Source organism: Acanthochromis polyacanthus, chromosome 23 (assembly GCF_021347895.1).
Source record: "Acanthochromis polyacanthus isolate Apoly-LR-REF ecotype Palm Island chromosome 23, KAUST_Apoly_ChrSc, whole genome shotgun sequence".
NCBI lineage: Eukaryota > Metazoa > Chordata > Actinopteri > Pomacentridae > Acanthochromis > Acanthochromis polyacanthus.
The window spans coordinates 491,759-635,937 of NC_067135.1; the positions used below are offsets into that span (position 1 = coordinate 491,759).

General features: G+C 41.7%; 5 protein-coding genes and 4 long non-coding RNA genes across 57 annotated transcripts in view; 5 read left to right on the plus strand and 4 right to left on the minus strand.

Annotated features, from left to right (window-relative positions):
- The first annotated feature begins 3,127 nt into the window (after positions 1–3,127).
- On the plus strand, positions 3,128–27,805 carry LOC127532393 (uncharacterized). Of its 41 annotated transcripts, XR_007939802.1 has the most exons (11): positions 3,130–3,997; positions 4,029–4,183; positions 26,205–26,297; positions 26,608–26,669; positions 26,701–26,824; positions 26,856–26,886; positions 26,918–27,010; positions 27,042–27,103; positions 27,135–27,227; positions 27,507–27,630; positions 27,662–27,805. It is a non-coding gene; the product is annotated as an uncharacterized LOC127532393 (long non-coding RNA). The 41 variants fall into 41 exon arrangements; XR_007939796.1 differs by having other exon boundaries at positions 3,128–3,997; positions 26,856–26,948; positions 27,166–27,351; positions 27,445–27,630; XR_007939821.1 differs by having other exon boundaries at positions 3,128–3,997; positions 26,856–26,948; positions 27,073–27,103; positions 27,166–27,351; positions 27,445–27,630.
- On the plus strand, positions 4,339–16,249 carry LOC110972078 (uncharacterized). 2 transcript variants are annotated; one of them, XM_051944012.1, is made up of 7 exons: positions 4,339–6,319; positions 7,234–7,290; positions 10,304–10,396; positions 11,587–11,628; positions 14,104–14,133; positions 14,224–14,367; positions 14,465–16,249. In XM_051944012.1, exons 1-7 carry the CDS (start codon positions 6,266–6,268, stop codon positions 14,696–14,698), a joined length of 654 nt encoding a protein of 217 aa, XP_051799972.1. In that variant the 5' UTR covers positions 4,339–6,265; the 3' UTR covers positions 14,699–16,249. The 2 variants fall into 2 exon arrangements, with proteins under 2 accessions (XP_051799972.1, XP_051799973.1); XM_051944013.1 differs by lacking the exon at positions 14,104–14,133.
- LOC110972076 (7SK snRNA methylphosphate capping enzyme-like) lies at positions 24,828–33,361 on the minus strand. Of its 2 annotated transcripts, XM_051944011.1 has the most exons (9): positions 32,638–33,361; positions 32,037–32,056; positions 31,497–31,887; positions 29,579–29,832; positions 28,741–29,038; positions 28,127–28,661; positions 27,840–28,052; positions 25,961–26,069; positions 24,828–25,413 (listed from the first exon to the last, which is right to left on the minus strand). In XM_051944011.1, the coding sequence occupies exons 3-9, from the start codon at positions 31,856–31,858 to the stop codon at positions 25,361–25,363; spliced, it is 1,824 nt and encodes a 607-aa protein (XP_051799971.1). In that variant the 5' UTR covers positions 31,859–31,887; positions 32,037–32,056; positions 32,638–33,361; the 3' UTR covers positions 24,828–25,360. The 2 variants fall into 2 exon arrangements, with proteins under 2 accessions (XP_051799971.1, XP_051799970.1); XM_051944010.1 differs by lacking the exon at positions 32,037–32,056 and having other exon boundaries at positions 32,638–33,360.
- LOC127532401 (uncharacterized) lies at positions 29,839–31,490 on the minus strand. Of its 2 annotated transcripts, none has more exons than XR_007939851.1 (3): positions 30,696–31,490; positions 30,230–30,470; positions 29,839–30,062 (listed from the first exon to the last, which is right to left on the minus strand). It is a non-coding gene; the product is annotated as an uncharacterized LOC127532401 (long non-coding RNA). The 2 variants fall into 2 exon arrangements; XR_007939852.1 differs by lacking the exon at positions 30,696–31,490 and adding an exon at positions 30,526–30,689 and having other exon boundaries at positions 30,230–30,410.
- Positions 33,362–40,111: 6,750 nt separating the features above from the next.
- Positions 40,112–44,898, plus strand: LOC127532402 (uncharacterized). Its single transcript, XR_007939853.1, has 3 exons — positions 40,112–40,383; positions 43,002–43,121; positions 44,834–44,898. It is a non-coding gene; the product is annotated as an uncharacterized LOC127532402 (long non-coding RNA).
- A 7,291-nt stretch (positions 44,899–52,189) lies between these two features.
- Positions 52,190–91,872, plus strand: LOC110968805 (disks large homolog 4-like). Of its 5 annotated transcripts, XM_051944000.1 has the most exons (18): positions 52,190–52,534; positions 52,647–52,772; positions 67,794–67,844; positions 76,574–76,698; positions 76,975–77,144; positions 77,821–77,957; positions 78,032–78,182; positions 78,681–78,949; positions 84,344–84,446; positions 84,699–84,795; positions 85,087–85,263; positions 86,213–86,250; positions 87,618–87,665; positions 88,004–88,105; positions 88,184–88,356; positions 88,866–88,975; positions 89,146–89,237; positions 89,561–91,872. In XM_051944000.1, exons 2-18 carry the CDS (start codon positions 52,701–52,703, stop codon positions 89,665–89,667), a joined length of 2,022 nt encoding a protein of 673 aa, XP_051799960.1. In that variant the 5' UTR covers positions 52,190–52,534; positions 52,647–52,700; the 3' UTR covers positions 89,668–91,872. The 5 variants fall into 5 exon arrangements, 4 of the variants coding, with proteins under 4 accessions (XP_051799960.1, XP_051799961.1, XP_051799959.1 ...); XM_051944001.1 differs by lacking the exons at positions 52,190–52,534; positions 52,647–52,772; positions 89,561–91,872 and adding exons at positions 61,953–62,319; positions 89,425–89,450 and having other exon boundaries at positions 89,146–89,267; XM_051943999.1 differs by lacking the exons at positions 52,190–52,534; positions 52,647–52,772 and adding an exon at positions 61,954–62,319.
- Positions 91,873–116,100: 24,228 nt separating this feature from the next.
- Positions 116,101–119,388, plus strand: LOC127532438 (uncharacterized). Of its 2 annotated transcripts, XR_007939883.1 has the most exons (4): positions 116,101–116,571; positions 117,664–117,857; positions 118,759–118,847; positions 119,152–119,388. It is a non-coding gene; the product is annotated as an uncharacterized LOC127532438 (long non-coding RNA). The 2 variants fall into 2 exon arrangements; XR_007939882.1 differs by lacking the exon at positions 116,101–116,571 and having other exon boundaries at positions 117,120–117,857.
- A 5,589-nt stretch (positions 119,389–124,977) lies between these two features.
- Positions 124,978–144,179, minus strand: part of LOC110972336 (CST complex subunit CTC1-like) — a 33,463-nt gene continuing 14,261 nt past the window's right edge. The window contains 5 exon segments of the mRNA XM_051943871.1: positions 124,978–125,215; positions 125,523–125,643; positions 126,492–126,580; positions 126,583–126,647; positions 127,024–127,073. Coding sequence (XP_051799831.1) covers positions 125,130–125,215; positions 125,523–125,643; positions 126,492–126,580; positions 126,583–126,647; positions 127,024–127,073 — 411 coding nt within the window. The 3' untranslated portion in view covers positions 124,978–125,129.
- On the minus strand, positions 127,590–138,446 carry LOC127532323 (uncharacterized). The gene is made up of 21 exons (XM_051943870.1): positions 137,676–138,446; positions 137,585–137,644; positions 137,254–137,523; positions 136,559–136,798; positions 135,897–135,986; positions 135,685–135,774; positions 135,536–135,595; positions 135,324–135,383; positions 134,686–134,837; positions 134,506–134,596; positions 132,436–132,557; positions 132,257–132,346; positions 131,956–132,137; positions 131,599–131,658; positions 131,359–131,508; positions 131,238–131,299; positions 130,526–130,615; positions 130,314–130,343; positions 129,211–129,422; positions 127,841–127,930; positions 127,590–127,607 (listed from the first exon to the last, which is right to left on the minus strand). Exons 1-6 carry the CDS (start codon positions 137,881–137,883, stop codon positions 135,707–135,709), a joined length of 936 nt encoding a protein of 311 aa, XP_051799830.1. The 5' UTR covers positions 137,884–138,446; the 3' UTR covers positions 127,590–127,607; positions 127,841–127,930; positions 129,211–129,422; positions 130,314–130,343; positions 130,526–130,615; positions 131,238–131,299; positions 131,359–131,508; positions 131,599–131,658; positions 131,956–132,137; positions 132,257–132,346; positions 132,436–132,557; positions 134,506–134,596; positions 134,686–134,837; positions 135,324–135,383; positions 135,536–135,595; positions 135,685–135,706.

Here is a 144,179-nt window from a genome sequence, read left to right on the forward strand (position 1 = left end):
CTTAAACTAAAGAGTTTGGAGGGTAGACCCAAGTAGTAGGAGCCCTATATATGTAAAGGGTAGACCCAAGCGTGTCCCCTATTTAACCTAAACTATGTAAAGGGAAGACCCAAGTAGCGGATCCCCTGTAGGGTAGAACCGAGAAGCGTGTCCCCTATTCGGCTAAACTATATTAAGGAAATTAATTAAAACACTTTTTTCATAAACTAAACTAGTATAAATAGAAGCCAAGTCAGGCACAGCTCATTTTATGATTTTCTTTTGACCGGGGTGGATGGGAAGCCCTCTCCTTCGGGAGAGCGCCACATGGGGCAAGCCACCTCCATAGGGAGGTCGCAGTATGGGGAGCCGTCAGTCAGACAGTGTGCTAGGCCTGAGGAAGACCCGAACAGAGGTCGAAACGTCGCCGGTTGCACACTTTAAACTCAGCAGAGAAGGGTAGACCCAAATAGGAGTCCCCAATAGAAGAAGGGTAGACCCAAGAAGAGAGTCCCCAGTAGAAGAATAGAAATAGATAGAAGACAAAGACGGCACACAGGGACGGGTTGGTTTTTTACATTTTATTTTTTATTACATATATAGCAAAGGCGAAACCAGCATAAAAACCCAAGTAAGGGATTAAGAATAGCTAAAGTAAAAAAATCCGTATACGGGTAAAAGATTCAAAGGCTAAAAACAGTCATATGGAAATCTCAAAACAGGTTTAAAAACAGATTAAAAAGCTAAACAGAGTTAAAAGCTAATTACAGTTTAAAAACTATTTAAAGACAAGGTTAAAACTTACCTGTACTTACCTGGATCTAAAAAGCTAAAAACAGTTTAAAAAGCTAATTACAGTTACAAGGTTAAAACTTACCTGTACTTACCTGGATCCGGACGCAGCTGTAGAAAAACCTGTGGAGAAAAAGGAAAACATAATTAAGAATTGGAGAAGCAAAGTAATGCACATTTAGAACAAATACTTACCCGTGGATTCTTCGAGGCTGTGGTCCCTGGCGTTTGACCTTAAAGGCAGGATGGACAGTGCACCACGGTTCCCCTCTAACTTGAGGGGGCCTTATTCCTTCACCTAACCCAGCCCGTGCCTCCTCGTCTGGGGTCCTTCGCTGGGGACCCCGGCCTCCGAATAAATTTGGCCTTAATTTTAACCCCAATTGAGGACCCCCTAACCCAAATCGGATGCCCTAACCTTAACCAGGAGACCCCTAACCCAAATTTGGAAGTGATTTGGCCACCCAACCTTTATTAAGGACCCCCCAAAGCCTATGCCTAATCCTAATTTGAGACCCCCCAGCCCAGACCCCAAATCCTAACCCTAACCAGGGATCCCCTAGCCCATTTTCTAACCTTAATTAAGCCCCTCTAAAAGCTAAATTTGAAGCACTTAAATAACCCAAATAAGGAAATTTTCCCACCCCCTAAAAGCTAAAACTAAATTAGAAGCTATAAAACCTAATATAAAGGAGAAAAAGTGTTTTAATTATCTACTTAAGAAAAAGTTTGACGGGCAAACCCAAGTAGCGGGACCCCTCTTAAACTAAAGAGTTTGGAGGGTAGACCCAAGTAGTAGGAGCCCTATATATGTAAAGGGTAGACCCAAGCGTGTCCCCTATTTAACCTAAACTATGTAAAGGGAAGACCCAAGTAGCGGATCCCCTGTAGGGTAGAACCGAGAAGCGTGTCCCCTATTCGGCTAAACTATATTAAGGAAATTAATTAAAACACTTTTTTCATAAACTAAACTAGTATAAATAGAAGCCAAGTCAGGCACAGCTCATTTTATGATTTTCTTTTGACCGGGGTGGATGGGAAGCCCTCTCCTTCGGGAGAGCGCCACATGGGGCAAGCCACCTCCATAGGGAGGTCGCAGTATGGGGAGCCGTCAGTCAGACAGTGTGCTAGGCCTGAGGAAGACCCGAACAGAGGTCGAAACGTCGCCGGTTGCACACTTTAAACTCAGCAGAGAAGGGTAGACCCAAATAGGAGTCCCCAATAGAAGAAGGGTAGACCCAAGAAGAGAGTCCCCAGTAGAAGAATAGAAATAGATAGAAGACAAAGACGGCACACAGGGACGGGTTGGTTTTTTACATTTTATTTTTTATTACATATATAGCAAAGGCGAAACCAGCATAAAAACCCAAGTAAGGGATTAAGAATAGCTAAAGTAAAAAAATCCGTATACGGGTAAAAGATTCAAAGGCTAAAAACAGTCATATGGAAATCTCAAAACAGGTTTAAAAACAGATTAAAAAGCTAAACAGAGTTAAAAGCTAATTACAGTTTAAAAACTATTTAAAGACAAGGTTAAAACTTACCTGTACTTACCTGGATCTAAAAAGCTAAAAACAGTTTAAAAAGCTAATTACAGTTACAAGGTTAAAACTTACCTGTACTTACCTGGATCCGGACGCAGCTGTAGAAAAACCTGTGGAGAAAAAGGAAAACATAATTAAGAATTGGAGAAGCAAAGTAATGCACATTTAGAACAAATACTTACCCGTGGATTCTTCGAGGCTGTGGTCCCTGGCGTTTGACCTTAAAGGCAGGATGGACAGTGCACCACGGTTCCCCTCTAACTTGAGGGGGCCTTATTCCTTCACCTAACCCTTACCCTCCCCAACCCAAAGCCCTAACCCTAACAGGGGAGTTATGGGTTGGAGGGGGTTAATACATTAAGGGGATAAAAGCTTAAATAAATAAATAAATATATAACTTATTAACAAATAGAAATATATCAATTAATTTCATTGGATAATTCATAAGGGGCTGATATAGGGTTGTAAAGGGTTAAAAAGGCATGGTAGAGGTTAAAACAAATTATTAATTTATATTAAAAATAGGGCTATACTTAAAACTGGATAAAAATTAAAAAAACACTACTCCAAAAATGCTCAATCATTTATAGTACTCAAAAATAGTTAATAACACTTAAAAACAGTCAAAAAACACTCAAAACACTTACAAATAGTTAAAAAAACATTTAAAAACACTTAAAACTGCTTTAAAACGCTTAAAAACAGTTAAAAACATTTAAAAACATTCTAAACCGTTTAAAAACACTTAAAAACATTTAAAAACAGTTAAAAACCATTTAAAAACACTTAAAACCGTTTAAAACACTTAAAAACACTTAAAAACTATTTTAATTCATTCATATTGTTTTAAATTCATGTGAAACTATTGAAAATCCATTAAAAAAACAATATAATCCAATATACATTGAAGTTAAATATAACAGAACAGAAAAAACGAAAAAACCGTAAAATGCAGAGGGGAGTATAAATAGGAAGCGCTGAGTCACAGAGCTCATTCGGGAGCTGACCAGCGAAGGGGAAGCATCTCTTGCTCACTGCTCTAGCCAGCCAGCTCTATTTTTGTAGTGTGCCTCACCTGAAGAAGGCCTCGAGGAGGCCGAAACGTCGTATAAACAGGCACACCTTCCTTTGTTTGTTTATTTTTTATTTCTTATTTACATTTTAAAATTTACCAATTCCGTATACGGAATTTCCTTTCCAAGGGAAAGCGCCCTAAGTTGTTTGTTTTTCTTTTTTCTTTGTTTTAAAATTTTATTTACGGACTATTCTTTCCACGTGAAAGCGCCTTTAGTTGTTTGTTTTTTTCCTTTCTCTTAAAAAATATTTTATTTTGAGAAAGGAAATAACATGGATGAGGACTGGGTTGTGGTGCGACATGGCAGAGGACGCCGTCGTGCCCCCCAGCCAAGATGGGACCGGGGTCCCGGTTATGATGGAGGGTGGATGGACCGTGCACGGTCCTTCTCCTCCGGGAGGGGACAAACTCCTCCACCTAACCCTCTACTCTTTCCCTCGACCTAACCCTTTATTCTCCTATATGAAGGTTCTCCTGGAGTTTATTCTCCAAAATAAAGGTTCTCCTGTAGTTTATTCTCCAATATGAAGGTTCTCTTGTAGTTTATTCTCCAAAATAAAGGTTCTCCTGTAGTTTATTCTCCTGTAGTTTATTCTTCTATATAAAGGTTCTCCTGTCATTTATTCTCCGATATCAAGGTTCTCCTGTCATTTATTCTCCGATATAAAGGTTCTCCTGTCGTTTATTCTCCGATATAAAGGTTCTCCTGTAGTTTATTCTCCGATATAAAGGTTCTCCTGTAGTTTATTCTCCGATATAAAGGTTCTCCTGTAGTTTATTCTCCTATATAAAGGTTCTCCTGTAGTTTTTCTCCTACATAAAGGCTCTCCTGTAGTTTATTCTTCTATATAAAGGTTCTCCTGTAGTCTTCTACATAAAGTTCTTCAGATGGACTCCATAATAAATCCTGCTGGTTGTGAAATGTGTTTACTGTCAGATGGGTGTGTTTGTGTGTTGTTGGTTTACCACAGCTCCATTAATCTGACTGAGAAACACGTCTCAAACATCATGTGGTCTCCAGTATGTGGACACACCAGCATTGGCAATATCAGCCAGAGAACATAACACAGTACTTTTACTGCTGAACTGTACTTCAGTAAAATGAGGAGCTTGAGTATTTGTGTTCTGTGCTCCTCTAAACTGTACTTTACTCTTAGTTTCTCATCATGACAGGCCTGTCTGATACCGTAGAGTTCTCCAGGAGAAGGTCTGCTCCAGCATATTTCTCTGAACAAATGAGCAGTGTTCACCTCATGATGCTGATCATCCTGAGGTTTGGCTCTGCTTTACTCCTGTTTTTCAGTCTCATATTGTTGAAATAAGGTTCTGATAGACTCCAGATGTGACCAGATGTTCAGCAGCAAGTCCAGTGTTGCTCTACATGATGATGCACACCTGAGTGACCACAACCAGTAACTTTGAGAACGGCTCTCATTAACTGTGGCATCGTTTCCATAAGCTTCTGTAATGTCCCAGGATTTATTTCTGTCCAGAGATACATTCATTTTCTACCAAGAGCTTCTATTGATGATGGGAGCATTGGACAAAAGTCTTCTCCAGAACATACCAGAGGTTCTCAGTGAGGTCTGGACTCTGTGGAGGACAATCCATCTCCTGCTCCCTGATCCACTCCTTCTCAATGTGAGCTCCATGAATCCTGGCATCGTCTTCTTGGAACATGTAGAAAACCTCCACTGATTCAAAGACCTGGTCCTTCAGTATCTTCAGGTAGTCAGCTGACCTCATTCTTTGGGAACATAACGTCGGTGAACCTGACTGACCCCAGATCATAACGCTAACCCCCACTAGCAATGATGAGGGCATCACTTCATCCGCCTCCATTCTTACCCTGATCCCCCCATCACTCTAGAACAGGGTAGATCTCGACTCATCAGACCACATTTGTTCCTGAAGATGATGGTTCTCCACTATCCTTCAGGTTCTAATGATGTGTTGAATGCTTCTTAACCTGATTTTAGTTGTTTCATTTCCATAGTTGTTTTCTTTGCTTGATGCAGGCCAATAATTTGACCCTTCTGAGACAGATTAGCATCCTTTCCATGACCACAGGATATGTCTATGGTTGTTTAGAAATGAGAAGCTCCAAGTGTTAGAGCCAGAATCCAGCAGCACCTCCATTTTCTGAGACGACTCAGGCTTTTTCCTGATCTTTTATTGAGGAACCATCAAGTCCAGACTTGTCATATCATGGAAGTCCTGCTCCCCTCATGTTGTTTACTCAGACCTCCATCAGTCTCCCTTCTGACCCGTCACATGTCCTGTTCACTGAGTCTGAACTGTTGGATTGAGGCAGGAGGTCCAGAGTCCTGCTGGATTTAGACCTCTTCTATCCCTCATCAGCCTCGTAAAGGAGCAGCTGTGTGTTCTGATGTGTGTCTTTTATTTTTTATGTCATTGAATCTTATCCACACAACTAGGGTTATATGTTATGAACTTTATGTGTTCTGCTATGTGTTGGTGTGCAGCTTATTTTTTTTAGATACAGATTTCTCCCAGGGGAGGCACTAAAGTGAAGCTGAACAGCAGCAGCTCTGAATGTTTGCTGTCAGCTTGTTTTTCTTGTTGTTGTTGTTGTTGTGCGGACAGTCAGTAGGAGGAGGGCGTAACCGAGGGCAACATGATGACACACACTTCCTGACAAACACACTATAAAAGACCAATCAGAGCAGGATGCAGTCAGAACCTGCAGGACCCCTGATACCCGGACCGACCCGTACAGACGAGGCCTTCAGGACCCTCACAACCCACCCGGACATACGAGTCCTTCAGGACCCTCAGAACTGACTTGGACATATAGGACCTTCAGGACCCTCAGAACCGACCCACTGCACCCCGTTCAGCGTGTTTGTCCAGGATGTGGCTGTTTCTGGTGACTGTTGTTCTGCTGGATCTCAGCCAGGCCACTCCGGTAAGAACGGACCATATTGATCAGCTATACATCAGTTTAAAGAGAAACACACTGAGGCCAGACATAGGAGGACCACTGACATGCTTTGGTATGTTGAAGATAATTAAAGTAGAAAGACACATTAAACAAATAAAACATCTATTCATGAAGTTGTCCCAGCTTTACATCCAGTCCTCTCTTTTAGCATCTGCCCATTGGTTGATGATTCCACAGGTGTATCCCATTGAAATCACTCCTCCATTTGTTGGAAAGGTTCCAAGCATCAGTTTGATATTTGCTTTATCTTTGAGTGGTGATTTCAGATCTGCTTTGATATTTATAGCAAGACGGATGTTTAGCAAACATCTGGTTTACACTTTAAAGGATAATCCCTCTGTAAAAGGACTCCTTGATTTTTATTTTTCCTTTGCTCTGATGAAACTTGACTTTACTCCTCCATATTTAACTGGAGCTGCATGTCTCTTTACAGTTCGTGGCTTTCTGAAGCCTCTGTTTCCTGTCCACATCCCCACGCTGCTACTGGTGTCTGGTTGGAAATGACAACTTAAATTATTCTATTTCAAAACACACATATCGTCACAACAAAGAGACGTGAGCTCTTCTCTTCATTCAATCTGTTGTTTCTTCCAGCTTCAACTCTCCTGTCAGTGACATTCTGTGTCAGCTAACCGGCTAACCAGCTAACCGGCTAACTGCTAACCGGCTAATTGGCTAACTTACAGTGAAGGCACATTGCTGTTTAATTAAGATGAGCAATTATATACAGTATTTACAGTACATGCAGAACTTACAGTATACACAGGAGGTCCAATACAGGGTCCAACAGGAGGTACAGGGTCCAGTTGTGATTAATAAGATATGTGAGTGATTAGTCATGTGATTGATTAATAACTGTGTCTGTGTTGTTGATACAGCTACCAGGACAACGGAGCGACCTGCAGTTCCTCCTTCAGGATCAGGTCTACCTCACGGTGAGTCCATCAGGTATAGAGCATGGAGCTACAGTAGAAACACTACAAGTATCTGAGTATTCTCAGCTCCATGTATCAGAAGTATTTCCTTGTAAAATACAGCCAAGTTGTTCCCTAAAATAACCCCTACCCCCACAACTGGTAGAGCACCCCCATGGTCTCCTCACTCTGAACTAGACCACAGTCCAGCCTCAGTCCATGGACTGGAACACGAAACGCATCTAAACCTGTTCCCTGCATCAGAACCTGATCACCAGCATCAGTGAACTGAGAGAACGGGAGCTGAGAACCCACAATCAATGAAGGACGAGCTACAGAGAGACAGCTGTCTTCACCTGTACCTGATCCACCTGTACCTGAACCACCTGTACCTGATCCACCTGTACCTGATCCACCTGTACCTGAACCACCTGTACCTGAACCACCTGTACCTGATCCACCTGTACCTGACTCCACCTGTACCTGACTCCACCTGTACCTGACTCCACCTGTACCTGATCCACCTGTACCTGAACCACCTGTACCTGATCCACCTGTACCTGATCCACCTGTACCTGAACCACCTGCACCTGAACCACCTGTACCTCCACACAGACCTGTCTGTTCTATTCCAACCTGCTGAGTTCTGTAATCACCTTGATGTGTTAATAATCATCTTTCAGAGTGGTTGCTTCCTAAGCTGTCTTCACCTTATGTTCACTAATGTAGACGGCCATGTGAGAAGGAACTGAGTCGTTGAACTGCTCCAGGATCAGTAAATCACACAGAGGATCAAATGTATGAACATTTAGTGAAGAACTCCACCGACCGAAATGAGTCATCAGCTCTCTGGTAAACTCCATCTGAGTCTGATGACCAGACTTCTTCCAGGATCTAAACCTATGTCTGTAAGCCTCAGGAACAAACTCATTTGTTTTTCGAACAGCAGCTTTGTCCGAAGCATAGACCTTACCGTCCTCCACACTGAGAGAACAATACACCTCCTGGTAATTACATGTTAGACTGCAGGAGGAACGTCCTCTCAGCATCTGACCATCTGGTCTCAGACACTCATTCAGAGAGAAAAAAAACATCAGGATCATGTTGACTAAACTGAGGAACCAAACACAGTCTAGTGGACACATCAAACGCCTGTGAAGGACCAAGATAACCCCCAGAGATCTGACCCACAACACCAGACGAACTCACATTTAATGTAACTCCTCCAGCTCAAGTCTTTTAATCTCAACCTGTAACAGATGCAGTCTTTCAGCTGCTCAGAGGTTAAAACCAAACAGCTCAGAGCAGCTCCACTGTCAGCAGCAGATTCACAGGAGTCTAAATAAATAAATAACAATCAAATTAAAGGAGTCTAAACCGGCCTCAGCAGTCTGTACTTTAGGCTGGAGAACTCCTGTGTCTTTTTATTTAACCTTTATTTATCCAGGTAATCTCATTGAGACATTGGGTCTCATTCTCAAGAGAGACCTGTCCTCAAATAACACAACAAAACAGCACTCAGGGACCTGAACCAGACAAGAGAACACCATAATATAACACTGAGCTGCAGACAGGTTTGTGACTAAACACAACATAGACTTCAACATGGATGTGCAAAGCTCCAAGCTATAAAGTTATAAAGTCAAAACACTAAGAACAAGTCCTAAAAGATGATGTTTCCGTGGTATTTAAAAGGCGTTTGAAGTCCTCCAGGGGACTCTAGTTGGACATCTTCAGACTCTGGTGTAGTGAGGTCCAGGTTGAAGAAACTGTTTAGCTAAGCTCTGTGAGAAGGCAGTGAAGGAATGAAGTCCTGGAACGTAGACTACGGCTGAACTCATCATCAATCATCAGGGATCTACCAGGTTGTCTTTCAGGATGTTCTTCATGTTGTTTTTAACCTTTGATCTTTGACATCCATCTAGTAATGCTGCTTCAAGAACAGTTGTAGCTCCAGTAGCTGTTCTGATGGAGCTCTCAGAAACTCAGACCTGTCTGAATAAACAACCTGGTAAACCTGATGAACATTAGAATCACAGCTGCTGTCCAACAGACAGAACTCTGCAGCTCAAACAGCTCATCCATCTCCACGGCTCCATCCCTCTGACTGCCTCTCCAGAACCTGCCTGGACTTCAGGTGGTCCTGGTGGTGGGTATTTAATACTGAGATCCTGCAGGCCCGGCAAGCAGCCGAGGATCAGCGACCACTAGAAACTGCTCCAACCACTTCCTCACCACACTAGCAAACCCCCCAACGGACTCCAGGGTCTGGTCTGGAGCCTGACAGGGACAGAACCACAGGAACTCACTACCAGAACTCAGAGACACAACCACCACAGCAACAAACTTCCTGTGATCACTAAAGATGCTGAATACTCACCATAGCAACCAGAGAACAAGTCTTCTCTAAACGCTGATTAAACATCAAGAACCAGGACCTCCAACGGCCGTGATCCAGCAGAGCTACAAAAGTCTGGATCTACTAAGATGAGGAAGAACTCCAACTGTTCCAGCCTAGCACAGATCTAACAGACGGTGGTGACTACAACATTAGTTATTTCACAAAAATCAACTAAATGTGGGTTAAAAACCAGAATAAACAGAAACCCTGCTGCTGTCAGAGGGAGGTTAAGGCCCCTCATCTAACACCTGGTGGATCATCTCCTATGAAGGAACATTCTCCTGGAGCTCATTCTTCAACCTGAACCCTCTGATCTTCGTGGAGACGCCATCAACCCAACAGATCTGTGGTGTAATGAAGTCATCTTAGAAAACCTGTGGCAGATTTTATCACAATTAGAATCCAGAAGCAACAGCTGACTTCATTTCTCTGCACCATCTGAACGTCAACATGAAGCTGAATAAATTAAATATTACATTTCAATCGTCATATTTAGCTCAGCAGGTTTTGCACTTTGCTCTCCAGTCAGTCATGGAGTGTTTGTCTTTATAATAACCAGTTTCATCCTCACACTGGATGCAGATCAACACTTCCTGATTGCTGTCCTTGAATCTGTGTGTTGTGTGTCTGTAGATCTCCACCACTCCTGCTCCTCCTCCACAGAAACGATCATCCTCCTCTTCATCCTCCTCATCGTCAGCCTCCGAGTCCAGCCAGAGTTCAGAGGTCAGAGTGAAACGCAGATTCCTGAATTTGATCAAACTATGAAGTCCGGTCCTTCAGATGAACATGAACCAGGTTCCTACATCACCCAAAAGCCTTAGATCTTCACTATATAGATCATACCTCAACACAGCCACCATAGCTTCTATGTGAGGTTTACAGGACTCTAACTTTACCACAACTGACAACTACCTGCCCACATCAGCACCTAGTGGACAGTAGAGGAACTGTAGACTAAAGCAGACACTGCTGATTGGAGCTGTAGTTATTAACTCATTTGCTGCCATTGACGTCTATAGACGTCAATTGAAATCCGAACGTTCGCTGCCAATGACGTCTATAGACGTCAATCATGTTCTTTGAATGGGGGGGCTGCAGGACAGTCTGTCAGAGCTTGTCGGTGAAAATCCTGGAGTTTTGGAACGTGAGAGTGTTTGCGGTGGGCCAAAAGAATGACAAAGACAGTGACCATGGTGGGGCGACAGCAAAAAGTGCCGTTGCCAACAGCCGCTGGTGATCAAAGCCGCGCTAGTTTTTGGTTTCGGTTTCGCCAACACCGCTCTCTTCAGCTCGTCTGACGAAGTCGAGTCAGATGAGTTTAGAATTAGCACACATACACACACACACACACACACACACCTAAAAATATTTTGTTTATATTTTGTAAAATGTATTGTTCTGAACCAAAATGTTGACTTGTGTTGTTTCTTTGTAAATAAATGATTTAGCTAACAAAAGGTTAAAAAGTTGACCTCAAAATGCTTTTTCCGAGTTGTTTTTGTTGTTTCATATAAGTAAACAACTGTTCAGTTGTGTGGGATGTCACTAAACCAAAAATATTGGCATCAAAGTGATTGATGTGCCTCTCTGCTAAAAAAGCTAGTTTTCTCTGTTTTTTGGTCAAAAACAGGTGTTTTTGCTGAAACTACCCTATGTTCTGCTGCCGATAACTTTAGAACCGAAAATGCTAGAAACAAACTTTTTTTTCCTGATGAAAGAAGAGAATCTACACTTTCTTTAGACAGTTTCAATGTTTATGTAGTATTAAAACTTGATATTCTGTAGGTCTTGAAAAATCTGTCAAAATTCTTAAAAACTCTGGCAGTAGGGGGCTCTTTGCTCTGAAAACAGCTGGCAGCCAATGAGTTAAAGAACCCTGAGTGATAAACTGACTGACTGGTTCAATTCTACAGGGTCCTCAACAACTGAGAGAACGACAGAACCTGGAGAACACGGTAACAACACAACGTTCATGTGACAAGTTCCACTGATAGAGTATGGGGGTATTTTTGTAGCAAAACTATTTGTCAATGTGAATCGAGAGTTGTCTGTCTGTATTTCAATCCATGTGTCTGAAGTGAGATTTGTCAATGTGTAAAAGAATTTGTCTATGTGAACTGAAATTTGTCAATGCGAACTGGAATCTTCAAAAGCCGTCTGAAAATTTAAAATTTCTACATGTAATAAGATTTGTCCATGCGTATAAAGACATTTGTAGTTGAAAAAATTACGTATCCCACTACACATCAGCAGAAAATACGAATCACCAGTTACGAGTCGTTCGGTTTCACAATTGGCTGTTTTATTTTCACGTGACTTTTGCTACACTTCTGCCATGAGATGTGTATCTGAAAAATGTATGGGTTTTAGCTCCCTGAGTCCAGGCTCACAGGCACGTCCACCATCTGCAAGCTTCAGGCGGTGCTATGCCTCAGGTGGCCGCCATCCGGGGGATAACCTCGAGCCGATCAAAAGAACCATAACTGATTTAAAGCTGCTGTCTGGAGTTTCCGTTTGTTTTCAATTTGTATCATTTTTTAAACAAAGCTTAAATGTGTTAGTCTAGTTAGATACTATAATATAAAGTTAGTATAACGCCATATGAAAATTTATTCCTGAGCTCCGCCTTCCTCTCATAGACCCCCATGTTATTCCAAAAAGCGCCGGTCGCTGCCGACCAATCAAGTTAGAGCTTCAGCTTTGTCGTGCTGTCAATCAACGGTTACGCGCACAGCAAGCAAGCCCATGCAGAGGTGGGCGAGCTACGCACTACGCAACCGCGCACACATTTGTTTTGCTTGTGGAGGAGAGAGCATCAGGGATCAGCAACTTCCAGAAAAGTTACCGATCCCACGGCTTGTCAGGCCAAGAGACTGCAGGATGTTTTTTGGCTCGGGGTGCTCGCGTCGCTCCCCGACCACGGCCTCCATAGCCCGCCTGACGGCTTCGTTTAGATGCCCGACCTCTGAGGAAGATGTTGGGGCGTCTGGGACATACTCTTCGTCAGAGGAGTCATGCAATTCTGAACTCTAGATAGAAATAAATAAACAATGTAACACATATACACGCGTAAATGCACTAAGTTTGATAAACAACGTCATCCAGAGGGATACACGAGTGTAATCACATATTGAAACTTTACTCGTTCGTCCGAGCAGATTCATGTTATTTTGGTATTAGGACAAGTTAGACTCAATACAGAATTCTAACGTAATTCCTTTATTATTCACTAAATGTACTAAATGTAGAAGAGTGGAAAACAGCAAAACAGGCGAGATGCTGCAGCACTCCGGGCACTCCTCTCATGTACTGCACACGTGCACAAATAAAGGGACGAAATCAGAGGGAGGGACCAACAGTGTTTTGGGAGACGCTGCGATTCAAACTCCGGACACGAGCTTTAATGAGCCATTAGCAGTTTCACTGTACCGGCCGTGTGTACTTAGACTTGCATGACTTAATCTTTGAGACAAGCATATGCTACTGGCAGGATCAACCAGGTAGCCTGAGCGTAGAGCTGAGTGGCGGCGCCTGGTCGGGACTGGGGCCATGAAGCGTGGCTGTGCTGGGGTGAATGGACAGAGGGTGTTTGGCTTGGACAAATGACCGTGTCGTCCGGAGAGTTGACCATCGCCTGAGCGGGTCGTGGCCGCCGCCGCCACCCTGGGGTGGCGGGGGCCGGTGAACCCGGTGACGGGCTCTGGGTCGGGCAACTGGGGCAGATGGGGCGTCTCGACCTCGCGCTGAGAGCCACAAGGGCAGAGCAGGTACAGAGCAGCAGAGCAGAAGGCAGCCAGCCTGGACGAGCCTGAGAGCCTGAGATCAGGGAGCTAAAACCCAGACATTTTTCAGATACGAATCTCACTCAAGGCAGAAGTGTAGCAAAAGTCACGTGAAAATAAAACAGCCAAATGTGAAACCGAAGGACTCGTAACTGGTGATTCATCTGTATTTTCTGCTGATGTGTAGTGGGATGCGTAAATTTTTCAAATACAAATGTCTTTGTTTGCATTGACAACTCCTTTTACACATGGACAACTCTTTGTACGCATGGACAAATCTTATTACATGTACAAATTTTAAATTTTCAGGCGATTTTTGAAGATTAGACAAATTATTTTACACATTGACAAATCTCAGTTCAGACACAAGGATTGAAATACTGACAGACAACTCTTGATTCGCATTGATAAATAGTTTTGCTACAATAATACTCCCATATAGAGCATTCACAGAATCCTGACGTGAACCAAGCATCCTCTAGTGTAGAAACATAATCACAGTATAGAAAGGTCCCCACAGTGTAGAAAGGTCCCCACAGTGTAGAAATGTCCTCATAGTGTAGAAATGTCCTCACAGTGTAGAAACCTCCCCACAGTGTAGAAAAGTGACGCATGATGTTATGGTAAGCATGTGATGTCATCCTGCAGGCTGTGGAGCAGGTGGATTCCTCTCAGGAGGCGAGTCCTCTTTTCAAATTAAAGTTTATTTAAATTAATTAACGCTGAACATGACCTGACATGAAACAGTATGTGTCTGTATGTGTGTAGAGCACAGAGCACCTCCAGCCTCCCAGTAACACCAGCAGTCTGTGGCTCAATGAACTGGTCCTACTGGGAGAGAGAGTTTCTGATAGAGATGGAGACGGCGGAAACGAAGATGGAGGAGACAACAGCGTGGAGAGCAGACACAGGGTGACATCATCATAATATCACATGACATGTCATTTCAAACACGTTAGCGTTCACAGGAAAGATGCTAACAGATGACCTCCTCTAACCACGCCCACAGGCTCTGATGCTGACCTATCACCACCTCCTGAGTCGACTTCGTCACAGAGACCCTGGTCTGATTACTGGAGTGGGCGGAGCAGCGGGAGATGTGGGCGGAGCCAGAGAAGAACACCTGGATGGGGAGTTTCCAAACCTGTCAGACAACAGCATGGAGGGAGGAAACCGGCTGACCTTTGACCTGCCAGGTCTCAGTTCCCATGGCGACGAGGCGGCACTGGAGCTGGGGCTGTAACGAGGCCACACCCCCTCTGCGACCAACAGCCAATCAATCAACTGTGTGATTTCTAAGTAATGATCTTTTGATTAAATAGAATCCTGTAGCTGGAGTTTAACACCACGTGTTCCAACATTTCACTGCTAGAAACTAGAAAAGTCAACAACCCTGCATGGAAACTGATTTACAAGCCCAACAGCACCCCCTACTGAAGAAAATGATCAATAAAGTGACTGACATACAGTTTAAAAGTTCATACCACCTTAAATATTACCTACAGTTTAAAGGCTAATTCCACCTTAAATACTATGTACAGTTTAAAAGTTGATTCCACCTTAAGTAGTACGTACAGTTTAAAGGTTAATTCCACCTTAAATATGTGCAGTTTAAAGGTTAATTCCACCTTAAATACTATATAGTGTTTAAAAATTGATTTCACCTTAAATACTACTTACAGATTAAAGGTTTATTCCACCTTAAATACTATGTACAGTTTGAAAGCTGATTCCACCTTGAATACTACGCTTGGTTTAAAGGTTAATTCCACCTTAAATACATGCAGTTTAAAGGCTAATTCCACCTTAAATACCACATAGTGTTTAAAAATTGATTCCACCTTAAATACTACTTACAGTTTAAAAGTTGATTCCACCTTAAATACTATGTACAGTTTAAAGGTTAGTTCCACCTTAAATATGTGCAGTTTAAAGGCTAATTCCACCTTAAATACCACATAGTGTTTAAAAATTGATTCCTCCTTAAATACTACATACAGTTTTAAAGTTGATTCCACCTTAAATACTACTTACAGATTAAAGGTTAATTCCCCCTTAAATACTTACAGTTTAAAGATTATTCAGTCTCAGGTTGGTTCCTGGATAAACGTCTTGAGACCAGCTGCAGCAGAACGGCGCCTCCATGTGGTCAAACACTGATTACAGCATCTGAAGTCTTCTGTGGGAATAAAAAGTCTGGAGTTTCTGATGAAGTCCGACCCCTGAAACATCTGGTTCATGTGTGGAGGATTTATCAGAGTTCTGATTTTAGATCCTGATAGAAAGAACCACAGAAAGAACCGGTCTGTCTGGAAGCTAGATCCTAACAGAAAGAACCAGTCTGTCTGGAACCTAGAACCTGACAGAAGGAACCGGTCTGTCTGGAAGCACCTTCTATCCACTGATTCACTGGATAACTTTCATTATTATCTAAAGTCTTCAAACAGCTGCTGGTCATTTTAATATGAATTTATCCACTTCTGAATATTTAACCACACTTCCAGCACTGAAATCTTCCTTGTTGTGTGAATTTCCAGCTGCAGTTTGAAAATGTAACTGAGTGTTGATGTGTATAAATATGAAAATCTCCTCTGTTCTCTTTAAAACTGACCACATTCACTAAACAAAGCTGTAAAACATAAAACTAACGGCTGGACGGGTTCACTCATCCTGATGGTAAATAATCTGAACACAGCTTTAATGGAAGGAAAACAGAAATACATCAATAACTCACTTTGGTTATCTGTCACTGCCTGGTCTTTGAATAAACTTTATTTAGATTTCATTCACTCTACTTCTTGTCATTTGGTTTTATTTCAGGTGTTCAGACTCTTTAGTGGAGTTTTCAGCTTCTTCTCATTGATTACTGATTTTCATCCTCTAAGTAAACTGGGGCCTCATTTATAAAACATTGTGTAGGATCCATACTAAAAGTTCGCGTACGCCGAAAATCTGAAATGGGCGTATGCCCTTCGCCCCGATTTATAAAACTGTGTGTAAGCACAGCTACACGCAATTTCTTTATAATCACACACCAGCTGGAAGATTGCACAGGTGGATCCACCTCACATTCCGCTCACAACACACCCACATTTTACCATGAATGGTCAATGCAAAGTAACTCATGAATGTATCTGTATATAAATAAGCTGCTGATCCACGGCATTTCACGCAGCGCCCCCTGCAGTCTTTTCACTGCTGTGCGTCAGGATGAATGAATCATGTGTTGACCCAGGCCACCCTGACACTAAATTTGTTATGATCATGTCCGATGTACAAATAATTTGCACACTGATTGAATGTACATTTTTTCGGTTCACAGACAAATTCATCTTCACTCGGAGCCCTTACAGCAACATGAGTGCAGTCAGTTACGCCGATTACATTTGGGAAACCGGACATCGCTGCAAATTGCCGTTTAATGTTGGGCTGTTCACCCACAGTGTAAGGAAACCTGATGTACTGACTGGTCATGTTTATAATGTCATCCAAACAGCTGGCATTATTGCGCTGAGGGATGGTTGTGATATCCAGACCTAAAGGACATCATTTAACTGTATATCAGACCCAGATAGGATTTAGACAACAAATGTAACCTCATATATTCTTCATATAAAACACATACCTGTCAGCCAGAAACCCCCAAGTCGTCAGCTCCTGTGTCTGTACCGGGATGGCGTGGTTTGGGCGGGGGGGTCGGTCTAAGACGGCCCAGTTCAGCACATAGATCCAAGAGTTCTGCTCTAGGGAATCTGAATCGGCTTATTAGCCAGTCATCGTCTTGGACAAATCCCCGTGATCCTAAAATCTCTCTCCATTCTTAACGTGATCTTCCAGCAATCCCAGCTCATCCATTGTGCCACATTACGCACGGCTGTGACCCGCTATTTATCCGCTTGATCAGCGATTGGACTGATTGTCACATGACTTTTCCAAATCAGTAATCAATCAGTGCCACTCACCGCTCTGTATCATTTGAAGATGGAAGTTGGATATACACACGTGGACAAAATTGTTGGTACCCCTCAGTTAAAGAAGGAAAAACCCACAATTCTCACTGAAATCACTTGAAACTCACAAAAGTAACAATAAATAAAAATTTATTGAAAATTAAATAATCAAAAACAGCCATTACTTTTGAATTGTTGATTAACATAATTATTTAAAAAAACAAACTAATGAAATAGGGCTGGACAAAAATGATGGTACCTCTATAAAAGATTGAAAACTATTTGACCAGAGTGACATGATTAACTCAGGTGTGTCATTTAATTGACATCACAGGTGTTTCCAAACTCATAATCAGTCAGTCTGCCTATTTAAAGGGAGACAAGTAGTCACCCTGCTGTTTGGTGAAAAGGTGTGTACCACACTGAACATGGACAACAGAAAGCGAAGGAGAGAATTGTCCCAGGACATCCGAAAAAAAATGATAGACAAACATCTTAAAGGTAAAGGCTATAAGACCATCTCTAAACAGCTTGAAGTTCCTGTGACAACAGTGGCTCATATTATTCAGAAGTTCAAGACCCACGGGACAGTAGCCAACCTCCCTGGACGTGGCCGCAAGAGGAAAATTGATGACAAATTGAAGAGACGGATCGTTGGAATTGTATCCAAAGAGCCCAGAGCAACCTCCAAAGAAATTAAAGGTGAACTCCAAGGCCAAGGTACATCAGTGTCAGATCGCACCGTTCGTCGTTGTTTGAGCCAAAGTGGACTTCATGGGAGACGACCAAGGAGGACACCACTGCTGAAAAAAACTCATAAAAAAGCCAGACTGGAATTTGCAAAAATGCATGTTGACAAGCCACAAAGCTTCTGGGAGAATGTCCTTTGGACAGATGAGACCAAACTGGAGCTTTTTGGTAAGGCACATCAACTCTATGTTCATAGACTCAAAAACCAAGCATACGAAGAAAAGAACACTGTCCCTACGGTGAAACATGGAGGAGGCTCAGTAATGTTTTGGGGCTGCTTTGCTGCATCTGGCACAGGGTGTCTTGAAAGTGTGCAAGGTACGATGAAATCTGAAGACTATCAAGGCATTCTGGAGAGAAATGTGCTGCCTCGTGTCAGAAAGCTTGGTCTCAGTCGCAGGTCATGGGTCTTCCAACAGGACAACGATCCAAAACACACAGCCAAAAACACCCAAGAATGGCTGAGAGAAAAGCGTTGGACTATTCTAAAGTGGCCTTCTATGAGCCCAGATCTGAATCCCATTGAACATATGTGGAAGGAGCTGAAACATGCCATTTGGAGAAGACACCCATCAAACCTGAGACAACTGGAGCTGTTTGCTCATGAGGAGTGGGCCAAAATACCTGTTGACAGCTGCAGAACGCTCATTGACAAATACAGAAATCGTTTAATTGCAGTGATTGCCTCAAAAGGTTGTGCAACAAAATATTAAGTTATGGGTACCATCATTTTTGTCCAGCCCTATTTCATTAGTTTGTTTTTTTAAATAATTATGTTAATCAACAATTCAAAAGTAATGGCTGATTTTGATTATTTAATTTTCAATAAATTTTTATTTATTGTTACTTTTGTGAGTTTCAAGTGATTTCAGTGAGAATTGTGGGTTTTTCCTTCTTTAACTGAGGGGTACCAACAATTTTGTCCACGTGTGTAAGTGTCCTGAAGGTCACAGCTGATCAATCATAATAGATCAGTCATAGGGAAACTGCTGTTTCGAGGTACAGTTCATTAATGATCAGCAGACAGAAATTAATCTATGTTAACGTTCCTCCACAGAACTCTGATGAATGTTAATCTCTCAGTTCAATGAATGAAGAACAGTTTGGTTCTGAGTTAATATATCTGTTCTTTGCTTCAGACTCTATTTAACAGCTTCTGTTCATACAACAGTGTACGGTCAGATAACTGTGGAGCTCATGTTAACGCTAATGATACATTAGAATAAAAATAATAAACTTTATTGTCCATCTAAGGCAGTAAAATACTCTTTGGCCTCAACCAGGAAAACAAACATTTCTATAAGATTAGAAAGTAGGACAAAATACAACACTCTGTTGTGTTTCATTCGTACCCTGATGTGTTCATTCTGATATTTAAAGTTCCAGCAGTTAGACTGAAAGAACCTTGGAGATCTTCTTCTCACTGTTTGTGTCTTTTCCTTCCAGCCTTGGTCTGGATCATTGGGAACATCTGATCTGATGGACTGAGAGCTACAGAGAACATGAACATCCAGCTGTGGTTCTCTGAACAGTCTTCTCTCCATCACTGTGAGGAAGAGCAGCACTGATGTCCTCCTCATGCTTCCATTAAGAACAATAATGCTGCAGATTCAGCTCCTCTCTTCATAATATTTGTCTTGTGACTGTTCAGTTTTTACACTTCACTGTCAGCAACACATTATTTATTTCATCCATTTATTACGTGTTTACACATCTTTACAGTTCACAATTGTTAAATAATGCAGTTTTTAAATGTGCAGTGAAGGAAATAATGAAGCTCTGAATGTGTTGTTTTAATGCTGCATATCTGCTATAAATAACATGGACTTTTTATATTGTACAGGGTTTCTGCAGATATCAGTCAAATTTAATGCTTTTTAATGCCATTTTTATGCTATACTGTAAAAAATTTAATGCCACGACCATGAACTCAAAATACACAGGTTTGGTTTTTTTTGTAAAAGATTATTTTTATATGAAAACCCTACATTTGACTATTTCTGAATCTGGGAACCACCCCTGAACACCAACGGGCTGCAGTCATTCTCTGAAATCCACGTTTTTCAGCCATTTTTGCTGGAATTTGTGTTTCCCCATTTCCCAGCCTGGTCCAGCCTGCCGGCCACTTTAAAAACATGCAGTTTTTAGAAATTGTACCCACCCGGCTGGAACAGTTATCTCAATGCTTCGGCATGTTTACGCAGATGCACATATCTGACAAATCGCAGTCTATAAATATATTATTGTCAATTATTTTCTTGAAAACTGCAGAAAGAAATTTTAATGCCACCGAGAATCAAATTTAATGATTTTTAATGTCATTTAAGGCCTTAATTTCTGCAAAATCAACTTAATGACTATTAATGCCCTGCAGAAACCTTGTTGTATTTCTGCTACAGCAGCAGAGATGAAGTTAAAAGTGATAAATAGAATCTGTGAATACTAAGAGCAGAGAATAATAAACTGCTGAAAGAGTTGCTCTGTCCTTCTGTCAGTGAAAGCTAAACAGGAAGTGGTTCACTGAGGATGTCGTCCATTCGGTCTGCTTCTTCACAACCAGATGAGGTTTTCCTTCTGTTGCTTCACTCAGAAGATCCTCACAGTGAACATGAGACACCTGAGATGAAGAGATGTCACAGCATCAGCATCAACAGCAGAGGTTCATTTTAAAGTATCCCTGGAAAGATTTCCTATTTCATATAGTTTTCCAAGCACTGAACGACAGAAAGACCTGCAGTCACTTTAGCTTTAGGAGAGGATTTTATTATCCAGCTTATCTGTGCTGCAGTTTAAATGTAATAACTGTAGCGTTCATCATTATTTTGGACATATTCTGGGAGGTTATTTTTCTAATCTGCACTAAGATGTACTACAACATGTGAATCAGTCATTAAACAATGTTAACGACTAGAGAGTAGATTTACTGTTTTCTCCAGTTTAACTTCAGAGACTCAGCAGATATTCAGGACTACTGACAACATAGAACCTTAACCTCACTGTTTGAATCACATTTAGGTTTTCTAAACGTTACATTAATGTGAACCAGCGTCTCCACACAGTTTTATTAACTAAATGTACCACATTACACTAACACGACACACTTCAGCCTTTTCCATGAAACACAATGCAAACATCGTTAGCTTAATGCTACACTAGGTTTATTCAGGCTACGACTGAGCAGCTCGCTCGGTTAGCATCACTAATTTATATTAAAGCTAATATTTACTGGATGCTGACTCTCTTCTCTTGTCAATACACAAAGAAATAAACTCCACCAACATCTGGACTGCATGGCACACATTATATCTGACACGAAAGTTGCATATGAAGTGCATTAAAAGCGGTACCGATAAGAAAATAAACATTTAGCCTACTTACCAAACTTTCAGCAGGGCTTAAAGTTTTCCGGCGCATGGAAATGTACCATTTAAAAAATTCCATCCATCTCCGTCCAGAAGGCTCCAAGCATGTGCGTCATTGTGCATTCAGTTGCTCCGCTTTAATCAGTCAAACTCCAAATCCTACATTAAAAAATATACACCTTCTGTCCAGGAATGCGACTTTCTGATAGAACTTTTATCCAATTACAGTTTTCTAACTGCGAGTGCGCATCGACTGCTGGGCCACGATATGCTGCCCCCTCTTGGTTCGGCATCGTCAGTGCTGCTGAGCCACTGATAAGAAATAACAGTATCCCATAAACAAAATCCACATTTGCAATATTTGTTGGTGTTTTTTGTAATTATATTTAAAGGGAATTACTGGAAACACATTGATATATATTGCATATTATTTATTTTATTTCTGCTTGGACTGTATACCCATTCCACGTGTCCCAGCCCTGTGGCTGCCTGGTCTGTCCAGAGCGCACGGAGCTCCAATCTGTGAGTGGTGCGGTGAAGAATCGAGCAGCTGATCACTGGTCAATAGCGTTGGAGCTTGTGTTTAGCCCAAAGACGCAGATACTAAAGTTTGCTCAGACTTTGTGTGACAGAGGAGAGAGGATGTGTCTCTGCTGATTAACAAAGAGAGCAGCCGCTGCCGCGATCCCTGAGCCGCGGTGTGTTGACTCGCCCCATTGGCGTAAGTGGCTGAATCCAAATCTCTGGACTTCACCGCACTTGCGAACTCGCGGACTTTGCGGGCGCGTTCACGGGAAGTCCGGGAGTGCTGAGGGCTGTCCAAATCCGCAATTCATCCAGTCCACAAGGGGCCTCAAGCGGACTTTCTGCAGACTTCCAGAGAATCTGCAGACTTCACCAGTTTGATTACCCACAATTCATTGCAATATGGACGTGACGTTTAAATTTTTCGATTTTTTTTATTGCGTCTGGCCTATAAAAGCTGTGCAGTCTGAAGCCTAAATCATGAGCTGAGAAAAATAATGGTGGAAAAAGGACGAAAGCACGTCCTCCAATGTAAGTAATTAATATTATAGCGTATACATGATAGTTCTTCAAACAGTGTCACGGAAACGACTGAAACGGACTCCAAGTCTGTCTATTAGCTCCATTCATAATGCTGTAGACTCCCGCTCTTGCAGACTTTACATGATGACGGTAAAGACGTCACATTACGTATGACTGAAGTCCGCGAGGGCTCAGTCTGCAAGTCCAGAGGGTGGAGATATGGATGCAGCCAGTGCCTCAGTGGCGATGCATGTGCACGCCCCACAGTCCCCATGGTTTCGCCACAAAATAAAAACAAACGGGCTTAGGTATTGAATTTTAAAAAAGTAACAAAAACAGAAGGTGTTGATTTTGTTTGATTTCTTAATCTTTAAACATTTTCTATGTTTTACAACATCAAAAGGAAAAAAGGAAACAGCTATTTTTAGTTTGCTGGATTTTATTTTGAAACGGGAAAAAAAATCAAAGATCAAGCCATATGGATTTGTCCCATTATTTTCCTCAGAACATCTGTTTAGTTAAATATGCACAAACTGAATGTAGCTTAGGTGATATGAACCTTTTTTATTTGAGGACATATAGGATGTTTGTAATAATGAGTTAAATAGCTCTCAGCAGATTTTCTGACCTTTTGCATCTGAATGATGTTTAGCCACAAACAAACTCTCCAATCTTAAGCAAATATTATAAGAACAGAATGAACGTATGGGTTGTGTGAAATGAATAATGGATAGATAGTTAAATAAGAATGTTCTTAGCCTGCTTTTCACCGTTCTTTCTTCACAAAATATAGATAAAAAATAGAAACATTTAAATTGAGTTAGTTTTGTAGCAGTTTTGTTGTGGTTGGTGGTGTTTTGAGTTCTTGTTAAATCTACTGAAGAGATAAAAATTATTAATAATACATGTACTTGATTTTCATGATTTTTCCCCTTTACGCTAAAATAAATCTTTGCAATTATAGTGATGTGGTATTGAAACATCAACACACAAAAAATCTTACTTGGGGCACTTTCTAAAATGTCTTAAGTTTTGGCAGTAAGGTTTTACATTTGAGCAACAATAAAATAGTGGGATCATAATGGGCATTATTTCCACCAGATGACCTCATATTTGCTCTGAATTAATATCTCATATATATTGTGTTTCAGTGAGTTTTAAAACACATTTAAATACGTTTATTGACACTATAAATTGGATCTTAGAAGTTCAGGCTCAGGATTTTTTCTCACTTTAAGCCCTGTTTCAGTGTCTGCTGGTAGAATCAGCCGAAGGTAGCAAAATGGTTAAAACAAGCCAACAGGCAGGAAAAGTGTCTGTGGAAAAGGTTCTGCTTCTTCACCACCAGTGACCATATCAGAATTAATCCAATCCAGGAGAGCAGAGTCTCGGCTACATCATCCAGACTGTCAGTCATTCCAGACAAACAATCAGGTAACCACGCCCCCGTGCGTCGCAAAACTTAATAAAAAATCGATATTGATTTATTTTAAGGTCGGCCACTTGATCTTTCATTTTGACCATGAAAACTAACAAAAAAACCCATTTATTTACAGTCTATGCACCGTACTCTGTTTGGCTCCACCCTTGCTGATGACCACTGACCACTGACCAATGAAAATCAAAGCATTTTTAAAAATTCATATATCCCTTTTTGATCGTGAAAAGGAAAAACGCCTTGTATTTCAATTTTAATTTTTGCCTTTGAAAACAAAAATCAAATAACCACTCGTTTTTTATTTTTCAATACCTGCTTTAGAACGGAAAATCCAATTACCAAAATATACACGGACCGATAACAATAAAGGTTTGAGATCAGTCTGGTTTCAATTCACCACTTCACCCTCCATCACTGCCGTTCCCTCTGTCTCCAAAATGTGCGTAAGCAAGCATCAAAGTTGGCGCACCGGTGCGCACATTCTCACACCAAGTTTGTTTTTATAAATCACAACCTTTGCGTACCCGTTGTGTGCGTATGCAAGCTTTATAAATGAGGCCCCTGGTCTGTAAATGTAAAAGATGCTAATGTCCATCAGACTGTTTGTCTCCAGGTTGAACATCTCCATAATCTGAGCTTCTGGTTCAAGTGTGAACACATCTTCTTCTTCTGTGGTGTTTCTAAACCATCATTGCCTTCAGATAATCAGCTCTAAGAATCATTCATGTTCATCCATGAATATTTTCATTTATCAGCTCAGAGCTTCAAACATTTCTGCTGTTTCCTTTAGAAAAGAGAAAAAACAAAACCTGACAAACCAACTGGTGAAGCACACACAAATTCTCTTTATTCTGAAAAACAAACAGAAAGAATGAAACAATATCTAGAAAAGACAACAGACGCCCAGCCAGCAGCCAATGAGAGCACAGTCACATGGTGTCTCTGGCCATCAATGATTGGCTTAATGACTGACATGTCCTAACGAGGGTTTCCTGCTTCTGCTTGATGTCCATCAGTCATGTGACCCATCGGCCAATAGAAACGCTGCTGGAGACACACTGATGCTCGGTTCAGTCTGATCAATTGATTACATCACCCACTGGGACTGCATTTCATTGGCCACAAGCAGCGGGAATACAAACACCCACAATCCTTTGCTTTGGCGTTACGGAGCTGTGTCAGCCAATCAGGTCCACAGGAGGAGCCCTGCTGTCCAATCAGATCCAGTCTGTCATCCTCTGGAGTGACATCATCAAAGAGTCTGTTCATCCACCATCAGCTCCCTCCTCACCGTCACCTGGGCAATATGACTCTGCTGCCTGACAGGGGGGCGTGTCCACTGTAATCCTGTAGTGACCTCACTTCCTCTGGGTGGGGCCTTTGTGGAACAGGTAGATCGGCCGCTGGTTACCTGAAACAGTTCAGGGACAAAAACACAAATTCAGCTTGGTGGTCTTACAGTAGAGGTGGTCTTCTATCCAGGCTGGTTCTATTTCAGGTTTAACACACTATGAAGTCCAGACAGGAAACATGGGGTGGTCTATGTCCAGTCTACCTGTACATAGAGTGGTCTACTTCCTGTCTACCTGTACATGGGGTGGTCTACTTCCTGTCTACCTGTACATAGAGTGGTCTACTTCCTGTCTACCTGTACACGGGGTGGTCTACGTCCAGTCTACCTGTACATGGGGTAGTCTACGTCCTGTCTACCTGTACATGGGGTGGTCTACTTCCTGTCTACCTGTACACGGGGTGGTCTACTTCCTGTCTACCTGTACATGGGGTAGTCTACGTCCTGTCTACCTGTACATGGGGTAGTCTACGTCCTGTCTACCTGTACATGGGGTAGTCTACGTCCTGTCTACCTGTACATGGGGTAGTCTACGTCCTGTCTACCTGTACATGGGGTGGTCTACGTCCAGTCTACCTGTACACGGGGTGGTCTACTTCGTGTCTACCTGTGTGTTTGAGCAGTCTGTAGGAGCTGAAGCCCACGCTGTCGGTCAGGAAGGAGGTGAACTGTTCAGGTCTGAGCCTCAAACTCCTGAAGTGACGAAACGTTGTGTCCTAAAAAGAACGTAACACACATTTAGAACGGACACAGAAATATACTGACAACCTAAGTATACATAAAATCAGGGTTCTCCTGTAGTTGATCCACCGATATAAAAGTTCTCCTGTAGTTTATTCTTCTATGTAAAGGTTCTCCTGTAGTTTATTCTCCTATATAAAGGTTCTCCTGTAGTTTATTCTTCTATATAAAGGTTCTCCTGTAGTTTATTCTCCTGTATAAATGTTCTCTTGTAGTTTATCCTCCTATATAAATGTTCTCCTGTAGTTTATTCTTCTATATAAAGGTTCTCTTGTAGATTATTCTCCTATATAAAGGTTCTCTTGTAGTTTATCCTCCTATATAAATGTTCTCTTGTAGTTTATCCTCCTATATAAATGTTCTCCTGTAGTTTATTCTCCTATATAAAGGTTCTCCTGTAGTTTATTCTCCTATATAAATGTTCTCCTGTAGTTTATTCTCCTATATAAAGGTTCTCCTGTAGTTTATCCTCCTATATAAATGTTCTCCTGTAGTTTATTCTCCTATATAAAGGTTCTCCTGTAGTTTATTCTCCTATATAAAGGTTCTCCTGTAGTTTATTCTCCTGTATAAATGTTCTCCTGTAGTTTATTCTTCTATATAAAGGTTCTCCTGTAGTTTATTCTCCTATATAAAGGTTCTCCTGTAGTTTATTCTCCTATATAAAGGTTCTCCTGTAGTTTATTCTCCTATATAAAGGTTCTCTTGTAGTTTATCCTCCTATATAAATGTTCTCCTGTAGTTTATCCTCCTATATAAAGGTTCTCCTGTAGTTTATTCTTCGATATAAAGGTTCTCCCGTAGTTTATTCTCCTATATAAAGGTTCTCCTGTAGTTTATTCTCCTATATAAATGTTCTCCTGTAGTTTATTCTTCTATATAATGGTTCTCCTGTAGTTTATTCTCCTATATAAAGGTTCTCCTGCAGTTTATTCTCCGATATAAAGGTTCTCCTGTAGTTTATTCTTCTATATAAAGGTTCTCCTGTAGTTTATTCTCCTGTATAAATGTTCTCCTGTAGTTTATTCTTCTATATAAAGGTTCTCCTGTAGTTTATTCTCCTATATAAAGGTTCTCCTGTAGTTTATTCTCCTATATAAAGGTTCTCCTGTAGTTTATTCTCCTATATAAAGGTTCTCTTGTAGTTTATCCTCCTATATAAATGTTCTCCTGTAGTTTATCCTCCTATATAAAGGTTCTCCTGTAGTTTATTCTTCGATATAAAGGTTCTCCCGTAGTTTATTCTCCTATATAAAGGTTCTCCTGTAGTTTATTCTCCTATATAAATGTTCTCCTGTAGTTTATTCTTCTATATAATGGTTCTCCTGTAGTTTATTCTCCTATATAAAGGTTCTCCTGCAGTTTATTCTCCGATATAAAGGTTCTCCTGTAGTTTATTCTTCTATATAAAGGTTCTCCTGTAGTTTATTCTCCTGTATAAATGTTCTCCTGTAGTTTATTCTTCTATATAAAGGTTCTCCTGTAGTTTATTCTCCTATATAAAGGTTCTCCTGTAGTTTATTCTCCTATATAAAGGTTCTCCTGCAGTTTATTCTCCGATATAAAGGTTCTCCTGTAGTTTATTCTCCTATATAAAGGTTCTCCTGTAGTTTATTCTTCTATATAAAGGTTCTCCTGTAGTTTATTCTCCTATATAAAGGTTCTCCCGTAATTTATTCTCCAATATAAAGGTTCTCCCGTAGTTTATTCTCCCGCATAATAATATAATAATATCTGTACGTTACCGAGGCCCTCTTGCTGCGGTTGTAGCTGCTCCATGCTTGCGGCTCCAGGATGAATAATCCGCCCGACGACAGGCTCTGATAGGCCCGTCTAAACAGTCTGACCACACCCCCGTCACCTGACTGCAGCTGCACCCACTTGGTCACACTCAGACACATGATGACATCATAGCGACCCCGCCCAGGCCACGGCTCCAGCTCAGACACGTAGTCGCCCTGTGGGAGGAGCCACAGCAGGGATGAGGGGATACAGAGCAGGGGCTTACCATGGAGATGGCTGGATGACTCACCTGGATGAAGGTGACGTTGTCTGGAAACCTGGAGGAGGAGGAGCGTGGAGGCAGGAGAGGAGGAGCACAGAGAGGACCCCGACTCACCCTGAATGACAAGGGGAGGGACAGGAAGGCCTCCCGCATCACTTCCTGTTCCCTCCCTCCCTGCAGATCAGGAGGCAGCGCTACCTTTGCCCTCTTCCTCTCCTCCACCACTATGTCATGTGACAGGAAGTGCCGGATGTTCTGCTTGGCGGCTTTAACCAGCCGCTGGTCTAGCTCCACCCCCAGGATGTGGGCGGGGTTGAACATCCGAGCTATGGTCAGGGTCATGTGACCCGCCCCGCAGCCCACATCCAACACCGTCTTGTCTCTGAACCAATCAGCTTCCAGGAGTCCTATCCGAGGGTCCTTCTCCTCCCCAACTCGCCCCTCCAACCTGTCGCCATAGAAGCCGTGGTAACCATAGTAACGGCTATGGCTGCCATGCTGGTAGCGCTGTTTGTCTTTGATCCTTTCTGGTGGCCGAGCAGAGCGGGGCTGTGGTCCACACCTGCAGGGAAACAGAGCTCATGTGACCGGGCCGTCCAACCAGATCACAGCATTCTAACACAGTCAGGTACAGCGCTCACCTGCCAGCTTTAGCCCCTCCTACCAGCGGTGTCTGGAATTTGGTTGGCTGAGCCGTGGCTGCCATGGTGACAGCGCCTGCAGTGCCATCTGATGACCTCACTGAGGTGGTGCGCCGCCGTCTCCGATGACGACCGTCACCCTGGTTCCCAGGCTTGTGGGCGGGGCCAGGTGGAGGATGGGTGTGCCTCCTGGGTAGGATAGGGGGCGTGGCTACATCATCTCTGCAAGTGATGGCCGTGTTGAGTTCACAGGGGAGAGGAGACGGAGGAACACTGCCATCTCTGGCCAACAGGGGAACTACAGGACATCAGACACCATGTTAGTGCTTATTTCGATGTTACTGATGCTTCATAACTGGTTTATAGAACTACAGGACATTAGACATCATGTTAGTGTTTATTTAGATGTTACTGATGCTTCATAACTGGTTTATAGAAATACAGGACATTAGACACCATGTTAGTGCTTATTTCGATGTTACTGATGCTTCATAACTGGTTTATAGAACTACAGGACATTAGACATCATGTTAGTGTTTATTTAGATGTTACTGATGCTTCATAACTGGTTTATAGAACTACAGGACATTAGACATCATGTTAGTGCTTATTTAGATGTTACTGATGCTTCATAACTGGTTTATAGAAATACAGGACATTAGACACCATGTTAGTGCTTATTTCGATGTTACTGATGCTTCATAACTGGTTTATAGAACTACAGGACATTAGACATCATGTTAGTGTTTATTTAGATGTTACTGATGCTTCATAACTGGTTTATAGAACTACAGGACATTAGACATCAAGTCAGTGGATCCAGGTGTTCCAGCCTCACCTGTGAGCCCAGCTGTGGGGGGGAACAGTCGGGCCGGCACCACGTCCCGGTCTGCTGGGACTCCATGGTGTCGGTTCCGGTGCCTCTTCCTGGACTTCAGGGGGGACAGCAGGACTCCCCCCGCTCCCTCCCCTTCCTCCCCACCTCCCTTCAGGTTCAGGGGATCGGTGATGTCACGGGGAACCAGGATCTCTACAGGGTCTCCGCCCCGTGAAGGCAGGGGTGAGCACTTTGGAGTCTCCTGATTGGTCGTCCTGAGAAGTGGGAGGGGCCAGAATGTGAGTTTATTCTGAGTTCAGTTAGTTTTAGTTCAACATGTCCAGTTTATTAAGAACCCCCATCCTGTTCTGTTTTTAACACGTTTAACCCTCTGAAACCAGAACCCTGCTGAGAAGAACTGACACCGTTCATCAGAATCTGTCCAGACGGAATCCATCGTCACATTTTTAACTTCAGACGGTCCCTGAAGGCATCATGTACCGTCCTGTCAGAAAAAATGATCTAATTTAAGCTTCAAATCACTTTTCATTCAAAGTCCCTTTATTCTTCACACCTCATTTAAGGTAAAACCACCAAAACAAAGCATCTTCAGCAGGTTCTAAAAACCAGAATCTTCTTCCTCCTGGTTCTGGTTCAGCAGGACCGGCTCACCTGAGACCAGCAGGGAAACATTCAGACGTGGTCAGGAACTGAAGGACGGTGCAGAGGAGCTACAGGTGTCCTCAGACATCTCCAACATCTCCTGGAGTCAGGCTGTTGTCTCCAGATGCTTCAAACCTCCACCATCATAGCTGTGGAGAAGAACCGTTCCCCTGAGTACCATCAATCTGACCTCCACCATCATAGTTGTGGAGAAGAACCGTTCTCCTGAGTACCGCCCCATCGTTCTGACCTCCACCATCATAGCTGTGGAGAAGAACCGTTCTCCTGAGTACCATCAATCTGACCTCCACCATCATAGCTGTGGAGAAGAACCGTTCTCCTGAGTACCATCAATCTGACCTCCACCATCATAGCTGTGGAGAAGAACCGTTCTCCTGAGTACCATCAATCTGACCTCCACCATCATAGTTGTGGAGAAGAACCGTTCTCCTGAGTACTGCCCCATCGTTCTGACCTCCACCATCGTACAGCCATGGCCATAAGTTTGGACACAAGTACCATGACGCTTGTGAATCTTAGAAAATACCACAAAATTGTCACTTACCAGTCATAGCCATCAACCAAAATGAAATAAAGATATTTCCAGTGCATAAATTTGATGTTTGACAGCAAATATTGACATTGGAATATTAACTGCAAATTGTTGCACAAATTTAGATTGTAAACATACAGTAGGGTCACCTGTAAACACCCACACACAGGCAGTACTATTCTATACTACTGCAGTGCTTTGCTTGTTTCTCTGTGTTCTAGTTTTCTTTCTGACATGTTAGTTGCAGAGGTGTAACAGAACCATCATTCAGTCAAGTCTGTGTCCGCTACGTACAGAACTGATCATAAAGTAGCCTTAGACTCACTAACATCACTGCACAGCCCTCTGATGTGAGTCTTCTGGTTTCAGGTTTTAATTTTTGTGTCTAAATGAATAATAATCATTTGTCTTGTCAGGAGGTCAGAGATTTTCTTTTTACAGCATTTTGATGCAAATACTTTATTTCTGGATAATTTAAATGTAGAATAAAATGATTTAAATCAAATATCACATTTTAAGCTCATATTCTGTTAATTTTGTTGACAGTTCACTGACTGGAGGCTGATAAGTTTAGGTAATTCCTTTATTTAGATTTAATATTTATTACTTTCTAACTCTGTTACCTTGTTGTCTGACGTTTGTAGTGAGTACTTTAGCTACCTTATGAGTTCTGGTTCTGATCTTCAGACAGATACCTGACCTGCAGCTCAGGATGAGTCTCACCTGTTCACGTCTTCATCCAGCAGAGAGTTCAGGTTCAGGGGGTCGAAGATATTTCCTCCCAACAGGAAGTGACTTGGCAGAACGGGCTCTGATTGGCTGTCACTGTTGGCACGGCGACGGCGCTTTGCCGGGCCCTTGAAGCCGACGCCCGTCGAGTAACGCCTCTTCCCGATTCGCTGAGAGGGGAGGGGGGGCTGGCGACCTGCAGGCTGCTGGAGGCCGTTTTTAGGGCGGATGAAGGGGTGGGTCTTAGTCAGTGGCGGCTGCTCTGATAGGCTGACAGTGGAGGAGAAGGCGGGGCTGACTGTGATGGCCGCCTCGAGAGGAAGGAGGGTCTCTTTGTCCAGTGACATCCTGATCATCTTCCACCTGGGGATCAACCAGCCAATCACTGTAGAGGGAGAGGGAGGGGTCAGCCTGACTGACAGGAGGCAGAGCCAATCAGATTCATCAACAGAGAAATAAATGTATTAACATAAAAACATCAATGACTCAACTGACTGGAAAATTAATTATCAACTTCTTTTAGCAGTCAATTACCTGAAAACAGATCCCTTAATCTGAAAAATGAAAGTAATAAAAGTCTGGTTTCAGTCTCAGGTTTAATAGAAATGACACAGATAATAAATTTACTTAAAGCACAGAGATAAAACGTGTTTTATATCCTGTTAAAAAAACATTTTTGCAGGAAATGCAGTCAGCATTTATTCACGTTTATGATAATCTGTGAATGATCTTTTTATCAAACCTCAAAAAATAGTAACTAAATGCAACGTTTTGTTTATTGAAAATAATAATAATTTCTGAATACTGTGACAGGAATCAGATAAATATATACTGAGAAATCACAAACTTAACAATAACTTCCTCAAAATGAGACATTAGTTACCACAGCATGAAAACTGAACACGAGTTAAACAAAGTCCTTTATTAATAAATGTATTCTGGTGTGTTTTAGTCTAGTATCTGCTATAAATACAGACCACACCTGAACAACATCTGGTTTGTCTAAAAAAATCAGAAAACATTTAAACATCTGGATCCGATCATTTCTCAAACTTCTGAGCAGAACAAACTTCAGTAACACTAATTTCCAGAGTTATAATCAATCACTGTTGAGTGTGCGTGTTTTTGTGTTTACCTTAAAAACGATCTAAGCCCCGCCCCTGCCGCGGTCCCCACCAATCTCGGCGCTTTGTCATGAATACATCAAGCTGACAGGTAAACAGTTAGCTTCACCGCTAGCTCCGTCCAGCTAACACGCAGGAAGTAGCTACCACTTAGCTAACACGCATCCCTCCACAAACACAGCCAAGAACAAACCGCTCTGTGTACGACAACGAGACCGCGCTGAGTTCTGCGTACGTATCAGCGTGTGCGTACGACTTCGACAGTCATAACTTCAGCTGCTAGCTGCTAGCTGCAACCTCGTAACCGTGATCTGAAACGGAGCCCGCGTTTTTATACAGCAGCCTGGGCCAACGTGACTGACAGCAGAACGGGCCAATCATATGCAGAGCTGAGCCCCCACCTCTCTCGAGGTTTGACTAATCACAACACTGCAATGGATCTAGCAGTTTTGTGATTGGTCAGTGATGGGTGAGGGCGGGAGAATGGCCTGACGAGAGAGGCGTCCTGAGCGGTGCCTGACTGGAAACACGAGCAGAGCTGAAAACAAGCGGTTTACCGGTAAAAAATTAAGGGTTTACCGACAAATGTGCAGCAGCAGCAGGTGCTGAAACACATCGTTCGTGAGTTAAGTAAAGTTCTAGCGAAGAGAAGTTTAAGTTTAGAATCTTTTAGCGTCTCAGGGAGCAGGAGTTCGTCTTATGGTGGAGCGGGTTTTTTCGCCATAAATTCAGGTTGGCAGGAAAAACTCGCCGCCTCCTAGTGGTTTCGTCCAACAAACTCTGTCAGTCACATAATGCAGAGTGGAGGTGGTTAAATGAACAAATAAGAAGACATTTGAATTCATTGTCCGGACCTGATAGGAGTTCAAGCAAAAGTCACCTGACAGGAAAACTTAGGGATTATCCGAAGTTTAAGTCCATAAACATAAGTGATGAGTTTTTATTTGAATGTTTGTGTTCTCGGGTTTAACCCTTGTGTCATTCTGCAGGTCAAATTGACCCATTTTAAAGTTTGAAAATCCATCCATCTGTAACCCACCTAGAAATTTCTATCTCTAAAATTTATAACAAAAAGAGAGAAACAAACAAATAAAGACTTCATATGTTTTGTACATGGTTATAAGTTTATTTTTTATAAATAAGCATGGTTTTGAGTAAATATGAAATAATTCACACATTCCAGAGGTTAAAATGGTATATATTGAGTGGTTAAAATTATGTGAGCTTCCTATTGCACTGTTTTAGACATAAAATTCCTGGTGAGGTCATCCATTTCTTTGCATTATGAACTGTTGTTATTTTTGACAGTTTTGCAGCAGTGATGAACGGTTGGTAGTAGGTGGCAGCGGTACTCCGCTGTCCACGTTCTTTTCCATGCTGGACGTAGAGGGAGGAAGATGTGACCGCAGCTCTTCGTAGCAGAGATAGACAGGACCGACCAGGAACTTACTGGAGTTTGTGTCTGAAATATTATTTGTGTGCAATAGGTAAGCTCATGTAAATCATTCTCCTGTCATTTATAATTCATTTGAAAATTTATATGTTACTGTTTAATCATAACGCATACTGTGAAGTTACTGCGCTGTTTATTGCAGATAATGGGTGTGCTTATATAGAAAATGTATGGACTTTTGCTAAGTATAATTTGTTTGAATTTTGTTCAAGCTGTTTTAAAAGTTGTTTGGGCCAGTTAATGAGTTAGAAGTGTGCGAGCTCAGTTTTTAGCGTGCACATGGACATGTAGCACGGTTAGCCTAGCCTGTCGTAGCTGGGGTGGCAGCGGTACTCTGCTGTCCACGTGTTTTTCTTTTCCATGCTGGACATAGAGGGAGGTAGATGTGACCGCAGCTCTTCATAGCAGAGATAGACAGGACCGACCGGGAACTTACTGGAGTTTGTGTCTGAAAATATTATTTGTGTGCAATAGTGCAATAGACTGGACTGCCGCGAGGTGTGTGTGTGCCGGTGTGACTGCGCTTGGTTGGATTGCTGATCGTCTGGAGCAGTGTGAACCGCCGACCTTCGTGAGCAGCTTTGGGATCGCTGATCTGAACGAACGTCCCTTCGTTCTGCCTCTAGTCATGCTGCTATAGGCCTATAGGCTGCTGGGGGACTTCTCTTGACGCACTGAGCCCTTCTCTATCTACCTTTACATTTAATATGTATACCGTTATTGCAGTACATTCACTCTGTTTCCCCCTGTGCTATTTCTCCGAGTGTCCCTGGTCCCAGAGCTGGATGCTTCAGATCTGTGGTTGATGTTCCACCAGCTGGTCCAGTCTCCATCATGTCCACTGTGGGATGCTGCTGCTGACCTTCCTCCAGCCCTCTGCTTCAAACTCCCTTTTTCCACCAGTCAACTCTGCATTGCCTTCACTATACTGTTATGCTAACTTACATACTGTTTGAATTTTACTGCTAGCTATATATGGAGTATGTTTAATGTCAGAGCCGTACATCATCAGAGTAAACTATGAGTCAGTTTTCAATGTTAGCTTATACTTTGTCTGTGTCACATATCCTGTCATACATGTATCCAAATGTGTGTTGTGTTTTCCTTGCTTTCCCACCCCTCCTTCTTCTCCCATCCCTCCCCCTTGCCCTCCTCTGTCCCTCTCAACCCCCCCGGCCAGCAGGCAGATGGGTCCCCCCTATATAGAGCCGGGTTCTGCTCGAGGTTTCTTCCCTGTTAAAAGGGTGTTTTCCTGCCACTGTCTCCTTTGGGCTTGCTCTGGGGGTCAGGCATTTGGGTTCTGTAAAGCGTCTTGAGACGATTTGACTGTAATTGACGCTATATAAATAAAATTGAATTGAATTGAATTGAATCGTCTGGAGCAGTGTGGACCGCCGATCGTCTGGAGCAGCGTGGACCGTCGATCGTCTGGAGCAGCGTGGACCGTCGATCGTCTGGAGCAGTGTGGACCGCCGATCGTCTGGAGCAGTGTGGACCGCCGACCTTCGTGAGCAGCTTTGGGACCGCTGATCGTCTGGAGCAGTGTGAACCGCCGACCTTCGTGAGCAGCTTTGGGACCGCTGATCGTCTGGAGCAGTGTGGACCGCCGATCTTCTGGAGCAGTTTTGGAACGCCAACCTTCGTGAGCAGTAATTGGATCGTAGACCTTCTGGAGTAGCTGTTTGCTCTGTTCCTGCTGTCCTAACGGAGAGTGAAACCGCTATAGGTAACATTAAGTGATAAATCGTTGTGCACAACAGAATTAAAAGACTGAAAGCTGCAGCAAATTTTTTTTTTTTTTTTTTTTCTGGCCAGATGTTGTGTTTTGAAGACTGTTGAAAATTAATAATATTGGAAAAGAAGCAAATTGAGTATGTGTGTTTCATTTCTCTGCATGAGATCAATCATTTCTCTGCTGCCTAAGACTTAGAAATTTTTAGTGGTCTTGGTCTTTAAACTTCGAACCAGGACACCGCACATTAATGGCGGTGATCCCAGACCGTGAGGTTTATTTTTGCAGTTTGTTCAGACCTGGTTACACATCCATCCTCTATACACCGCTTTATCCTCACTAGGGTCATGGGGGGTGCTGGAGTCTATCCCAGCTGACTCGGGTGAAGGCAGGGGACACCCTGGACAGGTCACCAGTCTGTCACAGGGCTACATATACAGACACACAATCACACTCACATTCACACCTACGGACAATTTAGAGTAACCAATTAACCTCAGCATGTTTTTGGACTGTGGGAGGAAGCCGGAGTACCCGGAGAAAACCCACGCATGCACAGGGAGAACATGCAAACTCCATGCAGAAAGATCCCAGGCTGGGATTTGAACCGGGGATCTTCTTGCTGCAAGGCCAAAGTGCTAACCACTACACACTGTGCAGCCCCACTCTGAAACAGGCGTAAACTAACCGTGACGTCACCCGTTGGTTTCAACGCTGAGAAAATGAAGCCCGGATTTTGCTACTTCCTGGTCACCGTTTTGGATTTTTTGGAGCCAGTGACATAAAAAGCGTCATCAAACAGACTGGACCGGAGAGAAACTAGGGGCAGGATCGGCTGAGGACTCTCTTATCCCGCCCACATTTTACCGCAGAGGCTTCTATTGCTGTCTATCAAGTATAGCCACGCCCCCTGGCTCCGCCAACTTTAACAATTTATTTAAAATTCAGTATTGATTTATTTTAAGATCGGCCACCTGATCTCTCATTTTGACCATGAAAACTAACGGGAAAAAAATCCTGAGCTGTAGAACATCAGTCTATCAAATTTTATTTTTTCCAAAAATGAATTGGGGTCTATGGAGAAAAAGCTTTTTGGAGCCAACAGTAGCAGACAGCGTGATATTGCAAGTTTTTGACACTTCTGGGTGGGCTTCAATTCTGGAGTCAGATGCTATGTCCATCTTTATATACAGTCTATGGTCTGAAATGGGTATTGAAAAACAAAAAAAGGAGTGGTTATTTGACTTTTGAAATACAAAAATTAAAATAGAAGTACAAGGCGTTTTTCCTTTTCATGATAAAAAGGGATATACGAAATTTTAAAAATGCTTTGATTTTCATTTATATTTACAATCGGTAAGAGACAGAAACGAAAAAAGACCCGTTTTTCATTTTCTGAGACCGGATGTGGTCATCGGCAAGGGTGGAGCCAAACAGAGTACGATGCATAGACTGTATATAAATGGTTTTTTTTCGTTACTGTTCATGGTCAAAATGAGAGTTCAAGTGGCTGATCTTAAAATAAATCAATTTTGATCTTTTATCTATTAAGTTTTGCGACGCAAGGGGGCGTGGTTACTTGATTGACAGTTCGTCTGGAATGACTGACAGTCTGGAGGATGCAGCCCAGACTCTGCTCTCCTGGATTGGATTCATTCTTATATGGTAACTGGTGGTTTATTTATTGGTGAAGAAGCAGAATCTTTTCCACAGTTTTCCTGCCCGTTGGCTTATTACCGCCTGGCAAAACATCGTTTTCCGCGAGGTATTGTTTTGAGCTGCATGGTCTTGGTTGATTGGTTGCTTGTTTGTCTGTAACACTTTGGTTTCTGTGCGATAACTCCACAAAATATTGATGTAGCCTCACCATATTTGGCACACAGGTGTACCATAATAAGACACAGGTCAAGTTCGAATTTGGTGACCGTGACCTAATTTTCAAGGTCACAGGGGTCATCTTTGTAAATGTAGTTGCCGTGACCTCGCCAGGTGGTCCAAGTTTGGCAAAACTTCTTGTTTTAACTAGTTTTCTTCCTTCAGCTGATTCTACCAGCAGACACTGAAAGTTCGGTAAGTAAATGTTTATTTTATTTTCTGAAATGTGTTGTGTTACTGTAATGTGGTACATTTAGTTAAGAAAGCCGTCAGTGGAGACGCTGGTTCACATTAATGTAATGTTTAGAAAACATTGAAAAATCCAATGAATTTCGCTGCATTTTGGTTGATTTCTTGTGAATGTTCTTAAAGAAAATATTAGAAGTTCTACTGATATATATGGAATCACTTTAGATATTTTAAAGATTTTTTGAAGGATTTTTACTAATTTTTAGAAAATATTTACAAATGTATTTTTTGCCAAATTTGGTGGATTTTTTTCAAAGATAAAACTTTTAAGGGCAACTTTTAAGAAATTATTGGAATTTTCTTCCTGAAGGTTTTGTGAATTTTCTGAAATTTGGAGATTTTTTTGCTGAATTTTTGGATTTTTTCAGACAAGGAAACAATATTTTTGGTTCCTGTAAATGAGGACAACAGGAGGGTTAACATCACTTTCTCTTCTAACCCGACTGTTTTCACTCTTCTGACACACATGGTCTTAAAATCTAGATTATTTAGGCTGTTTTGATCTAGAATCCATGTGTTTTGACACATTTTCACATCTCCTTAACTCAGATTTCAGCTGTTAAACTGAACACATGGAGGCTTTAAACTCTTCTCAGAGTTAATCCAGTTTCACAGGAAGTTCAGTTTCATCTCGAGCTGTTTGTCCTTCATGTCTGAGATTAACTCACAGCTGTTGTCCCTCTGGTCCACCAGAGGACGCTGTTCACCCTCAACTCTTTACTGCGCGTCTACACAACAGTTGGATTGGACAACATGACTTCACGTTTAGAAACTTTGTTCTGGACAGCGCCACCTGCTGCAGTGGAGGATCACTACATTGAACACGTTTCAGTTCGAAATGAGGATTTCGCTCAGAATGTACTTTAAAAGCTTTATTCAAGCAGTATTCCACACAAAGTACTATTTCCTGTCCAAGTACCTCTAGTTTAAAGGTTTATTCAAGCAGTGTTCCACACAAAGTACTACTTCCTGTCCAAGTACCTCTAGTTTAAAGGTTTATTCAAGCAGTATTCCACACAAAGTACTATTTCCTGTCCAAGTACCTCTAGTTTAAAGGTTTATTCTATCCAAATCCTACTTCTTCCAGCACTAATGATAACCTGTTTACCAAGAGCTGCATTTGGACCATCAGGTCAGATGTTGATGGAACCATCTGTGGCTCTTCTGTGGTCTCTGGATCTCCATCAGGATGGTTTGAAGACACCAGGACAACTCTGGAGGCAGAAATGAATTGACTGGATCCATTAATAGTGAGTAAAAGCTGCAGAACAAAGCTGAGCAGCAGAGTGGACAGTGGAAGTCCTGCAGCAATATGAGGAAGGATCTACCTGTAGAAGTGTTCTGGACAACTTCAGAAACAGAGAGAGATCATTGTTCCAACAAAGATCAACCTAAAGTAGGTCTAATCCTGGAACTGGACCGAGGACATTCTGAAAGTGTCAGCATCACTGAACAAAGTCCTCATGAAAAGAGCAGCTATGAGGAACATCTAGTGTCACAGCAGACATCTGGACACTCACAGATGGAAGAACTGATGACTGAGGTCCATAAAGGTTCTTCTAAACTATGACAGAGAACCAGCAGAACAACAGCAGCAGCTCTAAGAAGAACCCAGCATGAAGACGCCTCTGGTTTAGACTGGGACCAGTTCAGATATCTGCAGCTTTATTAGCATCCTTACAGCTGTAAAACTATGAGAGACTCTGCTGCTAAACGTAGCAACAGACAGAGACCATCTGTCTGTCTTCTATCATCTGATGAAGCTGGAGGTAATTATCATCATCTGGAGCCAAATGAAACTAATCCAGCAGCTCAGAGTTGGTTTTACAGCAGCTTTCATCAGAAAACAACGGCTGTTTGCAGCTGGAATGATGGCTTCAGTTCAGCAGCTGATGGAGACGTCAGGAATGTTTCAAACGTTAAACTAGACGTCCGTCTGATCCAGAAATGCTGCTACTTCCTGCTACAGATGCAAATCACTTTTTACAAATTAATCCACTAAACAAATGCATCCATTAAAAAAGATGAATCAACAAAACACAGAAATCAATAAAACATGATTAAAGCAAAGACATGCATCAATAAACATCTGAACTGATCTGAAAATAGAAACATAAAATTATACAATAAAAATAATATCGTAAAGATATACATTTATAAAAATTCTAATCCTATGTAGAAATAAAATCAATAATAATATAGATCTGCAAAAATATAAATTCATGAACAGTGAGTGTCATAAAATCTAAACCACTTAAAGCTGATCTTTTGCAGGAATAACTGAAGGTGACATCGTCCAATCCTGAAGCCTGAACCCTGCAGGTGGGCGGGGCTTCTGTGCGGACTGACAGCAGTAGGACTCCATTACCCAGCATGCACTGTGGTCTTTGTAAAATCTCTAAAGAGGATTTGTGTGGATCAGAGACGACATGCCGCTGAAGAGAGAAGGTGAAGTTCTGTCGTCAGCCTGACACTTTGTTTGTTTGTTGTTGTTGTTGTTGTTGTGTACCCGTGTGTGTTTGATGTTGTGTGTTTGTCCTGTGCTCTCTTCTTCTTCTTCACTTTCATTTCCTGCTGTTTGACTGTTTAAATCTGTCTGTGACCTCTGACCTCCAACTGTCATCGCTGTCATACGGAGATTTAACATGTTCATCCTGGTTTCTGATGGTTTCTACTGGTCTCTGCTAGTTTCTGAGGGTCTCTAATAGTTTCTACTAGTTTCTGATGGTCTCTACTGGTTTCTCCTGGTCTCTACTGGTTTCTGATGGTCTCTACTGGTTTCTCCTGGTCTCTACTTGTTGCTCATGATCTATTCTGGTTTCTAATGGTCTCTACTGGTGTGTTTCTACCTGAGAGTGTTGACAGGACTTTAACTTCCTGTTTCATTGTGTATCTTTATTGTTAGCATGCTTTTCAACATTTGATGAGAACTGTGTGTTTTTCAGGTTCAGAGTAGAAATATTTTTCCCTCTTTAAATACTTTAATCCTTTGGGGATATTTTTTTGTCGGTTTACTAAAATGTTTCCAATATTTTACTGACATTTGTTGAATGTTTTTACATACTTTTGGGACATTTTGGAGTAATAGTTGAGAGAGTGTCAGAAATAAAATTTTTGGGAGTACTGCTCGATGAAAAAATTTGTTGGAAACCACAAATTCAAAATGTAAAGATTAAACTGGCAAAAAGTATTGGAGTTCTGGGTAAAGCTAGGCATTTTTTGCCATATAGAGCGATGTACATATTATACTCTGCATTGGTAATGCCATATCTAAATTATTGTTTGGAAGTATGGGGTAACACTTACCAGACAAATTTACAACCTTTGTTTATACTTCAGAAAAAAGCACTACGAATTATTCATAATGTTGGATATAAAGAACATACAAATGAACTGTTTTTAAAATGACAAGAAATGAATTTTTTTGATTTGGTTCAATATAAAACTGTTATAATTGTGTATAAGGCAAGGAAAAATGAACTACCGAGTGAAGTTCAAAAACTTTCATGATAGAGAGGGGGGTTATTATTTGAGAGGGGAATTTAATTTTAAAGAAATGTATGCTGACAAAGCTAAAAAGAGACAGTGTCTTTCTGTTTGCGGGGTTAAAATGTGGAACAAGTTAAGTGATGACATAAAAAGAAGTACAAATATTCAATTATTTAAAAGAAGTTATAAAACATTTGTCCTTTGTAAATATGCTAGAAATGAAATATAAAAAGGTATTTCGTTTTCAATATTAATGTTATATATGAATTGCTGTAAATGTTCATTATGCCTTTATTGCAGATTGCTGAGAATAAGTAATTCAGTTGTACGCTGCTAAAACAGTATGTCAATTTAATTTCATGAATATAAGATTGTAAAGGGGGTAGGTTTCTATAAGTTTCACTTCAACCTACTCCTTTTCGAATAATATGTTTTGTAATCAGTTTAATTTCTGAATTGTTTTTTATTTGTTTTATTCGAAATAAACATTTCAATCAATCAATTTTAAGGAGAATTTTATGGCATCTTCTTTTTCATTTGAACTTTAGAGATAGTTTATTCATTTGTCTTGGCATTTATTTCCGTATTCCAATTTTATCTCAGACTTTTAATCAACATAATGTAAATATTTTTCTTACATGTTATACTATTATTTTTCAGATATATTTAGGACATTCTAATGAGATTGTACTGAAAATGTATTGCATTTTCACATTTTATAGGACTAGTAGAGATTAATGGGGTCACTGAAAAAAACAGGCCAGTGGAAACCAGTGGAGTTCAATAAAAAGCAAATACAAACTAACAGAAACCAGTGGAGTTCAATAAAAAACATATAAACTAACAGAAACCAACAGAAACTAGTGGAGTTCAATAAAGAACATACAAACTAACAGAAACCAACAGAAACTAGTGGAGTTCAATAAAAAACAAATACAAACTAACAGAAACCAACAGAAACCAGTGGAGTTCAATAAAAAACATACAAACTAACAGAAACCAACAGAAACTAGTGGAGTTCAATAAAAAACATATAAACTAACAGAAACCAACAGAAACTAGTGGAGTTCAATAAAAAACAAATACAAACTAACAGAAACCAACAGAAACCAGTGGAGTTCAATAAAGAACATACAAACTAACAGAAACCAACAGAAACCAGTGGAGTTTTGGAGGAAATATCAGAAACCAGTTTAAACCAGTCGAATCCAGTAAAAACTGATTTAAAAAACAATAGACACAAGCAGAGACCAGTGGAGTCCATCTGAAACCAGCAGAAACCACTGGATTCTAGGAGACACCAATAGAAATTAGCAGAATGCAGTAAAAACTGATAGAAACCAGTAGACACTTGTTCAGTCCAGTCAGAACCAAGATAAACCAGTAGACACTGGTAGAAATCAGCAGAGTCCAGTCAAAACTAATAGAAATCAGTAGACTCTACTAAAAACTAGTAGAAACCAGTAGAAAACAGTAGATACTTATGCAGTCCAGTAAAAACTAGTAGAAACCAGTAGGGTCCAGTAAAAACTGATAGAACCCAGTATAAATCAGTAACACTACTCTGTTTGTCTCAGACACTGAACGCGCCCTGCAGGTGATGGAGGCCTGTCAGGCCGGAGGAGCTGAAGGAGTCAAAGGAAGAGCTGAGAAACTGCTCAACATCTTCCAGAGCGACTTATTTCAGGCTCTGCTGGGTAACACAATACAGCAACACAATCCAACAGCACAACAACACAATACAACAATACAACATCGGGTTTGACAGGGGTCAGTGGGAGCTAACAGGAGCCAAGAGGGGTCAGCAAGCGTCAACAGGAGCCACCAACAGTCAACGGAAGCCAACATTAGCCAAAAGGGGTCCACAGGAGCCAACAGAAATCAACAGGACCCAACAACAGTTGTCACAAGCCAACAGGAGCCAAGAGGGGTCAACAGGACCTAACAACAGCCAACAGGAGCCAACAGGAGCCAACAATGGTCAATAGGAGTCAACAGCAGTCATCAGAAACCAACATGGGTCAACAGGACCTAATAACGATCAATGGAAGACAGCAGGAGTCAAGAGGGGTCAACAGGACCTAACAAAATGGTAATGGTAAATGGTCTTGATTTATATAGCGCTTTACTATACCTGCAAGGTATCCAAAGCGCTTTACATGATACGTCACATTCACCCATTCACTCACCGATGGAGGAAGCTGCCATGCAAGGCACTACCCACGACCCATCAGGAGCAATTAGGGGTTCGGTGTCTTGCTCAGGGACACCTCGACATGAGCACGACGGAGGCTGTCCTCCTTGATAAAACGAGCACATAGGTTGTCTGTACACGCCCTTATTACGACCGAGTGTTACATTTTGAAGTTAAGCGACTTCTAGCGGTTGAGTAAATATCGACACTCCGGTGTCTCAGCTGAAACATCACCATGAACACATAACACGTAACTTTGACCTAACACTAACCCTAACCCTAAACCCGTCTTGCGAAAGTGAGGGAAAAGCCATTTTGCAAATTAAATCCCGCAATGCCTTCCTGTCACCCGTAGGGGTGCTAACCTAAATACACTCTCATGGGTCGTATTCAGGGGCACGTACATACGACCTGTGTGGTCGTATGAATTGGAGGGCTTGTTGGCACAACAGGCCGAGGTTCGAACTGGCAACCCTTCGGTTGCAAGACGGCCACTCTACCCACTGAGCCATGCCATCCCATGGACAGTCAATGGAAGTCAATGGAAGTCAACAGAAGCCAACAATGGTCAACAGGAGCCAACAATGGCCTACAGGAACCAACAGGAGCCAACAACAGTCATCTGAAGCCAACAGGGGTCAACAAGGGTCAATGGAAGGCAACAGGAGCCAAAAGGGGTTCACAGGAGCCAGCAGGGATCAAAAGGACCCAACAACAGTTGTCACAAGCCAACAGGAGCCAACAGGGATCAACAGGACCTAACAGCAGTCAACGGAAGCCAACAGGAGCCAACAATAGTCAACAGGAGCCAACAATGTTCAACACAAGCCAACAATGGTCAACAGGAGCCAACAATGGTCAACAGGAGCCAACAATGGTCAATATGAGTCAACAATGGTCTACAGGACCCAACAGGAGCCAACAACAATCATCAGAAGCCAACAGGGGTCAACAAGGGTCAATGGAAGGCAACAGGAGCCAAAAGGGGTTCACAGGAGCCAACAGGGGTCAACAACAGGAAGGATAAGGGGCCTAACAAGAATCAGTGAAAGCCAACAGGAGCCAATGAGGGTCAACAGGAGCACAAGAAAAGTGACAGGATTGGACAAACAGACTTGCACATACATGCACACACCACCAGACTGACTAATGTCTGTGTGTGTGTGTGTGTGTGTGTGTGTGTGTGTGTGTGTGTGTGTGTGTGTGTGTGTGCAGACATACAGGAATTCTACGAGCTGACAGTGTGTGAGAACCAGCCGCCAAGCCGACCACACACACCTGGACAGGTACGTGCCCACACACACACACACACACACACACACACACATACAGTCTGTAGTCCACATGGCAACACCCATCGCTGTTACCTAGCAACAGCTGCAGCAGAGGCAGCTTTACCGGGGCAACAGCTGCATAACACCATGGCAACAGGAGCCCAACCCCCACCCCTGTCTCTCTCCGTCTGTCACTCGACCTTTTTCTGTGTTTTATCGAATGACTCAAGGAGGTGTACCCCCCCATACACACACACACACACACACACACACACACACACACACACACACACACACACACACACACACACACACACACAGTAACACACACAGTAACACACACGGTAACACACTCTCAGTCTCCTCCCCCCTCACTCGCTGCTGACAGACGGAGGATAGAAGAAGAGAGCGGGCGAGCGAGGGATAGACAGACAGACGAACAGAGAGGGGGGGGCAGGGCGACCGAGCATGAGTGTGTGTGTGTGTGTGGAAATGTGTGTGTGTGTGTGGAAATGTGTGTGAGTGTGTGTGTGTGTGTGTGTGGATATGGACTGCCTCTGCATTGTCACCACCAAGGTAAGAGCAGACCGCCGCATGCATCCACCACACACAGACTCACACACACACACACACACACACACACACACACACACGTGTCCACACAGTCATGTGTGTCCTCATAGAGCATCATAATGTGTGTTCATGTGTGTGTTGCTGCTTCCATCATGTTTTCATTCACTGCTCTCTCTGTCTTCACGTGTGTGTGTTATTGTGTGTGTGTGTGTTTGTGTATGTTTGCATAGCCACATTAGCATCATGTTAGCTGCATCCTGTAGCTAGCTGTTTGGAGGGCCGTATCCTGGATGTTCCGGTGTGCAGCAGCGTGTTGACATGTTGGTGCAACAGGTCGCATGTTAAAATGCACCGTCACCATGATGTCGTCTTCAGCTGCTCTTCATTAAACTCTGACTGCAGCTTCCACCTCAACATCTCCTCTTCCTGTTGTCTGTCACAGCAAACTGAACATCTGTGGACCAAACGAGACATTCGAGGAAACTCCGATCCACGGTTTTAATATTCTGACATTTCTGACACCAAACAGCTGATTAATTCATGCAACCAATCATCATCTGTGGAGATCATGTACACGTGTGTTGTCATACTGCCCTAGACTGTGCTGTCATGTGTTTAGTGTGTCACTGCATTAGCACATATGTTAGCATTGCTCTTCATTAAAACCAGGAATCTCCATGTCTCCTCAGATGTTAAACTCTGAACCAATGTTGTCTCCTCAGACTTCTGTAGAGGTTCTCAGTCATCAGGTCCTGGTGATGGTAGGAGCTTCAGGAGAAACCAGCTGGAGGTTCTGGAAGACATTTCTAGAGACGTCTTCCAGAACCTCCAGTTGGTTTCTAGAAACGTCTTTGAAAACCTCCAATTGGTTTCTGGAGACGTCTTCCAGAACTTCCAGTTGGTTCCTAGTAACATCTTCCAGAACCTCCAGTTGATTTCTAGAGACGTCCTCCAGAACCTCCAGTTTGTTTCTAGAGACGTCTTCCAGAACCTCCAGTTGGTTTCTAGTAACATCTTCCAGAACCTCCAGTTGGTTTCTAGACACGTCTTCCACAACCTCCAGTTGGTTTCTAGAAATGTCTTCGAGAACCTCCAATTGGTTTCTAGTAACATCTTCCAGAACCTCCAATTGGTTTATAGAGACGTCTTCCAGAACCTTCCGTTGGTTTCGAGAAATGTCTTCGAGAACCTTCCGTTGGTTTCTAGTACCATCTTCAAGAACCTCCAGTTGGTTTCTAGAGACGTCTTCCAGAACCTCCAGTTGGCTTCTAGAGATGTCTTCCAGAACCTCCATTTGGTTTCTAGAGACGTCTTCCAGAACCTCCAGTTGGTCTCTAGAGACGTCTTCCAGAACCTCCAGTTGGTTTCTAGAGACGTCTTCCAGAACCTCCAGTTGGTTTCTAGAAACGTCTTCCAGAACCTTCCGTTGGTTTCTCCTGAAGCTCCTATCTTATTTCATGTTATTTAACCTTTATTTAACCAGGTAAAGGACCCATTGGGATCGAGACCTCTTTCACAAGGGTGACCTCGCCAAGAGAGGCAGCAGCAAATGTCAAAGTAAACAAAACAGAGATATAACAATAGTAACAAGCATTAAAATACTAAATACAGGTAATTAGATACATAAAATACAGAAGTCATATTTACAATAACAATTTAAGGACACAGGCACTGTTCAAAGGATTTACGTTGTCGATACCTTAAAATACAGTGGAAAGCCTCCAATGATACAAATTTTGAAAATTTCAGTTCGGATTGGAGGGCATTCCAAGCAGAGGGGGCTGAGTAACTGCAAGCTTTTTTACCCATTTCAGTTCGAACACGATGAACAGAGAGATGTAAAATGTCATAAGATCTCAGGGCATAACAGCTTCTAGTTCTCTGAAGAAGAGTGCATAAATAAGTGGGACCCCCGCCAAGAAGTGCTTTGTAAACCAGAGTCATCCAGTGTGTATATTGTCTTACGTTCAAGGAAGGCATGCCAGCTTTAGCGTACAATTCACAGTGATGGGTGAGGTGGCTACAGCCAGTGACAAACCTCAGAGCACAGTGGTAGACCGGAGTCAAGGACTGTCAGCGGCTGGTTGAAGCACACATATACATAACATCACCATAATCAAGTATCGGCAGAAAGGTAACTGACATCAGAAGCTTCCGAGCTCTGAAGAAAAAACAAGAGTTGTTTATATAGTAGTAACCAAGCTTCACCTTTAATTTAGAGATCAAGTTTTTGATATGGACTTTAAGGGAAAGGTCCTCATCAATAGTTAATCCCAGGTACTTGTAGCTGGTGACTAACTCTAAAATTTTACCATGGGCAGTTCTAATTGAGGGGATATCCTCAGAGCTGAACAGAAGAAATTGAAAAAAAAGCATCAGTTTGGATTTTTCTGCACTTAAAACCGTTTTCAATTTCTCCAGATGAATCTGCATGACATCAAAGGCAGACTCCAAGAATTCAAATGCCTGTGCAATCGAATGTGAACAGCAGTAAATTACAGAATCATCCACATAAAAGTGATATGAGACATTTGGCAAGTTTGCACACATCATTAAAGTAGACTGTAAACAGAATGGGTCCTAAGACTGAGCCTTGAGGTACACCTTTTTGTGACCTCAAGAAAGGTAGAACTAACTCCAGCCATTTGAACACACTGTGTCCTTCTTGCCGAATAATCATCAAACCAAGATGCGGCTTGTTTGGAGATGCCAATCTTGAGGAGAATTTCTAGTAGAAGACTGTGATCCACAGTATCAGATGCCTTAGATAGGTCAAGGAACACAGCAACACAAAACCTTTTAGAGTCCAGTGCCTCAGACACATCTCAAAACTTTAAGAGCAGCAGTTGCAATGCTGTGCTGCTTCCTATAACTCAGCTGAAGGGGGTCTAAAATGTTGTTGGATTCTAACAATTTCTTCAGTTGATCACAAACCAATTTTTTAAATACTTTGGCCAGAATGCATAATTTAGAAATAGGCCTATGATCTCCTCATCCTGGAGATGTTTTTCTATCTCCATGTTTCCTCTCCAGACTTTTCCTCTCTACTCTGCTCATCAGTTTTTAGCGTTTTCTGGCTGATAGATTGTTGTTGTTTATAACGTTTTCTGGCTGATGGATTGTTGTTTATAATGTTTTGTGACTGATGGATTGTTGTTGTTTATAACGTTTTCTGGCTGAGGGACTGTTGTTGTGGCTGCACAGTGGGGTGGTGGTTAGCTCTGTCGCCTTGCAGCAACAAGATCCCCGGTTCAAATCCCGGCCTGGGATCTTTCTGCATGGAGTTTGCATGTTCTCCCTGTGCATTCTTGGGTTTTCTCCGGGTACTCCGGCTTCCTCCCACAGTCCAAAAACATGCTGAGGTTAATTGGTTACTCTAAATTGTCCGTAGGTGTGAATGTGAGTGTGATTGTGTGTCTGTATATGTAGCCCTGTGACAGACTGGTGACCTGTCCAGGGTGTCCCCTGCCTTCACCTGAGTCCGCTGGGATAGACTCCAGCACCCCCCATGACCCTAGTGAGGATAAAGCGGTGCATAGAGGATGGATGGACGGATGGATGGGATTGTTGTTTTTAGAATGTTTTCTGGCTGATGGATTGTTGTTTTTAACGTTTTCTGGCTGATGGATTGTTGTTGTTTTTAACTTTTTCTGACTGATGGATTGTTGTTGTTTAGAATGTTTTCTGGCTGATGGATTATTGTTTTCCATGTACAGACCCAGTCTTCTGTCATTTCTGTTCAATGTTTATTGGCTCCGCTATGTTCCATTTCAGCCTCCATTGGCGGAAGAACATGAAGAACCTCAACAGTGTCACAGAACTAGCATGGAGCAGATTAAAACAGAGACACCGTCCTGGCACAGAAACATTTGACTTCAGGACTCTGATGTTTATCCTGGTTTAGTCCAGAGGGCTGAACTACCAAGCACGATTAGTGGGTTAGTGAGGTATGTTCAACCTGAAGTCAGAATTTTCAGTATCACAAAGGTGTCTGTCTTTATCACTGATAGATCTCCATGGTAACTGAGACTGAGGAGCTCCATCTCCATGGTAACTGATGCTGAGTCATTACAGCATCACACACTGGATGCATCCTGTTGCCATGGAGACGTACATGTATTCAGCTGCTGATGCAGACATCCCTTAAATCGGTTTTAATGTTTGGTCTGTTTAGTCTGCTGGTCCTGCAGCTGATTGATCTGGTCTGGTGTTTATCCTGGTTCAGTCTGGTGTTTATCCTGGTTCAGTCTGGTGTTTGTCCTGGTTAGATCTGGTGTTTATCCTGGTTAGGTCTGGTGTTTATCCTGATTAGGTCTGGTGTTTATCCTGATTAGGTCTGGTGTTTATCCCGGTTAGGTCTGGTGTTTATCCAGGTTAGGTCTGGTGTTTATCCTGATTAGGTCTGATGTTTATCCTGGTTAGGTTTGGTGATTATCCCGGTTAGGTCTGGTGTTTATCCCGGTTAGGTCTGGTGTTTATCCCGGTTAGGTCTGGTGTTTATCCTGGTTAGGTCTGGTGTTTATCCCGGTTAGGTCTGGTGTTTATCCCGGTTAGGTCTGGTGTTTATCCCGGTTAGGTCTGGTGTTTATCCCGGTTAGGTCTGGTGTTTATCCCGATTAGGTCTGGTGTTTATCCTGGTTAGGTTTGGTGTTTATCCCGGTTAGGTCTGGTGTTTATCCTGGTTAGGTCTGATGTTTATCCTGGTTAGGTCTGGTGTTTATCCTGATTAGGTTTGGTGTTTATCCCGGTTAGGTCTGGTGTTTATCCTGGTTAGGTCTGGTGTTTATCCTGGTTAGGTCTGGTGTTTATCCTGATTAGGTTTGGTGATTATCCCGGTTAGGTCTGGTGTTTATCCCGGTTAGGTCTGGTGTTTATCCTGGTTAGGTCTGGTGTTTATCCTGATTAGGTCTGGTGTTTATCCTGGTTAGGTCTGATGTTTATCCCGGTTAGGTCTGGTGTTTATCCCGGTTAGGTCTGGTGTTTATCCCGGTTAGGTCTGGTGTTTATCCCGGTTAGGTCTGGTGTTTATCCTGGTTAGGTCTGGTGTTTATCCCGGTTAGGTCTGGTGTTTATCCCGGTTAGGTCTGATGTTTATCCTGGTTAGGTCTGATGTTTATCCTGGTTAGGTCTGGTGTTTATCCCGGTTAGGTCTGGTGTTTATCCCGGTTAGGTCTGGTGTTTATCCCGGTTAGGTCTGGTGTTTATCCTGGTTAGGTCTGGTGTTTATCCCGGTTAGGTCTGGTGTTTATCCCGGTTAGGTCTGGTGTTTATCCCGGTTAGGTCTGGTGTTTATCCCGGTTAGGTCTGGTGTTTATCCCGGTTAGGTCTGGTGTTTATCCCGGTTAGGTCTGGTGTTTATCCCGGTTAGGTCTGGTGTTTATCCTGGTTAGGTCTGGTGTTTATCCCGGTTAGGTCTGGTGTTTATCCCGGTTAGGTCTGGTGTTTATCCCGGTTAGGTCTGGTGTTTATCCTGGTTAGGTCTGGTGTTTATCCCGGTTAGGTCTGGTGTTTATCCCGGTTAGGTCTGGTGTTTATCCCGGTTAGGTCTGGTGTTTATCCTGGTTAGGTCTGGTGTTTATCCTGGTTAGGTCTGGTGTTTATCCCGGTTAGGTCTGGTGTTTATCCTGGTTAGGTCTGGTGTTTATCCCGGTTAGGTCTGGTGTTTATCCCGGTTAGGTCTGGTGTTTATCCCGGTTAGGTCTGGTGTTTATCCTGGTTAGGTCTGGTGTTTATCCCGGTTAGGTCTGGTGTTTATCCTGATTAGGTCTGATGTTTATCCTGGTTAGGTCTGGTGTTTATCCTGATTAGGTCTGATGTTTATCCTGGTTAGGTCTGGTGTTTATCCCGGTTAGGTCTGGTGTTTATCCTGGTTAGGTCTGGTGTTTATCCTGATTAGGTCTGATGTTTATCCTGGTTAGGTCTGGTGTTTATCCTGATTAGGTCTGATGTTTATCCTGGTTAGGTCTGGTGTTTATCCCGGTTAGGTCTGGTGTTTATCCTGGTTAGGTCTATTGTTTATCCCGGTTAGGTCTGGTGTTTATCCCGGTTAGGTCTATTGTTTATCCCGGTTAGGTCTGGTGTTTATCCCGGTTAGGTCTGGTGTTTATCCTGGTTAGGTCTGGTGTTTATCCCGGTTAGGTCTGGTGTTTATCCTGATTAGGTCTGATGTTTATCCCGGTTAGGTTTGGGGATTATCCTGGTTAGGTCTGGTGACCCACAGTAACACACACTACTGTTATAGAACACACACACAGTAACACACACTACTGTTAGGGTTAGGGTCAGTTTTTAGTTAGTTAGTTTTCTTCCCCTCACTGTGGATCTTAGTCGCAGGCTGGATGTTATGAGGTTGTTTTGGCGGCATCTCAAGTTAAATCGTAACTGGTTTCTATAGTCTGCAATTTTCCTCGCTGTCCTTTCATACTCCTGCACTACGCTGAGGGTGTTCCTCCCACAGTGTTTAGCAAGATGTCTGTGTAGGTTCTCATTCATCCAAGTCATCATTATTTTTTTAGAGTGTGAAACCTCACAAAGGTTTAATAGCTGAGGCAACCCCAACCACCACCAGAACTGAAGAAGCCTCTTGGATGAGAGGTGAAACGTCTTCAAGGAACTTTCTTAAAGTTCAGTGGATTGATTTAAACTACTTTGGATAACCATGACCTGGATGAATGAGAACCTACACAGACATCTTGCTAAACACTTTGATCCCATATGTGTCTGGTGTGTCTGAAAAACTGAGGAGGATTTTCAACAAACAGCAGATCCCTGTCTTTTTTAAGCCAAATAAAACATCATCTTTCACCATTTTACAATCAGGTCCTTTCAAAACTCCCCAAAAGAACGACTCAGCAGACTCATGCTCATGACCACTATTAGCACACGAGGGCTCAGTGACATCTGTGCATTTCAACGACCCCCACCGATACTCACAACGACCATCGTTGAGTAGTCAGATGAGTTTTGGTATCGGTCATTGGAATAATAGCCCTGGACACACCTCACAGAGGTTTAAAAGCTGAGGCAACACCAACCACCACCAGAACTGAAGAAGCCTCTTGGATGAGAGGTGAAACGTCTTCAAGGAACTTTCTTAAGTCCAGTGGATTGATTTAACAACTTTGGTTAACAGCTAATGCTACCAGCTAATGCTAACAGCGTGTCAATCTGTGTCTCTGCAGAAGTATCGTTACCAAGACGATGAGACTCCGCCTGTCGACCCCAGCCCCGGTCACATGACCCACGGACGCAGCACCGAGCTGAGCCACGCACACCTGGACGGATACACACATCCCGCCGCGCTCACCGTACGTACAAACACACACACTGCTCAGGGAACTGCACCTCCCAGTATGAACCTGTTTCCTAGGGAACGCCTTTAACAGACACTGGGAAGGTCTGAGTAGGTCTAAAGGGTCCTTATAAAGGTCTGAGGAAGTTTAAAGGGTCCTGATAAAGGTCTGAGGAGGTTTGTGGAGGTTGTAAGGGTCCTTGAGAGCATCTGATTGGTCATGAGGGAGGTTCTAAGGGTCCTAGAGAAGGCCTTTAGGACTGGATGTGCTTCAGTTTGTTTTTCTGGTCTTAAAAGTTGTGTTGAGCGGAAATATTTTAACTTCTATGAAACTGAATCTCAGTAACGGAGACGTTTCTAAAGATTAAAAGAACCAGAATCCAGACGCACTTCTCTATCTGACCAGCAGGAGGCAGCAGAACACAGTCTGAGATCATATATGTGTGTTTATATATTATATGTGTGTATTTTATATATGTATGTGTGCGTTTGTATTATATATATGTGCATTTTTATGTAATATATACATATGTGTGTATTTACAGTGCCTATCATAAGTATTCACCCCCTTTGATGTTTCACCCTTTTATTGCTTTCATAAATCAATCATGGTCAATAAAATATGGCTTTTTTAACAAAAAAAAATTATTGGAAAAAACTCTTTAATGTCAAAGTGAAAACAGATTTCTATAAAATAATGTTAATGAAAGAAAATTATATAAATGAAAATAATTGTTTGCATAATTATTCACCCCCTTTTTAATTTAATGCTCTAATTCAATAGAGGTCCATCAGATTGTTGCCAATAGTCTCACAATTAGTGAAATGAAGATCACCTGAGTGGTGTGGGTGTGTTTCAAGTGATTGAGTTGTAAAACAGCTGTCTGAAGGGTCCAGAGAGTGGTTGATCAGTATTCCTGGCTACCATTACACCATGAAGACAGAAGAACACTCTAAGCAACTCAGGGAAAGGGTTATTGAGAAGTACAATTCAGGGGATGGTTACAAAAACATTTCCAAGGCACTGAACATCCCCCAGAGTTCAGTGAAATCAATTATCAAGAAATGGAAGGAATATGGCACTTGTGTGAATCTGCCTAGATCAGGCCGCCCTCGTAAACTGAGTGACCTACAAGTAGGAGACTAGTGAGAGAAGCCACCAAGACCCCTACAACTACTCTGAAGGAGTTACAAGCTTCAGCTGCTGAGATGGGAGAGACTGTGCATGTAGCAACTGCTGCCCGGGTTCTTCACCGGTCAAAGCTTTATGGGAGAGTGGCAATGAGAAAGCCACTGTTGAAGAAAAGTCATATTAGATCTGGACTAGAGTTTGCCAAAAAGCACGTGGAAGACTCCATGGTCAAGTGGAAGAAGATTCTTTGGTCTGATGAGACCAAAATTGAGCTTTTTGGCCATCAGACAAGACGTCATGTTTGGAGGAAACCAAACACTGGACATCCCCAAAAACACACCATCCCCACTGTGAAGCATGGTGGTGGCAGCATCATGCTGTGGGGATGTTTCTCAGCAACTGGACCTGGAAGGCTTGTAAAGATAGAGGGCAGAATGAATGCTGCAAAATACACTGAAATCCTGGGGGACAATCTTTTTCAGTCTGCAAGAGAACTACGTCTTGGGAGAAGATTTATTTTCCAGCAAGACAATGATCCAAAACATACTGCAAAAGCTACACAGGAATGGTTAAAAAAGAACCAGGTAAATGTTCTGGAGTGGCCGAGTCAAAGCCCAGACCTCAATCCTATAGAGAATTTGTGGTTGGACTTGAAAAGGGCTGTTCATGCCCGATACCCACACAACCTGACAGAGCTTGAGCAGTTTTGCAAAGAAGAATGGAGCAAAATTGCAGTGGTCAGATGTGCAGACTGACTGAGACCTATCCACACAGACTCACTGCTGTGATTGCAGCCAAAGGTGATCTACTAAATACTGACTTGAAGGGGGGGAATAATTATGCAAACAATTATTTTCATTTATATTATTTTCTTTCATTAACATTACTTTATAGAAATCTGTTTTCACTTTGACATTAAAGAGATTTTTCCAATATTTTTTTGTTAAAAAAGCTAAATTTTATTGACCATGATTGATTTATGAAAGCAATAAAAGGGTAAAACATCAAAGGGGGTGAAGACTGATGATAGGCACTGTATATATTATGTGTGTGTGTTTATATATATGTCACAGTAGAGATGGCAATTCAGTAGAATTGGCAATTCTCCTAGTAGAGATTGTGATTGGCATCTCTACTAGGAGAATTGCCAGTTCTACTGAATTGCCATCTCTACTGTGACATATATATTATATACATGTGTTCATATGTTATATGTGTGTCTATATGTTATATATGTGTGTTTTTATGTGAGTGTGTTTTTCTAGTTCTTGTGATCTCCAGCCTGTCTCTGTTTGCTGTCAGTTCTTCAGGGAGTGTTTGACATCCATGAGAAAGTTGTAAGTTGAATATGAGAAGGTTCTGGTGGTCTGTCAGGTTGGATCTCTGGTCTGGTTCCAGCTCTGAAAGGTCTTCAGTGAGGTTCTGTAGGTTTAGAGGTACATGTTTGTAAAGAGGTCTGAGAAGATCCTAAAGAAGTTCTTTGTGTTCTTAAATGGAAAGGTTCAAGATGCTTTATGTCCCTGTGAGTAGGTTCTAGAAGTCCATGAGGAGGTTCTTCATGGTTCTAGGACTCCTTCATGAAGCATACATAGTTCTCAAGCAGATCTCAGAGCCCTTGATGTGGATCCACCCTAGTTCTGTGAAGAGAAGAACTTTCTGATGGAAGGGGTTTGTATGTTCTGCAGAATTATGACTTCCTCTGGTTAATGGAATACTGTAGAACATGAAAAAACTTCCGTTGTTGTGAAGAAGAGCTTCAGCAAGGTTCTAAACTGAATGTCGTTAATTAAAGTTCCATAGCTGGAACCTGTACAAGTTAGCAACTAAAATGAAGCAACACTGTGGAGGAAAAAAAGATTTTTATCTAAATTTATTAAACTATTAAGCTAGTAATAACAACTACTAACTAACAATAGCACACTATTACACACTATGGCACACTGTAAGACACTATAACACACTATAACACACTATGGCACACTATAACACACTATAACACACTATTACACACTATGGCACACTATAACACACTATTACACACTATGGCACACTATTACACACTATAACAAACTATTACACACTATGGCACACTATAACACACTATTACACACTATGGCACACTACAACACACTACAACACACTATAACACACTATGACACACTATTACACACTATTACATACTATTACACACTATTACACACTATAACACACTATTACACACTATTACACACTATAACACACTATTACACACTATAACACACAATAACACACTACAACACACTATTACACACTATTACATACTATTACACACTATGGCACACTATAACACACTATAACACACTATGACACACTATTACACACTATTACATACTATTACACACTATAACACACTATAACACACTATGACACACTATTACACACTATTACATACTATTACACACTATTACACACTATAACACACTATTACACACTATTACACACTATAACACACTATTACACACTATGGCACACTATAACACACTATTACACACTATGACACACTATTACACACTATGGCACACTATAACACACTATAACACACTATGACACACTATTACACACTATTACATACTATTACACACTATAACACACTATAACACACTATGACACACTATTACACACTATTACATACTATTACACACTATTACACACTATAACACACTATTACACACTATTACACACTATAACACACTATTACACACAATAACACACTACAACACACTATTACACACAATAACACACTATAACACACTATTACACACTATTACACACTATAACACACTATTGCACACTATAACACACTATTACACACTATAACACACAATAACACACTACAACACACTATTACACACAATAACACACTACAACACACTATTACACACAATAACACACTATAACACACTATTACATACTATTACACACTATTACACACAATAACACACTATAACACACTATTACACACAATAACACACTATTACACAGTATTACACACTATTACACACTATAACACACTATAACACACTATTACACACTATAACACACTATTACACACTATAACACACAATAACACACTACAACACACTATTACACACTATTACATACTATTACACACTATGGCACACTATAACACACTATAACACACTATGACACACTATTACACACTATTACATACTATTACACACTATAACACACTATAACACACTATGACACACTATTACACACTATTACATACTATTACACACTATTACACACTATAACACACTATTACACACTATTACACACTATAACACACTATTACACACTATGGCACACTATAACACACTATTACACACTATGGCACACTATTACACACTATGGCACACTATAACACACTATAACACACTATGACACACTACAACACACTATAACACACTATAACACACTATGACACACTATTACACACTATTACATACTATTACACACTATAACACACTATAACACACTATGACACACTATTACACACTATTACATACTATTACACACTATTACACACTATAACACACTATTACACACTATTACACACTATAACACACTATTACACACAATAACACACTATAACACACTATTGCACACTATAACACACTATTACACACTATAAAACACAATAACACACTACAACACACTATTACACACAATAACACACTATAACACACTATTACATACTATTACACACTATTACACACAATAACACACTATAACACACTATTACACACAATAACACACTATTACACACTACAACACACTATTACATACTATTACACACAATAACACACTATTACACAGTATTACACACTATTACACACTATAACACACTACAACGCACTATTACACACTATAACACACTATAATTCAATTCAATTCAATTCAATTTTATTTATATAGCATCAATTACAGTCAACTCGTCTCAAGACGCTTTACAGAACCCATATGCCTGACCCCCAGAGCAAGCCCAAAGGTGACAGTGGCAGGAAAACACCCTTTTAACAGGGAAGAAACCTCGAGCAGAACCCGGCTCTATATAGGGGGGACCCATCTGCCTGCTGGCCGGGGGGGTTGAGAAGGACAGAAGAGGGCAAGGGGGAGGGATGGGAGAAGAGGGAGGGGTGGGAAAGCAAGAAAACACAACACACATTTGGATACATGCATGACAGGATATGTGACACAGACAAAGTATAAGCTAACATTGAAAACTGACTCATAGTTTACTCTGATGATGTACGGCTCTGACATTAAACATACTCCATATATAGCTAGCAGTAAAATTCAAACAGTATGTAAGTTAGCATAACAGTATAGTGAAGGCGATGCAGAGTTGACTGGTGGAAAAAGGGAGTTGGAAGCAGAGGGCTGGAGGAAGGTCAGCGGCAGCATCCCACAGTGGACATGATGGAGACTGGACCAGCTGGTGGAACATCAACCACAGATCTGAAGCATCCAGCTCTGGGACCAGGGACACTCGGAGAAATAGCACAGGGGCAAACAGAGTGAATGTACTGCAATAATGGTATACATATTAAATGTAAAGGTAGATAGAGAAGGGCTCAGTGCGTCAAGAAAAGTCCCCCAGCAGCCTATAGGCCTATAGCAGCATGACTAGAGGCAGAACGAAGGGACGTCCAAGAGGGAGTCAGCTGTGCAATGAAGACACAAGCCGAACCCCTGTGGGTCACCCAGTCAGCCCCAACTATAAGATTTGTCAAAAAGGAACGTTTTAAGCCTGGTCTTAAAAAAAGAGAGGGTGTCTGCCTCCCGAACCCAAACTGGGAGCAGGTTCCACAGGAGAGGAGCTGATAACTGAAGGCTCTGCCTCCCATTCTACTTTTAGAAATTCTAGGAACAACAAGTAAGCCTGCAGCTTGAGAGCGAAGAGTTCTACTAGGATAATAAGGTACTATCAGATCTTTAAGATATGATGGAGATTGGTTATTAAGAGCTTTATATGTCAGAAGAAGGATTTTAAATTCTATTCTGGATTTAACAGGAAGCCAGTGAAGAGAAGCAAGTATAGGGGAAATATGATCTCTTTTGCTAACTCCTGTCAGTACTCTGGCAGCAGCGTTTTGGATCAACTGTAGATGTTTGAGAGAGCTATTTGGACAACCCGATAATAAGGAATTGCAAAAGTCAAGCCTGGAAGTAACAAAAGCATGAACTAGTTTTTCTGCATCACTCTGAGACAGAATGTTCCTGATTTTTACAATATTACGCAGGTGAAAAAAGGAAGTCCTACAGACTTGCTTTATGTGTGAGTTAAAGGACATGTCCTGGTCAAAAATAACTCCAAGATTCCTCACAGTAGTACTGGAGGCCAATGTGATGCCGTCCAGAGTAACTATTTGCTTTGAAAGCGAGTTTCTAAGATGTTTGGGGCCAAATACAATGACTTCAGTTTTGTCTGAATTTAGCAGTAGGAAGTTAAAAGTCATCCAGGTTTTAATGTCCTTAAGACAATCTTGCAGTCTAGCTAACTGATCAGTTTCATCTGGCTTCATAGATAAATACAGTTGTGTGTCATCTGCATAACAATGGAAGTTAATATAATGCTTCCTAATAATATTGCCTAAAGGAAGCATGTATAATGTGAAAAGTATCGGTCCTAAGACAGAACCCTGAGGAACTCCATGATTAACTTTAGTATGCTCAGAAGAGTTATTGTTGACATGCACAAACTGGAACCTATCTGATAAGTAGGATTTAAACCAGTCCAGTGCTGTCCCTTTAATGCCAATTGAATGTTCTAGACGCTGTAATAAAATGTTGTGGTCGATTGTGTCAAACGCTGCACTAAGATCTAACAAAACAAGTATAGAGACTAGTCCATTATCTGATGCTATGAGAAGGTCATTAGTAACTTTCACTAGAGCTGTTTCTGTGCTATGATGCACTCTGAAGCCTGACTGAAACATTTCAAACAAATTATTCCTAAGTGTTCACATAATTGATTTGCAACTGTTCTTTCCAGAATTTTAGAGAGAAATGGTAGGTTGGATATCGGTCTATAGTTAGCTAACACATCTGGATCTAAAGTGGGCTTTTTAAGCAAAGGTTTGATGACAGCAACCTTAAAAGCCTGTGGTACATAGCCTGTTACTAGAGAGAGATTAATCAGATCTAACATTGAAGAATTAATTAAAGGTAAAATCTCCTTGAAGAGTCTAGTTGGGATAGGATCTAAAAGACATGTTGATGGTTTGGATGTAGAAACTGTTGAAATGAGTTCAGAGAGACATATAGGAGTGAAGAATTCTAAAGATTCACACTACACACTATATATATATATAACACACTACAACGCACTATTACATACTATTACACACTATAACACACTATAACACACTATTACACACTATAACACACTATTACACACTATTACATACTATTACACACTATAACACACTATAACACACTACAACGCACTATTGCACACTATTACACACTATAACACACTACAACGCACTATTACATACTATTACACACAATAACACACTATTACACACTATTACACACAATAACACACTATTACACACTATTACACACTACAACACACTATAGCACACTATAACACACTATTACACACTATAACACACTATTACACACTATTACACACTATAACACACTACAACGCACTATTACATACTATTACACACAATAACACACTATTACACACTACAACACACTATTACACACTATTACACACAATAACACACTATTACACACTATTACACACTATAACACACTATTACACACTATTACATACTATTACACACAATAACACCCTATTACACACTATTACATACTATTACACACAATAACACACTATTACACACTATTACACACTATTACATACTATTACACACAATAACACACTATTACACACTATTACACACTATTACATACTATTACACACAATAACACACTATTACACACTATTACATACTATTACACACTATAACACACTATAACACACTACAACGCACTATTGCACACTATTACACACTATAACACACTACAACGCACTATTACATACTATTACACACAATAACACACTATTACACACTATTACACACAATAACACACTATTACACACTATTACACACAATAACACACTATTACACACTATTACACACTACAACACACTATAGCACACTATAACACACTATTACACACTATAACACACTATTACACACTATTACATACTATTACACACTATAACACACTATAACACACTACAACGCACTATTACATACTATTACACACAATAACACACTATTACACACTACAACACACTATTACACACTATTACACACAATAACACACTATTACACACTATTACACACTATAACACACTATTACATACTATTACACACAATAACACCCTATTACACACTATTACATACTATTACACACAATAACACACTATTACACACTATTACACACTATTACATACTATTACACACAATAACACACTATTACACACTATTACATACTATTACACACTATAACACACTATAACACACTACAACGCACTATTACACACTATTCCATACTATTACACACAATAACACACTATTACACACTACAACGCACTATTACACACTATTACATACTATTACACACAATAACACACTATCACACACTACAACACACTACAACACACTATTACACACTATTACACAGTGTGGGCTGAACTCTATCTGAATGTGATGGATTCTCATTGCTGTTTTGGCTGGCTGTTGCCATAGCAACGGTGAGGAGGGTCATGAGATGGGGAGGGAGTGTAACCATAGCAACACTCTCTCCCTCTCTCTCTCTGTCTCCCTCTCTCTCTCTCTATCTCTCTATCTCTCTATCTCTCTTTCTCTCCCTCTCTATCTCCCTCTCTCTCTACCTCGCTCTTTCTACCTCTCTCCCCCTCCCCCCTCAGCAGTGACATCACAGGGGGGAGGGGATTCCTTCCTAGAGGGAGGAGTGGTTGAGCGACATAGACATGTATTGGAGAGAGAGAGCAGTGGAGCGTGTAGAGAGAGAGAGAGGGGTGTTTGGACGATCGAGCGGAGGAGGAAGGAGGGATGACGGATGTCCACATCTTTTCACATTTCTCTCCTTCATCAGGTCGTCCGTGTTGGTCCGTGTGTCTTCCAGCCATCCGTCATGCGTGTGCTGGTCGTTAGGTTGTCGCGGCAGCTAACGAGCTTAACGAGCAGCGTGTGTTGATGAATTATTCATGGTCGGGGCCTTTATGTAACGCTGCAGAGCTCCAGGGATGTTTGTGTCGGTGTGGTACGCCAAGAAGATGGGCCGCAGATTCATCAACAACGTGAGGAGAGCCAAGAGGCAGCGGCAGAGGATGATGGTAAGAGCTGCTTTACAGGGCTCATTAGGCTGGGATTGGTCCATGAGGAGGGGGCGGAGCCTGGGCTGCTGGTTTATCGGGCTCATTAGGCTGGGATTGATCCATGAGGAAGGGGCGGAGCCTGGGCTGCTGCTTTATAGGGCTCGTTAGGCTGCGATTGGTCCATGAGGAGGGGGTGGAGCTTGGACTGCTGGTTTATAGGGCTCATTAGGCTTGGATTGGTCCATGAGGAGGGGGCGGAGCTTGGACTGCTGGTTTATAGGGCTCGTTAGGCTGCGATTGGTCCATGAGGAGGGGGTGGAGCCTGGGCTGCTGCTGCTGGGAAACCTGGGATGTTTCTGGAATGTTTCTGGGATGTTTCTGGGTTGTTTGTGGTCCGAGTGTTTCACATCTTCGTGTTGGAGGTTTTCTGTCTCTGGGTCTCTGTGTGACTCCGGCTTCTTCTCTGTCTTGCTGTTGTTAGTTCTTGCTTCTGTCTCATTTTTCTTGTTTTTTTCTTGTATTTCTTGTTTTCATTCCCTCTGCTGTTGTCTTTTGACTCCTTTTTCTTGTCTTCTGTGTTGTCTGTCCACGGGTCCAGGGGGATGGTAGAGACACTCTCATTGGCCTCGTCTTACTGCTTGTTAGCCTGTGATTGGCTCCTTGGAGGAGGGGGCGGAGCCTGAAGCAGGCTAAGGGTGGTGACCTCCCTGAGAAACCAGAACTTGGTTGTTAGTGATGTTTGAAAGGTGGAAACATCTGGTTCAGCTCCAGATGTTCCACAGAGACCGGAGGCTGAGTAAAGCCTTTAATGAACTCCATCTTCCATCAGATCGGATCACTATAACACACTGTGGATCACTTTAACCCACCGTGGATCACTATAACCCACCGTGGATCATTATAACCCACTGTGGATCACTATAACCCACCGTGGATCATTATAAACCATCGTGGATCACTATAAACCACTGTGGATCAGATTAACCCACTGTGGATCATGAAGTCCTCCATCTCTGTGGAACCAGAACATCTTGAGGTGTTTCACTGGTTTCCCTCTCAGTCTTTCTGAGGAAACACTTCCTGCAGTTCAACCTGAAACTCTCTGAATCGGAGTTGGTCCTTGAGAACCAGAACCAGGAGGAAAGTTTTGGATTTTATAGAATCTCCAAACTTCTAACTCAGATTTGGTTCATTTTCTTGAGGGAACGTCATAAATGGTGTGTTCAAGGACTGTCAAAAAGTTGATAATTTTGTGTTCTTTTACAGTTTCTGATTATTTCTCATTTTTTGAAGATGACGTGTTTTAAACCTGGTTTTGGGTCAGACGGTTGATAATGACTTATGTTCATGTGGCGAAGCAGGAGAACATCTGCAGCTACAGGAACATGACATAGAGGAGAACGTAGACCTCAGAGTAGATCTCATGAAGCAGCCTCCTCAACCTGTGGTGGGACTGAGGTGATCAGAGATTCCAGGTGTTGGTTCCTTTGTCTTCTTCCAGTCAGAGCTGGTGATGTATCTGGAGGTTCTGACTGTTGATGGAACCTTAATCATGGACATAAAGTCCAAAATAAACACAACTTATCCATAGATAGTGACTTCACTGTGACCTGCTCAGCTGTGGAACATCCTTTACTTCAGCTGTAGAACGTCCTTTAGTTCAGCTGTAGAACATCCTTTAGTTCAGCTGTAGAACATCTTGTTGGACCTTAGATGGACCTGTACCTCCAGCCTTTAACCCCCTACCATATGTCGTGTCTTCACAGACTAATGTCTAACTGATTATTTTTATGAAGAGGAAGATGTTCCTCAGAGATGTTCTTGTGAAGGAGATCTTAGAAGCTGCTGTGTCATTGAACCAAACATTCATCTTTTCCTGAACTTGAAACAGATGATTTGTAGCGTAAACTGAAGAGAGAAGCAACTTAGAGACAAGATGGTTTAAAAAGAGTTATAAAATAAAACCAGAGTGAAGGTTCTGTGATTTCTATTTTAGAAGATTGTTCAATGTTCGTGTTATTTTACAGCCTTTAACCCTCTGAACTCAGTCAGAAGATAGATAGAATGATCAACTTTTCAACCTTCTGACTGTCCTTGAACACACCATCTGTGATGTTCCCTCGAGAAAAGAAACCAAACCTGACTTTAAATGATAAAAATTCATGAAAAGCTTTTTATTCTATGTGTTTGGAGTTCAGGTTGAACTTCAGGCAGTGGTTCCTCAGAGAGACTGAGAAGAAAACCAATAAAATAAATGCAGCAGAAATGGTGAAAAGAGGAGCAGGGTGTTGGAGATCAGCATGGAAGAACATCTTCTAGTAATTGGAGATCCATCCAGCATGGTGGAAAATCTTCTAGTAGTTGGAGATCCATCCAGCATGGTGGAACATCTTCTAGTAGATGGAGATCCATCCAGCATGGTGGAACATCTTCTAGTAGATGGAGATCCATCCAGCATGGTGGAACATCTTCCAGTAGATGGAGATCCATCCAGCATGGTGGAACATCTTCTAGTAGTTGGAGATCCATCCAGCATGGTGGAACATCTTCTAGTAGTTGGAGATCCATCCAGCATGGTGGAACATCTTCTAGTAGTTGGAGATCCATCCAGCATGGTGGAACATCTTCTAGTAGTTGGAGATCCATCCAGCATGGTGGAACATCTTCTAGTAGATGGAGATCCATCCAGCATGGTGGAACATCTTCTAGTAGATGGAGATCCATCCAGCATGGTGGAACATCTTCTAGTAGTTGGAGATCCATTGAGCATGGTGGAACACCTTCTAGTAGATGGAGATCCATCCAGCATGGTGGAACATCTTCTAGTAGTTGGAGATCCATCCAGCATGGTGGAACATCTTCTAGTAGTTGGAGATCCATCCAGCATGGTGGAACATCTTCTAGTAGATGGAGATCCATCCAGCATGGTGGAACATCTTCTAGTAGATGGAGATCCATCCAGCATGGTGGAACATCTTCTAGTAGATGGAGATCCATCCAGCATGGTGGAACATCTTCTAGTAGTTGGAGATCCATCCAGCATGGTGGAACATCTTCTAGTAGATGGAGATCCATCCAGCATGGTGGAACATCTTCTAGTAGTTGGAGATCCATCCAGCATGGTGGAACATCTTCTAGTAGATGGAGATCCATCCAGCATGGTGGAACATATTCTACAGACGATGAGCAGAGTAGAGAGGAAACATCTGGAGACAGAAAAACATCTACAGTATGAGGAGATGATAGGAACTTCAGGAGAAACCAACAGGAGATTCTGGAAGACGTTTCTAGAAATGTCATCCAGGTCCATCACCAGGATCTGGATGACTGAACCTCCACAGAAGTCTGAGGAGACACCGTTAGTTCAGGTTTAACATCTAAGGAGAAACATGGTGGTTCCATGTTTTAGTGTTTTAGTAAAATAAATAATCAAATAAATGGTTCTTTTTTCTGGTTTCCATCATTCTGAGTCCTCCTGACAGAAGATGTTCTGAGTTCTCTCTCCATCTTCATGGTGTTCTGATTCCACAGAGCTGCAGGACTTCAAAATGATCTACAGTGAGTTAAATGAGACCTTCCGAGGGTTGAACGTTGGTCAGAGGATCCACTTCCTGTCTGGTCTCTGCGTGTATTTCAGTGTGGATATATTTCAATCAAATGTTCTGTTCCTGTCTGCTGCTGTGGAGAACATCACGTAGAACCTGGTGGTCCTGTTCTGTTCTCCAACAGTGCTGGAGACAGACTCAGAGTCCTGGGAGACAAAGAGCTTTAATTATTCTCCAACTCTCAGTAGACCTCCCTGCTATATAACTACTGGAGCTGCTGCTCACATAGACAGAGAGAGAGAGAGAGACAGAGAGAGGTAGAGAGAAAGACAGACAGACAGACAGACAGACAGAGAGACAGACAGGTGATTAAAGAGACTCTCCAGATGTGTGGGATGACGGTGTACTAACGTTCTAAATGAATTCAAACTGACTCAAAGAGCAGAAAATGTCTGAAATGATAAAATACTGAAGATGTTAAAATACACTAAACTACATAAAGAACAGAATGATTTCAAGAAAAGACTTGATGGATATCACAGATGACTGAATAAATTCTAACCAGAACATCAGAACATGGACTTGAAGAACCCAACGTCCTGAAGAACTCATGGACCTGAAGAACACATGGACCTGAAGAACAGATGGACCTGAAGAACACATGGACCTGAAGAACTCATGGACCTGAAGAACACATGGACCTGAAGAACTCATGGACCTGAAGAACAGATGGACCTGAAGAACTCATGGACCTGAAGAACAGATGGACCTGAAGAACCGTGAACCAAAGAAGTGCTGACATGTGATCTCTAAAAGGTTGGTTTTTGTCCAGAAAGTTCTTCTGTCCCATCAGTAGAACGTTCCTTAGAGAACATCAGCTCTGAGGAACATCAGCCGTTAACCATTACAGCTGAGTTCCTGATCCACACCTTGACTTCTTCAGCTGCTCCTCAAAAATAGATGTGGTGTTTGTGACCAGCTGTTGGAACTAAACCTTGGAGAAGATCTGCAGCTGGATTCCAAGACGGAGCCTTGAGGAACTCCATGAGTTACAAGAGAACGCTCCCTGTTGAAGTTTCAGGATCCACAACAGCAGAAACGTCTGAACCAGAGCTTCATAAACTACCTGTCAGAAGATCAAGAAGAACTCTTAGAAGAGCAGCTGGACAACTAGACTGAAGGTCTCCATGGAAACCTTGATTTATTTAATCTGTTTGGCGTCCACCTGGTTCAGTTCAGAAGGTGCTGAGCAGAACTTCTACCTTCATGGTTTGATGTTCTGAGCAGCTGCTGGTCCTTCAGACTGAGGGTTATGTTTTAAACTCAGATTTGGTTTATTTCTTGGACCTGCAGGTCAGACGATGTGTCCAAGGCCCGTAGGAGAATCTGAGGAGACTTTGTGTTGGACAGGTTCTGTCTGCTCAGTGGAGTCTGGAGGGTTTCAGAAACCAGAGCTGGTTTTAGGGTTAATGCAGAATGTGGATGGGTTCAGACCATCTCCAGATGTTTTAGATTATTTATATTTTATTTCAATAAAAGTTGGCCAGATTCAAACTTTATACTCTCAGAGACTTTAACATGTTTTAATTTTATTTAGATTTAGATTCCAGGTTCTCCAGATTATAACTTGTAAACTCTCAGACACGTTAACGTCTCCAGATGTTTTACTTATATTTCTACTTTGAATCAAAGTTGTCCAGATTCCAACTTTCTTCCCTTCAGTTCTGAAACCATCATCATCATCTTCTCCACAGGAAGTGACGTAATAGCTGTCCTGTAGCCCCGATGAATATGTGGAGGAGATGATGAGAGGTGGTCGCCATGGCTACGGCTGCAGTTGCCATGGCAACTGGCCCCTTGAGGGCTCAACACCTGTTACCATGGAGTTTCCGTGGTGACGAGCAGAGAGATGCTGGGATGTGAGTTTAACCCTTCGTGTTTTTACAGATGAACGGATCCGAGGGAGAGCTGGAGTATGAAGAGATCACTCTGGAGAGGGTGAGACACACAACATACACAAAATATACACAACAGACACAAAAAATATACAATATATACACCAAACAGACACAAAATACACTCTGGAGAGGGTGAGAAAAAATTTATTTAGCATTTACTGAACCAGGTTAGTCCCATTGAGATCAGAGATCTCCTTTACAAGGGAGACCTGGCCAAGAGGGCAGCAGCATGGTCACATTAAAAACAGTAAACAACAGATAAAATTCATCAGGTGCAGAAAACCTAAATGCTTTCTGGTCCAGCTCAGATCTTACTTTGGGGACAACAAACTGCAGAATATCCATAGATGGGAGATTGGACTTCTGTTTTTCCTTGTTAAAAGACAAGACAAACAGGAAGGAACAATACCCAGAATGGTTCTGTAAATAAACACATACCAGGGACTGAGACGTCGTGCACTTCAAGACATCCAGTTTACTTTAGAATAGAGCTCACAATGTTGAGTAAGGGGACCATATCTGAATATAAATCTCAGCACCCCATGGTACACACGATCCAGCATGCTAAGACAGCTAGCAGAAGCCTTCAGATACAACACATCTCCATAGTCAATAACAGGCAAAAAGGTTGTTTCTACCAATTTCTGTTTCACACAAATGGAAAAGCAAGTATTGTTTCTGTAATAAAATCCTAATAAGAGATTCTTTTTTTTTTTTTACCATATACTGAATGTGCTCCTTAAAAGACAAACGGTCGTCAATTAAAAATCCTAGATATTTAAAAGTAGACACCAACTCTATTTGTTGACCATTTCTTGTAAAAATGTTTCCGGACAGTGCTGATCAGGCAGTTTTTGAATTAGTAAAGAACACACGTTTTGTTTTTTCTGCATTTAAAACAAGTTGCAGATGACAAAGTTGTTCCTGTAGACTATCAAACACAAGTTGTAAATCCTGAAAGGCCTCAGCAGGAGTGGGTGCTGCTCAGTATGACATAATATAAGACGGTGTCATCAGCATAGAAATGAAAAGCTGAGTTTGGAATATTCTGACTAGGATTATTTATGTAAATAGTGAATAATAATGGACCCAGCACAGAACCTTGAGGGACGCCCTTTCTCACTTGCAATACTTGAGAGGAAAAGCCCTCCTTCTGAACAGCCTGGGTTCTGCTGGGAAGATAATCTGGAAACCACCCAACTGCTTGTTGAGAAAGACTTATAGCTGAGAGACGTTTGATTAAAGGAACATGATCAACAGTGTCAAACACCTCTGAAAAGTCCATAAAAGGAACAAACAGCAGTGCTTCTTGTCAAGAGCTTCAGCCAAGGGCGTCAGTTTGTTTTTAAAAGTGGGAGGATGGAGACCACAGCACTTTGAGAAAATGTCAAAGAATGGCGGCCAAATGCCGCAAGCTGGACTCGAACTCACAACCACCACACCAAAAGCGGAGGCTCAAGTTGTTGAGCTATCGGTACATGCGGGTAAAGAGGTCTGTGGGCCGTTATAGTACTAATTCTCCCGGGCCGAAATTTTGCCCCTGCAAGCTTCCACTTGGCACAGGCGCAAATTTAGCATCTGCGCGTTTTTTTGTTTTTTTTTAACCTCACGAAGGTGTGCTGCATGTCTGTGAAACTCTCGGCCGAGTGCGGATGGTGCGTTCAGGAGCGTTGGAATTTTCTATACTACTGAAAATAACTGGGTTTACAACGGCTTACATGTGAAGAATTTGAATGTGTTGGAGACAAAATGACCCCTGACAAAAAGTGGGGGGACACGTCCCCACCGTCCCCCTAAACTGACGCCTATGGCTTCAGCTATGTCATTTATGACCTTCATGGCAGCAGTTACAGTACTGTGATTTTTGTGACACCCTGACTGAAATGGTGACAAAACAGAGTTGGTGGCTAGAAATTCTTTTAGCTGTCCACTGACCAGGGATTCAAGCTCCTTTGCCAGAACAGAGAGTTTAGATATCGGTCTGTAATTGTTTAAAATACTAAGGTCACCTCCTTTTAGGATGGAGATAACAGGAGCAGACCTCCAGTCCAAAGGGATTTCATTTGAAGTCAAAGTAAGGTTAAAAATGTGGCACAGTGGTCTAGCTATAATTTCAGCTGCCAGCTTTAGGAAGAACGGTTCCATGTTATCAGAGCCAGCTGGTTTTGTAGGATTCAGTTCTTTTAGAGCCCTCATGACCTCTGTTGTGGTAAAGGGAGTAAAGTTAAAAACCCGAGTACTGTCATTGGCTATTTCAGGTGTAAGTGATACTTCAGTAGTACTGTCAGTATTATATCGAAAACCGGAGGAAAATAAAATGACTATTTATTCAACGTTTCTCCTCTGTCACTCTGAGACCATAAACAGGTATACTAGGTGGAAGATTGACTGATTTACAGCGAGCAGACTAAGATCTGATGGTCTTCCAGAAATTCTTAAAGTTTTTGAGGCTTTCTGTTTTGGAAAAATAAAATTCTGATTTAGCTTTCCTAAGGACAGAAGTAAATTTATTTCTTAATTGTCTAAAATTCAGCCAGTCCACTTCTAGTCCTGTTTTATGTGTCCTGGCCCAAGCAGCATTATGTTCATGCATTAAATCTGACAGGTCTGTTGTAAACCAAGGATTATCACATCCTTCAACTCTACATTTACGGAAAGAGGCATGTTTATTCACTATACGCAAAAGAAGCTTTTGTGGAAATATTTCCAGGCCAGTTGAACTTCATCAGTAAGAGCAGTTCTATCCCAATCAAAAAGGTAGAAGTCATGCAGAAAAGCAGGCATCTCAAATAGTTTTATATTATGTTTTTCAACAAAACGAGGCTTTCTATTAGGAATATGGTGATTTCTAGACAATTTGATTTCAGGTGCTAATAGTTCAAGTTCTTTATTTTCTGACTCAGAGAGCACTAATTTAACATCAAAGTTCTGCTGAATATATATATGGCCACTCCACCACCTTTTCTTTGTCAATCAGTTCGAAAGACATTATATCCTTTAATGTAAATATCTTCATCATGGACAGATTGTTCAAGCCAAGTTTCAGATAAGACTACAATATCAGCATTTGTTGAGTCTATCCAGGGGCCTGTTTCACGAAGCAGGTTTAACAAACTCTGAGTTTAATCCTCAACTCTGAGTTGATCTACTCTGAGATAGAAAACTCCGAGTTTTCGGTTTCACAACGGCTGATTTGAGTTGGTTTAATCAACTCGGAATAGTTTCACTCGGAGTTAAGCGCGTGCACCACAACTCTGAAAAGACAGCATCAATGGAACCCCGATTCGACGAGTCACCATGGAAACGGGGAAGCGAAAAGCTGCGTTTTTGAACTGGAAGTTTTTAACGCGCTCATATGGCGAGTTTGAACACGTTTTTAGAAAGAAGTGCAACACCGCTGCAGCTGCAAAAGAGAGAGAGACGGCGTGGAGAACAGCCCGGATCAATGCGTAAGTTTAAATGTAGTCCTTTGTAATCGTAATAATATTACAGGGAATAACTGTCTGAATGGTAGAATATTAAGTTATTTCATTTAGGTGAAATCTCGTGGGGCAGCAGCTTAAGATGAATTACAGGTGAATTATGTTAACTACTGGAACATGAACTGAACTATCTCTTTATTTGTAGGAAATAAAGAAGAGCAAATGAAATGTGTATCATGTCTTTATTTGCTGTGGTGGTGATGATGGAGACTTCAACTCTAAAGTGATTATTGCATACGGTGTCTCTGACTGCTCTGCTGTCCTGGATAGCTGCAGGTGGATGGGCTCATCATCTGGGTCTTCAGTTTGTAGGGCAGGGTGTTGCTCTCCTCTAATAGTGGTAATATTATGAAGAACAACACATGCCACAGTAATATCACAGGCCCTCTCAGGGGTCACCCTGAGGAGACGTAGGCTCTGGAAACGGGCTTTCAGCAGGCCTATGGTCATCTCCACCCGGGCTCTGGTCCTGCAGTGAGTCCGGTTGAAGTTCTGTTGGGGGCCTGGTTCAGGGTCAGGGTATGAGGTCATCAGCCTGGGTTGTCATGGTAACCCCTGTCACCCAGCAGAAGGCCATCAAACTCTCCTGTAATGTATAGTGGATACATCAGAGTATATTAAAGGAGGGAGACAAGAGAATTCTATTGTGAAAATCTTTATGCTGCTGACCACGCTGCAGTCTGTTGCTCAGGTTAGACTCTCCATAAATCCTGGAGTCATGAACAGACCCAGACCACGTGGCCTCCACATTAGAAATGATGTATGCAGCATCACATATGATCTGGACAGTGCAGAGAATGACAGATGTAGAACTATGATGCAGTCTTTAACATTTAGAAACAGTAGTCAGTCTACCTGTAGCCTACCTGCACATTTATGCTGTGAATGGACTTCCTGTTCATGATGTGAGGGAGCTGTGATGGGATGTGTGTGCATCTATGCAGCCAATCACACTGGGAAATCCTAAAAGAAATTAAAATGACTGATCCCAGTCTGAGGCTGCAGCACAATGTCATTAACAGAATATGATTTAAAATGAATGTAACAGATCTCTACATCATTCACCTGCAATCCTGTGGATCCTCCTTGATGCTCTGACAGGTTTATGTCCACAATGATGGTAAAAGTCGTTTCAGAGCCAGGAAAACTTTTCTGACTGTCCTCCATACAGTTGTCTTACTCTGCATCTCTGACATCATATAAAAACTTTCATTTGCAAAGAACCGCAGCAACACACAATATCTGCTGGATGTGAGAGCATGACTGGTTGGTAATGTAAATGTAAGGACGGATTAGGTTGTTTATGTAGATTATGGACTTGAAACGATTACGAAACGGTACCGCTCAAACCGATAATTGTCTGGAAATGCGAGAACATTTATGCTCGGTCTGATAACAATCTACCGACGAATATTTAATGATCTGTGCAGTAATGCTGCTCCTTTATCCACTGGATCGTTAATAAAAGCTGTTCTACGCCAAAACTCGCTCGCTTACTGACTGAATGAATGAGGAAATGAAACAGCGTGTGGCTGAAAGAGGGCGGAGACAGAGAGAAACTGGAGGTTTTCTCAGATAAACCTGCTGGTGACCAGGTTAGAGTCATAGAGTCTGTTACTGCGGTAACTGACCCAGAGTTTAAGTTACCCCTCTTTGTGAAACAGGCTCGAGTTACCCCTCTGTCTCAGGGTTAAGTTACCTCGCTTCGTGAAACGGAAAACTCTGAGTTTCCCTCATTTCAGGGTTAAGAAACTCAGAGTTTTCACTAAACCTGCTTCATGAAACAGGCCCCAGATCTTTATCATGTCCAATTTAGAGACTAAACTCTGAACACTGACATGAATAATCCTAAGACCAGATCTAGCTTTAAAATCTGTAGGTACAAATGTACACAAGAGACACACAACACACACACACAACACACACAAAATACACTCTGGAGAGGGTGAGACACACACAAACACAAATTACACAATATATACACAACACAGACACACAATATATACAAAACACACATAAAATATACACAAAATACACTTTGGAGAGGGTGAGAATGCACACAGATGCACTCTGCTACACTCTGCTGCTGTTTTTAGAACGTGTCACTCTGTGCTCTGAAGCGGACGTCTCCTAAAATAAACTCCACCCGGCTGACATCAGCAGCTTATTTTTAGCTCCTCACTGCTGCTTTTAGAAACCAAACCTGCCCAGCCTAAAGTTTATCACATCTGCTGACACTCTCCACAAAAACACCTGCAGGACTTAGATCTTTATTTACCAAAGACAGACCATGGATGGAGAACGAGTGGACAACCTCCAGATGTTCTCAACACATCCACACAAAACACCAGCAGTCTGATACAGTCCATCCATCCATCTGAATCAGATGTCCAAACCACCTCCACTGGTTCCTTCAGAGGTGAAGGATCAGCAGCTCTACTCTGAGCTCCCTCCAGATGTCTGATCTTCTCCTCCTATCTCTAAGACTGAGCCCAGACACCCTACAGAGGAAGCTCATTTCAGACGCTTGTATCCATTATCTCATTCTTTGGGTCACTACCCAGAGCTCATGACCATAGGTGAGGGTTGGAACGTAGATGGATGGTAAACTGAGATCTTCTCCTTGAGGCTCAGCTCCATCTTCACCACGATGGTTTGATACAACGCCTTCATTACTGCTGACGCTGCAACAATCTTCCTGTCCATCTCATGCTCCATTTTCCATCACTCATGAACAAGATCCTGAGATACTTGAACTCATTTGTTTGGGGAATCAACCCCCGCCCCCCCCCCCCCCCCCCCCCCCAACCCAGAGGGAACAACCCACCAGTTTCCATCAGAGTACCATGACCTCAGACTTGGAGGTGCTGATCCACATCCCCACCGCTTCACACTCAGCTGCAAACTGCTCCAGTGCTGCTGAAAGTCTGAGGAAACAACAGAACCACATCATCTACAAAAAGCAGAGATGTGATCCTGAGGTCCCCAAACCAGACACCCTCCTCATCCCGGCTGATCTTTGAGATCCATGAAGACCACAAACAGGATCAGAGACAAGGGAAAGCCCTGGAGGAGTCCAACACCCACTGAAAACATCTCTGACTTTGTCCTGAGTACGTGGACACAGCTCTCAATTTGATTCTACAGGGACAGAATGGTTTGTATCAGAGAGTCTGGTACCCCATACTCCCTCAGTACCCCCACAGAGGTCCTCAGGGGACACAGTCGTAGACCTTCTCCAGATCCACTAACCATATGTTGACTGACAGGTTGAATTCACATGACCCCCTCAGCAGGTCCTCAAGAGTAAAGATCTGATCCATTGTTCCACAACCAGGATGGAATCCACATTGTTCCTCCTGAATCCGAGGTTCTACAATCGGTCAGAGCCTCCCTTTCACCATCCTAGAGTAAACTGAGGCTGAGAAGTGTGATACCCCGGTAGTTGGAACTCACTCTCTGGTCCCCCTTTTTGAAAATGGGAACCACCACCCCGGTCTGCCACTCCGCAGGTATTGTACCTGATTCCCTCGCCACATTGTAGAGATGTGTCAACCAAGACAGTCCAACAATATCCAGAGCCTTCAGCATCTCAAGAGAGGCTTTGAATATGGACCACTCAGACTCCATGTCCCCAACCTCCCCCAGGATGCAGGAGAAACTCTTCTGGAGGTTGGAGTTGAAAACCCCACAGACAGGGTCCTCCACCAGATGTTCCCAGTTCACCCTCACTACACATTTGGGTTTACCAGGTCTGTCCAGCAGTCTTCCATCAGATCAAACTCACCACCAGGTGGAGATCAGTTGACAGCTCTATTCTCTCTTCACCTGAGTGTCCGAAACATACGGCTGCAGGTCTGATGATACGACTATGAAGTCCATCATGGACCTTTGACCTAAGGTGTTCTGGTACCAGGTACTCTTATGAGAATCTTCTGCTCCAACATGGTGTTTGTTATGGACAATCTATGACTAACACAGAAGTCCAATAACAAAACACCACTCAGGTTCAGATGAGGCCATTCCTCCCAGTCACCTCCTCCAGGTTTCTCCATCATTGCCCATGTGAGCATTGAAGTTCCCCAGGAGAACTATGGAGTCCCCAGGTGGTACTCCTTCCAGGAACCACCCAGAGACTCCAAGAAGGCTGAATACTCTGAACTGCTGTTGGTGCATCACAACAGACAACAGTCAGAGTTTTCCCCTATGCAGCATGAAGTCTCAGAGAAGTGACCCTCTAGTTCACCAGGGAGAACTCCAACAAAACGGTTCTCGGCTGGGGGTTCTGAGTTTCCCCACACTCACCCTGGGCAACTCCAGAAAAGGAGAGAGTCCAACCCCTCTCCAGGATTCTGGTTCCAGAACCCTTGCTGTGCGTGGAAGTGAGTCCAACTATATCCAGCCGGTACCACTCCACCTCCACCAGCTCAGGTTCCTTCTCCACCAGTGAGGTAATGTTCCATATCCCCAGGGATAGTCTAGCTCCTGTCTGGTGGACATAGCACATGACCCTGATTTCCGGCCCTGCAGATGGTGGGTCTACTGGGCAGTGGCTCCGTGTTTCTTCTTTGGGCTGTACCTGACAGAGCCCCACAGGATTTCAAGGCTTGGCTACTAGATATACTCTGATGAGCTCCCCCCACTCCCCATTCCTGGCTCCAGAGAAGGCCCTGGTATCCCCAACCTGGTTGAGCTAGCAGCTTCTCCCTTTTATGCTTTCATTGGGGTCTTCTGAATCACTGTTAGTCTGGTCCCTCCCTCAGGACCAGGTAGCCTTGGGAAACCCTACCAGGGACTAATGCCCCAGACAACACCAGGATCACAGAGACACTCAAACCCTCCACCGTGATAAGGTGGCGATTAGACTGGGGGAGAGATTTATGTGGTCTTTACAAGTACGTCAAGACAATCCACTGACTCCAGTAAATACACCTGTGCAGTCCATTAATACACCTGTATGATCCATTAATACACCTGCATGGTTCATTAATACACCTGTATGATCCATTAATACACCTGTATGGTCCATCAATACACCTGCATGGTTCATTAATACACCTATATGATCCATTAATACACCTGTATGGTCCATTAATACACTTGTACAGTCCACTAATACACCTGTGTGGTCCTTCCACTGACCCCAGTTAATACAACTGTGCGGTGGAGTGTTAGTATGTATTAGTGTGTGTTAGTGTGTATTAATGTGTGTTAATGTGTGTATTAATGTGTTAGTATGTGTTACTGTGTATTAATGTGTATTTATGTGTGTTAATGTGTGTTTCAGGGAAACTCTGGTCTGGGCTTCAGCATTGCAGGAGGAACTGATAATCCTCATATTGGAGACGACCCTTCCATCTTCATCACCAAGATCATCCCTGGAGGAGCCGCTGCTCAGGATGGACGCCTCAGGTACATCAGAACCATCAGAACCTTCAACTACAACATCAGAACCCTCAACTAAGCCATTAGAAGAACCCATAAGCACAGCATCAGAACCCTTAACTACACCATCAGAACCTTTAACTACACCATCAGAACCCTTAACTACACTATTAGAACCTTCAACTACAACATCAGAACCCTTAACCTAAACTATCAGAACCCTTAGCTAAACCTAAACCATCAGAACCCTTCACTACATCATCTATGACATCACTACAACAGTGTGTCTGGTTCCATCTGCAGGGTGAACGACAGCATCGTTTTCGTTAATGACGTTGACGTCCGTGAGGTCACTCACTCCATCGCCGTGGAGGCGCTGAAGGAGGCGGGGCCTGTGGTCAGACTTTACGTCCTGAGGCGACGCCCACCGAGTGAACGTATCACACAGATCAAACTGATGAAGGGACCTAAAGGTAAAACAGTTCAGTTATTAACAGAATGTTCCTGGTTTATATGTTTGTTCTGTTTCATTTTAAGTCAAATCTAAAAAGAAATAACAAACAACCTGTTTAGGAGATATTATATAAATCATTTAAATATGTTCCAAATTTAGAAGTCTAAGCTTGAGAAACATTTTCTTGAGGTTCTAGATGGTGTAGAACCTTGAGAATGCTCATTAAACACGCCTTTTAGAGGGTAAACAGACATGTTACATACAGAACTGTAACTCTGGAGAACCCTATAAATCTGAAGAACAACGGGGAACCTGAGAAAAGTCCGAATCTGTATGTTCCTTTAACGTTCCTTCTGCCTAGTTTTTATTCCTGATGAACTTCTTTGGTGCCTAAAAGGCTAAAACTCCTCCACAGATCTCAGAATATTGATGTCAGAGTCCTTGTAGATCTCCAGGTATTTACAAAGTCTTGGTTTCTGCTGCTCTCCTTAATAGAACCTATGGGGATGTTCTACAGAAGATGTTTGAACCTGTCTATGTCTTAGAGGTTGTCTAATTACTGTAGATGCTTCTGAACCTTGATGCTGCTGTAAAGAACCCATCAATTGTTCCAGCACACTCTCACTGCTGGAGGTTCAGAACCAGTGACGATCAGTATTCCAGTGCTTACCAGTTCTGTCCCGGTTCTGGTCCAGGTCTGGGTTTTAGTATAGCTGGTGGTGTGGGAAACCAACATGTTCCTGGAGACAACAGCATCTACGTCACCAAGATCATCGAGGGTGGAGCGGCGCACCGCGACGGACGACTGCAGATCGGAGATAAAATCCTGGCGGTAGGTGACCTTCTGGTCCGCTGACTGGAACAGAACCTTCAGGATGATGTTCTAACCCCAGCTCTGACCTGCAGGTCAACCACGTCTCTCTGGAGGACGTCCTGCACGAAGACGCCGTGGCAGCCCTGAAGAACACCGGGGAGGTGGTCTACCTGAAGGTGGCCACGCCCACCTCGCAGTACATCCACTCTGTGGACCGATACAGCCCCCCCGACCTGACCAGCTGTACGTACACCTGAGATGGTTTGGTTGCTCACTGAGGTTCTGATCACAGGACCAGCAGAACAGCAGGTTCTGATGGTAGAGATGTTACCTTAACCTTCTGATACTAACTGCTCTGACCTCCAAACTTTAAGTCTACTCAATCTGCAGTCCTCATGGGTCTGACTGTACCTTGTTAACATTAATAATGGTCTAATTGTACCTCGTTAACATTAATAATGATCTGACTGTACCTCGTTACATGTTAACATTAATAATGGTTTGACTGCACCTCGTTAACATTAATAATGATCTAATTGCACCTCATTAACATTAATAATGGTTTGACTGTACAGATTAATAGCAGTCTAATTGCACCTCGTTAACAGATAACCTCGTTAACAGGTTAATTACAGTCTAATTGTACCTCCGTAACCAAATAACAGGTGACCCGGTCCTGGTCTGTGGGTCAGAGGTCTAGAACCTTGGTTGTGGTGTTGACCCGTGTTCTGGTCTCTGCAGCCTACATGGAACCGGACTACATGTGTGATTACCCACAAGCCCTACCTCCTCCGTCTCCACGGCGATACTCTCCCATCCCCCGCGGCATGCTGGGAGAGGACGACTACTCCAGGGAGCCTCGGAGGGTCTGCGTCCAGAGAGGGACCACCGGTCTGGGCTTCAACATCGTAGGAGGAGAGGATGGAGAAGGCATCTTCATCTCCTTCATCCTGGCTGGAGGACCAGCAGACCTGAGCGGGGAGCTCCGCAAGGGGGACCAGATCCTCAGTGTGAGTACCAGAACCTTTAGAACCTTTAGGCATAGGCGTCAGTTTAGGGGGGGACGGTGGGGACGTGTCCCCCCCACTTTTTGTCAGGGGTCATTTTGTCTCCAACACATTCAAATTCTTCACATGTAAGCCGTTGTAACCCCAGTTATTTTCAGCAGTATAGAAAATTCCGACGCTCCTGAACGCACCATCCGCACTCGGCCGAGAGTTGCACAAACATGCAGCACACCTTCGTGAGGTTAAAAAAAAAACACGCAGATGCTAAATTTGCGCCTGTGCCAAGTGGAAGCTCCGACCAGAGGCGTGCAGGGGCAAAATTTCGGCCCGGGAGAATTAGTACTATAGCGGCCCACAGACCCCTCTACCCGCATGTACCGATAGTTCTACAGCTTGAGCCTCCGCCTTTGGTGCGGTGGTTGTGAGTTCGAGTCCAGCTTGTGGCATTTTGCCGCCGTTCTTCGACATTTTCTCAAAGTGCTGTGGTCTCCGACCCCCCCACTTTTAAAAACAAACTGACGCCCTTGCCTTTAGGACCAGAACAGATCCTCAGTGTGAGTACCAGAACCTTTAGGACCAGATCCTCAGTGTGAGTGTGATGTGATTTATGTGATGTGATTTATTTCATTTGAGCAATTTACATTACCCAGTTTAAAGATTTACAACATTTCAATACATATCCACCTCAAAAAAAAGGAGTAGGCTGAAGCTGAAGCTTATTTACGCCTACCCCCCATACAACCAACCGCTGCCCGTAGCACCTCCCAGTCCAGTTTTTTCAAAAAGAAAGAAGTCCAGAGGTGAAGTCATCAATCAATATAAATAACAACACCTACAAATGGCGAAAATGACTTGTAACATCAGTCAATAACTTGACCTTGATTAGTGTACATACATTAATCCACCTTTTCCCATATACAGTGTAGGATGCTTTATAAAGGGCAGTCATATATAAAAAACAGAAAAAACAAGAAGAAAAAAAGAAATGCAATACAATGCAGTTTAGAACTCAAATTAACAATGACAACAGTGACAATTAGCAACATCCAGATCCGTTATTATATAACTAAACAATTTTTAATGCCCCTCCTCAACACTATATTGCAGAAAAATTCTCTCTTTATACTTTTTTTAAAAACTGTGCAGAGTAGGGCATTGCCTATAATCTTTCTTCAAACCATTCCAGAGCCTGACCCCTGTCACTGACGCACACATACATTTTCTGGTTGAACACACCAACGGAACTTTAAATTCAAGATATCCTCGCAGATTATATACCGTTTCCCTTAATGTGAATAGTTTTTGTAATTTAGCTGGTAACAATGATCTACTGGCTTTGTATAATAGTTGTACCGAATACAAATCAACTAAATCAAAAAGTTTTAATAGATTCGATTGCATAAATAATTTATTCGAGTGATCATAATATCCAGCCTTGTTGATTACTCTAATTGCTCGTTTATGGAGCATGAACAGAGAATGTAAAGAACTTTTGTAATTGTTACCCCAGATTTCAATCCCATATGTCAGATATGACCAGACAACAGTACAACAAGCGAAGAGCTTTGTTTTCCAGTACATATTTGGTTCGATTTATCACTGCAATGTTTTTGGAGATTTTATTTTGAATATGTCTGATGTGCGGTTTCCAGTTTAGCTTATAAATATTATAATAATTATCCCCAAGAATTTGTTTTCCGACACCTTTTCTATTTCAATACCGTTTATCTTAATTGAACACTCTCGACATCTAAAATCACCAGACATCATTACTTTAGTTTTATTTAGATTAATCGAAAGCTTATTGATATCCATCCATGACTTGATTTTGGCCAATTCCTGATTTGCTATATTAACAAGATCAGTGTAATTATCATTTGCATAAAAAGTATTGGTATCATCAGCAAATGGTATCATTCTTAACACTTTAGATACATTAAAGACATCATTTATATAAAGATTGAACAATTTAGGACCCAGTATAAATCCTTGAGGCACACCACAGACTATACCTTGATATTCTGACTCCCATCCCCCCCATTTTAACAAACTGTTGTCTTTCTGTTAAATAGCTCTGCATCCAATTCCACACCACTCCTCTTATACCATATTTTTCGAGCTTTGTTAGTAAAATTGAATGATTGATTGTATTGAAAGCCTTCTTTAAATCAATAAAAATACCAATTGCTAATTTCTTCTTGTCAAGATTTGTTGTCATTTCTTCCACAGCTTCCAAAATTGCCATTGTAGTAGATCTCTTTTCTCTGAAGCCATATTGACTCTCATTCAATATTCCACGTAAATCTATAAAATTATCCAACCTTTTACTCACAATTTTTTCTGGAATTTTGAGAATTGAGGGAGAAGAGAGACGGGCCGATAGTTTGTGAAGATATTTTTTGATCCATCTTTATATAAAGGAATTACTTTGGCAATTTTCATTTTATCTGGGAACTTTCCAGTCTGAAGCGATAGATTACAAATATAAGTTAAAGGTTTTACAATAGAGTTAATTACTTTTTTTTACTATGATCATATCTATACCGTGGCAATCAACATTTATTAACAATGTTAAGAATCTCCAACTCATTTACACTCGACAGAAACATTGTCTTTGAATTCCTGTCTATAAGTGACTCCTCTTGTACATTACTAGGTTTTGGGATTTTTTCTGCCAATTCTGGTCCGATATTCACAAAAAACTCATTGAATTTATTAACAATAACTTGCATATTAGAATTTTCTTCATTATTAATAACAAAGCACTCAGGATATGATTTGTTTCTTTGATCAGCTTTCAATAACCCATTTAGAATGCCCCAAATCCCTTTCATACTGTTTTTATTTTCATGCAATATGTCTGAGTAGTATTGTTTCTTTTTGTTCTCATAATGTTTGTTCTTGTACAGTTTGTAGCACTTTTCAGCTTCTTTTGTTTGCAGTTTTAAAATTTTTTTGTACAAATAATTTTTCTTTTTACATGTGTTTACTAAACCTTTGGTTAAACATGGACATTTGGAGACTTTTTTCTTTTCATAGACCAATTGCAATGGACAATGTGTGTCATATAATGAGCAAAACCTTTCTAAAAAAACACAATAGGCTTTGTCCACATTGCCCTCCATAAACACACAATTCCAGTTGTATTCCAAAAGGTCAGTTTTAAATGTATTTACTGCGTCCTCAGATCTTGTCCTCACATATAAGGGATTTTGACTAATACCTTTTTTACTATATCACCGTATATTACAAAAACAGGTAGATGGTCAGATATGTCACATCCCATTAAACCACTAACTTCTATGTTTTCTATCTTGTTTGTAAATGTATTATCTATCAGTGTGGCTGTGTTTTCTGTAACTCTACTGGGCCGAGTTATTGTTGGAAATAAATTCATACTGTACATTTTGTTAACAAATTCATCTGTTAATGCATGTTTATATGGATTCATCAAATCAATATTATAGTCCCCACAAATGAATACAGTCTTATTTACATTTGAGAAAAGTTTTTCGATCCATTCAGTGAAAGTTTCCATGTTTGAACCAGGTGGCCGATATATGCAACTGATGATTATATTTATTTTTTTCACAATCAATTTCAGTTGAGACACAATCCAAAACATCCTTTACCGTTAGTGACATACTCTCCACTCATTTATACTTAATAGAATCACTGACATATATAGCCACTCCACCACCTTTCTTGTTTACTCTATTCACATAATTCAATTCATAACCATCCATTTCGAACAGAATACCTTTGTTTTCATTAAACCATGTTTCTGATATTGCTATGATACTATATGAATGTTTGACATGCTGCAAGTATTCCTTAATATGGTTGAAGTTTGCATACATACTCCTACTATTGAAATGTATTATTGACAGGGAGTTCTCTGAATTAATCATGTTATATTCCTCCTGTAAATAATATTTACAATCAATGCCATGATGTGAAAAAAAAAACATTTTGTCAGGGTCCAATTCACAGTCTGGATCTTGCTCATTTGCATGAGTGCTGGCAAATGACTCCAGCTCAAGGTGAACACTGTCTATATGTTGTAGTCCTAAAACGCTGTTGCTGTCAGTGAGTTGATAAGAGCTGCCATTAGTAGTTCAGGTTTTGTACCTCATGTACGTTGCAGTCTCAGTCATATTTATTTAGCTCTTCCATGCTTCTTACAACTAAAACTTTTGCTTGCTCAGGGACTCCATTAAGCTTGATAAATACTTTACAGTTACTCACCCAAGTGCTTTGTATCTTATTTTGCTTTCGTAGGAACCTGGCTTTTCGAGCTATTTCCACATTCTTCTTTGTTAAATGGTCATTAAGATACACATTTGTCCCTTTCAGTTTCTTTCCTTGTTTAAGCAACTCGACTTTCTTTTTCCGACTTATAAACTTCATGATTAAAGCTGGCATGTCTTTTTCTCTTCTCCTGGGGAGAGGGTGACAGGCCTCGATGTCATCCAGGTCCAGTGTAATCCCTCTGGACTTGAGAAAGGCTGCCACTTGATGTTCACGGAGGTAACATCCAGATCATCGGGCTCCGTCCCGCTGTTACCGGCCACAGCCTAGCATACGACCGGGGCTTGATGTTCAGCCCCGTGACGACTACATCGTTGATTCTGGAGTACTGCTCCAATTCCTCCACTCTCCTTTCCAGGTCCGCAATCGTCTTATCTTTTGCTGCATTCTCGATTCTCAGTTGTTTGACCTCCTCCATTAGTCTGAGTATTTGTTTTTGTTGTTCCTTGATTGCAGTCGTTTCTTTCAGCAGAAAGTCGAGAGATTTCCTGATGTCGTCCACCTCCTCAGGTTTTTGCCTCCACTTGTTTTGCTGCTCTTTTATTTCTGTTAGTTCGATCGTTAACGTATCCATGGATTTTTTAAGGTCCTCCAATTCCTCCCCACCGGGGTTTCTTCTCGTTTGAGGCTGTGGCATGTTTGCCGGTTAGCCTCACTTGCGTCAGCTGCTAGTTGTTGTGAGTATGGCAACAGTGGGCAAATAGGTCAGTAGTATTCACGAGAAGAAGAAAAAAAAACAATCACTTACTCGCAAAGTCTGTGTTACCTCCAGTACACTGTTGAAAGTTGATTCAAAAGCAGTTATCAATCAAAAAGATTAAGGAATGCCCGAGCCCGAGCGGGAGCTTACTTACAGGGCGCCGCCATGTTTTTCGCCATCCTCCAGAGTACCAGAACTTTTAGGACCAGATCCTCAGTGTGAGTACCAGAGCCTTTAGAACCAGAACAGAAGCTTTAGAAGCAGACCAGATGTTTAGTGTGAGTACCAGGTGTAATAACACTATAAAGCTGTAGAGTGACACCTGGTGGTCAAACACAGGAACTGAAACCAGGTTCATAAATGTGTGTGTGTGTGTGTGTGTGCAGGTGAACGGTGTGGACCTCAGGTATGCTACTCATGAACAGGCAGCAGCAGCTCTGAAGAACGCTGGACAGACGGTGACTATAGTGGCTCAGTACAGACCTGAGGGTGAGAACACAACAAAAACACAATAGTATACACAATATTACACAATAATATACAATAATACACACTACCACACAGTAACAGACTGAACCAGATGTCCATTGGATGGATCTGTTTCTGTTTGTACATGAAGTTTAACTGGACTGAGATTCTGAAAAAATATACACATGAAAACGTGTGTGTGTGTGTGTGTGTGTGTGTGTGTGTGTGTGTGTGTGTGTGTGTGTGTGTGTGTGTGTGTGTGTGTGTGTCCAGAGTACAGCCGTTTTGAAGCTAAGATCCATGACCTGAGGGAGCAGATGATGAATAGCTCTTCTGGAAGTCTGAGGACCAACCGCACCTTCTACATCAGGTAAACCAGGACTAGGTAAACCAGGACTAGGTAAACCAGGACCAGGTAGACAAGGACCAGGTAAACCAGGACTAGGTAGACCATTAGGTAAACCAGGACCAGGTAGACCAGGTTTAGGTAGACCAGTTCCAACTAAACCAGGTCCATGTAAACCAGGTTCAGGTAGACCAGGTCTCATTAGACCAGGTCCAGGTAGACCAGGTCCAATTAGACCAAGTCCAGGTAGACCAGGACCATGTAGACCAGAACCAGGTAGACTAGGTCCAGGTCCACTAACGGTTCTCGTTCCAGGGCTTTGTTCGACTACGATAAGCAGTGGGACTGTGGCGTCCTATCACAGGCTCTGGACTTTAACTTTGGGGAGGTTCTTCACGTGATTGACAGCTCTGATGACGAATGGTGGCAGGCGAGACGAGTCAACCAGCAGGGGGAGCTGGAGGAGCTGGGATACATCCCCTCTAAACACAGGTAGTGTACTCAATGTAACACCCACTGTAACTCACTGTAGCACACTGTAACACACTGTCACACTGTGTAACTCACTGTAGTTCACTGTAACACACAGTGTAACTCACTGTAATACACTGTAACTTATTGTAGCACACTGTAAGTCACTGTAGCTCACTGAAACTTACTGTAGCACACTGTAACTTAGTGTAACTCACTGTAACACACTGTAACGTACCTTAACACGCTATAACACACTCTAACACACTGTAACACCACACTGTAGCTCACTGTAACACACTGTAACACACTGTAACTCACTGTAACACACTGTAGCTCATTGTAACGCACCTGTAACACACTGTAACTCACTGTAGCACACTGAAACTCACTGTAGCTCACTGGAACACACTGTCACACACTGTAACACACTGTAGCACACTGTAACATACTGAAACTCAGTGATTCACTGTAACACACTGTAACACACTGTCACACACAGTGTAATTCATTGTAACACACTGTAGCTCACTGTAGCACACTGTAACTCACTGTAGCTCACTGTAACGTACTGTAACACTGAAACTTACTGTAGCACACTGTAACACACTGTAGCAACACACTGTAAATCACTGTAACTCACTGGGTCGTTGTGTGGTTGTGTGTGTCCACTAACAGTGTGTTGTTGTGTGTGTTGTTGTGTTATTGTGTTCTTGTTTTGTTGTGTGTGTTATTGTGTGTCCATTAACAGTGTGTTGTTGTGTGGTTGTTGTGTGTCCACTAACAATGTGTTATTGTGTTGCTGTGTGTCCACTAACAGTGTGCTGTTGTGTTATTGTGTTATGTGTCCACTAACAGTGTGCTGTTGTGTTATTGTGTTGTTGTGTGTCCACTAACAGTGCGCTGTTGTGTTATTGTGTTGTTGTGTTATTGTGTTATTGTGTGTCCACTAACTGTGGTTGTGTTTCAGAGTGGAGAGGAAGGAGTGGTCTCGGATGAAGAATAAAGGTAAAACCATTGTTCTAACATGTTGAGTTTTTAGATGGTTTCATATTTTGAGATGAATTTTTAATACATTCTTGTTGTGTGTAGTTTGGTGTTTACTGAACGTTCCTGATCGTCATGTTGGGGATCTCTGGGTTCACCTGATTAGGTTTAGTGAAAGGGTCCATCAGGGATCAGCTGATCCCATCAATCAAAGAGTGGAGGTAACAGAGGTCTAAGGGTTGGAGAACCCAGAGAAGATGATTGAGTCTGGATGAGGTCAGGACTTACTCAGAGTGGAAGAAGAACCAAGATGAGGTCCTGACTTTAATGTTTCTGGAACAAATTTCAAACAAACTTTCTGAGTTTTCTCTGTTATGTCTGTGGTGAACTAGTGATTAGTAAGGTCTGAAGACCACAAGGGGCTGTAGATTCTGAGGAAGGTTAGATCCTGGACACAGTAGGATGGCTAGCTGACCATAACTTCACCTGTTGGTCCATGTTGGTCCATGTCAAAATAAACTCTGTGCATCACGAGAACCAAGGAAGGTCAACAGAAACGTGGATTCCAGAAGTTTGGAATGTAGGAACGTGTTGAGGCCTTCAGATAGGAGGACAGGTGTCAGTAATTATGATCATGATGCTGTAGAAGAATGGTAGATGTTTCTAGTCCCAGATGGAGGTGAGTGGTCTGAGAAGGAGCTGGACAATGTAGCTTCACTGACTGATAGAAGGAGGACCAGAATCTATTATGGACAGACTGAAGGGGGTCAGTGATGTCAGAGTAGACAGGAAGTGTTGGACATGGAGGAGGAACCGATTGGAAACTGACCACCACGTGATGTTCTCCATGAAAGGAATGGCTGCAGGAGAACATCTCCAGCTTGTGTTAATAAAGACGACGAGGATATCAAAGGGAACAAGGACTGATCTCCTCTGAACCATTCATGTCTCAGTGAGAGGACGGAGATGATGGGTAGATGATAAACACTGCTGAAGACGAGAACTCTGGAGGCTTTAATGTGGAGAACATCACTGACCCAGAAATACCTAAAACCTCCTCTGAAGGTTTTCTGAGTACATCTGGCTGGGAGGAGACAGCAGGGCAGTCCTGAACTCAGTGGAGGGATTCTACATCTAATCTGGCCTGGGATTTAAACTCCTGTACTTCTTTGGTTGGAAGTCTGTCCACCACTTCAAATCCAAAGAACAAACAAGTCCTAGTGTTAGACTAGTTATGGACAGAAGGACAGGAAGGACAATGACTGAAGTTTGATTCTACTCCTGAATTTCAGATCAACATCTTATCTCTATTTGAGGTTTTTCATTTCCCTTCTGTGTTCATACAAACTTTTTGAAAAGAGATGAACAGGTGTGTTTTCTTCTGGCAGGTAGAGAAGGATTCGTCCACAGCTACGAGCTCGTCACTCAGATCGAAGGTCAGTGTTTCATTCAGCTGAACCTCCTTTAGAATTAATTTAGGACTCAGAACGATGGAAATCAGATGAAAGAACCGTTTATTTGACTATTTATTTTACTTAAACATGATTTCTCAAATTTAAACTCTGAACTAATGCTGTCTCCTCATAACTCTGTGGAGGTTCTCAGTCATCTAGGTCCTGGTGATGGTAGGAGCTCCAGGAGAAACCAGCTGGAGCTCTTATGATCTCCTCATCCTGTAGATGTTTTTCTATCTCCATGTTTTGTCTCTGCTCTGCTCACCATCTGTAGAAGATGTTAAATAAAGTTAATTAAATAAAGTCTCCTCTGTCTCCAGTGGACTACGCTCGTCCCGTCATCATCCTGGGTCCGACCAAAGACCGAGTCAACGACGACCTGCTGTCAGAGTTCCCCGATAAGTTCGGCTCCTGTGTTCCTCGTACGTTCCTGCTCACAACAGAAACACGTGGAAACAGAGACAGGAAGTGATGTAACGCTGCCTTCCTTCTTCCTGCAGATACGACCCGCCCCCGCAGGGACTACGAGGTCGATGGGCGGGACTACCACTTTGTGTCGTCACGGGAACAGATGGAGCGGGACATCCAGTCACATCGCTTCATCGAGGCGGGACAGTACAACAACCACCTGTACGGGACGTCAGTGCAGAGCGTCCGGCAGGTGGCTGAGCAGGTGAGCGGTTACCATGGAGACGGCCTGAAACTACGGCGAGGCAGAGGTGCTGTGGTTACCATGGTGATGGGTGTTCTGATTTTAAATGCTTTAAGAAAGATTCCATAGAAATGAGATTAAAAGTGTTTTTGTAAATTAGAACCTGAATGCCTTCATCCAAAAAATGTATTAAAATATTTTGGGTTGTAAAATTAAAAAGGATATCAGAATTGTGCATTTTATAGGGATGGTCTGAGGATAGGGAGGGGCTGTATGTAAATATAAGGTGAATAGTGGATCATTAGCGTAAGGTTGCTGATCAGTAACAGATGATAAGACAACAAAGAACCAAAGCTGGTTGAATCAAGAGATCTGACAGACAACAGAAGGTAAGAGGAAGTCATAGACAGTAATAAATAACAACAGATTAAAGAATAGTGGATAACCATGTTAGATGGAATGAAACAGAGACACCAAAAGGTCTCTGTAGCTACAGGATTCCTTCATCATGCTCCTCTGCTGTCCTTCAGGGGAAACACTGCATCCTGGACGTGTCGGCCAACGCTGTCAGGAGGCTGCAGGCGGCGCTGCTGCATCCAGTCGCCATCTTCATCAGACCTCGATCTCTGGAGAACATCCTGTGAGTTACTGCTGCAGAACTCTGGAGAACTTTAGGAATGAATGTGTTTGTGGATGAGGACAGGTGTGAATGTGGGCAGGTGTGTTAATGAGGACAGGTGTGTTAATGAGGACAGGTGTGTTAATGAGGACAGGTGAGTCTTCAGGTTTCAGACTGTCTCGTGTCTTCAGGGACCTGAACAAGCGTCTGTCGGAAGACCAGGCCAGGAAAGCTCTGGATCGAGCCATCAAACTGGAGCAGGACTTCCTGGAGTGCTTCACAGGTGAGCTGGTTACAGGTAGATCTCAGGTAGGTTATAGGTAGATGTCCAAGTAGGTTTTAGGTAGATCTCAGGTAGGTTCCAGGTAGCTCTCTAGGTACGTTACAGGTAGATCTCAGGTAGGTTCCAGGTAAAACTCAGGTAGGTTCCAGGTAGATCTCCAGGTAGGTTCCAGGTAAAACTCAGGCAGGTTCCAGGTAGATCTCAGGTAGGTTCCAGGTAGATCTCAGGTAGGTTCCAGGTAGATCTCAGGTAGGTTACAGGTAGATCTCAGGTAGGGTCAGCAGCCACAGCTCCCTGCTGATATTATGGTTTGTCTGTTCCAGCCATCGTCCACGGCGACAGCTTCGAGGAGGTGTACCACCAGGTGAAAGGTGTCATCGAGGAGCAGAGCGGTCCCTACATCTGGGTCCCTGCCCGTGACAGACTCTGATTGGCCACTGCCAGCCCTGGACACCATCTCCATTAAAACCGCCATCCCTCCAGCGGAACCCGACGGAGCGGCGTCCATCTTTTCATCCTTTTCTTTCTTTCTACGGGACAATAAAGATCAAGCTCAGCGATTTAATGGGCTCTGTTGCCATGGTGACCAGGAGAAGAGGACAGACCTGTCATCTGATTGGCTGCCTGTTGGTTCAATAATCATGTATTATCAGTAATTAACCAGTCAGAGACTGTAGAGTTCAGTTGGTATTCAAGTATTTATATTATCCTATTTATTTATTGATTATCTATTTATTTATTGAGTGATTGATTTCTGTGATGTGAAAATGGTGTGTGTGTGTGTGTGTGTGTGTGTCGTGTACATAAAGACTTGTGTGACTGTAAATACAACGATGGGGCTCAAACACACAGTCTATTCAGGGCTTAAAGTGTCAACCACTGGACTACAACTCCCACAGTCCTTTACTGCTTGAATATCCAAACCTCCCTTTCTCTGGACTACAACTCCCACAATGCTCCTGATTTGAACTACAACACTCTAATTTCCCATCTGCTTCGACTACAGCACCCACAATCCTCCTTGGTCAGGACTACAACAGACTTCATGCTGGACTACATGACCCACAATCCACCTCTGCACAAAACCACTCACAGCTGGGATGAAAATCTAAATTCCCCTCATGGTGACTAAACTCTCACTATCTATGGCTGAATCCCAAACCGCCCCCTACACACTCCCCCTCCACTACCGAGTGTCACTCCAAAAGAAGTCACACTCACAGCTGTGGAGGGCACCTATTATTGAAGGGGGAGGGTATAAATACGATCGTCAGGAATGGGACGCCCTGTCGCCTCACCGGAAAACGGAAGACGTCATCGCCATGGTAACACAAAGACGCCTACTGTCATGGCTGTAGCGCTGTGGCACAGGTTGCAACTAACAAGGATCGCTGCTGCTTCCAGAAGACGAAAGCGTCCCACTTTTTTCACTCACATGTTTTCCAATCCTATTATCTGGCATTTCAGATCCAACAAATGAATGAATGAACGAATTATGTCAGTTGTGTTCAAATTTTAAGGTCTCAGGGGGTGCACAATTAAATCAAACATCAGCAGAGAAGAAGATTTGTTTCTTTTGTTTTATCTTTTTTCACCACTCTTTGTGATGTTCTGTCAGTGTGAAAAAGGCGTGGGAGAAATAAACGCATGTGGAACTCACATCAATATGTTTGTTTCCTCCTCCATTTGGACGTTGCACTTCCTGAAAAAGTTGTTCAGAGTGAGCATGGATGCAGACTCGCTATTTAAGGGCTGAACAGTCCACTCTCCCTCCACACTACGCGGTTTGGGACGGCCCTTAATATGGAGGACCCTCCACGGGAACGCGCAAACGGAGGGGTAGTGTGTAGGGATAGTGTGTAGGGGTAGTGTGTAGGGGGTGGTTTGGGATGCAGCCTATAGCTCCTCTAGTGGGACTACAACTCCCTAAACCCCTCAGTGCCAGGACGAATATGGACTACAACACCCACACTCCTCCTCCGTTGCAGTTTGGACTGTGTTCAGCGCTGCCATCTTTCTGGTTGCTTAGCAACAACATGGAGGTAAAACAAACTGAAGCACTTCCATTTTGAAGCAAAAAGCTCTGGACTACATTACCCAAAGTTTCTAGCAGCTGACAAGGACGACATAACCCACAAATACCTAAAGAACAGGAGGACTACAGTACCCACAATCCCCCTGACCTCCCAGTCCTCATCAGAGTCTGGGTCTGGACTACAGTTCCCATGATCCTCGGCTCCTAGCAACAGGTTGGAGATCAACATTACCTGAATAAATAAACCCTCTGAGGGTGGAGCTAAAGCTTCAGCTGGTAACACACCTGTACATCGTGGGCGGAGCCTCCTGTGACCCCAGGACTCTGTTACCCAGAGTGCCGTAGGTGCAGCTGCTGGTCCAATGGGCTCCTCAGACTGACATCAGGTTGTGTGAATATGCTAATGATGATGATGATGTAATCCTAAGTGATGATGTGATGTCATCTCACGGGTCACCGGATGTGTTTTGTTTGAGCACCAACACTTTCTGTTGATGATCCTGTGATTCAGACGCTGCTGGTCTGAAGAGCAGCTTGTTGTAAAATGAAATAATTAGTTCTAAATACGGAAATATTGAAATAAATTGCTTATAAAAGCTGCATGTTTGGTTCCTGTGGAGACAAACGGTGTAGCTACAGCTGGATGGTGCTGTTCATTAGACATTTAAATTCATAAAACACTGATTATTGGTGGTGAAATAAATCACTTTTATTAATTAAACCAAAATAAACTTCTATTTTAACACATCTGAAACATGCAGCTTTAATAAATGTGAAAGTATTTCAGTACATCAGACTTAAAGTTCATTATTGATACAACATGGAGAGAACCACTGCACGGTGAACAACAAATGTTTACTGCCTGGTCAAACTAATTCACAATCCTGTTCAGGCACAAACGACACCAAAACCCACTGAGGCTGGAGCTCCACAGACACAACTCCCATCAGCGAGGACCCTTTGGCTGAAAAGGGAGAGCGGTTAAATGATTGCAGATGTGCTCAGTCAGATGGTGACCCTCAGTCCTGATCAGGCACAGCTGGTGTTGAGATGGAGGGTCGTCACAAAAGACACATGCAGCTTTCACCAATAAAGGACTGATAAACTCATGTGTTTCCATAGAACCTGTTCTTTCCCAGAGGACATAGAAAAGATAACAGCCACCTTATTTAAAGCTCTGATTCCTCCAGATGTTTTCTAAGGACTATCAAAGCAGAGGTAAAGCAGGTGTTCCTGGAGGTAGAACCAGGAAACTAACAACCAGACAGGTTTACCTTTTATTACCTCTAACTCCTAGAACCTGGAGAGACTCGACACCAAAACCAAAAACCACTTTCAGGAGGTCCAAGAAGCCAACAGAGATCGAGAAGGTTACAAATAATATGAGGCTACAGAAGGAATAGAAACCTGAAGGATTCCTGCTATGTTGGGTTTATTTATTTATTTATTTTTTTGTGTCCTGTCCGGCAGCAGAGCAGGCAGAATGAGGATCTGGCTGCTGCATTGTGCCACACAAGTTTGCTTTTCCAAGGGGAGTTCGTAAGTATAAGACTCCCCTTGATACTGTTCAGTAATTTATTTAGATTGAATACTTGTTGATTAGTTAAATATACATAAGTTTGTCGGACCTGACAGGGAAAAGGCAGGAAGAAAGAAACGAGAAGAGAGAAAGAAAAAAAAACAACAAGGGGGGATAGTGAGGAGAAAAGGAAAAGTGCAAGAATACAATTATCTTTCAATTGAAACCGACACAACAGACAACAAGCTAGTACACCTTAACAAAGACACACCGGAACACATCCTACGGGTTTTGTTAGGAAACACAGCTAGTAATTATTCAGATCATCTATGTGAAACACACAAACTGAGGAAACATGTCTTTTGATATTCTGGCACCAGGACAAACTTAACACCCCCCAAGACAACATGGTTGCTATGTCCACATGCAGAGTACGGTGCAGTGGTGACTGTGATCATGCAACTATGACCTCTGACCTCCGTGAAGGCCAGAAGCGGGCCCGAGAGCCCACAAGACCCAGGCGAGCCGGCAGCAATCCCAGAGCAGAGACCCGAGCCACCGAGCCACCAAACCACGAGGACGACCACGGACCGGCCCGGAAGGTTAGCCCTAACCCTAACCCTGTTTTAATAACAAAATAATTCTGGCTAAGTTCATATTTGAAGGTATTTTTTGTTTTTAATTTCTGTTACCATTTTATGAAAGGTGGGAGCCAACGTCGTCCAACATTCTTTATAGAATTCAGCTGGATAGCCATCTGGACCGGGTGCTTTACTGTTCGGCATATGCTGCAGAGATTTATAAAGTTCTTCGACTGACAGAGGAGAATCCAACACCAATCTATTTTCATGCTGTAGTTTTGGTAGAGTAATTGAACTAAAGAACTGATTAATGTCCTCTTCTGTTGTCTTTATATGTGATTTGTATAATCCTTTATAGAAATCTCTAAAGGTATCATTTATCTTATCTGGGTCATGGCTGATGTTTCCATCTGGGTCTTTGACAGCAGGGATTGTTGTTTTCTCTTTGTTTACTTTTAATTGATGGGCCAGAAATTCACCAGATTTATTGCTATGTTCAAAGTTCTCTAAGTGAAGTCTTTGCACCATGAATTTAGTTTTTTTATCTATAATTTCATTAAGTTCAAGTTTAGCTTGTCTTATATCCCTCAGCGTGTGCTCCTCTGGAGAAACACGATAAGCTTCCTCCAGGGATTGAATTAGAAGTTCTAACTCTGAGATTCTTGAGACCTCTTCCTTTTTCTTATGTGAAGAGAAAGATATTATTTTTCCTCTCAAAACTGCTTTTCCTGCTTCCCACAGAAGACATGCTGATGTTTCTGGTAAGTCGTTATCTTCTAGATATATAGACCATTCTCTTTTAACATAGCTGATAAATTCGGGATCTTTAAATAATGATGTGTTAAATCTCCAGTTTGTAGATGGGGGTTTATTCTTATTTTTAAAGATAAATAATACAGGTGCATGATCACTAATGGTAATGGGATGGATTTTGATTTGTGAAATGTCATTCATCAGCGTGTTGCTAATTAAGAAATAATCTAGTCTAGAGTAAGAACGATGAGCTGAAGAGAAGAATGTATATTCTCTTACGGTAGGGTGATGAGAACGCCACGCATCACAAAGACCAAAATCCTTCATATATTGTTGAACTGTTTCTGAGGATCGCCACACTCGCTGGTTTCCTGTGGTACTGAGCCTGTCCATTCCCGGGTCACACACCATGTTGAAGTCCCCTCCTATAATCAGTGTGTTATTTGAGTAACCATCAAGTGAAGTGAAGAGGGAGTGAAAAAAGGAGGGGTCATCAACATTTGGTCCATATATATTCACAATGCACAGTTTAACATTTTGGATGGATATTACCACTATAATAAATCTGCCTTGTGGGTCTGCAATTGTGCTATCAATACCAAAGGTTAGTCTTTTATTTATAAGGATTGCTACTCCTCTTTGCCTGGAATTATAACAGGCTGAGTACACATGTGGAAACTGTGCTGATGGAAGAAGATCCAATGATGAATTTGATCAATGAGTTTCCTGCAATAAAACAATGTCTGCTTGTAAATTCTGCAGCTGCTGATTGATTTTCAGTCTCTTCTCCCCTGTACCAGCTGCACGCACATTCCAAGTGACAAACCTTAGTGCGTTCATGACTGAACAACTAAAGTAAGTGCTACATGCATATTAGCAGAGCTTATATCTGAAAGGGGCCACATACGTGCATACATGCCAGCTAAGTGTGCATTCTCAATCACCCTGTTTAATATTTTCAAACGTGGTTGTGCTGTTCCAACAAGCTTTAAGTAAATGTGTTTATGTGAGCTGTGTATAGTGCTGATGTGTGTCAACAGATTCCTATTCTCATGTCTGTGTGTGAGGTTTAAGTGATTATAACAGGTGAAATAATGGTGAACTGTGAAAAGGTGAGAAAGAAAAAGAGAGAAAAGTGAAACGAGTAACAGTGAAAAAAATAAAATATGATTTAAAAAGGACATTGGTGCTGTGAGCAGTGCAGTGAAGACGGGAATTAACTTTAGTATTAATTATTTTATGGCAGTGTTGTGTATAATGACATTATGAGTGAGATCAAGCACATCACCAGACATCAGAAGAGCGTTCCGGTGTTCCGGTCGCGGTACAGTTGACCGTTGATAAACAGTTTGTCCACTGCGATGACAGCACGAGAGCCTTCAGCTATAGCTTTCTTCCTGATGGGAAACAGGGCTCTGTGCCGATCCAGGATCTCTTTAGGGAACTGATCGTTAACGCCGAAGTTGGTTCCCTTCAGCTCCCGGCCCTGACGCTTCACCTGCTCCTTCTGCTTGTAGTTAGCAAACTTTGCTATGATGGGTCTCGGCCTGTGCTCTCCGGGTTGTTTCCCTCCGAGACGGTGCGCTCTGAGGAAAGCGATGTTTTTAACGGTTTCCTCCGGGAGCTTCAGGTGAGTCTGGATGAAATTCTTCACCGTCGACTCGGGGTCTTCCTCCGTCTGTTCCGGGATTCCAGAGAAGACCAGGTTGTCTCTCATGCTCCGGGACTGGAGATCAATCACAGTTTCTTTAACTTTTTTATTTTCCTCTGATAGTCGGATGAACCCCTCTGTGAGGGATTTTACCGACTCTCTGAGGCTCGTGTTCTCCGTCGTCAGCTTCTCCACCTGCTGCTGGCTGAATTCCAGGGACTGGCGTATAGCCTGGAATTCCTGATGGAGCACTTCCAGCAGGCTCAGACGAGCGTCGAGACTGGACAATTTCTTATCTATAGAGAGAAGAACATCCGTCGAGTCGTTCCCAGGTGGAGAAATGGCTTCAGATGAATTATCATCCCGGAGCCTCTTAGCTTTAGCTCCGGCAGGAGTTGAGGTTTGGTTTGGCTTCCCCATGACGAGCGTGTCGTAGCAGCGATCTATGAACTCCGTCAGGCTGGCCAAATCTTCCTCGCTGTGCTCCAGAGTGGATCTGAAAGACACTTACTTCCACTTTCTACCGATTATTATTGTTATTATTATTTTAAAGTTGAAGGATTAGGGGAAGTAAATCCACAAGCAGATGTGTGAGCGCGCTTTGTTTGAATTATCCGTCTTACAGAAAGTGTGTCACTTACCACATCCTACGTCACTTACCTGCCCCTGCTCGTTCCAATTGCTATGTTGGGTTTAACTGAGGATAAGGAATCATCACTGACATTTAACTAATATTTATTAAATATAATTCATTTTAAAGCAGATTTCAGGCTCCAGTAAAGAAGGACATGAAACCGCAAACAGCTGATGTGGTTTATAGTATCAGGTGAAAATGATAGCAGAAGATCTGTGAGGGAAACAAAGAAGCTCCTCATTAAAAGACTCAACAACAGCTGAACCACAGACAGACCAACAGAACCTCTGATGTCTTCACTGCCAGGAACACAGAGGACAGTTTATAATGTTTGGGTAGAAACAGAGAACAGAACGATGCTGGACCTACAGTCTGAACTGGTTTCTATGAAGAAGAAAAGAAAAGTTTAGAAAAAGGAGGAATATTGTCTCCATCTGGTGGTCAGATTAAAGAACTGCAGCTGAAGTCCTGATAGAATCCTGGACCTGGAGGAGGAAACATCCATGATGATAGCAGTACACTACATGTGTGGTTCGCTGATCCGTTTTTCTGTTAAACAGTGCTGGTTGTTTTCCAATTTTTAAAACCTAAACACAGTGTTGGATTTTTGCTCGAGCATTTTAACCTAAAATACAAAATACAGCTGTTTTATTCTGTTCCAACACCGGAAGTCGCTGATTAAGAAAAGTTTAAAGCTGGTCTGGCTCATGAACACATCTAGAACGGCTGTACTTCAGCCCTTTTCCTATTTCATTCAGTTTGAGAGTGGAAAAACCTACACAGAAATAATGGAGCTCCACATTGTTCTATAACGGATGTCAGGAGGTTCTGCATGGAGAACGATTAAAGACGCAGTCATGTGTCCGATGCTGATTGGTAGAGAGCTGTAATTTGTTCTGTTAACCACAGATGTTATTTTCAGTGCCATACTTTATTAACTGTAAAATTTTATGTTTCACTTTGGTGTGTTTTACAGACAGGTCCGACATATGGACGAAAGTTTATGACGGGATACTCATGTATTGGTGCCACTGTTCCACTTTAACTGGTGATAGTTTCCGTCTCCAGACGTTTGGTCGCAGATTTGTCCCGACCAAACCTGGCTGTGTGTGCAATAAAGATGTCAGATAAAGAAAGCCTCTGCGAAAAATGTCAGCATCACTCCTGAATAAAGTCTATATCCATGTAAATATCTCCGACACAGGGTAAAAAGAAATGTGCTGTTGAAATAAAAGCACGTATTTTTATGAATGGTGAGAGGAAATGATGGAATCCAGAAATAAAATCAGAGACCACAGTCTGACTCATCACTGATCACTCCATAAACGTCCCTCTTCATTCACAAAGATCTTTGACATCCTGTCAGGTGTTTAACATCTGGTGATGGTTCAGGGGGGTATTCCACGAAGCTGGCTTAGGTCTAAGCCTGGCTTATTTCGGTCAGCTTCGCTACAATTCTACAATTCTACAGTTTCATTTATCAGACGCTTTTGTCCAAAGCGACGTACAACACAAGCAAGAATTCAGACATAAGGAAAAACCTGTAGTAAGTGCAAAAAGTGCTTCAAGTGCGATTGGTCAAAGGTGTTGCCATCAACTTGCAGAAGAATTGCCAACCACCCCCCCCCCCCTTTGTTTTTTTTTTTATCTTTGTCAGCGCTAAATAAGTGTTGGGTTTTGGACCACCTGACTTATTCTACCCCTAAGGTGGAGTCAGATTAAGTGCCGAGGTGTTCTCTGAACAATTGAGTCTTCAATTGTCTCTTAAAAGTAGAAAGGGACTCAGCAGAACGCACGGAGTTTGGTAGTTTGTTCCACCATTTGGGAACAACAGAGGAGAAGAGTCTGGCTAGAGATATGGAGCCGTGCTGGGCTGGAACACCAGGCGTCTCTCACGTGCAGAGCAAAGTGGGCGTGAAGGGGAGTAGACCTGGATCAGGGAATCCAGGTAGGCTGGGGCCGTTTTTGTAAGCCAGGAGGAGAGTTTTGAATTTGATTCTGGCTGCAACTGGAAGCCAGTGAAGAGAGATGAACAGGGGAGTGACATGAGCTCTTTTGGGCTGGTTGAAGACCAGACGTGCTGTATTCTGGATCATCTGCAGAGGTTTGACTGTACATGCAGGGAGACCTGCCAGAAGAGAGTTGCAGTAGTCAATGCGTGACATCACAAGAGCCTGAACCAGAAGTTGTGTGGCCTGTTGGGTCAGGAAGGGTCTGATCTTCCTGATGTTGTAGAGGGCATAACGACAAGATCGAGAAACTGAGGCCACGTGGACCTTAAAGGTCAGCTGGTCATCAATCATGACACCCAGGTTTCTGGCTGAGTTTGTGGGCACAAGTAGGCTCGAGTGAAGTTGGACACTGATCTGAGGCTGAACAGATGGACAAGCTGGAAAGACCATGAGTTCAGTCTTAGACAGATTCAGCTGAAGGTGCCGTTCCTTCATCCATGTGGAGATATCAGCCAGACATGCTGATATCCGAGCTGAAACTGTTGTGTCGTCAGGTGGAAAAGAGAGGAAAAACTGAGTGTCGTCAGCATAACAGTGGTAGGAGAAGCCATGGGAGTGGATCACTGCACCAAGTGAGGCGGTGTACAGAGAGAAGAGTAAGGGACCAAGCACTGACCCCTGAGGAACCCCAGTTGATAGGTCATGTGACCTTGACACCTCCCCTCGCCATGACACTCTGAAGGATCTGCCTGTGAGGTAGGACTTGAACCACAACAGGACAGAACCTGAGATGCCGAGCTCAGAGAGTGTGGAGAGGATTTGATGGTTCACGGTGTCAAAGGCAGCAGACAAGTCCAGCAGCAACTAACTAACTTTAGTGAGAGTTTTGTTCCACCAACAAGGCTTAGGGCTAGCCTGGCTTGGTAACCATGGTAACTCAGCCAGAGCGACAAGCCTGGTCCGGGGCAGGCTAACAGTCAAGCTTACTTTAGCTCCATGTCAGAGAAGGTTCTGACGAGCTTCAGAAAGACGCCTGTGAACCGCATGTTACACATTAAATTCATCTTGATCTGTAATCAGTGATGTTCTTGTTCGGTGACATACATTGAGACCTTTTTTAAATAACGCCGGAATAACCGTGAATCAAACTACATCATATTACACTACACATTTTGTCACAGTGTGTAACTGTAGATCAGTGGTTAGAGTGTAGTTAAGTAGATTAAATGTGGTTTTACTTTTCATTGCGCCGTGGGTTGGAATCCACCAGCGGTAAATACTTGGAAATATCTGATTTTCTGTCTTCTTTCACCCTCAAAGTGCAGTCAACACGTAACAGGAACAGGCACAGATTGTGTTAAAATAAGCAGGACACAACAGCCACAGTTTTCCATAAAGAATACCTTCCTTTGACCAGCGGTCCAATCTGATCATGATGAGAATCCAAAGGTGAGGCCAAATGATGAGAGAACTATTTAGTGTACAGCTCATTTGTGTCTTCTCCCTTATTTAAATGTAGGCCACAGTAGCACTATCATCTCTAATAAAAATGACATTTCCTCTGTAGGCCTACATGTTTTTTTCTGCTTTTTCATTCAAAGTTTGAGTGTTTGATGAAACATCTCCACATGAAGTTGCCCCTTTTTTCCAAAGTATTCCTCCTTTGGTTTTAGGTGTTACCTGCTGCTTTATTCATCTATGGTGGATATATATTTGTCACATCAAGAACATGGATTAGGCCTACCAGAGTAAAAAGTGAAAACCACCATCACCTTACACAAAACCAGGCTATGTTGGAGCCTGACACATAAAAAATGTCTTCAATGGGTTTTAAAAGCTTTATTTCATCAGATTGATCTCCTCTGGGCCACAGTAGTGTGACAAACTTCAGGGTGAGGAAAAAAAAGTCATCAACCACTGCAGCTGTGGGTTATCCCTAATCAGTGTCAAAAACTTGCCCTCTGAAAATTAAATTTTCAGACGTGTGCGTGTGTACGCTCAGACTAAGTGCTTCATTAAAAAGAAAATAAACACGCATTTAAAATGTAGCAAGACTGCAAAGGCCCTGGAATTCCTGAGCTGATCAAAACTCAGATAAGCTGTCTCTCTCTTCAGCACTGACCAACACCCATCTCTATAGGAGGATTGAGACATTTGTATTTCTGTAGGTTTTCATTCACAGAAGGATGGAGCTCCTGTGAACATTTAAACCCCTGGAATAACTTCTTCTTTTTAAAAGACAATGACTTTCAATTATATGCTGTGGACGTTTGTTTAATGAACTTTCATGCTAAAATCCCTTTTCAGCTTTAGGAGACCCTCAGCCGGAGACGTCTCTGCATTCCACAGATCAGATAACAAGTCGTAAAACTTTATGGCAGAAGGCTGGAACAGAGAGAGACACACTCTTTAACTAAAGAAACTAATTACTTCAAAGTTCATATTTCTGAGATTTATTTTGTTCTTTCCTGATTACCAAAGTTATAGTGAGATTATTGAGGAGGATCCTGCAGGCGACGTCTGACGTTACGGTGAGCGTATTGCGTCATTTCCTGTTTCAGCACTGTGTCGTGTTGTTAGCATGGCTTCTGCCTCTCCCTCTCCCTCTCCTGCTCAGTGTGCCACATGTTTAGTTATTCCTCTGCCTCCTTTAGTGATAACGATATGTGTAATAAGTGCAGCCTTTTTGTAGTTCTGGAGGCGAGGCTCTCCGAATTGGAATCGCGGCTCCGCACCATGGAAAATAACCCGCTAGCAGCTAGCCAGGCCCCCTTAGCCGGTGCGGACCGCAATAGCTTAGCTAGTGTAGCATCTGTTAGCCGTCCCTTAGCAGCGCCCGAACAGCCGGGAGGATGGGTGACAGTTCGTAGGAAAAACAGTCCTAAACTCAAGCCTGCTGTCCCGGCTCACCACAAACCGCTTCATGTTTCTAATCGTTTTTCCCCGCTCAGCGACACACCCGCTGAGAAACCAACTCTGATCATTGGCAGCTCCATAGTCAGAAACGTGAAGCTAGCGACACCAGCGACCATAGTTAAATGCCTCCCAGGGGCCAGAGCGGGCGACATCGAAGCAAATTTGAAACTGCTGGCTAAAGATAATCGTAAATATAGTAAGATTGTTATTCACGTCGGCGGTAATGACACCCGGTTACGCCAATCGGAGGTCACCAAAATTAGCGTGGCATCGGTGTGTACTTTCGCCAAAACCATGTCGGACTCTGTAGTTTTCTCTGGACCCTTGCCTGATCTGACCAGCGATGACATGTTTAGCCGCATGTCGTCGTTTCGCCGCTGGTTGTCTATGTGGTGTCCATCAAACGACGTGGGCTTTATAGATAATTGGAGCTCTTTTTGGGGAAAACCTGGTCTGATTAGGAGAGACGGCATCCATCCCACTTTGGCTGGTGCAGCTCTCATTTCTAGGAATATGGCTGATTTTATTAGTACTCCTAAAGCATGACAACCCAGAGTTAAGACCAGGATGCAGAGCTGTAGTCTTACACACCTCTCTGCAGTTTCCTCACAGCTGTCACCCTCCAGTAATTCAGTTAACTTTATTGAGACTGTGTCTGTCCCCCGACCACCAAAATTCAATAAATTACACAAATCAAAAATATACAAAAGAAATAGTAACCACAAAAATTTAATAAAAATTAATACCTCTATTTCAACAGAACACAGAGACAGGAAAATTAAATGTGGTCTGTTAAATATTAGATCTCTCTGGTCTAAATCTCTGCTAGTAAATGAGTTGATAACTGATCACCAGATTGATTTGTTCTGTTTGACTGAAACCTGGTTGCAGCAGGAAGAATTTGTTAGCCTAAACGAATCAACTCCCCCTAGTCATATTAACTGTCATATTCCTGGAATCACAGGCTGAGGAGGAGGAGTAGCAGCAATCTACCATTCTAGTTTAAAATTGAACCAGAGGCCTAAACCTGATTACAGCTCATTTGAAAATCTCACTCTTAGTCTCTCTCATCCAAATTTGAAAGCTCAGAAACCAGTTTTATTTGTTGTTATATATCATCCTCCTGCTCCTTATTCTGAGTTTTTATCTCAATTCTCAGACTTTTTATCTGAATTAGTGCTCAGTTCAGACAAAGTTATTATTGTGGGTGACTTTAACATTCATGTTGACGTAGACAGCGACAGCCTTACAACAGCTTTTAATTCATTATTAGACTCAATTGGGTTTTCTCAACATGTAAATAAACCAACTCATAGTTTTAATCACACTCTTGACCTTGTCCTGACTTATGGCATAGAAATTGAAGAGTTAACAGTATTTCCCCAGAACCCTCTTCTTTCTGACCATTTTATGATAACATTTCAATTTAAAGTAAAGGATTGTTTAGCAGCTGAGAACAAATATCATTACAGTAGGTGTTTGTCTGACAATTCAGTATCTAAATTTAAGGAAATAATACCCTCACTGTTTACTTCAGCAACATTTACTGATAAATCAGAAGGCAATTATTATTTTACCCCCACAGAAGTGGATTATTATGTTAATAATGCTTCAGCCTCACTGCGTACAACTCTTGATAGTGTTGCACCTGTAAAAAAGAAAGTTCTATCTCAGAGAAGACTTGCTCCTTGGTATAATTCCAGCTGCGGACTTTAAAGCAGGCATCCCGAAAGCTGGAAAGAAAGTGGTATTCCACTAATTCAGAGGAAGTGTATGTGGCTTGGAAAAATAGTCTAGTAATCTATAAAAAAGCTCTTCGTAATGCCAGGACAACTTATTATTCATCTTTAATAGATGAGAACAAGAACAACCCTAGGTTTCTCTTTAGCACTGTAGCCAGGCTGACAAAGAGTCAGAGCTCTGTTGAACCTTGTATTCCTTTAGCTTTAACCAGTAACGACTTCATGAGCTTCTTTACACATAAAATAGTTCTGATTAGAGATAAAATTAATCTGGCCCTTCCTACAAATGTCACAGATGCTTTTGAATTGGCTGTTAGACCTGATGAATCTTTAGAATTCTTCACTCCTATATGTCTCTCTGAACTAATTTCAACAGTTTCTACATCCAAACCATCAACATGTCTTTTAGATCCTATCCCAACTAGACTCTTCAAGGAGATTTTACCTTTAATTAATTCTTCAATGTTAGATCTGATTAATCTCTCTCTAGTAACAGGCTATGTACCACAGGCTTTTAAGGTTGCTGTCATCAAACCTTTGCTTAAAAAGCCCACTTTAGATCCAGATGTGTTAGCTAACTATAGACCGATATCCAACCTACCATTTCTCTCTAAAATTCTGGAAAGAACAGTTGCAAATCAATTATGTGAACACTTACAAAGGAATAATTTGAAATGTTTCAGTCAGGCTTCAGAGTGCATCATAGCACAGAAACAGCTCTAGTGAAAGTTACTAATGACCTTCTCATAGCATCAGATAATGGACTAGTCTCTATACTTGTTTTGTTAGATCTTAGTGCAGCGTTTGACACAATCGACCACAACATTTTATTACAGCGTCTAGAACATTCAATTGGCATTAAAGGGACAGCACTGGACTGGTTTAAATACTACTTATCAGATAGGTTCCAGTTTGTGCATGTCAACAATAACTCTTCTGAGCATACTAAAGTTAATCATGGAGTTCCTCAGGGTTCTGTCTTAGGACCTATACTTTTCACATTATACATGCTTCCTTTAGGCAATATTATTAGGAAACATTGTATTAACTTCCATTGTTATGCAGATGACACACAATTGTATTTATCTATGAAGCCAGATGAAACTGATCAGTTAGCTAGACTGCAAGATTGTCTTAAGGACATTAAAACCTGGATGACTTTTAACTTCCTACTGCTAAATTCAGACAAAACTGAAGTCATTGTATTTGGCCCCAAACATCTTAGAAACTCGCTTTCAAAGCAAATAGTTACTCTGGATGGCATCACATTGGCCTCCAGTACTACTGTGAGGAATCTTGGTGTAACTACACGAGTTCCCAAATAAGGCCACGATTCATACTGATGTCCACTTCTTAATTTAATTCCATTCCTTCGACGACATATATTCCTCATACAGACACCGTGGACACATAAAAGTATGGACACCGTGAAAACGTGTGCGCCTCTGGAACTGTTGTGTAGCTTGTCATGGTAGCTCTGACCTTGCTCTGAGAGCGCGGTTACCCACAATTCCTGACAACGCCAGGTACTCTTTCAAAATAAATATCCGCATGTTCACAAATTTCAAATTAAATTAAATCGTAAACAACAACAAACCTTTCAACATTGGAATATGAGTTAATTCCTTTTCAATGTGGAACTTCAACAGTTACACTCCCACCAAATTGCTACAATTTATGATTTCTTTTAACCATAAATAAATTTAGCAATTTCATGAACAACACAAAAAATTGATATGAGAGAAGAATCTCTCAACAATGTTTCCTCTAACTCTCAACACAAGTACATGTTACATGTTTTTGTGGATGTGAATACAAACATTTAATTACTTTCCACTAAAACAAGTTTATGAACTGGACGTTCAATGACAGATGGATTAGTGAGCCTTTGACCTTCCTTTCCTAATTTCTTGTTACCTATTTGTATGGTGGCTTTACGCACCAGACCATCACCATCTGTACAGACATTCAAAACTTTCCCCAGTCTCCATTCATTGCGAGGACATCCCTCTTCTCTGAGAATGACAACATCTCCAATCTTAACATTACGTCGTGGAGAATGCCACTTTTGCCTTAGAGTAATGTTTGTCAAGTATTCTTTCTTCCATCTACACCAGAATTGTTCAGACAAATACTGCACTCTGCGCCACCTTTTCTTGGCGTACAGATCTTCTGCCACAAACTTTCCCGGGGGAGGAAGAGGAACAGAGGTTTTCATGGTGAGCAAATGGTTTGCTGTAAGCGGCTCTTCACCTTTAGGATCACTGATGCTGTCAGTGGTGAGCGGGCGGCTATTTATTATTGACATGGCTTCGTAGAAAAATGTTCTCAAGGATGCATCATCCAACCTCCCAGCACTCTTTGAGAGAGTCCAAGTCATAACACTCCTCACCGTCCTAATCTGCCGTTCCCATACGCCTCCCATGTGACTGGCATCAGGTACATTCATAACAAGGTCACACTGTTTCTCTGCTAAATAAGCAGCCAATCTGTCTTTGTCCATTTCCTTTAGTGTCTTTGAAAACTCATTTTTTGCTCCGACAAAATTTGTTCCCTGATCAGATCTGATCTCTCTTGCAGGTCCTCTGATGGCGATAAAACACCGTAATGCATTAATGAAGGCATCTGTTGTTAGATCTTCAAGCATTTCTATGTGAATGGCTCTTGATGATAAGCAAGTGAATATCAGACCGTATCTCTTGCTCTCTTTCCGACCCTGTTTAGCTGAAAAGGGTCCAAAACAATCCATCCCGCAAAATGAGAATGGTGGTGAGGGGTCAGTACGGTTCACAGGCAGATCAGCCATTTTTTGTATTTCTGTAGGCCTGCGAGCTCTTCTGCATGGGACACATTGTTTGATTTGATTTGCTACAACCTTGCTGCCACCAACAATCCAGTAGCCATTTGCTCTCAGTTCATTGAGGGTCTGACCTCTGCCTTGATGCTGCGTTTTCTCATGACAGTGATTCAGGATCAGGCGTGTGACAACACTATCTTTTGGCAAGATGGCAGGATGTTTCAGGTCATGAGGTAAGGAAGCTGCTTTTAATCTCCCTCCCACCCTGAGGACACCCTCCTGCAGTACTGGATCAAGCTGAAACAACTTACTATTATGTGGCAATTTTGCCCGCTTAAGCTTCTGTATTTCCTCTTTGAAGGCATCTCTCTGTGCTAACCTCACAAGCACTAAACTTGCTTTTCTCCTTTCCTCAACTGTTATGAGATCTTGTGATCTGTTCCTTTGCGCTAGCCGTAGGATCCGAGCTACTACATTCAATGTAGTGTGCCATTTAGAAAATCGTTTGAATCTGTCCATGAAATTCTCTTCCTGAACTACACTGATTTGCAGCGCTTGTGTTGTTTTTATCTCAGGATCTCCTACTATAAGCTCTGGAGTTGCTTTAGGTGAGGAAATTTCTCTCTCCCAGAGAAATTTTGGTCCAGTAAACCAGTTGGAAGTGATCAAGTCTGCCACCCTGAGGCCTCTGGAGGCATGATCAGCCGGATTTTGATCAGTTTCAATGTAATCCCACTGAGCTACATCTGTCATGTCTCTGATTCTCTGAACTCTGTTGGCTACAAAAACGTGAAATCTACGGGCTTCATTAGCGATGTAGCCTAGAACTACTTTTGAATCAGTCCAAAAGTATTCCTGGTCGATCTTGAGTTCCAGCTCTTCTTTCAACATGCTGCTGACTGCTGCTGACACCACAGCGGCTGTTAGCTCAAGCCTTGGTATGGTTACAACTTTTGTGGGAGCGACTCTGGCCTTGCCGATGATTAATGAGCAATGAACTTTATCTTCACTCACCACTCGTATGTATGAACATTGACCGTATCCATAACTACTTGCATCTGAAAAATGATGCAACTCAACTCTTTGAGCTTTAGTTAGAGCTTCAGGTGCAAAGCATCTTGGGATTTGGAGTTTTTGCAGACTCTTTAGATCATTCAGCCAATTCTTCCACTGTGGGTGTAAGTCTTGGGGCAGCGGGTCATCCCATGCTATGCCCTTTTGACACATTCCTTGTAGCACTTTCTTTCCTAGGAGGAGAAATGGAGCAAGGAAGCCGAGGGGGTCAAACACAGATGCAACGGTTGAAAGGATTCCTCTCCGAGTTGCTGGTTTTTCCTCGAGGGATCCACTGAAACAGAAAATGTCGCTGCTCACATTCCACTTTACTCCCAACACAGTCTGCACAGGTAGATCGCCATGGCTGAGATTTACATCATGAACTCCACTTGCTCGTTCGCAGTCAGGAATGAACTCTAGGATTTCTCTGTTGTTGGAGATAAACTTGTGGAGATGCAGTTTCCCCTTTGCACACACAGTTTGTGTCTCTTTCACTAGTTTTTTGGCTTCATCTGCTGACTCTACACTGATGAGGCCATCATCAACATAAAAACTTTTCTTAATGAAGTTGGCTGCAGATGGATACTCTTTCTCATTCTCACTTGCTAAGAACTTCATACCATAGTTCGCGCACCCAGGGGACGATGCTGCCCCGAAAAGGTGAACCTTCATGCGATATTCCTTTGGCTCTGAATTGGTATCGCCCTGTTCCCACCAAAGAAAGCGCAAATAGTCTCTGTCCTCTCTGCTTACATGAAATCTATGAAACATTTTCTCCACATCACAGATAACTGCTACTGGATGTTTGCGAAATCTACAGAGAACCCCTGTCAGACTATTGGTGAGATCAGGTCCTGTCAGTAAGTGGTCGTTTAGAGCGGTGCCTTCATATTTGGCAGAACAATCAAACACAACTCTAATTTTTTCAGGCTTTCTCGGGTGATAAACCCCTTGATGTGGAATATACCACACATTTCCATCTTGTGGCACATCTTCAGCTCTCTCTGCTTCTCCACCTTCAATGACGCCTGCCATGAACTTAACATAGTCCTCTTTAAACTTTGGATTTCTCTCCAATTTCCTTTTCAGGTGCTTCAGTCGCACTAGAGCAAGTTGCTTATTTTCTGGTAGGTGTGGACGTGTTTTAAAAGGAAGTGGCATTTCTAGATGGCCATCTGAGTTCTGGTGTATTGTCTGGTTCAGGATTTGCATGAAGTGAATATCATCTTGTGATATAGTCTTTTCCCCATAATTTGTGTCTCTAAAGTCAGATTCGAGGACTCTGATGACAACAGCTGGTGTTAACGATGGAAGCTCTTTGACAGACACACGATGGCAGAGACCTGTCACTTCTGTTGACTTAACAATCTTTGGTGAGCTACCAACAATGCTCCATCCTAAGTCAGTCCTAATGGCATATGGCTCTTCATCACCACCAGTAATAACTTGTCGTGGCGCTAATGCTCTGCTACAGTCATAGCCTATTAAGAGTCCGACTTCACATTCTAACAACTCTGGTATCTCTTGTGCTATAACATTCAGATGTTTCCATCTCTGTGCTGTTGCAGCTGTGGGAATGTGTGAGCGTTCAAGTGGGATGAATTCTCTGGTGTATACAGGTGGCAAGTTAACTAAGCTATGTGAGGAAAACCCTCTGACTCTAAGACCACTAACTCTGTCACTCTGAACGATGGAATCCTTTCCCATCAAAGTGGTAAGCTTTAACTTGACCGGCTCTAATCCTGCTCCCATCTTCTCACACACACCACTGTCTACAAAGGTAGTGCTACTCTGCGTATCTAACAAAGCGTATACTAATGTCTCTGTTTCAGGGCTTGTGACCGATGAGAGCCACACAGGCACTATCATGGATGTGCTCCCACCATCACCTTTGTCTACAGAGCAAGAGAGTGAAGTTGACATTTCTGCTGTCTGCACAACAGCACGAGGAGATGTCTCTGGAGCTGTGTTGCGATTCTCATGCATCGGTGTTGGATGGCGTTTCTTGCATATGTTACAGGTTGCTTTGTTTCTGCAGTCCTTTGAATTGTGTCCTTTCTTAAGACAGCCAAAACACAGATTTTTCTCCAGTATGAATCTTTTCTTTTCCTCTGATGTCTTAGTAGCGAATGTCTGGCATTTGTGGATGGAATGACTTTCACTACAGTACATGCATTTAACTGGGCTTGAAGAGGAATTAAATGGCATGTTAAACCTCTTTGATTCAATTGTATCTCTCATGCTGTTCACCACAACAGCTTGAGTTTTCATTACTGTGTTAGGTTTTTCAGATTCTTTTGTGTCTGTGACCAACACATTGGCTTTTGCCCGTTTCATGTCTCTGGAAGGCCTTTCTTCAGACAACTTCAAGGCACAAAGGGATGTTACAGGGTTGCAGGCCACATCTGCTTCATGAGCCAGAAACTTGGCAAACTCTTTGAAATTAGGATATTTCTGTGTGTCCTGCAGTTGCTTTGTTACATGACGGTTCCATCGAGAAGTCACCCAGTCTGGGAGTTTTTGGAGCATCCTCTGATTTTCTTCACAATCATTTAATACGTGAAGACCTTTAACGTGTGACATGGCATTGCTGCAAGCAGTCAGGAAATCGCTGTATTGTCGAAGTTTAACAGAATCTCGTGAACTAATCTTTGGCCAGTTATTCAGTTTTTCTCTGTATGCACGCTGGATCACAAAGGGATGACCGTAACGAGCATTCAGTGCTTCCCACGCTTGGCTGTAAGCTTCTTCATCCTTCCTGTAGAAGCTTCCTTCAAGCACTGACCGTGCTTCACCGCTGATGTACTTCTGAAGGTAAAACAGTCTGTCTGCTGGATTTGTACATTTTCGTTCTATGAGTGCTTTGAAACTAGCGCTCCACTCTATGAACTTCAGTGGGTCTCCTAAGAAGACCGAGGGCTCAGGCGCTGGGAGTCTGGTGAGTGCCATTGTGTCATGTAATACTTGTACTAAAGAAACTTCCTTTGTAGCATTGTCTGATTGTACATTATCATAGTTTGTAGTGTAATGTAACTGTTCATCTTTTATCTCTTTGTTATTAATCACAGGGGGACAACTCACTTCATCTATTCCAGGGATCTCACCTGAGCCTGCTTCAGAATAAGCTTTCATCCTAGCAGCGATCACTTGGAGATCTCGCTGATCTTCCAGTCTTTTGAGCTCTTGTTTTTGTGCAGCAATTGCCGACTCCATTTCCATTTCTGCTCTTTTTGCGGCCAGTTGTGCAACGCAGTCTATTCTTTTTGCTGTGATGCTTTGCTGTTCTGATGGACATTTTGACTGCTGACTACCAACAGATTTGGGGATTGAGCCACTAAATATTGACTGGGCATATTCTTTGTCAAGCATCATGTGCAATCTTGCATTTTCTGCCTTTGTATCAAAGTCATCTTGTCCCACTTCGCTCATGCGCACTTTAAGCAGTCCCATCACATCTGCAGTTACTGCTGAGCAGGAATCCATCTTACGTCTAATATCAGTAGAAGGTGCAGACTGTGCTCGAATATTTTCATATGCCTCTTTCACGTGGGCTTCTGACTCTTCAACATTGTCCATCAAGCAACACAAGTCCTTGTCAGAGCAATTGTTTCTGAGTGAGCGGCGTACTGCTCTAACCTGTTCCTTCCATTTGTCGTACAACATAAACTTCTTCTCCTTTTGAGAGACCTCTTGCTGTTTCAGCTCCAGCATTTTGGGAGTTAACTTTCTCTCTCGTGACGATTTACGAGGTTCAACTTTGGAGGAAGGCTGTGTTATTGATACCTTTTGAACGTGTATTTTTGCATGGATATCATCAATAAGTGACTCTAGTCTCTCTATTTCAGCTTCCTCAATCTGAGATTTTAACCTCTCATTTAGTCTAACCAACTCTGCCTGGAGTGACCCAACAGGTTCGCTAGGACCACCACACTGTGATTCTTCACTATGGATTGACATGGCAATGAAAGAAAAATGCTACTGCATTTAAACAAAATTACTGCTAGCATATGTTTGTAGCAACAGTTACTCTTATAAACCCTTTAGGTGCACTTCTAAAAATGCATTTATACTGTTAAGTCAAAAACCATAGAACATTCAAACTAAGGCGAACCGTAAACATTTGTGATTTCACACAAGATGCTCAAAACTTATCTCTTACAACCTTTACAAATGTTCATACAGTTGTAGGTTGATACTCTCAAATTAAATGATTATTGTAGAGTTGCTCTTATCTGCCAGAAGGCTGAAAACCATGCTAGTTGGAGCCAGGTAAGGATATATGAAGAGTTGTAGCATTCGCTGGACAGCCTGCTTTCTGCTGGCGAAGTTGCGGTAGTTCGCGGGCGACGTTGCCGTCCTCTCTCGCAGCAGCAAGCCGGGGTGAAGTCGCGGTGCTCCGGTAGCTGATGCCGCCGTGCTCTCTGTTTTTTCCAGCAGGTCGTGATGACAGTCAGGCTGTTTCTCTTTCTCTAGCCAGCCATGGTGAAGTCGCGATGATTCGGTGGTTGACGCCGCCGCTCTCTCTCTCTCTGTAGCAAGCCGTGATGAAGTCGGGTGCTCCGGTGGTTAGCGCCGCCGTCCTCTCTCTCTCTGTAGCCGGCGGTCGTGATGACACCAACGCCGTCTCTCTTTCGCCAGCAAGCCGTGATGAAGTCAAGGTGCTCCGATGCTGAGCGCCTCCGTCTTCTCTCTCTCTAGTCGGCTCCTGGACGTTCCGGGCACGTGTAGTTTTAGCCGGCTTGCTCTAGCTTGCTAGCTTAGCAGTCTCCGAACATACGCAGCTCTCTCGTCGCTTAACACTTGGCCATGTTAGCGTCACGTTTTCACTGTAACTACACGAGTTCCCAAATAAGGCCACGATTCATACTGATGTCCACTTCTTAATTTAATTCCATTCCTTCGACGACATATGTTCCTCATACAGACACCGTGGACACATAAAAGTATGGACACCGTGAAAACGTGTGCGCCTCTGGAACTGTTGTGTAGCTTGTCATGGTAGCTCTGACCTTGCTCTGAGAGCGCGGTTACCCACAATTCCTGACAACGCCAGGTACTCTTTCAAAATAAATATCCGCATGTTCACAAATTTCAAATTAAATTAAATCGTAAACAACAACAAACCTTTCAACATTGGAATATGAGTTAATTCCTTTTCAATGTGGAACTTCAACAGTTACACTTGGAGTTATTTTTGACCAGGACATGTCCTTTAACTCACACATAAAGCAAGTCTGTAGGACTTCCTTTTTTCACCTGCGTAATATTGTAAAAATCAGGAACATTCTGTCTCAGAGTGATGCAGAAAAATTAGTTCATGCTTTTGTTACTTCCAGGCTTGACTATTGCAATTCCTTATTATCGGGTTGTCCAAATAGCTCTCTCAAACATCTACAGTTGATCCAAAACGCTGCTGCGAGAGTACTGACAGGAGTTAGCAAAAGAGATCATATTTCCCCTATACTTGCTTCTCTTCACTGGCTTCCTGTTAAATCCAGAATAGAATTTAAAATCCTTCTTCTGACATATAAAGCTCTTAATAACCAATCTCCATCATATCTTAAAGATCTGATAGTACCTTATTATCCTAGTAGAACTCTTGGCTCTCAAACTGCAGGCTTACTTGTTGTTCCTAGAATTTCTAAAAGTAGAATGGGAGGCAGAGCCTTCAGTTATCAGCTCCTCTCCTGTGGAACCTGCTCCCAGTTTGGGTTCTGGAGGCAGACACCCTCTCTATTTTTAAGACCAGGCTTAAAACGTTCCTTTTTGACAAATCTTATAGTTGGGGCTGACTGGGTGACCCACAGGGGTTCGGCTTGTGTCTTCATTGCACAGCTGACTCCTTCTTGGACGTCCCTTCGTTCTGCCTCTAGTCATGCTGCTATAGGCCTATAGGCTGCTGGGGGACTTCTCTTGACGCACTGAGCCCTTCTCTATCTACCTTTACATTTAATATGTATACCGTTATTGCAGTACATTCACTCTGTTTCCCCCTGTGCTATTTCTCCGAGTGTCCCTGGTCCCAGAGCTGGATGCTTCAGATCTGTGGTTGATGTTCTACCAGCTGGTCCAGTCTCCATCATGTCCACTGTGGGATGCTGCTGCTGACCTTCCTCCAGCCCTCTGCTTCCAACTCCCTTTTTCCACCAGTCAACTCTGCATCGCCTTCACTATACTGTTATGCTAACTTACATACTGTTTGAATTTTACTGCTAGCTATATATGGAGTATGTTTAATGTCAGAGCCGTACATCATCAGAGTAAACTATGAGTCAGTTTTCAATGTTAGCTTATACTTTGTTTGTGTCACATATCCTGTCATGCATGTATCCAAATGTGTGTTGTGTTTTCCTTGCTTTCCCACCCCTCCCTCTTCTCCCATCCCTCCCCCTTGCCCTCCTCTGTCCTTCTCAACCCCCCCGGCCAGCAGGCAGATGGGTCCCCCCTATATAGAGCCGGGTTCTGCTCGAGGTTTCTTCCCTGTTAAAAGGGTGTTTTCCTGCCACTGTCTCCTTTGGGCTGCTCTGGGGGTCAGGCATATGGGTTCTGTAAAGCGTCTTGAGACGAGTTGACTGTAATTGACGCTATATAAATAAAATTGAATTGAATTGAATTGAATTATATTGTACATCATATCCGAATTTGACAGTTACATCTGTTACAGAAGTCTAGATACTAATTTGTGATGTTTAATCATTTCTTCCCCAGGACACTATGATTTGGAATGAATTCCAGTATTAACCTCTGAATTTCCTCTCCGTTTAGGTTGAATGATGACCATTGTATTTACCTGTTACCAAATCTCTGACTTGTTGTTATATTTTCACTGTGATACATATTTTTAATGTCATAAACATAAACATATAGTTATGAATGAAATGATTCACATCATATGAACGTATGTATTAATCTACACATTTTTCTCTTTCACACAACTGAATATGGTGGAGAGATAGACAGATCGCGTTTTAATCGTTTAATATTCCAATGTTTTAATTCCTTCTGGAGTAGTTTTCCATCTCTCCTCTTTGAGACAAAGGAAGGGGTCATGTTACCACCCAGAGATTCACGCCGAAGCTTCCCTCCGCCTTGGGGTCCTCCCATGGTCCCTTTGGCCTGATATAAGCCTAAGCAGCCCCCACCTTCGCTCTCTTACCAACCCCCTCTCTTACTATCTTTACTACCTGAGGAATCCATAACAGAGATTCCCATTATTTTCTTACCTAAAGCGCGTTTTTCCTATCTTTGAAATTCCCTCATCATCTAAGTTTGTTAACTATTTATCTCTTAATATTTTTGTAACTTAAGGAGACATTTTGCTCACGTTAAGCCGAATTTTATTCGTTTAATCTGGAGAACCGATTCAGAACCAGCATTTATTTTTCTTAATTTTGACCGTTTTTCATCAACACCCGTTTTTCTTGGCTAAAGCCTGAGAACCATCATTTTTAAGCCAAGCAACACTCAGCTGAGAACTACGGAGATCTGCTGGATCAGGTCTTTGCATAGAACCGATCAACCTGCGGCAGGACATCCAGGCTGCCATAACGACGACACACCGCTCCGAACCCGCAGGTCCAGACCGTGTGCATAATCTGAAGGCCCCGCAAGTCCCAGCCCCATGACGGTTCACTTCAATAACTCCAGCTGAGTTTGCTCTGATTCCATTCTATGGGTGATGTACTAACAGCTTGGTCAATTAATTCATTTAATCAATTTATTCTTTTACAAATCATTAGAATTCTTAATCCAAATTACCGGTTACCTCGTCAGGTTAGCTCTGGCTAATCCTCACCATATTTCCTTCTCTCTCACACCTACTTCCACATCTCTCACACACGCACACACATATATGTAGTCCTGCACACACACACACACACACACACATCTCTCACACACACACACACACGCACACACGTAGTCCTGCACGCACACACACACACACCATATCTACCTTGTACATAGGTCACTTGTCATTATTTTCATAGAATAGTTAATAAAGACCTCATTATAGACCAAAGTACAGTCTTGTGTTTCTTTGTGTAGAATGTGGTCAATTTAACCGAGGATTCAAGGCTTTTTGATATGAGATTGATCAAAATTTTTATGAATATTAATAATTTTATTAATGTTAATTAATAAATGTCCTAGCCATTAGAATGCTGGGTGGTGCCCCAATTATTGATAACGAGAGCTATAGATCATAACGTAGTACCACTACAAAAAGATCGGCAATGCTTTGCCAGGCAGCGTCTCGAGCTTTATTTATCAACCGTGTTGCCTTTTCTTGTGATAATCTCCCTGTAGTCCTCATACAGCTCCGTGAGAAGTTTCTGCTCCACCGAAGAGAAAGTCTCCGCTCTGTTTTTAGACATAATGTCATCATTTAGACGATCGACACGTCGGGGCTTTTTATCTCCCCGGACGCGCGCTCAGCTTGGATCAGCCTGGCTTGAATAAGCGTCTCTGAAAAACAGCTGAGCCTCGTTCGTGGAACTACTTGCAGCTGAGATTAAAGTTGCCGCTTATTTAAGCCACGCTTACCGGCGTAAGCCCAGCCTGTTTTAGCCAGCTTCGTGGAATACCCCCCTGGTTAGCTGTGGAAAATCACAACTAAACACAGGCTGCCTGGTTCATAACGAGCCAGAAAACTAATTAATGTCTCAACAAGAAAACCCACAACATGAAAGCACGTTCACTGCTGTGTTAGTCTGAGTTCAGAGGAAGAGATCCAGAAGATCACAACACAACAACGCACAACACAACAACACACAACACAACATCACAACAACAGAACAACAACACAACAACACACAACACAACAACACAACACAACAACACACAACACACAACACAACAACACAACACAACAACACACAACACACAACACAACACAACAACACACAACACACAACACAACAACACAACATCACAACAACACAACAGAACAACAACACACAATACAACATCACAACAACACAACACAACATCACAACAACACAACAACAACAGAACAACACAACACACAACACACAACAGAACAACACAACAACAGAACAACAACACAACAACACACAATACAACAACACACAACACAACAACAGAACAACACAACAAAACCAGCATTGTAAAAATAATCCGAGCACCTTGTATAGTAGCTAAACCTGTGACGTTTCTAAAAATCAAACAGTTTGGCAATCGGTTCAAAATTCGGCGAATAATTCCACTTTTAGATTCAGCAGTACCTCTCTCCTCCATAGACTTCTATGCACCGCTGCCTCCGCTGGCCCCGTTTCAAGATGGCGGCGCTGTAAGCACGTCTCTCGACAGCCTATGAGGCGTCTATGTATATATGTCTATGTGCTAAGCTGCCTGCCTGGCTAAATACTGGAGCTATGTCGAAAATTAATTCCTCCATCACTCACATGTATGAAATGACATGGAAACAGACCCCAGGTTGAAAAAAAACGAAGTTCCCCTTTAAGGCGAAGTCTGAAGTGATTTTTAATTTTTTTATTTTCTATGTTAGTATTTTTTGAATGTCAGTGCTGGCCAATCATGTTCTACTGTAACATCATGTTATGCTGTAACATGATTGGCCAGTGCTATCATCATGGCATAGTTCTGACCAACCGGGTTGAGCCCTCATAGAAGACGGGAGCTGGCGGTCTTTCATTTCCATTGCGAGGAAAAGCTTGGTAAGTCGAAAATATATGAATGATATTCAAGTCAACATGAGTCAAAAGCGTTAAACTTTAATGTTATGATATACATGTTCAAGTCAAGTGAGTATGTGCAGCTAACACATTGGAAAGCTAGCGCCGTTACAGCTAACGTTGGTAAATATGGCTAATTAGCTAACTTGTTACCCGCCTCTGAGCTCCGCCACTTTGTGATTTAGATTACTGCATCTTGTTTAGTTTGTCTTCATTTGAAGTTTGCTATGTGTGTGTTTTGCCTGTCAGTACAGCCGATATTTTTCTGTTGAGAATAGGGCTGAAATGATTGTAATTTGATTACTAAAGAGTCTTTTTTTAAGGCCTCCTTTAAATCTGAACAACTGTACAGCGCACTGTTTCACACTTAGGGGTGGATACTGAAATGAGGTATTAAACGACTGAATTAATGAAGACCGGAGTACTAATAAGCTCCAACATTTAAGTTTTAATGTAGTTTATATACTGCAGCGCCTCTCCTCTGTCAGTGCAGCGCCCATAAAATACACACTTGCTGAGGAGGTCGGCAAGTTCCTCTTACTGTTTACTGTGTTGATTTTCTTCATCAGCACGATGTTTTATAAAATCAACCCAAAACCCAAATTCACTGCTGCATGTGGAGGAGACTTGTTGTTAATGACGGATTTTATAAAAAGAAAACACCTAACGTGATGTAAATGACATGGACACCAACCATTATAAGATAATACAACCTTATAAGGAGGCCTTTATATGAAACACCAAAGTGTGTTTCTGTCAGAAACTGTCAGATCTTCTCAGAGCAAAGTGAACTGGTGAAGGAGGGGAGGAGGGCAGATCATCACTAATCAATCTTGGTCCTGTCGGACTGCTAAAATAATAAAAAATAAGAATGCTCAAACGATGTTCAAACGAATACATGTCTTTAGATTTATTTTATGGCTAACATACATGAAGACCTAAAATTCAGGATCCCAAAAAACTAAAAGGTAACTGGTTATAAACTAACTCTCTTCATTGTTATTTTTCTCTTTCTGTCTAGTAGTAATTTTTATATGACAGAAAAAGTACTGATATATTATTTATGTCTTTCAGGTTTGAAAATGTATGCATATGTGCGATACATTGCTGACAATGTCCGCAACACAACGTGTCCACAAAAGAATCCGAAAATTTCCATCCCCGAAATCTGGATGACTTCAATGCCAAGAAGCGGAATAAAACCCTCTGGAGAAGGACCCCAGAGGAAAGCGGTTCTTATTATTATGGGAAAATTTTACAATTGGCAGGTAAAAATTCATTATGGCCTTACAAATGTTGCATCTTTGTCATGTTAGTCTTGATGAATTAAAGAGGACATGAAACAGTCAACTAAGTTGTGATAGTTTACTAAATGGACTTCCCCTCTAATTAACTATTATATATTAAACATAATAAATGTAAGCATTTAAGAGAGAAAAAAGGAGCTCTGTTTTAGATTTCGTAGTAAGTAAAAAATAAAGACAATGAGATGTTATTGGCTGAAAAGAACGCCAAAATCCAACAATTACAGGACAAAAATAAGGAACTTTCTGAAGAGCTCAAGACAATATGAAGAGCAGCTCCTCAGTACCCCAGGTTTCTTCTCAAGTTGTTTTTCTGATTAGATTAAGGGGCTGTGTCCACCAAACACGCTTTTTATTAGCGCTCTCTTCAGAGTGCCACAGTTGCTAGGTTACAAAATGAGTCCTTTCATATTTCCGTGTTCTCTCCAGTTGTGTTGCTGTCAGTAACTTATGCCTACTCCTTCTTTATTTTTATTGGTCAGTGTGAGAAAAGTGACATTGACGAGCATCACGCTGTTCCAAAAGTTGACCAGATTACAACTCATTACAACAAATAAAGTCAGCTCTGAGAGCATTATTTCTGCCGAGGGTGCTGAGCGCTGTGAGCACCAAAGTACATAGGATCAGAATGTAAAGTAGATGCTCAGAGTTTGGTGGACACGGCCAATAAATTAGTGCTTTTGTGTTTGAGTGGCATGTGCAGCAGCTTTATTATCCAGCCTGTTTGTCCGAGTGTGAGAAGAATTGATGCAGTGCCTGTACTGTAGCCACAACCAAACTCAGAGTTCATACAGTGCTACTTACTGGGTGTGTTTATTTTTATACAGTGTAGAATGTTATTCATATTTTTTATTCTATCCTACAGGGATCCTGAAACAATCTCTCCCCCAGTCTGAAGAAACAGGTCTGGAAGGAGCTGACGTGATCACCCCAGAGCTGGACGAAGAAGGAAAAGTAACCATTTCACACACAGTTTTGGTTTGATAATGTCTTTCAAAGGGATGTAGTATACATTTGAAAGATTGATCATTATTAATAGGGTTGTACGGGGTCACGGTAATACCGTTTAATAACGTTGTTAAAAAATGTTGATGGTATTAACAATGCTGTCGGTGTCGTCACGGTTTGGTGCGCCGTCACATACTGTAATGTTGCTGGCTACAGATTTCTGTCGTAGGCCTTAAGGTGTGGAGGCTGACATGACATTTGGCCGGAGTTCTCCTTTCAGTCTCAGGTCTAACAGAACACTTGTTTTTAGTTTTATAGATCAAACTTGGCCCAGGAGTTTCCCTGAACAAGGAGAAATGGCAGAGGGTGCAGGAGGCAAAATCAAACTCCCAATTCTGCAAGTCGTTGGCAGTTTGAGGGAGAGAAGCATCACAGGGGCCAAATGAAACGTGGTCAAAGACTCTGTCCACAAGCGTCCCCTGACCCCAGAAAAAGTGGCTGTCATAAGAGGTAAGTACAGAGCCTTGTGAAAGTATTCGGCCCCCTTGAACTTTTCAACCTTTCGCCACATTTCAGGCTTCAAACATAAAGATATAAAATTTTAATTTTTTGTCAAGAATCAACAAGTGGGACACAATCGTTAAGTGGAACGAAATTTATTGGATATTTTATACTTTTTTAACAAATAAAAACTGAAAAGTGGGGCGTGCAATATTATTGGGCCCCTTTACTTTCAGTGCAGCAAACTCACTCCAGAAGTTCAGTGAGGATCTCTGAATGATCCAATGTTGTCCTAAATGACTGATGATGATAAATAGAATCCACCTGTGTGTAATCAAGTCTCCGTATAAATGCACCTGCTCTGTGATAGTCTCAGGGTTCTGTTTAAAGTGCAGAGAGCATCATGAAGACCAAGGAACACACCAGGCAGGTCCCAGATACTGTTGTGGAGAAGTTTAAAGCCGGATTTGGATACAAAAAGATTTCCCAAGCTTTAAACATCTCAAGGAGCACTGTGCAAGCAATCATATTGAAATGGAAGGAGTATCAGACCACTGCAAATCTACCAAGACCCGGCCGTCCCTCTAAACTTTCACCTGGAACAAGGAGAAGACTGATCAGAGATGCAGCCAAGAGGCCCATGATCACTCTGGATGAACTGCAGAGATCTACAGCTGAGGTGGGAGAGTCTGTCCATAGGACAACAATCAGTCGTACACTGCACAAATCTGGCCTTTATGGAAGAGTGGCAAGAAGAAAGCCATTTCTCAAAGATATCCATAAAAAGTCTGGTTTGAAGTTTGCCACAAGCCACCTGGGAGACACAGCAAACATGTGGAAGAAGGTGCTCTGGTCAGATGAAACCAAAATCCAACTTTTTGGCCACAATGCAAAACCATATGTTTGGCGTAAAAGCAACACAGCTCATCACCCTGAACACACCATCCCCACTGTCAAACATGGTGGTGGCAGCCTCATGGTTTGGGCCTGCTTTTCTTCAGCAGGGACAGGGAAGATGGTTCAAATTGATGGGAAGATGAATGGAGCCAAATACAGGAGCATTCTGGAAGAAAACCTGTTGGAGTCTGCAAAAGACCTGAGACTGGGACGGAGATTTATCTTCCAACAGGACAATGATCCAAAACATAAAGCCAAATCTACAATGGAATGGTTCACAAATAAACGTATCCAGGTGTTAGAATGGCCAAGTCAAAGTCCAGACCTGAATCCAATCCAGAATCTGTGGGCAGAGTTGAAGACTGCTGTTCACAAACGCTCTCCATCCAACCTCACTGAGCTCCAGCTGTTTTACAAGGAAGAATGGGCAAGAATTTCAGTCTCTGGATGTGCAAAACTGATAGAGACATACCCCAAGAGACTTGCAGCTGTAATTGCAGCAAAAGGTGGCGCTACAAAGTATTAATGCAAGGGGGCCCAATAATATTGCACGCCCCACTTTTCAGGTTTTTATTTGTTAAAAAAGTTTAAAATATCCAATAAATTTAGTTCCACTTCACGATTGTGTCCCACTTGTTGTTGATTCTTGACAAAAAATTAAAATTTTATATCTTTATGTTTGAAGCCTGAAATGTGGCGAAAGGTTGAAAAGTTCAAGGGGGCCGAATACTTTCACAAGACATATATGAGAGAAAGAGGCTACAGCCTGGTTTTGTGTAATGTGATGGTGGTTTTCACTTTTTACTCTGGTAGGCCTAATTCATGTTCTTGATCTGACAAATATATATCCACCATAGATGAATAAAGCAGCAGGTAACACCTAAAACCAAAGGAGGAATACTTTGGAAAAAAGGGGCAACTTCATGTGGAGATGTTTCATCAAACACTCAAACTTTGAATGAAAAGCAGAAAAAAACATGTAGGCCTACAGAGGAGATGTCATTTTTATCAGAGATGATAGTGCTACTGTGGCCTACATTTAAATAAGGGAGAAGACACAAATGAGCTGTACACTAAATAGTTCTCTCATCATTTGGCCTCACCTTTGGATTCTCATCATGATCAGATTGGACCGCTGGTCAAAGGAAGGTATTCTTTATGGAAAACTGTGTCCTGTTTATTTTAACACAATCTGTGCCTATTCCTGTTACGTGTTGACTGAACTTTGAGGGTGAAAGAAGAAAGAAAATCAGATATTTCCAAGTATTTACCGCTGGTGGATTCCAACCCACGGCGCAATGAAAAGTAAAACCACATTTAATCTACTTAACTACGCTCGAACCACTGATCTACAGTTACACACTGTGACAAAATGTGTAGTGTAATATGATGTAGTTTGATTCACGGTTATTCCGGCGTTATTTAAAAAAGGTCTCAATGTATGTCACCGAACAAGAACATCACTGATTACAGATCAAGATGAATTTAATGTGTAACATGCGGTTCACAGGCGTCTTTCTGAAGCTCGTCAGAACCTTCTCTGACATGGAGCTAAAGTAAGCTTGACTGTTAGCCTGCCCCGGACCAGGCTTGTCGCTCTGGCTGAGTTACCATGGTTACCAAGCCAGGCTAGCCCTAAGCCTTGTTGGTGGAACTAAACTCTCACTAAAGTTAGCGAAGCTGACCGAAATAAGCCAGGCTTAGACCTAAGCCAGCTTCGTGGAATACCACCCTAAACTCATCGTCTGTTTACCTTCATCACCTGAACTCAGCGTCTGTGGAAAGTCCCGACTCTTCCACTTCCTGTTCAGTCAGCAGCCAATCAGAGAGCAGCTGCTGCTGTGTCATCAGTTACCAGGAAGCTGCTTGTTGAACAGACCATCCAGTACTTCAGTTAAAGTACTGCAGTAGTAGAAGTACTGTGACTGTATTAAATATGTTGTAGAGAACAAACAGCTGGAATGGTGGGTAGAACCTCAGAACTGGACTTTATAGAGTTCTACTATTCTCTGTGCCCAGCTGGAATGGTTGGTAGAACCTCAGAACTGGACTTTATAGAGTTCTACTGTTCTTCTCTGTGACCAGCTGCTTCATGTAGAAGTTTATCAACATCTGAGGAGGATTTTACTGGAAATGATCCTTTTAGTCTGAACATCTAGAACCTGGAACCTGGTCTGGTCCAACTTTAACATCAGGTTCTACTGATGGTAGAACCTCAGCAGGTGGAGAAACTAAAGACTGTATTTCAGTAGAAACATGGATCCATCCATAAACAGAGCTGTGAAGAAGTTTCCTGAGGTTTCTGCTGCTTCCCTTCATTTTCCTGATTCAAACTCTAGTGTTTAATGTTTCATGTTAGTCTGAACTCTGTAGCAGAAACCTGGAACCAGAACTCCTTCTATGAACTTTATTCCATGTGATTCAGCTGTTTTCTGCTAGAGATGACTGATACCAGACCTGATCCACCATCAGTCCAGCAGCCAATCACAAAACCTGCTGCTGATGACTCACCGGTCGCCGGGAGAACAGAGAAGCTGCTGGAGGACCTCAGAGCAGAGACAGAGCTGAGACGCCCCCTGGTGGAGAACCAGGATCTGAGACCTGCTGGAGAACCAGGATCTAACACCCCCTGGTGGAGAAACATCCAGAGACCACAGAGTGGTTCCATGAACATCTGACCTGATGGTCCAAATGCAGCTCTTGGTAAACAGGTTATCATTAGTGCTGGAAGAAGTAGGATTTGGATAGAATAAACCTTTAAACTAGAGGTGCTTGGACAGGGAGTAGCACTCTGTGTGGAATACTCCTTGAATAAAGCTTTAAACTAGAGGTACTTGGACAGGAAGTAGTACTCTGTGTGGAATACTCCTTGAATAAAGCTTTTAAAGTATATTCTAAGTGAAATCCTCCTTTAGAACTGAAACTTGTTCTCTGTAGTGATCCTCCACTGCAGCAGGTGGCGCTGTCTAGAAATAAAGGTTCTAAACGCGTCCTGAGAGTTCAGCTTCCAGATCTGAGGACTCAACCTGTTGGTCTGAGACGCCCTCTGGTGGAGAACCAGGATCTCCACAGTGTGGGAGGGTTCCTGAATGCACCATTACATTAGATATGAACTAGAATGTTTAAACATTTAGAAGGTTCTTGAACACGTTTTTCAGAGAAGTTCTGATGATGATTCCAGAGATCCAGACCTTCGTCCTTCAGTTTTCTGTCAGCAGGAGTCCATTAGAATCATGGAAACCAGACAAAATGAACATTTTTTGATTATTTATTGTATTAAAACATTAAAACTTGGAACCACCATGTTTCATCAGATGTTAAATTATGAACTAGTGTCGTCTCCTCAGACTTCTGTGGAGGTTCTCAGTCATTCAGGTTCTGATGATGGTAGGAGCTTCAGGAGGAGCCAACTGGAGGTTCTGGGAGATGTTTCTAGAAACGTCTGATCTCCTCATCCTGTAGATGTTCTTCTGTCTCCATGTTTCCTCTCTACTCTGATCATCTGTATAAAGATGTTCCACCATGCTGGATGGATCTCCAACTACTAGAAGATGTTCCACCATGCTGAATGGATCTCCAATGACTAGATGTTCCTCCATGCTGAATGGATCTCCAGCTACTAGAAGATGTTCCACCATGCTGAATGGATCTCCATCTACTAGAAGATGTTCCACCATGCTGAATGGATCTCCAATGACTAGATGTTCCTCCATGCTGAATGGATCTCCAGCTACTAGAAGATGTTCCTCCATGCTGAATGGATCTCCATCTACTAGAAGATGTTCCTCCATGCTGAATGGATCTCCAGCTACTAGAAGATGTTCCTCCATGCTGAATGGATCTCCATCTACTAGAAGATGTTCCACCATGCTGAATGGATCTCCATCTACTAGAAGATGTTCCACCATGCTGAATGGATCTCCATCTACTAGAAGATGTTCCACCATGCTGAATGGATCTCCATCTACTAGAAGATGTTCCACCATGCTGAATGGATCTCCATCTACTAGAAGATGTTCCACCATGCTGAATGGATCTCCAATGACTAGATGTTCCTCCATGCTGAATGGATCTCCAGCTACTAGAAGATGTTCCTCCATGCTGAATGGATCTCCAGCTACTAGAAGATGTTCCTCCATGCTGAATGGATCTCCATCTACTAGAAGATGTTCCTCCATGCTGAATGGATCTCCAGCTACTAGAAGATGTTCCTCCATGCTGAATGGATCTCCAGCTACTAGAAGATGTTCCTCCATGCTGAATGGATCTCCATCTACTAGAAGATGTTCCTCCATGCTGAATGGATCTCCATCTACTAGAAGATGTTCCTCCATGCTGAATGGATCTCCAGCTACTAGAAGATGTTCCTCCATGCTGAATGGATCTCCAGCTACTTGCTGCTCTGTTCTCTGTTTGTGCTGCATTTTTTTAAATTTAAGTTTTCATCATCTTGGTGATCTTTAAAGATAAAAGTCATGAAGCTGCTCTGGTTCTCAGCTGATTCCTCAGAAAGTAGAACCATTCCTTCAGATCCCGTTAATGAGCTAACAATGATATTAGCTGTTAGCTGTCTGGCTATATATTAGCTCCTCACACAGACTGGCTAAGCTCTTAGCCTGCTAACTGTAGCATTAGCATTAGCCTGCTAGCCGTAGCATTAGCATTAGCTTGCTAGCCGTGGCATTAACATTAGCATTAGCCTGCTAATGGAAACAGAGTGGAACAAAGAGAACATTCCTCAGATCCTTCAGAACATCAGTTTACTGCAGACCAATACCTAATCAATGACACAGATCAGAAACAGGACTGGGTACACTGCTTCAGCTGGGTCAACGATAAGGGGCGGGGCTTAGACACAGGTGTTGCCATGACAACAGGCAGTAGACTGGATCAGTGCAGGTGTAGACAGGTGAGCTGCAGAGGGCGGAGCAACGTGGTGACGAAGTCTCTGTCTGCTCGACTGAACCTCCTGACCTCTGGAACAACAACAAACAAACATATAAATAAACATATAAACACACAAAACACACAAATAAACATATAAACACACAAACAAATACACAAATAAACACACTAATAAACAATTAAATACACAAATAGACAATCAAACAAACACCAATAAATAAAGAAATAAACATATAAACACATATATAAACACAAACAGACAATAGCTTAAACACAAAAATCTCTAACCCTGTCTATGTGTGTCATTGTGTTACTGTGTCTGTTGTTAGTATGTGTGTTGTGTTAGAGTGTGTGTGTGTGTGTGTGTGTGTGTGTTACCTTCTGTTCTAAGGTAGGTGTGCTTCCTGCAGGTGAGGGAAATCGGCCGACAGACAACATCACTGCTGCACGCACACATCAGGAAGTTAAAGAGAGACTCATCAGAGTCACCGTCACACACCTGAGAGAGACGGGTAGATAAATACATCTGAGAGACAGACAGGTAGATGTATACACCTGAGAGAGAGACAGACAGGTAGATGTACACTGACAGTCATTAAAAACTTTGAGACCATATTTTCCAACATAATTTTATTTTGAAGCCCAAAACCGGATTTTCTTCATATGAATCATTTGTTTAGCATATTGGCATACAGAAACAAAAATCTAAAGTTTCAAGAATGATTTCAAAATAAAGAATTTGACAAAAGAAAACGGCACCTGCCAAACACAAAGTCACAACAGTCAATACCGAGTATGGCCTCCATCTGCTTGGATGCAGGCAGCAATCCGTCGGCGCATGCTTTGGACCAGGTTTCTGATTGTGGGTTGGGAACAGCCCATACGCCTGGATACATCACTGTAGCTCAAAGCGGCCTCCACCATACCCAGTGCCCGGAGACGTTGTTCATGTGATAGACGCGGCATGATGCTGTTCACTGGACTAACAATGGTGGCCTTTTCTGGGCCTTTATATAGGCCTTCAAACCCATTCTCACATTGTGCAGATACTCACTGAGTATTGCTTGGTGTGTATTTGGTTCACTTTTGCAAAGTGACCAACCCATGTGCAATGAATCATGACAAAATGACAACTCATCATTATCTCAACTACCAGGGCACTAGATCATCAGTAAATCCACAATGAATCATTACAACCCCCCTACAAGTAGAATTCTGCCTACATTTATACCTCAAAGTTTCTACTGACTGTCAGTATATATAACTGAGAGAAAGACAGGTAGATGTATACACCTGAGAGAGACAGACAAGTAGATGTACACAACTGACACAGGCAATGGTACGTACCAAGCTCCGCCCCCGGGGATAGACTCTGATGTGACCTTTAACCCTGAGCGCTCTCTCAAGCCCCTCCCACTGAGAATCAGCCAATCCAGTAGAAGACGAACCAGCACACCTGAGAACCAGACGTGAGCCTCACCTGTCCCATCATCAATCACCAGCCTGATCAATACATGGAAAAAAATATAATCACCAGCCTGATCAATACATGAAAAAGAATATAATCACGGGTCTTGATCAATACATGAAGTAAATATAATCACTGGTCTGATCAATATGCACCAGACCGATATAAAGATTTCATTAACTAGTAACTAAAAACCAAATTACAGAGACTTCATTGATCAATAACTAATAATCACACTTTACTAATGAGTAAGTAATAATCAGACATCACTAATCAATAACTAATAATCAAACTTAACTAAAAATAACGAGACTTCAGCAAACAATAATAAATAACTAAATTCATAATCAATAACCACTAACCAAGATTAATCAATAACTGATAATCAGACAAACGTTTTTCTTACTTTGCTTGGACTGAAAGATGGATGAAGTGGAATGACACTGAAGAGAACAGCAAGACTGGAAGAGAGAAAATACTACAATTATACCTGTACCTGGAGTAATACTACACTTATACCATTGTACCTGTGAGTACTACTACAATATACCATGTCCTCGTGAGTAATACTACAAATATACCATGTACCTGTGAGTACCACAATATACCATGTACCTGTGAGTACTACTACAATATACCTGTACCTGTGAGTAATACTACAATATACCATGTACCTGTGAGTAATACTACAATATACCATGTACCTGTGAGTACTACAATATACCATGTACCTGTGAGTAATACTACAATATACCATGTACCTGTGAGTAATACTACAATATACCATGTACCTGTGAGTAATACTACAATATACCATGTACCTGTGAGTTCTACTACAATATACCATGTACCTGTGAGTAATACTACAATATATCCATGTACCTGTGAGTAATACTACAATATACCATGTACCTGTGAGTAATCTACAATATACAATGTACTGTGAGTAATACTACAATATACCATGTACCTGTGAGTAACAATATACCATGTACCTGTGAGTACTACTACAATATACCTGTACCTGTGAGTAATACTACAATATACCATGTACCTGTGAGTAATACTACAATATACCATGTACCTGTGAGTATACAATATACCATGTACCTGTGAGTAATACTACAATATACATGTACCTGTGAGTAATACTACAATATACCATGTACCTGTGAGTAATACTACAATATACCATGTACCTGTGAGTTCTACTACAATATACATGTACCTGTGAGTAATACTACAATATACCATGTACCTGTGAGTAATACTACAATATACCATGTACCTGTGAGTACTACTACAATATACCATGTACCTGTGAGTAATACTACAATATACCATGTACCTGTGAGTAATACTACAATATACATGTACCTGTGAGTAATACTACAATATACCATGTACCTGTGAGTAATACTACAATATACCATGTACCTGTGAGTAATACTACAATATACCATGTACCTGTGAGTAATACTACAATATACCATGTACCTGTGAGTAATACTACAATATACCATGTACCTGTGAGTAATACTACAATATACCATGTACTGTGAGTTCTAATTACAATATACCATGTACCTGTGAGTAATACTACAATATACCATGTACCTGTGAGTAATCTAACATATACCATGTACCTGTGAGTAATACTACAATATATACCATGTACTGTGAGTATACTACAATATACCATGTACCTGTGAGTTCTACTACAATATACCATGTACCTGTGAGTAATACTACAATATACCATGTACCTGTGAGTAATACTACAATATACCATGTACCTGTGAGTAATACTACAATATACCATGTACCTGTGAGTCTACTACAATATACCATGTACCTGTGAGTAATCTACAATATACCATGTACCTGTGAGTAATACTACAATATACCATGTACCTGTGAGTAATACTACAATATACCATGTACCTGTGAGTTCTATACAATATACCATGTACCTGTGAGTAATTACAATATACCATGTACCTGTGAGTAATACTACAATATACCATGTACCTGTGAGTTACTATACAATATACCATGTACCTGTGAGTAATACTACAATATACCATGTACCTGTGAGTAATACTACAATATACCATGTACCTGTGAGTAATACTACAATATACCATGTACCTGTGAGTTCTACTACAATATACCATGTACCTGTGAGTAATACTACAATATACCATGTACCTGTGAGTAATACTACAATATACCATGTACCTGTGAGTAATACTACAATATACCATGTACCTGTGAGTATACTACAATATACCATGTACCTGTGAGTAATACTACAATATACCATGTACCTGTGAGTATACTACAATATACCATGTACCTGTGAGTACTACTACAATATACCATGTACCTGTGAGTAATACTACAATATACCATGTACCTGTGAGTAATACTACAATATACCATGTACCTGTGAGTACTACTACAATATACCATGTACCTGTGAGTAATACTACAATATACCATGTACCTGTGAGTAATACTACAATATACCATGTACCTGTGAGTATACTACAATATACCATGTACCTGTGAGTTCTACTACAATATACCATGTACCTGTGAGTAATACTACAATATACCATGTACCTGTGAGTAATACTACAATATACCATGTACCTGTGAGTAATACTACAATATACCATGTACCTGTGAGTACTACTACAATATACCATGTACCTGTGAGTAATACTACAATATATACCATGTACCTGTGAGTAATACTACAATATACCATGTACCTGTGAGTAATACTACAATATACCATGTACCTGTGAGTTCTACTACAATTACCATGTACCTGTGAGTAATACTACAATATACCATGTACCTGTGAGTAATACTACAATATACCATGTACCTGTGAGTAATACTACATATACCATGTACCTGTGAGTTCTATTACAATATACCATGTACCTGTGAGTAATACTACAATATACCATGTACCTGTGAGTAATACTACAATATACCATGTACCTGTGAGTAATACTACAATATACCATGTACCTGTGAGTACTATACAATATACCATGTACCTGTGAGTAATTACTACAATACACCATGTACCTGTGAGTAATACTACAATATATACCATGTACCTGTGAGTACACTACAATATACCATGTACCTGTGAGTACTACTACAATATACCATGTACCTGTGAGTTATACAATATACCATGTACCTGTGAGTTCTCTACAATATACCATGTACCTGTGAGTAATACTACAATATACCATGTACCTGTGAGTACTACTACAATATACCATGTACCTGTGAGTAATACTACAATATACCATGTACCTGTGAGTAATACTACAATATATACCATGTACCTGTGAGTACTACAATATACCATGTACCTGTGAGTACTACTACAATATACCATGTACCTGTGAGTTCTATACAATAACCATGTACCTGTGAGTTCTACTACAATATACCATGTACCTGTGAGTATACTACAATATACCATGTACCTGTGAGTACTACTACAATATACCATGTACCTGTGAGTAATACTACAATATACCATGTACCTGTGAGTACTACTACAATATACCATGTACCTGTGAGTACTACTACAATATACCATGTACCTGTGAGTACTACTACAATATACCATGTACCTGTGAGTACTACTACAATATACCATGTACCTGTGAGTTCTACTACAATATACCATGTACCTGTGAGTACTACTACAATATACCATGTACCTGTGAGTACTACTACAATATATACCATGTACTGTGAGTACCACTACAATATACCATGTACCTGTGAGTAATACTACAATATATACCATGTACTGTGAGTACCACTACAATATACCATGTACCTGTGAGTACTACTACAATATACCATGTACCTGTGAGTACTACTACAATATACCATGTACCTGTGAGTTCTACTACAATATACCATGTACCTGTGAGTAATACTACAATATACCATGTACCTGTGAGTACTACTACAATATACCATGTACCTGTGAGTAATACTACAATACACCATGTACCTGTGAGTAATACTACAATATATACCATGTACCTGTGAGTACTACAATATACCATGTACCTGTGAGTACTACTACAATATACCATGTACCTGTGAGTACTACTACAATATACCATGTACCTGTGAGTTCTACTACAATATACCATGTACCTGTGAGTACTACTACAATATACCATGTACTGTGAGTACCACTACAATATACCATGTACCTGTGAGTACTACTACAATATACCATGTACCTGTGAGTACTACTACAATATACCATGTACCTGAGTACTACTACAATATACCATGTACCTGTGAGTACTACTACAATATACCATGTACCTGTGAGTACTACTACAATATACCATGTACCTGTGAGTAATACTACAATATACCATGTACCTGTGAGTACTACTACAATATACCATGTACCTGTGAGTACTACTACAATATACCATGTACCTGTGAGTACTACTAAATATACCATGTACCTGTGAGTACTACTACAATATACCATGTACCTGTGAGTACTATACAATATACCATGTACCTGTGAGTTACTACAATATACCATGTACCTGTGAGTACTACTACAATATATACCATGTACCTGTGAGTACCACTACAATATACCATGTACCTGTGAGTACTACTACAATATATACCATGTACTGTGAGTACACTACATATACCATGTACCTGTGAGTACTACTACAATATACCATGTACCTGTGAGTACTACTACAATATACCATGTACCTGTGAGTAATACTACAATATACCATGTACCTGTGAGTAATACTACAATATACCATGTACCTGTGAGTAATACTACAATATACCATGTACCTGTGAGTAATACTACAATATACCATGTACCTGTGAGTTCTATACAATATACCATGTACCTGTGAGTAATACTACAATATATACATGTACCTGTGAGTAATACTACAATATACCATGTACCTGTGAGTTCTACTACAATATACCATGTACCTGTGAGTAATACTACAATATATACATGTACCTGTGAGTAATACTACAATATACCATGTACCTGTGAGTATACTACAATATACCATGTACCTGTGAGTTCTATTACAATATACATGTACCTGTGAGTAATACTACAATATACCATGTACCTGTGAGTAATACTACAATATACCATGTACCTGTGAGTTCTATACAATATACCATGTACCTGTGAGTAATACTACAATATACCATGTACCTGTGAGTAATACTACAATATACCATGTACCTGTGAGTACTATACAATATACCATGTACCTGTGAGTAATACTACAATATATACCATGTACCTGTGAGTAATACTACAATATACCATGTACCTGTGAGTAATACTACAATATACCATGTACCTGTGAGTAATACTACAATATACCATGTACCTGTGAGTAATACTACAATATACCATGTACCTGTGAGTACTACTACAATATACCATGTACCTGTGAGTAATACTACAATATACCATGTACCTGTGAGTAATACTACAATATACCATGTACCTGTGAGTAATACTACAATATACCATGTACCTGTGAGTACTATACAATATACCATGTACCTGTGAGTAATACTACAATATACCATGTACCTGTGAGTAATACTACAATATACCATGTACCTGTGAGTACTACTACAATATACCATGTACCTGTGAGTAATACTACAATATACCATGTACCTGTGAGTAATACTACAATATACCATGTACCTGTGAGTTCTATACAATATACCATGTACCTGTGAGTAATACTACAATATATACCATGTACCTGTGAGTAATACTACAATATACCATGTACCTGTGAGTAATACTACAATATACCATGTACCTGTGAGTTCTACTACAATATACCATGTACCTGTGAGTAATACTACAATATACCATGTACCTGTGAGTAATACTACAATATACCATGTACCTGTGAGTAATACTACATATACCATGTACCTGTGAGTCTACTACAATATACCATGTACCTGTGAGTTATACAATATACCATGTACCTGTGAGTAATACTACAATATACCATGTACCTGTGAGTAATACTACAATATACCATGTACCTGTGAGTTCTATACAATATACCATGTACCTGTGAGTAATACTACAATATACCATGTACCTGTGAGTAATACTACAATATACATGTACCTGTGAGTACTACTACAATATACCATGTACCTGTGAGTTCTACTACAATATACCATGTACCTGTGAGTAATACTACAATATACCATGTACCTGTGAGTAATACTACAATACATACCATGTACTGTGAGTACTACAATATACCATGTACCTGTGAGTACTACTACAATATACCATGTACCTGTGAGTTCTACTACAATATACCATGTACCTGTGAGTAATACTACAATATACCATGTACCTGTGAGTACTACTACAATATACCATGTACCTGTGAGTAATACTACAATACACCATGTACCTGTGAGTAATACTACAATATACCATGTACTGTGAGTACCACTACAATATACCATGTACCTGTGAGTACTATACAATATACCATGTACCTGTGAGTTCTACTACAATATACCATGTACCTGTGAGTAATACTACAATATACCATGTACCTGTGAGTACTATACAATATACCATGTACCTGTGAGTACTACTACAATATACCATGTACCTGTGAGTAATACTACAATATACCATGTACCTGTGAGTACTACTACAATATACCATGTACCTGTGAGTTCTATACATATACCATGTACCTGTGAGTTCTACTACATATACCATGTACCTGTGAGTACTACTACAATATATACCATGTACTGTGAGTACCACTACAATATACCATGTACCTGTGAGTACTACTACAATATACCATGTACCTGTCAGTACTACTACAATATACCATGTACCTGTGAGTACTACTACAATATACCATGTACCTGTGAGTACCACTACAATATACCATGTACCTGTGAGTACTACTACAATATACCATGTACCTGTCAGTACTACTACAATATACCATGTACCTGTGAGTACTACTACAATATACCATGTACCTGTGAGTACTACTACAATATACCATGTACCTGTGAGTACTACTACAATATACCATGTACCTGTGAGTACTACTACAATATACCATGTACCTTGAGTACTACTACAATATACCATGTACCTGTCAGTACTACTACAATATACCATGTACCCGTCAGGACTACTACAATATACCATGTACCTGTGAGTACTACTACAATATACCATGTACCTGTGAGTTCTACTACAATATACCATGTACCTGTGAGTCCTACTACAATATATACCATGTACTAGTGAGTACCACTAAAATATACCATATACCTGTGAGTACTACTACAATATACCATGTAACCTGTCAGTACTACTACAATATACCATGTACCTGTGAGTACTACTACAATTATACCATGTACCTGTGAGTAATACTACAATATACGATGCACCTGTGAGTAATACTACAATATACCATGTACCTGTCCAGTACTACTACAATATACCATTGTACCTGTCCAGTACTACTACAATATACCATGTACCTGTGAGTAATACTACAATATACCATGTACCTGTGAGTAATACTACAATATACGATGCACCTGTGAGTAATACTACAAATATACCATGTACCTGTGAGTAATACTACAATATACCATGTACCTGTGAGTTCTTATTACAATATACCATGTAACCTGTGAGTAATACTACAATATATACCATGTAACCTGTGAGTAATACTACAATATACCATGTACCTGTGAGTCTCTATACAATATACCATGTACCTGTGAGTAATACTACAATATATACATGTACCTGTGAGTAATACTACAATATACCATGTACCTGTGAGTGCTACTACAATATACCATGTACCTGTGAGTTCTATTACATATACCATGTACCTGTGAGTAATACTACAATATACCATGTACCTGTGAGTAATACTACAATATACCATGTACCTGTGAGTTCTATTACAATATACCATGTACCTGTGAGTAATACTACAATATACCATGTACCTGTGAGTAATACTACAATATACCATGTACCTGTGAGTTCTATTACAATATACCATGTACCTGTGAGTAATACTACAATATATACCATGTACCTGGTGAGTAATACTACAATATACCTGTACCTGTGAGTAATACTACAATATATACCATGTACCCTGTGAGTAATACTACAATATACCATGTACCTGTGAGTAATACTACAATATACCATGTACCTGTGAGTACTACTACAATATACCATGTAACCTGTGAGTAATACTACAATATACCATGTACCTGTGAGTAATACTACAATTTACCATGTACCTGTGAGTAATACTACAATATACCAAGTACCTGTGAGTTCTATTACAACATACCATGTACCTGTGAGTAATACTACAATATACCATTTACCTGTGAGTAATACTACAACACATACCATGTACCTGTGAGTACTACTACAATATACCTGTACCTGTGAGTAATACTACAATATACCATGTACCTGTGAGTAATACTACAATATACCATGTACCTGTGAGTTCTATTACAATATACCATGTACTGTGAGTAATACTACAATATATACCATGTACCTGTGAGTAATACTACAATATACCATGTACCTGTGAGTAATACTACAATATACCATGTACCTGTGAGTTCTACTACAATATACCATGTACCTGTGAGTAATACTACAATATAGACCATGTACCTGTGAGTAATACTACAATATACCATGTACCTGTGAGTAATACTACAATATACCATGTACCTGTGAGTGCTACTACAATATACCATGTACCTGTGAGTTCTATTACAATATACCATGTACCTGTGAGTAATACTACAATATACCATGTACCTGTGAGTAATACTACAATATACCATGTACCTGTGAGTTCTATTACAATATACCATGTACCTGTGAGTAATACTACATATACCATGTACCTGTGAGTAATACTACAATATATCATGTACCTGTGAGTACTACTACAATATACCATGTACCTGTGAGTTCTATTACAATATACCATGTACCTGTGAGTAATACTACAATACACCATGTACCTGTGAGTAATACTACAATATATACCATGTACTAGTGAGTACCACTACAATATACCATGTACCTGTGAGTACTACTACAATATACCATGTACCTGTGAGTTCTACTACAATATACCATGTACCTGTGAGTAATACTACAATATACCATGTACCTGTGAGTACTACTACAATATACCATGTACCTGTGAGTAATACTACAATACACCATGTACCTGTGAGTAATACTACAATATATACCATGTACTAGTGAGTACCACTACAATATACCATATACCTGTGAGTACTATTACAATATACCATGTACCTGTGAGTTCTACTACAATATACCATGTACCTGTGAGTAATACTACAATATACCATGTACCTGTGAGTACTACTACAATATACCATGTACCTGTGAGTACTACTACAATATACCTGTACCTGTGAGTAATACTACAATATACCATGTACCTGTGAGTACTACTACAATATACATGTACCTGTGAGTTCTATTACGATATACCATGTACCTGTGAGTTCTACTACAATATACCATGTACCTGTGAGTACTACTACAATATATACCATGTACTAGTGAGTACCACTACAATATACCATATACCTGTGAGTACTACTACAATATACCATGTACCTGTCAGTACTACTACAATATACCATGTACCTGTCAGTACCACTACAATATACCATGTACCTGTCAGTACTACTACAATATACCATGTACCTGTCAGTACTACTACAATATACCATGTACCTGTGAGTACCACTACAATATACCATGTACCTGTGAGTACTACTACAATATACCATGTACCTGTGAGTACTACTACAATATACCATGTACTTGTCAGTACTACTACAATATACCATGTACCTGTCAGTACTACTACAATATACCATGTACCCGTCAGGACTACTACAATATACCATGTACCTGTGAGTACTACTACAATATACCATGTACCTGTGAGTTCTACTACAATATACCATGTACCTGTGAGTCCTACTACAATATATACCATGTACTAGTGAGTACCACTAAAATATACCATATACCTGTGAGTACTACTACAATATACCATGTACCTGTCAGTACTACTACAATATACCATGTACCTGTGAGTACTACTACAATATACCATGTACCTGTGAGTAATACTACAATATACGATGCACCTGTGAAGTAATACTTACAATATACCATGTACCTGTGAGTACTACTACAATATACCATGTACCTGTCAGTACTACTACAATATACCATGTACCTGTCATTACTACTACAATATACCATGTACCTGTGAGTAATACTACAGTATATACATGTACCTGTGAGTAATACTACAATATACCATGTACCTGTGAGTTCTACTACAATATACCATGTACCTGTGAGTATTACTGCAATATACCATATATCTGTGAGTTCTCCTGCAATATACCATGTACCTGTGAGTAATACTACAATATACCATGTACCTGTGAGTACTACTACAATATACCATGTACCTGTGAGTACCACTACAATATACCATGTACCTGTGAGTACTACTACAATATACCATGTACCTGTGAGTACTACTACAATATACCATGTACCTGTGAGTACTACTACAATATACCATGTACCTGTGAGTACCACTACAATATACCATGTACCTGTGAGTACCACTACAATATACCATGTACCTGTGAGTAATACTACAATATACCATGTACCTGTGAGTACTACTACAATATACCATGTACCCTGTGAGTACCACTACAATATACCATGTACCTGTGAGTACTACTACAATATACCATGTACCTGTGAGTAATACTACAATATACCATGTACCTGTGGAGTACTACTACAATATACCATGTACCTGTGAGTAATACTACAATATACCATGTACCTGTGAGTACCACTACAATATACCATGTACCTGTGAGTAATACTACAATATACCATGTACCTGTGAGTAATACTACAATATACCATGTACCTGTGAGTACTATTACAATATACCATGTACCTGTGAGTACTACTACAATATACCATGTACCTGTGAGTAATACTACAATATATACCATGTACTAGTGAGTAATATTCTAATATATACCATGTACCTTTATGTACACTTTGTAATGTCTTATTGTGACTTATTGTCTTTTTATTAGGGTCCGAGCACCGAGGTGCCGAGGACAGGCGGTGCAAGGGCACCGGCTGTCCAAGGCACCAACGGTGCCGTAGGACCCTATTGGAACCCTACGGTTTATTAGGGTCCGAGCACCAACGGTGCCGAAGGACCCTATTGGAACCTTAGGGTTTTTATTATTATTATTATTCTGCCAAAACAACTGCATTTTTCAGGTCCTGAACATGCTCGAAAAGTCATGTAAATTTTCACACACATCAGAACTGGCGAAAAATTTCATATTTTTTAGGGCATGTGGAGGTGTGTCACAAAATGGCTCCATAGCGCCCCCTACAAAATTTTAAAAAGTGGTATTAGGCCAACTCGGAGGGAATTTGGCCGAGAGCTAAAAATTTGGGAGGCATATGCAGCACATCAGGAAACACAAAAAAGTCAATCACAGCCATGCTCTACACCCAACAGGAAGTGCGCCATCATGCGTTAACTGTACAAAATCTATGATGAACTCCTCCTAGGGGAAAGTCTGAGCGATCTGAAATTTTGCCAGTACATACAGCAGACCTTCCTGAGAAAAAGTTATCAAAATTTTCCTCCATAGTTAAAGGGTGTGGTCGTGGCGGCCTGTCGAAATTTGATCCTTCGCCATGAAACAGGAAATGCTGTCTAACTCTCCTGAACATGCTCCGATCTGAATGAAACTTTACATGTATGATCACAGACCTGCCTCGATGACATCCATACAGCAAGATTCATTCACAGTCACAGCGCCACCTTGTGGTATCAAGAATTTGACATTTTTTAGACTTTCATGTACTATTCTTAGCCTGTTGCTCAGATTCACCTCAGATGTTGTGACATAAGCCTGAACACACTGATGATGAAGCACAGAAAAAATGGTGACGTGTGATGAAAAGGCGTGTCTGTGGCGGGAAGGCAAAGTTTGATGTTTGGCCATGAAAATTGAAGTGTTCATATCTCAGCTGCAAAGGATCCTATCTGCCCCAAACTTCATGTGCTGGACACCAGAACCAGTTTGAGGACATCCACACTGAAAAATGTAGAAAAGTCATAGCGCCACCTCTTGGTAACCAGCAGTTTAGAAATTACATTTGCACACATCATTGCTCCAAACTTTGTCATATCATTCTGAAAATTGGTCAGCTAATTCTTCACCCCCAGACAATACCACAGTGTGAAGATTTTGATATTTGATGAAATGCTGTTGCCGTGGCAACGCGTTGTTTTTGTGACAAACAAAGTACTTTTTGACAGGCTTAGAATGTTCAACAGCTCACCAAAATTTACACACACATCACAGTCGTCTCAAGGAATAACACTGTATGCATCTCTGCAGGGCATGTGCTATAGCGCCCCCTGCAGTATGTTTAATAAACAGCCCCCGCAGCATGTTTCACCGACATCCACAAAATTTGGGAGGCCTATAGAGCACACCAGGACACACCAAAAAGCCTCTTGGAGCCATCCCCTAAACTCAACAGGAAGTCCGCCATTTTGAATTAAGTGGATAAAATTTCTGTATTTTTTTCATTTTTGAGAGCGAACTCCTCCTCGGGGTTAAGGTCTCGAGAGCTGAAATTTTGCCAGGATATACAACACGATGTTATGATCAAAAGTTATTAAAAGATTCTTGCAGAGTCAAAGGGTGTGGACATGGCGACCTCCAGAATTTTGATGGTTCGCCATGAAACATCAAGTGCTACCTAACTATCCTCTGCATGCTCCAATCTACCTCAGACCTCACATGATTAAACACAGTCCTGTCCTGATCACATTTATTGGCCAAAATACATTCACAGTATGTACCATAGCGCCCCCTAAAAGAATTTAAAAAATAGCCTCCACACAGACTTTCACCTATGACTATGAAATTTGGCATGCATATGTAGCACATCAGTGCAAACAAAAAAGTTTCTTGGACTCCTTCTCTAAACCCAACAGGAAGTCGGCCATTTTGAATTAAATGTCCAATTTTTGGTGTTTTTGGTCATTTTCAACAATTGATTTCTCACAGGCAATAACTCCAAAACACCTGAATTTGGGAAAATACATAAGAAACGCCTTCAGGTTGCATATTTGTGAAAATTGTTCACATAACTCAAAGGGCATGGCCATGGCGGCCAACTGAACTTTAATGTTACGCCATGAAGCAGGACGTCTTGTGTAAATCCCCTGTACATGCTGTAATCTCCCTCAAACTTTACATGTTTGATCAGAGTCCAGTCCTGATGAGTTTCATAGACCACTATACAGTCACAGACATAGTGCCACCTGGTGGATGGACACAAAGTGCTGCAAAAATAGTCTGTACATGCTCCAATCTGTCTGAAATTTGACCTGAGTGCTCAGAATCCAGTCCTCGTTACATCCATGAGCCTAAATACACTTTGTCGCAGCACTGCCTGGCGGACATGCTTGGGGTCGCCGACCAGCAAGGATGCGAGGACCCGTTCAATGCTGCTCGCAGCTTTAATTATTATTATTATTATTATTATTATTATTATTATTATTATTATTTGTCTCTCAGAACAACTGCATTTTTGAGGGCCTAAACATGCTCAAAAAGTCATGAAAATTTGCACACACATCAGAACTGGCGAAAAATTTCATATTTTGTAGGGCATGTGGAGGTGTGTGCAAAAATGGCTCCATAGCGCCCCCTACAAAATTTTAAAAAGTGGTATTAGGCCAACTCAGAGGGAGTTTGGTCGAGAGCAACAAAATTTGGGAGGCATATGCAGCACATCAGGAAACACAAAAAAGTCAATCACAGCCATGCTCTACACCCAACAGGAAGTGCGCCATCATGCGTTAACTGTACAAAATCTATGATGAACTCCTCCTCGGGGAAAAGTCTGAGCGATCTGAAATTTTGCCAGTACATACAGCAGACCTTCCTGAGAAAAAGTTATCAAAATCTTCCTCCATAGTTAAAGGGTGTGGTCGTGGCGGCCTGTCGAAATTTGATCCTTCGCCATGAAACAGGAAATGCTATCTAACTCTCCTGAACATGCTCCGATCTGAATGAAACTTTACATGTATGATCACAGACCTGCCTCGATGACATCCATGCAGCAAGATTCATTCACAGTCACAGCGCCACCTTGTGGTATCAAGAATTTGACATTTTTTTGACTTTCATGTACTATTCTTAGCCTGTTGCTCAGATTCACCTCAGATGTTGTGACATAAGCCTGAACACATTGATGATGAAGCACAGAAAAAATGGTGACGTGTGATGAAAAGGCGTGTCTGTGGCGGGACGGCAAAGTTTGATGTTTCGCCATGAAAATTGAAGTGTTCATATCTCAGCTGCAAAGGATCCTATCTGCCCCAAACTTCATGTGCTGGACACCAGAACCAGTTTGAGGACATCCACACTGAAAAATTTAGAAAAAGTCATAGCGCCACCTATTGGTGACAAGCAGTTTAGAAATTACATTTGCACACACCATTGCTCCAAACTTTGTCATATCATTCTGAAAATTGGTCAGCTAATTCTTCACCCCCAGACAATACCACAGTGTGAAGATTTTGATATTTGATGAAATGCTGTTGCTGTGGCAACGCGTTGTTTTTGTGACAAACAAAGTACTTTTTGACAGGCTTAGAATGTTCAACAGCTCACCAAAATTTACACACACATCACAGTCGTCTCAAGGAATAACACTGTATGCATCTCTACAGGGCATGTGCTATAGCGCCACCTGCAGTATGTTTAATAAACAGCCCCGGCAGCATGTTTCACCTACATCCACAAAATTTGGGAGGCCTATAGAGCACACCAGGACACACAAAAAAGCCTCTTGGAGCCATCCCCTAAACTCAACAGGAAGTCCGCCATTTTGAATTAAGTGGATAAAATTTCTGTATTTTTTTCATTTTTGAGAGCGAACTCCTCCTCGGGGTTAAGGTCTAAAGAGCTGAAATTTTGCCAGGATATACAACACGATGTTATGATCAAAAGTTATCAAAGGATTCTTGCAGAGTCAAAGGGTGTGGACATGGCGACCTCCAGAATTTTGATGGTTCGCCATGAAACATCAAGTGCTGCCTAACTATCCTCTGCATGCGCCAATCTACCTCAGACCTCACATGATTAAACACAGTCCTGTCCTGATCACATTTATAGGCCAAAATACATTCACAGCATCTACCATAGCGCCCCCTAAAAGAATTTTAAAAATGGCCTCCACACAGACTTTCACCTATGACTATGAAATTTGGCATGCATATGTAGCACATCAGTGCAAGCAAAAAAGTCTCTTGGAGTCATTCTCTAAACACAAAAGAAAGTCAGCCATTTGGAATTAAATGTCAGATTTTTGGTGTTTTTGGTCATTTTCAACAATTCATTTGTCACTGGCAATAACTCCAAATCACCTGAATTTGGGAAAATATATAAGAAACGCCTTCAGGTTGCATATTTGCGAAAATTGTTCACAAAACTCAAAGGGCATGGCCATGGCGGCCAACTGAACTTTAATGTTACGCCATGAAGCAGGACGTCTTGTGTAAATCCCCTGTGCATGCTGTAATCTACCTCAAACTTTACATGTTTGATCAGAGTCCAGTCCTGATGAGTTTCATAGACCACTATACAGTCACAGACATAGTGCCACCTGGTGGATGGACACAAAGTGCTGCAAAAATAGTCTGTACATGCTCCAATCTGTCTGAAATTTGACCTGAGTGCTCAGAATCCAGTCCTCGTTACATCCATGAGCCTAAATACACTTTGTCGCAGCATTGCCTGGTGGACATGCTTGGGGTCGCCGACCAGCAAGGATGCGAGGACCCGTTCAACGCTGCTCGCAGCTTTAATTATTATTATTATTTGTCTCTCAGAACAATTGCATTTTTGAGGGCCTAAACATGCTCAAAAACTCATCAAAATTTGTACACACATCAGGACTGGTGAAAAATTTCATATTTTAAAGGAATTGTAGAGGTGTGTGGCAAAATGGCTCCATAGCGCCCCCTACACTTTCCCACGCCCATCATGTTTCACCTACAGCTACCAAATTTGGTACACATATGCAGCACATCAGACTGAACAAAAAAGTCAGTGACAGCCATATTCCAAACCCAACAGGAAGTGAGCTATTTTAAGTTGAATGTGAGATTTTGCCCATTTTTCATTTTTTTCCAGAGCGAACTCCTCCCAGGGGGAAACTCCAATTCGCCTCAAATTCAACCAGTACATACAGGAGGCCTTAATGAGCAAAAGTTATCAAAATCTTTTTCAAAAGTCAAAGGGCGTGTCCGTGGCGGTCTGTGGAATTTTGATCCTTCGCCATGAAATTTCAAGTTGTGTGTAAATGCCCTGAACATGCTCCAATCTGCCTGAAACTTTATATGCATGATCAGATTCCTGCCCTGATCACATCCATATGATGAAATCCATTCACAGTCAGAGCGCCACCTGCTGGCAACAGAAAATGTCATTTTTTACACTTTGATGTATTATTCTTTGTCTCTTGCTCAGATTCACCTCAAATGTGGTGAAATAAACCTTAACATGTTGATGATTATTCACAGTGAAAATGGTGATGTGTCATAAAAAGGTGTGTCTGTGGCGGCACGGCGAATTTAGATGTCTCGCCATGACGACTAAAATGTTTATATCTCAGCAAATCCTAATCGTATCTGCCCCAAACTTCATGTGCTGGACACCATTCCCAGTGTGAGGTCATCCACGGTGAAAATTTTGGAAAAAGTCATAGCGCCACCTATTGGTAACAAGAAGTTTAGAAATTACATTTGCACACACCATTGCTCCAAACTTTTTCATATCATTCTGAAAATTGGTCAGCTGATTCTTCACCCCCAGACAATACCACAGTGTGAAGATTTTGATATTTGATGAAATGCTGTTGCCATGGCAACGCGTTGTTTTTGTGACAAACAAAGTACTTTTTGACAGGCTTAGAATGCTCAACAGCTCACCAAAATTTATACACACATCACTGTCGTCTCCAGGAATAAGAATGTATACATCTCCACAGGGCATGTGCTATTGCGCCCCCTACAGTATGTTTAATAAACAGCCCCGGCAGCACGTTTCACCTACATCCTCAAAATTTGGGAGACACATAGAGCACATCAGAACGCACAAAAAAGCCTCTTGGAGCCATCCCCTAAACCCAACAGGAAGTCCGTCATTTTGAATTAAGTGGACAAATTTTCTCTATTTTTTTCATTTTTGAGAGC

What these genes read in the sequence shown, in the direction of transcription:
- LOC110972078 (XM_051944012.1), top strand. Translation starts at nt 6,266, where the DNA reads ATGTGGCTGTTTCTGGTGACTGTTGTTCTGCTGGATCTCAGCCAGGCC. An exon ending in ATCTCAGCCAGGCCACTCCG is followed by an intron (nt 6,320 to 7,233) that starts GTAAGAACGGAC and finishes TTGTTGATACAG; the next exon opens with CTACCAGGACAACGGAGCGA. An exon ending in AGTCCAGCCAGAGTTCAGAG is followed by an intron (nt 10,397 to 11,586) that starts GTCAGAGTGAAA and finishes TCAATTCTACAG; the next exon opens with GGTCCTCAACAACTGAGAGA.
- LOC110972076 (XM_051944011.1), bottom strand. Translation starts at nt 31,858, where the DNA reads ATGATCAGGATGTCACTGGACAAAGAGACCCTCCTTCCTCTCGAGGCG. An exon ending in GGAGGGGCTAAAGCTGGCAG is followed by an intron (nt 28,662 to 28,740) that starts GTGAGCGCTGTA and finishes GTTTCCCTGCAG; the next exon opens with GTGTGGACCACAGCCCCGCT. An exon ending in CAGACTGCTCAAACACACAG is followed by an intron (nt 25,414 to 25,960) that starts GTAGACACGAAG and finishes GAACTGTTTCAG; the next exon opens with GTAACCAGCGGCCGATCTAC.
- LOC110968805 (XM_051943999.1), top strand. Translation starts at nt 62,230, where the DNA reads ATGTTTGTGTCGGTGTGGTACGCCAAGAAGATGGGCCGCAGATTCATC. An exon ending in AAGAGATCACTCTGGAGAGG is followed by an intron (nt 67,845 to 76,573) that starts GTGAGACACACA and finishes TGTGTGTTTCAG; the next exon opens with GGAAACTCTGGTCTGGGCTT. An exon ending in GCTCAGGATGGACGCCTCAG is followed by an intron (nt 76,699 to 76,974) that starts GTACATCAGAAC and finishes TTCCATCTGCAG; the next exon opens with GGTGAACGACAGCATCGTTT.
- LOC127532323 (XM_051943870.1), bottom strand. Translation starts at nt 137,883, where the DNA reads ATGGTATATATTGTAGTATTACTCACAGGTACATGGTATATTGTAGTA. An exon ending in TATTGTAGTAGTACTCACAG is followed by an intron (nt 137,524 to 137,584) that starts GTACATGGTATA and finishes TAGTACTCACAG; the next exon opens with GTACATGGTATATTGTAGTA. An exon ending in TATTGTAGTATTACTCACAG is followed by an intron (nt 136,799 to 137,253) that starts GTACATGGTATA and finishes TAGGACTCACAG; the next exon opens with GTACATGGTATATTGTAGTA.